Source organism: Perna viridis, chromosome 14 (genome assembly GCF_037379345.1).
Source record: "Perna viridis isolate PV_CMFRI_1.1 ecotype Kerala chromosome 14, ASM3737934v1, whole genome shotgun sequence".
Classification (NCBI taxonomy): Eukaryota; Metazoa; Mollusca; class Bivalvia; order Mytilida; family Mytilidae; genus Perna; species Perna viridis.
This window is the reverse complement of record NC_142458.1, coordinates 5,918,757-6,038,573: the sequence shown is the minus strand read 5'-3', so window position 1 is coordinate 6,038,573 and position 119,817 is coordinate 5,918,757. Positions and strand designations below refer to the sequence as shown.

Sequence of the window (119,817 nt, the reverse complement as noted above, 5' to 3'; positions counted from 1 at the left end):
CAAATTCTGTCAATTGTTTAAATGATCCTTATTAAGGCCTAGTAAAGTCTACAATGGATCAGTCGTCATACCACCCCATGTAAGAGTTATTGCAATTGAAAGGTGAAAAATGGCGTTCCTTGTTTTGTTTTGTTTTGTTTTTTGTTTTTTAAAGTTTTCGGCCAATATGATGACTAGGATAGATAGAAACTTTCAGTTTAAGAAATGACCCTTATACTTAACCTACGAAGGCTTTGTTGAGTCAATATTGTTGGACAACTTGTTAAATTTATCGCCCTTGATTGGCAACATTTCACCAGATGAGCAATTCAGGCCCCATTTGTTCTCATTTCTGGATAATTTAGAGCAAAAGTGAATTTATCATGTACTTCTACAACAAAGTACCATACACTCAAAGAAAGATGATTGATTTTGAAATTTTTTACAGGAACCATTCAGGTACCAAAAAGGGTCAAATTCTTATCCTGTGCCAAAAGTCTAGTCACAATAAAAAAAAATCAATACTGGTGTTACCATACTTGCCCTTAATGTTTATGTGTGACCCGCGAAACATTTTATTTACAAGTTTTTCGCTGTTTGCTTTAATGGTTTTATGTTGCAGAATTAGTCTTCTGGATCAGGAAGTTGCAGGCGTGTTTTTGTCAAGTCCTCGCTTGTGCCATCGATATTGCTACTTCTATCTTTTTAAAACGTCTACGTATCAAGGCAATAAACAATTGGGACATAGCTACAAAAAGAAACAAAAAATGGTAGACATCAAACGTAACAATGTATATTGCTATAGTTTGGACCCGCGACTTGCAATTAGTGAAATCTGTCAAGTCTACTCTGTAAAATGCCTTCTCAATCTATAAAATTAGCTATGCTCATAATGTACCTTTCGAAAGCCAGATGTTTATTTCTTAAGGTGTTTTGAACAATGTCTATAGCTTCTTCGGCTAGTCAATAAAGAAATATGTCGTCAAATGCGTTGTTAGTCTAAAATTGATTTTTCATTATGTTTTACTCTCATGATTTACTCTCTCGAAAGCCAAACGTTTCAATCCTTATATGTTTGTGATTCATGCTTTTATCTAAGATTCTCTTTAGTATGATAATTGTAAATATTTTATTGATTGTTTGAACCTGGTGCACCTAATCCATGCTCCCAGTTTTTAGTGGAGTCCGAGTTGCTCATTTGCTTTTGTTACTTTGTATGTATGATTTAAGTTACTATAAGTTCTTTGTTGTGTATGTCTTTTTTCCATGTCTGGTCTTTGTCCCTGGATTCTTTTGATTACCGCTATAACCTTGGTTCCCTTGATTACTCTTTGAAGAAGAGAAACAAAAACATATTTGTTTGTTGTCCTCTTTCTTGTTTCTTTTCGTTCGGTTATTTAAGTTATTAAGCCTTTTCATGTAGATTTATTCTTTCCCATATATGTTCAACAGGGTTGGTAACATTCTTTGCATGGTGCAACTTTCAGAAACATGGCGTTGATGTCTTAATCATCAATCGGAACTACTCGGCCATTTCCGCTACACTTAAAAATAAACTCGGATGCAGAAAGGAGAATTTCTCTTTGAACACATTGCCGGCATTGTAGTCATACGAGATTCAAAGTAGTTCTATCCGGCAGGTGGCACTTCAAAAAATGTTTAGATATCTCCATAAACATAGAGCAATAACCCAGTCAAGAATTTTGGCGTGAAGCGAGAAGCTGGAAAAAAAGTAATAGTAAAATTTTATTACAATAAATACGTTACCATCATAAATTCTGAGTATGTCCATTTGTTTAAGACAAGCAGGCGGAATCCCCTATCTAAAATGTCATCCAATGGGATGACCTTATAGTAGCCATCTACCCTTTATTCATCCATTTAATTTGCGCCTGCGCAAGAAGACACGTTTGGTAAATTATATTGTGAATAATATTGAAATTTTGTAATATTAGAAATTCTTTTTATTGAGGAATTTTCTTTTACATAGTTATTATTATTGTATATTTATACTTTATTATGGAGTTTAATGTTAATAGCCCATTCCAAGCCATTACTGGCAATGTTGTTTTTTGGATGGGTCGTTACCTTACGATAGTCAGGTGATTACTCCAAATGTGTCTAGTCAATCAACCGACGTTTTAACTTCGGTGACTTACACTACTATTCCACAGGCCCCTGTTGTAGGTTCTGTGGATAGTTATAGAGTAATCCCTACTTTAGGTACGGTAACTCTTACAGTATCTAGGCCAGTAGACACCACGGGTTCAGTTTCCTATTCTCCAGACAATGTGGCACTGTGAAGTCAGCCTCATATCTTGACCTACTCTTAGAAATCGATGGTAAAGGAAAACTATTGACCAAAGTTTACGACAAACGTGATGACTTTTCATTCAGAATTGTCAACTTTCCTTTCATCTGTGGCAACATCCCTTCGGCTCCTGCGTATGGAGTGTTCATATCACAACTCATACGTTATGCCAGAGCTTGCCGAAACTACGTAGACTTTTTGTATTGCGCTAGAACTCTAACAAATAGGCTTATGGAACAGGGTTATGTTGCTACAAGATTGAAGTCATCACTACAGAAGTTTTAAGGTCGTCATCATGTATCCTTCAGCACCATGAAAACTGATTTATTCAACGGGTCATAGTTTTCCTTTCCTCGTTTGTCTACCCCGGACTTGACTTTTTATGAGCAACTCGGCGGTTGTTTCTAGAAAAGCAGAGGACGCTTACCCTACCGGTGCACCTGCTCCATGCTCCCAGTTTTTAGTGGAGTCCGAGTTGCTCATTTACTTTTGTTACTTTGTATGTATGATTTTAGTTACTTTATGTTCTTTGTTGTGTATGTCTGTTTTTTTCCATGTCTAGTCTTTGTCCCTGGATTACATTCTTTTGATTACCGCAATAACCTTGTTTCCCTTGATTACTCCTCCTGATGTCTCTGTGGGTCTAAATTTACCTGGTTCAAGGCCCCCAGTGTCTTACTGTGGTGTTACCTTGCCCTTCTGCTAAAAACCACATGTCTTGGTCAAGACATCCCTGGCCTCAGACTTACCATTACCCAGGTTTTCCTAGTTAGAATTTTCCAGGTTTCAGGCCTTATGGTAACAACTTTGGACCTATTGGTCCTCAAAGTTTCACTCCTAGTTTGTCAACCCCTGCTCCTTCTGTAGCAGTGCCTTCTAGTAGTGTTACTATACCTGCAACTACACATACATCTTCTATTAGGTGTCAGTCTAATTAGGTTACCAACTCTGCCCCTTCATTAGATGGGTTAAAGAGTGTTTTAGAGGACTTTCGTCAATCCGTATCTTCTTAGTCTGTTGCTTTCTCCAACCGCCTCGCAGCTTTGGAGAAAAATATCAACCCACACCTACCTCCTCTATGACTCCACTTCCTACAGTTCACAATTCTGAAAGTGAACACGAGGATAGTGATGATAAGGAACGCTTTTCATTGGCCCCAGGTAGTCATGAGGTAATTTGTCCTCTGGTGAAGAAGGTGAAATTATGAATCAGGTTCCTCATAATGTTCCTGTTTGTAATACTGCTCCTTCTGTGGTTCACTTCTTTATATTTATTTAAGCATGTACAGACATTGTTTTTTAAAAAAATTTCGTTTCCACAGATTTATTTGCCTGTTGCATTAGAATGGAGATGACTGGATTGAGTTCGGAGAATTGTCATCATCAATCTTAAATTGACAGTTGCAAATAACTGTTTACGGGCTTTGTTGATATGATACCAAGTTTACTCAATGTGCGGCTTTCAAATCAATGATTGAAGTTTCCAAATCTTCAAATACAATTGAGTTATATCTTGTATTAGTCCCATTCGTTTATATCTGAAATATTTAAAGGATTTAAATATCAGAATTCTAAAATAGAAACTGATATTTTCACTGCAGTTGGAAAATTGTGTCATCAAGTTCCTCATAATGTTTCTGTTTGTAATACTGCTGCTTCTGTTATTGGTCGGTCTCCTACCAATTCCAACAAGGCTGCTGAAGGTTAGGATACTCCTTCTTATTTGAAGAATCTTAGAGATTCAGTTTACTCTATTATGACAGACGTCAACAAGGTGCCTTTTCAGTCACCTCCCAAACCTAAGAGACTCACTTCGACTTTCGAAGCTTCTTGTCGTATGTCTAATGACCTCCCTCAGTCTCATACCAGTTTCACAGAATCCAAGCACATGTCCACTTCTCTCTAGATTATCAATGAATGTATCGAAGTCAATGAGTTTCATTTTTCCAAGGTAAGTGGTTTTGGTATAACTTCCTTTAATGATCATTTCCGATATAGGGATTATATTTTCAATTCCACTTTGGGTAAGTTGGTTCCTTCTTGTGATAAAGCTTTTTCTTCTTCAATTAATTCATGGCCTGTGGACGGACTGCGTCTTTTTCAGTCTGTCTGGTCTAAAACTGAAAATCTTCTTAGAAATGCTTCTCATGTACTAGGGACAGTAGAACATTATTTGTCTGCTGTAACCACCTTACTGAAAGATATTGCTCTTCATCCTGAAGTAAAACCATTTTTACTTCAAGTTGATAAAGCTCTAGGTTCTTCTCATCTCTTTCTTATGGGAAGTTTAGCAAACGTTACCTTATCCAAAAGGTTTGAGATCTTGGATGATGAAGCTAGAGTTTCAGACAGCCTGAAGGATTCTTTATTGAAATCTCCATTGGACGACAAACTTTTTGGTTTGCCTCTTCATGAGATTCAGAAACAGCTCGGTCATGCCCCAGCACCAGTAAGGGCGAAAGTTTCTCTCTCGGGAAATAATTCTAAGCGAAGTGGTTCTTCTACCTGTGGTTCTTCCTTTCCTTCCACAGAAAAGAGAAGGAAGGTTTCATTGAGGGCGGTATGAAAGTTGCTTCTAAGACAACAGTTACTAAACGCCAACCAGGTAATTTTAAAGGCGGTAAGAGGTCCAATCCTTCTACCTACTCTTTCTCAAATCCCAGTAGGGGGAAGGTTAACTCGTTTTCTGTCGAAATCGAAAGATATTACCTCAGATTGTTAGGTATTGTCAGTAACTCGGGAGGGGATTAACACTAAAATTCACGGAATTACCACCTCTTTCACCAGTTTCTATTCCACTGTCCAACACTCATCTGCAAAACATATCTGTTAAATCAACAGAGATAGATTGTCTTTTAACAAAGAAGGCAATAGAGGAAGTTATTGTGTCATCAATAGATCCAGGTTTCTATTCTCGGATTTTCCTTTTTCCAAAGAAAACAGGAGGAATGAGACCAATCATCGACCTGTCCATTCTCAACCTTTATCTAATTGTTCCCCATTTCAAGGTGGAGGCCAATCGTTCTATCAGGGCTTCAATACTTCCAGGTATGTGGACCACTTCCCTGGATTTGACAGACGCTTATTTCCATATTCCAATATGTCCTTCTTACCGAAAATCTCTTCGTTTTGTCTGGAACAACAAGGTTAACCAGTTCAGAGCGTTACCGTTCGGCCTCTCTACTGCACCTCTAGTTTTCACCAAGGTTATACAGACTGCCATACTCATCTTCACTCTCATGCCATTCATGTTATCTAGACGATTCTCTGGTGAAAGAGCTTTCTCGCGACAAACTTCTCGTAAACACGGATCTAGTCATCAAACTGTTTCTTTCCCTGGGGTTTTAATTTCTAGGACTAGTTCTACCTCCTCAGGTAAAATTTCAGAACCTCACGTTGAAAATTCATCAGTTTCTTTCTCAGGAAACAGTTTCTGCTTGCCAATTTACTCAGCTACTAGGTCTCTTGAACACTTTAGTAGATGTTGTTCCTCTTGGTCGACTACACATTCGACCTCTCCAATCTACTTCAACATCGGCGCCCGTCTTCTAAGCATTGGGTATATCAAATTCCAATTATTCCTCAGGAATTGTCTCTACAACTTTTATGGTGGACTGTTCACGAGAATGTTTTGAAAGGTCAGCGTCTGTCCTTTCCAGTTCCCAATCAGACTCTGTTCACAAATTCCTCCAACCACGGATGGGGGCGTATCTGGAAGGACGTTCAGTATCAGGGGTCTGGAGCCCAGACTTACTGAAAGAACGCATCAATTTTCTAGAGATGAAAGCAGTTCTTATGCCAATCTCATTTTCAGCATATTCTGCGAAACAAGTCTCTTGTTCTTCCATCCGACAATACGACGGTTGTTGCTTACTTAACAACCAACGGGGAACTCATTGTTTCAAGCTTTTTCTTCTTGCAAAAGAAATTCTTTTTCTTTGCAATCAACTTCTGCTTCAGCTAGTAGTTCGTCATGTTTCAGGGAAACTCAATGTCTTAGCAGAATCTCTATCGAGAACTCTAGCCCCAGTGAATACAGAATGGAAACTTCTCCAGTCAGTATTTCAAGCAATAACTCTTCATCAGGGGTCTCCTCATGTATTCCTGTTTGCAACAAGTCTCAACTTCAAACTTCAAGTATTCGTGTCTCTTGTCCCGGGCCCAGAAGCTTATGCAGTAGACGCCATGAGTTTTACTTGGGAAGGAATGTTCGGATATGCATTCCCTCCATTCAGATTTCTGTCAGCAGTTCTTCGGAAGATTGCTTCGGAACAATGTCTGATCATTCTGATTGCTCCAGCTTGGCTTAAGCAAGCTTGGTTTCCAGATCTTCTTTTCTGAAGAGCAGCCAGACATCTCTCCCAGGCAATCAGAGACTTTACCAACATCGTATACGATGCTAAGTAGATAATCTTCAGTAGTTCGTGTAGTGAGAAGGAAACTGATCCTCTCAGCACTTAGCGAAATTTCTTATGTACCTTTTTGAAGATAAAAAAATTGTCTCCTTCCACAATTAAAGGTTATCGTTCTGCTATTTCCAGAACTATCCACTTGTCTGGTGGTCCTGATTTTGGTAGTAATGAGTAAATTTCTCTTTTAGTTAAGAATTTTACTCTTTAACGTCCTAGACTGAAGATTTTAATTCCTTCATGGAATTTAAGTTTGGTTTTATCATCTTTAAAAACCATTCCTTTTGAACCAGCTGAAGAAGTAGATATCAAATTTTTTGTCATATAAATGTTGTTTTCTACTGGCATTAACTTCAGGTAGATGAAGTGAAATACACGCCCCTTCTATTTTAGACACGCCCCTTCTATTTTTGATTCATGTCTGCTGTTCAATAGAGATAAATCTTCAGTCACTCTTTTAACTGACCCAGCTTTTTTAGCCTAAAGTCAGATTCCTAGTAGAAGTTCAGAACCAATAGTTATAGCTTCATTGCCTATTGATTCTGCTTGTAAACTGCTTTGTCCCATCAGAAGTTTGCTCATATATTTACAAAGAATCCGTAGCTAAGACTAATTCTAGGCTGTTTATTCCTATTAAAAAAGATATTAAAGATTTATCAGCAAAAACGATATCTACTGGATTTGTAAGACCATTCAGTTAGCTTACAATTCTTCTAGTGAAGAATCTCTGTCTAGTCTGACCATTAAAGCCCACGATGTTATAGCTATTTCTACATCTTGGGCACTGTTTAATAATACTTTTTTAGAGGAAATTTTATCAGCAGGTTTCTGGAGAACTGAAAATTTCCTTCATTTCTCATTACCTAAGATCATTATCTTCCCAAGCCGAGGGCTTATTTTTATTGGGACCTTTTTGATAACGGCACAAAAAGTTGTTTTACGTCCTGCATCTTCTGTTTCAGAGGATTCAGCTTTACGTTAGAATTCTGTGTGTGTTTTTTTTTTATTAATGTTAAAATTAACTCAGAATTTATGATGGTAACGTATTTATTGTAATACAATTTAACATTTTAAAAATAAAATGGTATTTTATAAAATAAATACTTACCATCATGAATAAAAAGTCCCTCCCAGCCTCTTCTTCATCCCCTGTTATATTTTTGTATAGCTTCTTGCTTACTTTTGAAAATTAAATGGATGAATAAAGGATAGATGGCTACTATAAGGTCATCCCACTGGATGATGTTTTTAGATAGGGGATTCCGCCTGCTTAACCTGCGCAGATGGACTTACTAAGAATTTATGATGATAAGTATTTATTCTAATAAAATTCCATTTTACTTTAAAAATTTCAAGCAGTAGAATTATAATTTTAGAATTACATCGGTCAATATTCCGGACAAATTCTTCCGCTTAGTGCCTTCGAGGTTTTTCTTCGATGCAAGTAGTAAGGCTGAGGAGTTACGGTTGATGTTTTATCCAAGTGACTTGTTCTTAATTAGCTATTATATAGCTTTGAGATTTTGATTTTAAGGTTTAGCTTAATGAAATTAATTTATGATTTTGTATCTTTGACCACGTCAAAGTGGAAGTATTATAATACAAGATTAAATGGATACCCTGACAAAACGATGTAATCAGTATAATAAATTAAGTTATATTGATAGCACGATTACTAGTTACATATTCGCATAGACTTTGAGGTCTCAGGGCGAGAAGTCTATTTGGATAACAGGGAAGACGGTGCTAAAATGATTTGTAACATAAATAATTGACGATGACACGATAATTGATCAGTTAGAAATATACAGGCCTGGGTAGCTCGTGCTCTCGTTTAGCGGTAAGTCAAAATAAAATATTAAAAATATATGGCTATTCTTCAAAGGTGGAGTCAGTTTCGTCAGAGGCGGAGTTACCTGTGCAGTATTAATGCTAATGATGTTGGATATTGTATGGCTTTTTTCCAATTAGTTATATGGGAACACGTGATATGTTATGTTACATCATTCATTATTTCTAGTTAATTGGAGCATACTTGGTCTTCCTCATATTTATTTGGGAAAAGGATTAAAGAAAAAATCTCAATAAATGATATAATTCCTAATGAATGCCCGGTGTAAATAAACACTAATCCGAATTAAATAGTGTGGACTAGTCATGAACATATTTGAAAGAATATTAGGCACGTCCCTGTGCCCTATACAGCATACATATATAAACCAAACGGGTCTAGGACAAAACTCCTCAGACAAAAGCCCTCCTTTGAAGAACTCCTTCAATCTTAGAATATGCTTAATGTGTAAAAACATATATTTTGGGGTCATTTTGGTTTTTGTATCGTTTTTATGTGGTATATTCCAGAAGTATTTACATGAATAAATGATTCATATTTTGTTTTGTGTTTTCTTTTTATTTTGTTTTGTGTACTTTGATAATTCATTCATATTTTTTGTACTTCCTCTTTTTTGTTGTGTAATTGAATATTTCATTTTTATCTGTATTTTCTTTCTCTTTTTTTTCTAACAAAACATTAAATGGTTTCAAGTAAAATACCTTCTGGTTGACTTCAATTACAAACTAATCAAATGTTATTATTATAGTTTTATAATAATTTATGTACATTATGAAAAGGTCTTTACATTGTTTTCCTAAAATACCAATCGAAATAATGTTATAGAATCACTGTTAAATCAATTTTTGGCCTAAATAGGACTTCTAAAACATGTAATAAGAAACATAAGTTGTCTTGACGTTACTTTATTTATTGAATCATTGTAATTGTTATATTTAGCAGCTGACCTTAACCATGAATTTATTCAAGACGTTTCTGCTAGAAAGTATTTATTGATATATCAATATGTTTTAAATGGTCTAAGAAAAATCATTAGTATGTCTCTATCCAAGTTCTTAAAGGTACTAGGGAACAATAGTTTTTTTCAGTTTAATTGTTCTATAAAGATCCAGAGGTCATTGTTATTCGAATATATACACGACAAGTTGTTATCCAATGTAAAGTATGCTCTATAGGTCCCAGGCACAACATAAAAGTATTCCAAAAGCGACTTAATGATCCTAATGACCCGTTTACTGATCAATTAGATGTATTCTTTTATTCGCGGATGTTTGTTGTATGTCACGACATTGTATGCCCCTCATAAGCCCATGATTACTATTCTTCTCTTATCTATCCAATTCTATTTCTTCACTGTGATAAGATCAATCCATAATTATCTATGTTTTCATGTGAAGGGACGCTAATGATGTATACATATTGAAATATGTCGCATTCCTTCAATAATCGTTTTAAACTGAGTGTCCCATTTTCCTAAATGATGAACTATTTTCTTTTGCGTAGGTTTAATATTTGTAAGATAACATATACCTCTAGTCCTATTTGATCAACACTATTATCTGTGTGACAGAAGGAAGTAGTCAGCTGCTTGGGAACGTCTTTCTTACAACGGGTCGATTGTGATGTGATGCGGAAATGGAACCGAGTTTGTAGGGAATATTATAATTATCATTGCGCATGTTCGAAAGCTAATTTCACTTTGACTGCATGAAGAACTTTAAGAAGCGGGCAATTTAATTGTAAAAAAACAAGTAAGTTTGACGGCTTTTATACCCAATTGATTTTTATGTAATGAGAAGGATCAAAAGATAATAATGGGTGACCATCATTTTCATTAAATACATTTGGATTGTGAATTTCAAACTTGCAAAATTATTTTACTGAATTGTGAATATCACTTTCCCCTCCGACAGACATTTATGGGAGCAACATAATAGATGTTCATTCATGTACAGATTCAACTCTTCGTTTAACAACACTTGTATATACATTTAAAGTTTTTTTTTGAAGGGTATGTCCAGCACTGCCACTGGTGATACCATTGATGAGGACATTCCATGGTGCGACTTGTTCATTCAACACACAAGCCCTTAATATGGATGGGTGAAAGATCTGGAGACGGCTAATTCGGTTGTGGAGGAATTTTCTTTAGCTACCTCCACAACTTATGCAGTACCAAGAACTACCAAAAGTTTTGGAAAAGTTTCCCTTGATGGTGAGGCGTATTTTTTTTTTTTGTAAAGAAATATCCTTTTCCATATTTTCTTCTCAATCCACAATTTATTTTGGTCACAAGATCTATTGTTGTGATTTATTTTGTAAATGAACATTGGTGTTAATTGTTCTGACTAATCTCTTTTTGGTGGTTGAAGGTGGAAGGGAGGGAAAATAGAAAGGTCGAAAAGATATAGCATTTTTGAAAACATAACTGAGATGATACTTAAATCCAAATACATATGTTTATTTGTAATTCTCTCATTGTTTAATTTTATTTCAGAACAATGCTTAGTGCAGCATTTTGTGGGCTGTGAAGATGATGGTGCTGTCACCCATGGCTCATGCACTCCTGTCCAGGATACCCCTTTCTTCATCGTTGGTCACCGTTTGATGGAATGTCATCAAGGGCCCAATTACAGACATACAGACAAAAAAAAATGAAAAGGTAATACCTAAGATCAATGATTCTAATAGAAATTATGATGTAACAATTGAAAATTGTGGTGTAACATTTGATTTTTGTTTTCATCCAAATTCTTGGGACAGTGAAATAATTGTACATTAAGAATAGCCATGCATATTGATTGAACAAACAAAACTAAAAACAATTATGTAAGATTTTAATAATTTGTAAATATGTTGTGCAAAAGGATTTTTATTTTCAGTAATATTCAAATATCAACCATTTAATTGAGTTTTTTTTTTTATTTAAAAAAATATGTTTTTAGTTGTGAGATTTTTTAGGAGAATCAGGATGACCATCTATACCCTCAAGCTGCATATAATAAAAGAAACACAGGGACAAAAAAGCTGGGCTGCAGTGCAGCAGTATACTTGAGGGAGAGTATAGGGTAAAGAAAATAAAAGTGGTAATTTAAATAGTTAAACTTTACATATCATTAGTTCACCTGGCCGACCTGTTGCAAAATGACTAAACATAACGCTTAAATTGTGACTTTAAGAATGCATCATCTTTATTTTATTATATCACAATCTACATGTTGTAAAATGTGTATACACAACACTTAGATTGTGATTATAAGTATTCATCATCTTTAGATTGTTATATCACAATCTACATGTTGTTAAATGTCAATAGACAACACTTAGATTGTGATTATAAGTATTCATCATCTTCAGATTGTTATATCACAATCTACATGTTGTAAAATGTCTATACACAACACTTAGATTGTGAGTATAAGTATTCATCATCTTTAGATTGTTATATCACAATGTACATGTTGTTAAATGTCAATAGACAACACTTAGATTGTGATTATAAGTATTCATCATCTTCAGATTGTTATATCACAATCTACATGTTGTAAAATGTCAATACACAACACTTATTTTTCCAGAGTATAGGGTAAAGAAAATCTTAGTGGTTATTTAAATCATTAAAGTTTACATAACATTAGTTCACCTGGCCGACCTGTTGTAAAATGTCTATACACAACACTTAGATTGTGATTATAAGTATTCATCATCTTTAGATTGTTATATCACAATGTACATGTTGTTAAATGTCAAAACACAACACTTAGAATGTGATTATAAATATTCATCATCTTTAGATTGTTATATCACAATCTACATGTTGTAAAATGTCAAAACACAACACTTAGAATGTGATTATAAGTATTCATCATCTTTAGATTGTTATATCACAATCTACATGTTGTAAAATGTCAATACACAACACTTTGATTGTGATTATAAGTATTCATCATCTTTAGATTGTTATATCACAATCTCCATGTTGTAAAATGTCAATAGACAACACTTAGATTGTGAGTATAAGTATTCATCATCTTTAGATTGTTATATCACAATGTACATGTTGTTAAATGTCAATACACAACACTTAGATTGTGATTATAAGTATTCATCATCTTCAGATTGTTATATCACAATCTCCATGTTGTAAAATGTCAATAGACAACACTTAGATTGTGAGTATAAGTATTCATCATCTTTAGATTGTTATATCACAATCTACATGTTGTTAAATGTCAATACACAACACTTAGATTGTGATTATAAGTATTCATCATCTTCAGATTGTTATATCACAATCTCCATGTTGTAAAATGTCAATACACAACACTTATTTTTCCAGAGTATAGGGTAAAGAAAATCTTAGTGGTTATTTAAATCATTAAAGTTTACATAACATTAGTTCACCTGGCCGACCTGTTGTAGAATGTCAATACACAACACTTAGATTGTGATTATAAGTATTCATCATCTTCAGATTGTTATACATTGTACTTAGATTGTGATTATTTATAAGTATTCATCATCTTTAGATTGTTATATCACAATCTACATGTAAAATGTCTATACACAACACTTAGAATGTGATTATAAGTATTCATCATCTTAAGATGGTTATATCAAAATCTATATGTTGTTAAATGTCAATACACAACACTTTTTTCCAGAGTATAGGGTAAAGAAAATATTAGTGGTTATGTAAATCATTAAACATTACATATCATTAGTTCACCTGGCCGACCTGTTGTAAAATGTCTATACACAACACTTAGATTGTGACCTTAAGTATTCATCATCTTTAAATTGTTATATTACAATCTACATGTCGTAAAATGTCTATACACAACACTTAGATTGTGACTTGAAGAATGCATCATCCTCAGTTTATTATATCACAATCAACATGTTGTAAAATGTCTATACACAAGACTTTGATTGTGGTTATAAGAATGCATCATCTTTGGTTCATTATATCTATCTGTAGTAAAATGCTAAATTTCAGACTATCTTTTGTTAAATGTTAGTTTATTGTGATTCTTATGTTGAATAAAGGTTCTTATTTCAGATTGTAAATAATACCCCATACTTCAGACGAATAGCATCAGAACAACTGAAAGCTGATTTGAGTTCTGCATGCAAAATGAAGTTCAAGTAGATGCAAGAATTTATAAAGATCTGCCTAAAAAATGTGACCACAGCAAACACATAATGGATGATGTATGTATGGTTTATTAAAGTTGAAAGAAATTAAATGTATTAATGATTATGTGTTCAATAATCATGCACAAGAAAAGCAATAATCATATTTATTTGATCCCTTAGCTGTAGGTTTGTGTCAGAATAAATGCACTCTATTAATTGATAAATTGTGTATGAATAAGTAATTAATGAATAGACACATAACGTGTGCAATGTATTTATATTTATTAACTGTATAATGTCAGATTCTTATTCTTAATTCAAATTGTCTACTCCCTACTCATAAAATTGTACTAACAAATTTGCATTGCGGTATTAATATCATCAATAAACACCAAGATAGAGAAAGCAAGGAGAAATTTATCTATTATTGATATATCAAATGTGCCAATTTTTCGAACTATCACATGGATTCACCAAAAAAAAAAAAAAGAACTTAAGTTTTCAATGTTTTCTCATATATTGACAACAAATGTTCATAATACATTCAGATTAAAGCATGTAACATTTAAACATCATGAATATTATATTGTTTATCGGTATGTGACTCTGAACTGTTGAAACAACCATATGCATGTTTTTTGGATTTTTTTTTATTTCATAGGCTGCTGATTTGAAAGCACCAATAGATCAGTGTGTTGTAGACCACATTTACAATCTGGTTGATGATGGTATTTATAATGTTGGGGACATTATAAGGCACATAAACATATTTGTTAAGAACTTGTTTGGTAAAAACAGTTTACCAAATGCAATAAACTGCAGATTCTACCCAAGTCGTAAGGACATACATGGAATGGTTGACAGGAGAAGAAGAAAACTGATAAAAGGACTTCTAGACCAGGCGCAATTAAATTTAAAAGTTAAAGCATGGAAAGATGCCCATCCAAACGACACCATCTATTTTCGGCCCTAAGCAAGGGTTAATAGACCAGCAGTGGAAGATAAGGCAGATGGAAATGAATGCTTAACTGCTGAAGATCAGCAGTTTTTGCTCTTTTACCAGAACAGTTGGCAAAAGCACATGTTGAAACAATATGGTGGTGAAACTGTTTTTCTTGACACTACATACAGAACCACGAAGTATGCACTGCCATTTTGAGAGGGTCAGGCTTGCGTTTTCACACAAATGCAAATGTTGTGATGTGGGGTATCGAGAGGGAAGTATCTAAGGTTCTGATTGGGTTGGTGCTTTTTAGACACATTCCCCATTCCCATTGTTTATGAATTGTACTTATTTAAAGCTGTTATCAAAAACATACATTTACAGATTTTCAATATAAGTCCATGAGATTATGAGTTTCTGCATAAATAGTAATTGTTAACAAACAGGTTAACAGACTGTGTTAAAAGTATTTCAACATGGATTTGAACTGAAAGTTAATAGCTCCTAAACTATAGAGTTTTGTTTGTCTATATGCATTAGTAGCAACAATTTTTTAATGTCAGTTTCTTTCACATATAGAATGTATAAAATGTATTTTTCATTTGTCAATGTATATAAAATTATATGCTTAATACTTTATTTTGACATGATTTTACTTCTAAATACATTTCAGTGTATATGCACCTTGAAATATGTTTTAGTGATTTTCATAATTGTGATTGCTGGGTGTGTTAAATTGATGTTCTGTTGAAAACCATTTTAATTTTTTTTTTATTGGTGTTATCTTTTTTTTTCAACCTTTGTCCTGTATTTGAAAGCAATGAAAATTTATCGCACGTTTTGTTATTTTTAATGATGCTTATCAGCATACTAGCATAATCTAAACCAATACATTTTGTTATTTTGATAAAAAAAAAATAGCATTGATGAGATTTTCGCACTAATTTATTTTGAACATTATTTACAATTAGCTATAGTCAAGCTTTATAATTAATAAAAAGAAAAGGGTTTTAGTATTAAAGTTATAATAGTTTTTTGGTTGCCTCATGGTTTTTAATTTTATGAAATACTAATTTCACAAATTTAATCCCTGTGTTCATTGATCAAATTTTACCCTTTTAAAGAGATGTTATCATATTTAGTATCTTTCTTCTGTAAGAATCACATTTATGTTTATTGAATTGAATTATTTGGTTCCATAAGGTCATCAGTTATCGTACCATTTGTTAGAATTAGTCTTTCCTACAATTTAACAATGTTAGAAAATTTTAGAAATTGATTGTACAATATTCAAAGATATGCAAGAAAATGCATTCAAAAGATAATAACACAAAGTTTCATTCAGGCCGATTGTTATCTTATTGTAAGTAATGAATTTTTTTATGCATAAAGACATTAACTTTTTTAATTCTATTTTTATGGATATGTACGTCTTATTGATATAGCGTAACGTACACCATATGGCTAGGTTAAGCGTGTCATATTTCTAAAGTCCAAACATTTTTTTACATATCATGGAAACGCCAGTGAAAGTGGCCGTAATTTTCTGTTTTGTATGCCAAAATAAGACCAAGAGATTATTTGGTTTGACCAAGCACAAGGCAGTAAATGAGAACTATGTTTTCTGGATTGAGCAATGTCTTGATATATCTATTGAAAAGTCTATTATGGAATTCATGTTTGTATGTGAAAAGTGTGCCAATATGTGTAAGACTTGCTGTTTACTTAGAAAAAGTGGACAGGAAAATTTTAATAAGCTACGTATCAGGAAAAAGAGGGGTACTGTTCTGTTAGAGCGGAAAATAGTACATCACAATAGACTGTGGTTTTAGAGCACTCATACACAGCAACAAAGATTGATCTTGAGGATTTATCATTAACGAACCAACTGTCAGTGGAAAACTTGCTATCAGTATCTGATAAAAGGGAAATTTCAATCTCTATTGAAAAACAACTCACCCAGTTGAGCAAAGTTGGACATAGTATTGTCTTTGATAATAAACCAGAAACATTATCGGAGAGAAATTGGTTTAAAGAGTTAGTAGAAGAAATGAAGACAAGATGCCCAGAATTACTTGAGATACTGTTATGTGCTGTAGGTAAGTGTTAGTAACAATAACGTAACTAGGTAAGTGTGACTTCAATAATTGTTAAAGCAAAGAGTTTTCCAAATAGACCAATCCTATTTGTGTACCTATTCAATACTATATTTTTTTTTCATATTCATATAAATACCTTTATACTAGTGTGTGTGAGCAACTGATTCCTGATTTGAATAATCTTAAATTGATTTAGATGTACATGTAGGTGACAAAGTTGATGTGGACTCCAAGCTGTCAAGAGTAGGAACTATTTATGGGATGATATTGAACTGCAGGAACAAAAAAGCATCTGCTGTTCAAAGAATTTATACAGCTCTAGCTATTAGATTCCATGCAGATAATAAGGTAATTTATGAGTGTCTTACTTAAAAGGTAAAATGTTTTGCTTTTCCAGTGGTTGCGGCGTCCACTCACTTAACATTAAGTTTATTTGAACATGAAACCCATATGTTAGGTCAATGATATTTGGTGTACAGATGCATTACCATCATTGCATCACAAATTCATGCCAATTTTATATATATACCCCCGCAGTGGTGGTCTGTTGACTTAGAAAATTCAATGTTAAAGTTGAATGTTAAGTTTTCTGATAAGTTTATTTCAACATGAACCCCTTATGCTAGGTCAATGATCTTTGGTGTACAGGTTATACAAAGGATGAAAGCAACCCGAAAAATTATATTTAACAAATAAACCATTATATTGACAACATCGAACAGGCCAGGCTGATTTGTGATAATAGTTTATATTAAATATTATTCATTCAGTATATGTTTTATGCTTCATTTCAACATGTTGAAAACTATTGTTTACACTTGTATATAGAACTTAGATGAATCTTTATTTTTTTTTCTAATTTTTATGATACTGGACAAATACTCTGTTCTGTGGTATGGGATCACCAATAGACTGCACATCTTTCAATTCATGAGCTAAATATTGATAAAAGTATCCAAGGCATTCCAAACTTTTAACAAACATAATTGTTAGTGGCGAACTAGATAGCTTATCTTTCAACTCGCTACTAACAGACTTAATCAGATCATCATATTTTTCAAATTTTCTAATATTAGGGAGTCTTTTCTCAGTTTGTATATAAATATTTGGTCTGTCTGGGTTAGCCCAAATTACACCAGGGGTATTATAATTTAATATTTTTTCTAATTCCTTTATTAAGTCCACAGTGGCAGTTGATGTCAGGGCCAAATGAGTCACACTCTATAAAATGCAAGTCAGCTCACCAACTTTCTTAAAATCAGGCCTAAAATCACCACCCCTTCAAAGGAGTATTTCAATTTTGAATGTTAAATACACTGAAAGGCCATTCAAATTTAAACCTTGGTTCCATTAGGCCATGTTTTTTATTGAACTTAAATCTGGAATACATGTATATGTACTTTTAACATTTTCCATTTCAGACAGAAAAAAAAATGGCTAGGGATTTTTTTCAAATCATCAAATTATGAATGTGCTATAAATGAGTTTATGCCTATTAAAAGAAAAGAATTTGAAATATAGATGGGTTTGCTTTTGTTTATTTAATACATGTACATGCAGGGACTGCATTTTAGAATTTTTTCCCACTAATTAAATTTAGCAAATACTGAAAATTTACAATCACTAAATATAAGTTTCTTGTGTTAATTCTGAACTGGACTTATCCATATAATACATATAATTTTAGCAAGTAGAAATATTTTTTACAAGCAAAATTGAATTTAGCAAGTATTTCCACTTAAATTCTATTACTGCCATGTGTAATGGAATAAAATAAGTTTTTCAAGCATCATGGTTTCCTCAGTGAGGATTTGAACCTCAGTCTTCTGCTGTCAAAACAGACATAATAACCACTATACTACTGAGGATTTTCAGATATATTCCATGCTAATTTAAAACTAAGTGTTGTATTTAGTTACTACATGTGTGATTTGAGAAAATTCATACCATATATTTACAAAATTCAGGTCCTCTACATGTTATGATGTATAAAAGTTTGTAGCTATTGTACATGTAATTATGTCCTTGTTCTTTTCTTCCATTATTATATTGTATAAGCCATTTTTGCTATTACAAAATATTTTTTGAAAACCCCTTTGTACATATTTTTAAATTCTGGGTATGACAAGGGACTATGGAAAAACAAACATACATATATCTAAGTTGCAATACAAACCATTCTGAAACCATGTGCACTTTATCTATTACAACAGCACAGACATTATCTTGATAAGTCTTGCTGCGAAGAAAATGACCAAACTTTTTCCTTGAAAATGTTTCAGGATGTGCATAGATGATATTAAACTCTCCATTCTCCAGTTGATGGAATGGAACATCACACACTAAATCAACCTGCTCAGTCTCTTCATCTTCAGTGTCCTCAAAAGTTACTCCATGACTTCCTTACAATTACAAAAATGTACTAATGAAAGAGTTTGGAGGCAATGTTTAGATTGCATGGACGGATATGTAACTTAGGAATAGTGATGTACTGATACCAATGGCAATGCAACTGCAAATGAGTAGTTCGTGAATAAATACATGGGTATGGTTTGGCAGAAAAAATACTTGAGTTTCTAATATGATGTTGTTACAAACTAGGATTATTAGGTACATGAACATGTATGAAAAACTTTATACATGTATACCAGTACTTATTTAGAGTTTTAGACTGGTTTGGTTTGGAGACACATTCAGACTTCAATAGTGCTACAATGTAACTTATAAGCATGTCATAAAATAACTCAAAAAAACTAAAACATAAAAAATATGATTGGTAGGGTTAGTAGAAACACAGATAATTTTTTAGCCATTACTTGACTTTTTATGGGCAACTCGAAGGGATTTCAAGAAAAGCAGAGGACACTTACCCTACCAGTGCACCTGGTCCATGCTCCCAATATTTAGTGGAGTCTGAGTTGCTCATTTGCTTTTGTTACTTTGTATACATGTATTATTTTAATAACTTTGTGTTCTTTGTTTAAGTCCCTGGATTACATTCTTTTGAGTACTGCAAGAACCTTGGTTCCCATGATTACATTTTTACATAGATAACATGGTAGATTTTAAAGGAAATTGAGCCAATTTCGTCATGGACCTGCTTGATTTTGCATGGACTCGGTCTGTAGGCCTACTGCTAATTTCTTTCACTGTAATAAGACTTATGACTCATAGTACAAATAAAACATACGTTTGTATATTAATTCTAAATAGGGGCCATATAAACAACACGTTTTAAAGCACAGGCTTACCACTTATACTCAAACAACAAGCTCTGATCCCTTGTCGCCTTAATGTCATCACTTGGTCTTGTATCAAGGAAGAAAAGGGAGAGACAACTACAACAATCATCGGGAAAGGGTGGTTGTATCGTTTCTGTAGAAACCAAGGCTAAGGGAGAAGTTGGAAAATTATACTCGAATTCACCTCATCCTGTTTGCAGTTTTTGGAATTATCTTTTAAGTTACTCATAAGTTCCTTTAAAAAATTGCCATTTAATTCATGTCGTTCTGTACTTCAACTTTCATACAATTATTTCTCTTTCTTACCTCCAAGATCTAAATATTTCCATATTTATTTTTCCTACGAGAATTTTGTACTGAAGGTCCCACTAACCACTTCTAATGGTTCCATTATTTTGCATGTTAAAAAAGTAATTTTCAAAGTCTCACTGTGAATTCCCAGGACAAATGACATCTTAAAGTTGCATACCGTTGCGAAGCTTGGAAAATAAGGCTTCCAAAATCATTATGCTAATGCTACGATGATTGTAGAAATTCTTCACAAAATTTACTTGAATAAATAATACTGAAAATCCACATTTTTACCTGTTCTGCTAACTGACAGCATGGAGGCAAATTACTCACACATGTAAAAAATATTCATACACTTTTGGAGTTAATTACATATATGATTTTAAAGCACACATTCTCAGCTTTATTTTGACTACTTTTAATCATCATACACACAAATAATGCACTTACAATGCATATGTCTAGGTTCAGTGTGTTTTTGGTCATAAACTTTATTGCTTAGTAGTAACTGCAAAAATGTAGGGCAAGGACCAAATTTACAAGGTTTTTTTTTCATTCTGTAATTTTATGTAGAAGTTGTGATTTGGTCCTTTGAAAGCAGTGGTCACTTTTCATGTCTACGGGGTCTCCGAAGTAAAGTTGCTTAAAAATAAAATATGATGGTGAATTTTTCTGGCACTCTTATAGAAATCTGCTTTTATACATGTTTCCATATTGGTGAAGTTTGAATGAGTTTGAAGCGGTGGATTTTTTTTATATGTCAAGATGGGTCTGTTGAAATGCACTAAGAAATTAATCGTGTCCTCGTACCTGAACGTATGTTTATCCCGCCATCTTGTTTCAATGGATATTTTGAGATATATTGTAATGCCGCCCCTCGGGTGCTAGAGTCAAATCACCGGAGGAGGCTGCGTTACATCAAGTTCGGGATAGTATGGTTTCTCAATAGGGCCTTTGGTCTAGCGAGTTACAAACTTCGCCAACCAAAATGCGCTAAAAGATAAAAGTGAGGGAACTATAGCCAGACAAGAGTTGAATGAAATATGAATATTTTATTAATCACAAATAATGTTGAGAAAAATGACCGGAACAGCTCGGCTCTTTGGGTACTTGGACAGGTCTAAGGTTACTTCCAACTTCGACCGAACCTCTTACGACACTTTGTCAACTTTATATAAACTACACACGGAAACTTACAGCTTTATCGGCCGACTTATTATGACGATTTCGCTGACATGAGTCTACATGGACAATGACATACATCGCTATTTAAATAATTATATTTATACTGCGCTAGTTACGGATCGTGAACACTATTACTATTCAGAATTTCAACATTATTTTGTACCTTGGATTTGCACCCATAAATTTCACCTTGAATTTGCACCGAGGATTTGCTCCCGGAATTTGCACCGATAAATTGCTCCTTGAATTTACACTCGGAATTTGTCACCGGAGTTTTGCACCAAAACAAATAGAAATAAAATAGCAAAATCTAGCCCCAAAGCAAACATATATCAACCATCTAGGAGAGAGTAATCGAGGGAACCAAGGTTATTGCGGTAATCAAAAGAATGTAATCCGGGGACAAAGATCAGACATGGGAAACAGACATACACAACAAAGAACATAAAGTAACTAAAATCATACATACAAAGTAACAAAAGTAAATGAGCAACTCGGACTCCACTAAAAACTGGGAGCATGGACCAGGTGCACCGGTAGGGTAAGCGTCCTCTGCTTTTCTAGAAACACCCGCCGAGTTGCTCATAAAAAAGTCAAGTCCGGGGTAGACAAACAAGGAAAGGAAAACTATGACCCGTTGAATAAATCAGTTTTCATGGTGCTGATGGATACACCATAACGATCCACGAGTTCATGATGACGACCATAAAACTTCTGTAGTGATGACTTCAATCTTGTAGCAACATAACCCTGTTCCAGAAGCCTATTTGTTAGAGTTCTGGCGCGATACGAAAAGTCTGCGTAGTTTCGGTAAGCTCTGGCATAACGTATGAGTTGTGATATGAACACTCCATACACAGGAGCCGAAGGGATGTTGCCACAGATGAAAGGAAAGTTGACAATTCTGAATGAAAAGTCATCACGTTTGTCGTAAAGTTTGGTCAATAGTTTTCCTTTATCATCGATTTCTAAGTGTAGGTCAAGATATGAGGCTGACTTCACAGTGTCTGTAGTATCGTTTATCTCAAGTTCTTTTGGGTAGATGCGATGTATTAAATCCCCGAAAGTAGGATTGTTTTAAGATAATACGTCATCTTTATAGCGGAAACTGAGATTGAAGGATCTAGCAAGAATAGGTCAGCAAGTAAAGGAGCACAATTTGTTCCCATTGGAAAGCCGACTGTTTGTTGAAAAACACGTCCACCACACTGGACAAATATGTTGTCGATTAAAAATTCAAGCCTCTGTATATTTGGAAGATGATTTGGAATTATTTCTTACAAAGTATGAGGAATCTCTACCAAGAACTATATATTTGTATCTAGGTGTACCATCTTTTTTGGAAAAACATCGATGTATAATGTTTTTAAGTCGGGATTTTAAGTGAGTATTGGGAATATAAGTTACAGTGTTGAAAAATCATAGGTTTTAATGATATTATATTCAGATAATAGTCTTGAACTGATTGTCTCCAAAAGATCTTTCGAATTTTTCAGGATCCACATTGAATTAATACCACTACGGGAGTAACAAGTGTTGTGGTAGGACTGCAGACCATCTTTTACAGTTGTGAGTATAGAAGTTAAAAGTTTTGAAAGAGGTTTGGTGGTACATTTTGCAGATCCAGCCATGAAACGTTGTTTGTATGGATTCTTGTGAAGTTTAGGAATCCAGTACATAGACGGTAAATCACAATCATCGTCCCTGGTAGAGAGATCAAAAGAGGATAGCACAGATTTATGGTTTTCCACAATCTCTACTTTGGAGAGAGTGGTAGCAGTATAGGTCTTATCACTGCTATTATTTTCTACTTGTACCTCTGATAAACATTGGATATAAAACGTTTTGTAGACAAAAACAATGTTGGACTCTAGATTTGATAACACAACAACATTAATCAATTATTCATCTACTAATTTTTGCGCTTTCTGAAGCTTCAGATATTTTAAAAGTCGCCGCCTCGATAACTTCAGAACTTTTTGGGTGACGTAATCTAGACTCTCTGTTTCCGGTACTGTCAAGTACTTTTACAACAACCGCTCAGCCAATCAAGAGGCGCCTTATATTTCAACAATAGTTATTAACCAATCAGTGCATTTTATCTAAAAGTATCACGGCTGGTAGTGCCGGCTAATGAAAAAGTAAACAACACCGAACTAGGACAAAATAAAATGTTTCCATGCTTTTTATTGAAGAAAATGGACTGGAATTACTTTTTAACTCGATTACACACAACGGGAGTAACATAAAGTTTCCATACAGTTTAAAATCAGTAGGTGGACTGGTTTTCCGTTTGCTAAACTTCTTTGACAACTCAGAACCGACTATATTTCGTCGAATCTAAAACTATGGAGTAATAAGTCACTTCACTTAAACAACAAAGATTAGCGTTAGCCGTAGTTGTGAACAACAAACAACATTTAAATGTTAATAAACACAAAATACACTGTCCCCTTCCTACAGGATATGGCCCCCAAATTGGAAGGAATAGAAAGAATTCAATTAAGGGACATTCACAACTTTAACACCACTAGTATTATTTTTTCATCACAACAACATCAGTGCTTCAGTACTTTGATTTTTCTTCTAGCACCAATATTTTAAAATAAATATGAAACATTTAATAACAATAACCGATTTATACACGCTCTCTCTCACATTGCACTCAATTTGCAGGCAAACAAATCATTCAGTATTTCTTCCACTATTGCTTTCAAACTAAATTGCTTATAAAATTTTGCCTCCTGTGCCAATTCATTGAGATAATGGTGTTCTCTTGGTAGGTATCTTTTTTTCTACATTGCAATTGTTTCTTAAATAGTTAAGAATGATTTTGAAATGGGCTGGATCACGGTCGAAACTGTAAATGTTGTTTGATGGGCGGAATGCACTGTTTGGATTTAGCATCAGGGCATCAAGATTGAAGATGGGTCCGAGCGAAGAGTGGGTTTGCTGGTCTCAAATTTCACTCCACCTATATTTAACACCACCATATTCTCCTGACATTCTTGCAGGTACTGCAAGTAAGTGTCCACCTCTTCGATCATGGGTGGAGTCAGGGTATTTCTTTCAGGTAGACTTGCTGGTTCAATAACTACTGTGTTTGCTTCTTCTGCGCAGGAGCCAGATGAAGAGGAGGAGGAAGATGAGGAGGAGGCTGTAGAGGATTTCAAAGATTTATTTTTCTTAATTTGATTCGAAGAACTCAGTTCTACAATTTATTCATTAGAAGTATGCAGTTCAATATCTGTGCTCTCTTCTTTCTCCGTTTCAAGTGTGACGCTTAAATCTTTGCCTATCTCTGATGAGAGGTCCTTAAGAACTGCTTTGATTTTCATTAAATTTTCATCTCTTTCCTTGAGTTTCCATTTTTTTGGTTTGAGATTCATTATCCTCTATTACAACTCTTGCTCGTCTACGGTTTTCTATTAGCTTCCTGGTATCCTCTTTTTCTTTTTCGGACATAATTGTATTGCTTATACTAGTAATACAGATTTTGATACTTCTCTCAGATGGAGCATAATTTCTTCACGGTTTGATTGGTATCTGTTGCCCGCTATTCATTAGGTGTTTCATTTTTGTTATCTTCCTCTTTTCTGTATCTCTCCATTTGTATTTCAGCCTCCTTCCCACTTATTCCTGTTGCATTGTCAAAACAGATCATGTCAGTTTCTGTAACCTCACAACCATGCAATGACTGCTTCCGGGGAAACAATTTCTTACATGAGGGACATTTCCATCCGAAAGGGCTGTGCCGCTCCATATTATGCCGCTCGGCACTCCAACGTTTATCAAATGCTAGATCATCACAAATGATACACAACCATTTATGCTACAAAATAAATAAGACATACTTAATGATATAGTTTCTCAAATTTCCCTCCAAATACGTTAAGTCAACTCCACTATATATAGTAAAATTGCGGTGCAATCCACTAGAGACCACATCCTAACATAATATTGTGGTGCAATCCACTAGAGACCACATCCTAACATAATATTAACAATTTTAAAGTACCACAACACATGTTCATGTTTGTTTTGTCTCAAAAATGAGTTATTTCAGAACAATAGAGACATACAAATATAGTAATATAATTATATTAACAATCCTGACAGGGAGAAAACCATTTGGGTCTATTGTCACCCTCATATAACTTTAATTTGTCATGGTGTACAACTTTGGCTCGACTCCTCGAGCTTAATTGTATACGATATAGTACATCATTCAGTTTACTGATAACTATAAAAGGTCCATGCCAAGGCCTTTGCAGTTTGGGGTTTTGACCAACTTTCCGTTTGTATTGGTAGTACCAAACAGGATCACCAATATTAAAATTATTATGTTTAATTCTGTGGTCATACATCTTTTGCATTGTGTCACTTGACGCTTTTAACTTTTCTCGCGCAAACTCATGAAACTCTTTTATTTGCTGTTCAAGATTTTCAACAAAACTGATAATATTACTTGTGGGGGTCACATTTGTCAATTCAGGTTTGCCGTATAAAGATCAACTGGCAAATGGACGTCTTGACCGAACATCATTTTACATGAGGTAACCCCAGTGCTCTCATGAACCGACGACCGATAGGCCATCATGACATGGGGAACCACTTGGTCCCAATCCCTCTGGTGGCTTGATACAAATGATGCCAGCATACTTAAAATTTCCCGCATATAGCGCTCCCCATTCCATCAGATTGGGGTCTCATTACTGAGGTACGAGTTTTATCTATACCAAGGAGCTTGCAGGTTTCCTGAAAAAATTGTGACTCGAAATTAGCCCCTTGGTCCGTATGCACTTGCATAGGGACACCGAATAAAGAAACAAAATTGTTAACAAAGGCTCGAGCTACCGTAACAGCCTCTTGGTTTTCAATGGGAACTGCATGTACAAATTTGGTGAAATAGTCACCAATGCCTAACAAATATTTGTTTCCACTTTCCGAAGTAGGTAGAGGACCAAGAATATCTATTGCTACACCCTCCAAAACGTGCCCCAACTTGATATTGACACATTGGTGCTTTTGGCTTTCTACCAGTAGATTTGCGACACCATTGCTCCACAAACTTTCTTATCCCAAAAGTATCGCTCTCGTACTTTGCTAAGGGTCTTTTTAACACCTAGATGACCACCACCCATTGCACTATCATGCAAATGTTGCAAAATAAAAACTTTCAAACTCTCCGGTATTACTAACAACCAGGAAATTTCATCCCCCTGTTCATTTTCAAACATTTTATACAGAACCCCTTTTATTTCAAAAGAATCCAAACGATTCCAGTAGTATTTTACTTCTGGACAGTGTTTTGAGACATCAGTCCAAAACGGTTTAACTGAATTCTCTACCAAATTACGGACAAGTTTTAAAATTTTGTCATTCTCTTGTTCTCGCATTATTTCTACTCTATTGCTTAACCACTTATTTTTAGAATTTTTACGGTCATTCTTACTCTCCATCAATTCTTTCTTCACCATTCCTCGTGTTTTCACAGCATCCACTCGAGTTTCGTGCTCACACTCGATTCCATTTGTAAAATCGCCGACGTCAACGTCTTGCGACGTTTCACGAACTGTCAACGATTTATCTTTATTCGAGTTCACGATTTTCAGTGAGCTAACCAGGTCATGTTGGTTTACTGAGTCGTTCTGTGTTTTCATTGAGTTGTCAAATGAGAACATACACACACCCTTATTAATAGTAAGTGCATCAGTGTGCATATTTCCTAACTCATTTTGTGAATTCCTAATTTCATTATTTTCACTGTTGGTATCGGTCGATGTGTTAAGCTCACTAGAAGGTACTAGATCTGAATTATCAACGTAGGCTTTAATTTCAGATCCTCCTGAGCAATGTTCTTTTGTCTCCCTTCGTAGACAATTTGAGCAACTGTTAGGAAATGACTGGCGGCTAAGACCATCGGCATTCCCAGGAATTCTACCTGCCCTATGTATAATTGTAAAATCATAACTACCAAGCACTTCCATCCAACGGGCCAGCTGACCTTCCGGTTCCTTAAAATTCATCAACCACCGTAGGGACCCGTGGTCGGTACGGACAGTGAATTTTCGACCGTATAAGTAATGGTGAAAATTTTTGATAGCCTTAACAATAGCCGATAGCTCTTTTCGAGTGACACAATAGTTTGTTTCACACTTGGAAAATGTCTTACTGAAATACGCTATTGGTTTCTCAACTTTATTTTGCAATTGAGACAGGACTGCCCCCATCCCAAAGAAATTTGCATCACAATCTAGTATGAATTCCCCTTCATTTTCAGGGTAACCTAGCACTGGTGCGGCTATTAATAGTTCTTTCATAGTATTGAAAGCTTGTTGACATGCATCAGTCCAAGCAAACTTTGTGCCTTTCTCTGTCAATTTGTGTAGGGGTTTTGCAATCGAAGCAAAGTCTTTAACGAAACGTCGATAATAAGAACAAAAACCTACAAAACTACGGGTTTCTTTGACTTTCTCGGGACCGGCCAATCTCGGACCGTGTCGATTTTTGAGTTATCGGTACTAATACCGTCTTTCGTTACTTTGTGGCCTAAAAAGGTTACTTCAGTTTATGTTAAAACACACTTATCAGGGTGAAGCTTTAAATTTGGCTGCCTTAAAAGATCACAAACTTCACTTAAGTTTTTCAGATGTTGGTCAAAATCTTTTGAAAATACGATGATATCGTCCAAATGCACCATACATATCTTCCAGGTTAAACCTGAAAAGATCTTTTCAACTAGCCTCTCGAAAGTGGCGGGTGCTCCACTTAAACCTAAACATAGTACTCGGAACTGCCATAGACCGCTTCCGGGGATTGCAAAGGCGGTTTTCTCTCGATCGTTCTCTTCAAGGCCACATTGCCAGTACCCAGAATGCATATCGAGGGTTGAAAACCATTTATTTCCGTTTAAAGCTTCCAATGTGTCATCTATTCGGGGTAAAGGTTGACAATCATTTTGGGATACTGCGTTTAGTTTTGGGACTTAAAGGCTTAAAGGGTAACATCAACGAAAATGGATAACTCAGAATGCAGATTTTTGCTCCCAGAAGGTTCTGGTCATAGGAGGTACGACATTCAATCTCTCTCCCTATACCTGTCATAAGTTATTGTGGTTAAATTATATAAAAAAAACTTTTATAATGGCAATAACACAATGACCACGCCTACTTCAATTCCTCTAGAGCTTTTGAACCTGTGGTCAAGCCTGTATGGAAGGGAAAACTTCACCTTAGTATAACTGAGTTGGACAGTGCAGATAGAAAGATTTACCATAACTGTTGTTTATAAATTTCTATGTTGAAGCTTGTGCTATTAAATACGTCTCGTTCAACCTTATTATACTTTCTTTGGCAATTTATTTTCTGTGTTAAAGGATATGCGCCACAATGAAAATGTGTCCAACCAGAGATTGAGCCATGTGTTCATTTTGATCCATGGAGATCCCTGATACTTACTTTAATTGAAAATGAGTATTCATTTTTAAAATTTCACTATGTATTGACAGTAATATTTTATAATTATGTTCATTTCACATCGGCTTGACATCTATGGAAAAAAAATGTATAATTGTTGATAAAAAATACTTTCTATAGTCTACATGTATTATATGCAGTTGATGTGCACAATGGGTATCCAATTAAATCAACCATGTAGTATGTTATCATTAAGGTAATATTTGTTTACTATATTTTTTTTCGAAATATTTTCAAAACTTCAGATATACATGTAATTGAAAAACCAGATTGTCATGAAAGTGTAACTAGAAGCATGTTTATCAGTAAAAAATGACTCTTACTATAAAATTTTACTAGTAATCTTCTTTATATACAATTTAAATAACTTATTTCTAATAATTTTTGCTAATAACAAGGGAAGCAATGTAACAAAGGAAAGGCAATTTCGTTTGTCGAACTTCGCCGAAGTGACCTCCAAGTTGAACTCGGGTGCCAACATGGCTGACGACGTTACAGGCAGTACATCCTAGCATTAATATTGCGATTATGATTGTATGCAAGAAATGTAAAGTGTTACGAATGTTTGACGTTTTATAAAATCTTTTACAAAAATCAATTATACAGATAAGCGTTCTTGATTGAATACAGCACAAAATGCACCGTCTGCCCGACTCTAATCAATGTAATAAGTAGTAGTCCCGCCTGTGTTAAATTCAATGCCAATTTATAATTCATTTTTTTTTGTCATTTAATTTTATTATATTTTTTCTTCGTAGGACAGATATTATGCCATTTTTGGTACTATATTAACTTCGGAAATATAGACATAAGGTGACACGGTCAACTTCCGGCGAATAAATGTAGCGCGTAGACACATATCAAACCCCGTATCACATCCGAGGGATTGAGGTAGAGTAGCGGAGTCACCCGAGCTTTGACGATTGCATTTGGAATAGGAAAACTCCAATAACCAAACAAAGTTATATGCAGAAATGGTACACAAATGTGATTAACTTTTTTCATTTGATTCACATTTCAAAGAGTTTATACCATAAGCTAATGGATACCTTTTCATACCGCAAGTTTGAAACAAAATCTAAATGTGAGAAGTATATCAGATTACTGTGAATATGGCTCAAAAGTTCGTTTTCTTTTGGTGGGAAACGATAAAAGGTTCTTTTTAGGCGGATAAAACTCATTGTATCATGTTTGAAATGTTTCAAGAATGAAGCATAGAAAATTTCCAATCTGGTGCTGTATGGCATATGTCATTCGTAAAAAAAAATGGCAAGATCAGAGAGACTGAATTGAATTCGTAAAATGACTAAAACTCCCAATTTTACGATTTTTTGAACTGCTATATCCATTATAAGCATGGTGATCTATATGTTTAGAAGCTTATTTCATTGCCTTTATATGTGAGAACATTTCAGTACAATTTCATGAAATTACTAAGATCAGAACTGGTTTGTCTTTAAGTACAATTCTGTGAAAGAATCAGGCAAGGGGTGGCACATCATAATGCTCAATTTGGTCTTTTTTTGCCTCAAACATATTCAAATACACCAAGAAAACAACTTTTAAGCTGTTTAAATTTCTCCTTAAGTATTGGTTATGTAGATATATTTTGACTGCTTCTATAAGGAAAAAGTTCGGGAAAATTTTCCCGCCATTTATTCATAGTGCATTTTAACTAAATTTTACCTATCAATATCTTAAAAACGCAAAATTTACTAACACTTTGACAGGAATTGATTGAGGTTATGAGGTATAAATACTTGGATAATAAAATATCTGTATTTGTGTTATGTGCCACACTTTATACACAGTTTACCTTATTCTTAAACTGAGTAATACTTCATTGTTCCTCCGTTACGGGCCACTCGTCGCAACTTCGGCTCCCCGTGCAGGTCCGGGTGTTAAAAGAATAGGCCTGCAGCAGCGCTAAGCTTGTAGTAAAAGGCGACTAAATAGGCGCTCTGCCCACAGAGCAACTGGGGTGTGTGCCCCAGGTGGTGGAATGGGGTACCCCTGGCGTGTTACATGCTGGTGTTGTCAGGCTATAATACGGAAAACCTGACCGCAAACCATAGTGGTGCACCGTGTTGGGAAAATGCCACGTTCCTCGCACGTTAAAGAACCTTACTGTGGTATTCTCCCGGAGTAGGAACCATAGGGCTCCTCCACAGGAGGCTAAATTGCCCGACCCTACCCACCTCTCCCTATTTCCAGTGGCAATCAAAATTTGTTGACCCCATTGTCATCGTGTCCCATCCCTTTTTCATTTCATCATCATTTCATGTTCATTTTATCATCAATTTCATGTTCATCGTCTGAATATAGCTGAAATAATGCTGCTCGGACGTTAAACCCCAACAAATAAACAAACAAACAAACAAACGCAACTTCGGCCGAGTCCGTACCCTCCTCATACGTAGAGTATCGGAGTCACCCGAGGTTTGCCGATTGCGTTACTGGCGTCTTTTTCGTTTTCACGTCGATTTCTTTGTAGTGTTCATTTTATTCTACTGACCAATTTCGATGATTTTTGTCTTATTTCGTTTTCTTTGTTATCAGATTTCGTTCGTTGCGCGTTTCATTTGTTTTACTTTAAACAGAATTTATTCAAATATAAGCACAAGCAAATACAGTATACACATTTGGTAGGGTTCGGAAAGAAGCTAGATAGCTTATATATTTGTTTTGTTTCGTTTCTATGTTCACCAGTGCCCTTTGTTTTTCTTTAGTGTAGTCTCGGGAGTTTTCCCAAAACAGTAGGATAAACCCGAGTAAAAGGAACGGAAGGTGGGACTTTCCAGTTGGACCTCGCCCTTTCATGCTTTTCGAGGTATTTTGATAAGAGTTTCTGTTTCATTGAGGACATTTGTGGTGTTCTAAACATCAATTATTATAGTACTACAGTACAACCGCATTTTGTTGTAAGGTGAATACGGAAACAAAAAACAATATCCATGTCCAGGAAATCAAAACCGAAAGTAAAATATTTTCTTCGACCTGTTTGACTTACAGTATTATTCGCCTAAAAGAAAACTGTAAATATAGTCATTTCTCTCTAGTCTATAGTAAAGATAAAGGGAAATTTTATTTAACTTGGTGAGTACATGTACGGATGGTTGTACAAGTCAACAATTAACTTTTAATATGACTTTATTCCCTATAATAGATGTAGGACTATGAGGGACAGTACTTTTTGTACTCAAATAACTTTGACTGCTTTGAAAATGCTTGACTTATGTTGTAATATCGCTGATGTTTCTCCCTTCCCTCTCTGTAAAGGTCTGAAAAAATCCCAACAATGTTAGAACTGTCAAATTTTTGATTGTTTACCACCACAGGCCTGGAAGTTTTACATATGTACCTCTCTGATATGTATGGCAATACACCTGTACTGAGTCAAGCATCCTAGACCAGTTAGCCAGCTAGGTTGTATATTATGTATATATATTACGTATGGTGTTACAGTCTTCATCGTTCATTAGTTATTATATATGATCACTTGATGCCAAGGATATTGCACGTACATGAAACCTTTTTTCTATTTTTAAATTTGTTGACGCTATGTTTCTATTAATATTAATGTGTATATTGAAGCTATATTTCTAAATTTAGATCTGGATATAAACTTTTCCATAATGTAACTACTCTCAGCTAATCATGGCAGAAGCGCCACAGTTGAAGCACCATTCAAAATATTTTATCTACATACACAGTGTAACACTCCTTGAGATGTTTAGGTTTCCTGCATGCTAAAAGCTCACCAAACACATGATAAATTAATGCTTCTACCGTGTGTTTAAACGAATGCTCCCAGTTTGCGTTTAAACACACGATAAACGAAAGCTCCCAGCGTGCGTTTAAACACATGGTAGACAAATGCTCATATCATGCATTTAAACGCACGATACACTAACGACGAAAAATAATAATATTGACATATAATGATGACATGAAAAATAGAAAATAAAAATTAATGAAATTATCTGAATTAAAAATGGCAAAAAATATAAAAATAACAGCTAAATCAAGGTAATAATCAAAGTACAAAAATAAACGAACGCTTCCATTGTGCGTTAAAACGAATGCTCCTATCGTGCGTTTAAACGAACACTCCCAGCGTGTGTTTAAATGCACGCTTCTATGGTGCGTTTAAATAAACGTTCCTAGCGTGCGTTTAAATGGCTGCTTCTATTGTGCGTCTATCATGCATTGAAATGAATGCAAAACGATGTGTAAACACATGATAAACAATGCACAAACGCTAAAATGGGAAATGTGAATGTCTCGAGGAGTGTACATATACATGTATGACAATGTAATATATAAATGAAGAACTTTCATTCAGTCAATACGTTACATATGGACATTTTAGATTATATTGACCTTGGACTTCGTCCTCAGACAATATAATCTAAACAGGTCCATATAAAACGTATTGATTGAGTTAAAAGTCCATAATTGATAAATTTATATCAACTGATCTAATCAGTTGACCAGTTGTTTTGATTGATTTGGGTCAACATGGTATGGAAAGAGAAATCATATCTAAGGAACCAAGACTCTAGCAGAAGTCACCCAATTTTATATCGCATTCATGCCATTTTGGATGTTGAAAGCAAGCCATAATCAGTTGCATAAAATATTTGACAATAGCAATTTTTGGCATGTAGTCAGGATTTTATAATTACCCTTACACCATCACCTGACTAGGATGCAATAGGGTTGTTTAATCATTTTATAAAACACAAAATGTACCAGTAATCCTAAGTACAACAATATTATTTTTCACTCCTCTCACCTCCTTTCCCAAGCGCCCTCTCTGCAACATTCAATAATTTCGCACCAATTAAAAATTATCTCAGTAAATCATTTTATGATACAAAATGTGAGCTTATGCCATTAATTGGCATCCTTCCTCCTCTGTTAACAATTTATCAACATTCTTCTAAAACATGGCCGTCACTCATTACTAAAAGTAGAACATAAGGGTTAGAAAGCAGTTTTGGCCATCACTTGGCGTCTGTCGTAATTAATTTATGAACTCTTCTTCTCTAACACTGCTAAATTGACCAATTGGAACCAAACTGGATACAAATGTTCCAAGGGGTATCTTGCATACAACTGACGTGGAGATTATTTACCCCTCTAAAAACATGGCCACCAATACTAAAAATAGAACATAGGTGTCAGACAGTAGTTTTTTGTATATATCTCCAAAACCTTTAGGTTAAACTAAATTTTGACTTGGTAAAAGTGTTCAGTATAATGAGATCTATCTGCAGTCAAATTTTCATTTTAATCTGTTAAGCAGTGTTGGAGTTATTGCCCTTTTTAGCTAACCTGGCTGTAGACCATGTGAGCTATTGTCATCACTTGGCGTCAGTCGTCGTCATCATTGTTAACAATTTCTTCAAACATCTCCTCTGCAACTACTGAATAGATTTGCATTAAACTTATTATGGTGGTTTCTTGGAGTATCCTGTACAAAATGACCCTTTGGACTTTCAATCGGTTAAAAAACATGGCCGCCATTACTAAAAATAGAATATTGGGGTCATACAGCAGATTTTTGCATATATTTCCAAAACTGTTAGGTTTCACGATTTTCAGTGAGCTAACCGGGTCATGTTGATTTACTGAGTCATTCTGTGTTTTCATTGAGTTGTCAAATGAGAACATACACACGCCCTTATTAATAGTAAGTGCATCAGTGTGCATATTTCCTAACTCATTTTGTGAATTCCTAATTTCATTATTTTCACTGTTGGTATCGGTTGAGGTGTTAAGCTTACTAGAAGGTACTAGATCTGAATTATCAACGTAGGCTTTAATTTCAGATCCTCCTGAGCAATGTTCTTTTGTCTCCCTTCGTAGACAATTTGAGCAACTGTTAGGACATGACCGGCGGCTAAGACCATCGGCATTCCCAGGAATTCTACCTGCCCTATGTATAATTGTAAAATCATAACTACCAAGCACTTCCATCCAACGGGCCAGCTGACCTTCCCGTTCCTTAAAATTCATCAACCACCGTAGGGACCCGTGGTCGGTACGGACAGTGAATTTTCGACCGTATAAGTAATGGTGAAAATTTTTGATAGCCTTAACAATAGCCAATAGCTCTTTTCGAGTGACACAATAGTTTGTTTCACACTTGGAAAATGTCTTACTGAAATACGCTATTGGTTTCTCAACTTTATTTTGCAATTGAGAAAGGACTGCCCCCATCCCAAAGAACCTTGCATCACAATCTAGTATGAATTCCCCTTCATTTTCAGGGTAACCTAGCACTGGTGCGGCTATTAATAGTTCTTTCATAGTATTGAAAGCTTGTTGACATGCATCAGTCCAAGCAAACTTTGTGCCTTTCTCTGTCAATTTGTGTAGGGTTTTGCAATCGAAGCATAGTCTTTAACGAAACGTCGATAATAAGAACAAAAACCTACAAAACTACGGGTTTCTTTGACGTTTCTCGGGACCGGCCAATCTCGGACCGTGTCGATTTTTGAGTTATCGGTACTAATACCGTCTTTCATTACTTTGTGGCCTAAAAATGTTACTTCAGTTTGTGTTAAAACACACTTATCAGGGTGAAGCTTTAAATTTGACTGCCTTAAACGATCACAAACTTCACTTAAGTTTTTCAGATGTTGGTCAAAATCTTTTGAAAATACGATGATCATCCAAATACACCATACATATCTTCCAGGTTAAACCTGAAAAGGTCTTTTCAAATAGCCTCTCGAAAGTGGCGGGTGCTCCACTTAAACCGAAACATAGTCCTCGGAACTGCCATAGACCGCTTCCGGGGATTGCAAAGGCGGTTTTCTCTCGATCGTTCTCTTCAAGGCCACATTGCCAGTACCCAGAATGCATATCGAGGGTTGAAAACCATTTATTTCCGTTTAAAGCTTCCAATGTGTCATCTATTCGGGGTAAAGGTTGACAATCATTTTGGGATACTGCGTTTAGTTTTGGGACTTAAAGGCTTAAAGGGTAATATCAACGAAAATGTATAACTCAGAATGCAGATTTTTGCTCCCAGAACGTTCTGGTTATAGGAGGTACGACATTCCAACTCTCTCCCTATACCTGTCATAAGTTATTGTGGTTAAACTATATAAAAAAAACTTTTATAATGGCAACAACACAATGACCACGCCTACTTCAATTCCTCTAAAGCTGTGAACCTGTGGTCAAGCCTGTATGGAAGGGAAAACTTCACCTTAGTATAACTGAGTTGGACAGTGCAGATAGAAAGATTTACCATAACTGTTGTTTATAAATTTCTATGTTGAAGCTTGTGCTATTAAATACGTCTCGTTCAACCTTATTATACTTTCTTTGGCAATTTATTTTCTGTGTTAAAGGATATGCGCCACAATGAAAATGTGTCCAACCAGAGATTGAGCCATGTGTTCATTTTGATCCATGGAGATCCCTGATACTTACTTTAATTGAAAATGAGCATTCATTTTTAAAATTTCACTATGTATTGACAGTAATATTTTATAATTATGTTCATTTCACATCAGCTTGACATCTATGGAAAAAAAATGTATAATTGTTGATAAAAAATACTTTCTATAGTCTACATGTATTATATGCAGTTGATGTGCACAATGGGTATCCAATTAAATCAACCATGTAGTATGTTATCATTAAGGTAATATTTGTTTACTATATTTTTTTCGAAATATTTTCAGAACTTCAGATATAATTGAAAAACCAGATTGCCATGAAAGTGTAACTAGAAGCATGTTTATCTGTAAAAAATGACTCTTACTATAAAATTTTACTAGTAATCTTCTTTATATACAATTTAAATAACTTATTTCTAATAATTTTTGCTAATAACAAGGGAAGCAATGTAACAAAGGAAAGGCAATTTCGTTTGTCGAACTTCGCCGAAGTGACCTCCAAGTTGAACTTGGGTGCCAACATGGCTGACGACGTTACAGGCAGTACATCCTAGCATTAATATTGCGATTATGATTGTATGCAAGAAATGTAAATGTTACGAATGTTTGACGTTTTATAAAATCTTTTACAAAAATCAATTATACAGATTAGCGTTCTTGATTGAATACAGCACAAGATGCACCGTCTGCCCGACTCTATTCAATGCAATAAGTAGTAGTCCTGCCTGTGTTAAATTCAATGCCAATTTATATTCATTTTTTTTTGTCATTTAATTTTATTATATTTTTTCTTCGTAGGACAGATATTATGCCATTTTTGGTACTATATTAACTTCGGAAATATAGACATAAGGTGACACGGTCAACTTCCGGCGAATAAATGTAGCGCGTAGACACATATCAAACCCCGTATCACATCCGAGGGATTGAGGTAGTGTAGCGGAGTCACCCGAGCTTTGCCGATTGCATTTGGAATAGGAAAACTCCAATAACCAAACAAAGTTATATGCAGAAATGGTACACAAATGTGATTAACTTTTTTTCATTTGATTCACATTTCAAAGAGTTTATACCATAAGCTAATGGATACCTTTTCATACCGCAAGTTTGAAACAAAATCTAAATGTGAGAAGTATATCAGATTACTGTGAATATGGCTCAAAAGTTCGTTTTCTTTTGGTGGGAAACGATAAAAGGTTCTTTTTAGGCGGATAAAACTCATTGTATCATGTTTGAAATGTTTCAAGAATGAAGCATAGAAAATTTCCAATCTGGTGCTGTATGGCATGTGTCATTTGTAAAAAAAAAATGGCAAGATCAGAGAGACTGAATTGAATTCGTAAAATGACTAAAACTCCCAATTTTACGATTTTTTGAACTGCTATATCCATTATAAGCATGGTGATCTATATGTTTATAAGCTTATTTCATTGCCTTTATATGTGAGAACATTTCAGTACAATTTCATGAAATTACTAAGATCAGAACTGGTTTGTCTTTAAGTACAATTCTGTGAAAGAATCAGACAAGGGGTGGCACATCATAATGCTCAATTTGGTCTTTTTTTTGCCTCAAACATATTCAAATACACCAAGAAAACAACCTTTAAGCTGTTAAAATTTCTCCTTAAGCATTGGTTATGTAGATATATTTTGACTGCTTCTATAAGGAAAAAAGTTTGGGAAAATTTTCCCGCCATTTATTCATAGTGCATTTCAACTAAATTTTACCTATCAATATCTTAAAAATGCAAAATTTACTAACACTTTGGCAGGAATTGATTGAGGTTATGAGGTATAAATACTTGGATAATAAAATATCTGTATTTGTGTTATGTGCCACACCTTATACACAGTTTACCTTATTCTTAAACTGAGTAATACTTCATTGTTCCTCCGTTACGGGCCACTCGTCGCAACTTCGGCTCCCCGTGCAGGTCCGGGTGTTAAAAGAATAGGCCTGCAGCAGCGCTAAGCTTGTCGTAAAAGGCGACTAAATAGTGCTCAGAACCCTAGCCAGGGGCTAGGGCGCTCTGTCCACAGAGCAACTGGGATGTGTGCCCCAGGTGGTGGAATGGGGTACCCCTGGCGTGTTACATGCTGGTGTTGTCAGGTTATAATACGGAAAACCTGACCGCAAACCATAGTGGTGCACCGTGTTGGGAAAATGCCACGTTCCTCACACGTTAAAGAACCCTACTGTGGTATTCTCCAGGTGTAGGATCCATAGGGCTCCTCCACAGGAGGCTGAATTGCTCGACCCTACCCACCTCTCCCTATTTCCAGTGGCAATCAAAATTTGTTGACCCCATTGTCCTTGTGTCCCATCCCTTTTTCAGTTCATCATCATTTCATGTTCATTTTATCATCAATTTCATGTTCATCGTCTGAATATAGCTGAAATAATGCTGCTCGGACGTTAAACCCCAACAAACAAACAAACAAACAAGCGCAACTTCGGCCGAGTCCGTACCCTCCTCATACGTAGAGTATCGGAGTCACCCGAGGTTTGCCGATTGCGTTACTGGCGTCTTTTTCGTTTTCACGTCGATTTCTTTGTAGTGTTCATTTTATTCTACTGACCAATTTCGATGATTTTTGTCTTATTTCGTTTTCTTTGTTATCAGATTTCGTTCGTTGCGCGTTTCATTTGTTTTACTTTAAACAGAATTTATTCAAATATAAGCACAAGCAAATACAGTATACACATTTGGTAGGATTCGGAAAGAAGCTAGATAGCTTATACATTTGTTTTGTTTCGTTTCTATGTTTACCAGTGCCCTTTGTTTTTCTTTAGTGTAGTCTCGGGAGTTTTCCCAAAACAGTAGGATAAACCTGAGTAAAAGGAACGGAAGGTGGGACTTTCCAGTTGGACCTCGCCCTTTCATGCTTTTCGAGGTATTTTGGTAAGAGTTTCTGTTTCATTGAGGACATTTGTGGTGTTCTAAACATCAATTATTATAGTACTACAGTACCACCGCATTTTGTTGTGAGGTGAATACGGAAACAAAAAACAATATCCATGTCCAGGAAATCAAAACCGAAAGTAAAATATTTTCTTCGACCTGTTTGACTTACAGTATTATTCGCCTAAAAGAAAACTGTAAATATAGTAATTTCTCTCTAGTCTATAGTAAAGATAAAGGGAAAATTTATTTAACTTGGTGAGTACATGTACGGATGGTTGTACAAGTCAGCAATTAACTTTTAATATGACTTCATTCCCTATAGATGTAGGACTATGAGGGACAGTACTTTTTGTACTCAAATAACTTTGACTGCTTTGAAAATGCTTGACTTATGTTGTAATATCGCTGATGTTTCTCCCTTCCCTCTCTGTAAAGGTCTGAAAAAATCCCAACAATGTTAGAACTGTCAATTTTTTTATTGTTTACCACCACAGGCCTGGAAGTTTTACATATGTACCTCTCTGATATGTATGGCAATACACCTGTACTGAGTCAAGCATCCTAGACCAGTCAGCCAGCTAGGTTGTATATTATGTATATATATTACATATGGTGTTAGAGTCTTCATCGTTCATTAGTTATTATATATGATCACTTGATGCCAAGGATTTTCCACGTACATGAAACCTTTTTTATATTTTTAAATTTGTTGACGCTATGTTTCTATTAATATTAATGTGTATATTGAAGCTATATTTCTAAATTTAGATCTGGATATAAACTTTTCCATAACGTAACTACTCTCAGCTAATCATGGCAGAAGCGCCACAGTTGAAGCACCATTCAAAATATTTTATCTACATACACAGTGTAACACTCCTTGAGATGTTTAGGTTTCCTGCATGCTAAAAGCTCACCAAACACATGATAAATTAACGCTTCTACCGTGTGTTTAAACGAACGCTCCCAGTTTGCGTTTAAACACACGATAAACGAAAGCTCCCAGCGTGCGTTTAAACACATGGTAGACAAATGCTCATATCATGCATTTAAACGCACGATAGACTAACGACGAAAAATAATAATATTGACATATAATGATGACATGAAAAATAGAAAATAAAAATTAATGAAATTATCTGAATTAAAAATGGCAAAAAATATAAAAATAACAACTAAATCAAGGTAATAATCAAAGTACAAAAATAAACCAACGCTTCCATTGTGTGTTAGAACGAATGCTCCTATCGTGCGTTTAAACGAACACTCCCAGCGTGTGTTTAAATGCACGCTTCTATGGTGCGTTTAAATGAACGCTCCTAGCGTGCGTTTAAACGACTGCTTCTATTGTGCGTCTATCATGCATTGAAATGAATGCAAAACGATGTGTAAACACATGATAAACAATGCACAAACGCTAAAATGGGAAATGTGAATGTCTCGAGGAGTGTACGTATACATGTATGACAATGTAATATATAAATGAAGAACTTTCATTCAGTCAATACGTTACATATGGACATTTTAGATTATATTGACCTTGGACTTCGTCCTCAGGCAATATAATCTAAACAGGTCCATATATAACGTATTGATCGAGTTAAAAGTCCATAATTGATAAATTTATATCAACTGATCTAATCAGTTGACCAGTTGTTTTGATTGATTTGGGTCAACATGGTATGGAAAGAGAAATCATATCTAAGGAACCAAGACTCTAGCGGAAGTCACCCAATTTTATATCGCATTCATGCCATTTTGGATGTTGAAAGCAAGCCATAATCAGTTGCATAAAATATTTGACAATAGCAATTTTTGGCATGTAGTCAGGATTTTATAATTACCCTTACACCATCACCTGACTAGGATGCAATAGGGTTGTTTAATCATTTTATAAAACACAAAATGTACCAGTAATCCTAAGTACAACAATATTGAAACCATATTGGGATCCACAAAATATACATGGATGATTTAGGGTTCTTTTATTGATAAGGCAGATTGGAATCTGTTGCAAATAAATTAATTGACCCTGTAATACAATAAAATACTTTAAGTACAGAGAAAAGAAAGATAACTCTATTTTTTTAAATAAAGAACATATTCAGTCAACCTGTACAATATTGTTAGAATAAAATATAGATTATGTTTTCATGTATTTGTCTGTCTCTAAGACTCAATATATCTTGCGTCTACATGTATGAATTATAATTATTCATGATTGACATAAATCTCATACCAATATAATTTTGTAACTTCTGACATAATAGTATTCTGTACAGATCTCTTTTACTCAATTATATGTATGCAACATGTAAGATTTAAAATAACAGCAAAACATAAGTTTGCCAAACATTGCCACAAATGGTATGTTAACACAAAAAATTATAATAAAAACACAACTTACTGCTTACCTCTCAAATAGATGAAAAGGTCAGGTTAACTGTCTGGTATAATACAGTATGACACATCATACAAAACCTGAAGCAAATATATGTTTCATAACTGATGTGTTCATGGAACAATAATAACATTCATTACAAACACCAAACACTTTGAGTACATCATTAAATAAAAATATTATTTAACATATTAAAATTTAACCATTTAATCAATTATTTATATCCTATTTATTTATAAGAAATCACATTCATTCAAGAGTTGTCTCTTTTGAAACTTTTGGTTTAATAGCTCAATTATTAACTATTTTAAATATTTATAATCCTTTATATCATTTTGTCTCTTTAAATGGTTTAAATAGATTTTACTCATTCACTCAATTCATTTTCATACTGCAAATTCATTCTCAAATTCAAACTAAACATTCAACCTCATACTAGCTGCTCAGTTAAGACAAAGTTATTTTAGTGGGATAAAGTGCTAGAAATATAGAAACAAACCTCAAATACAAGTTCCAGAAACTCAGCAATACAACTAAACTTCCAAAGTAGATTTATGTTGAAATACTAGTCAGAAATTATAGACTAAGTTATAAAAATCTCAAGGAAATCAATATGTCTGCCATGCAACTCAGCAAACTCAAAGAGAATAATACTCACATTCCAAAGGAAACCCCAAAGAGAATTTTAAAGTACATGTGACCTGAATTGACCAATAAATAAAAGAGAAATAAAGAGTTCTATAAATAGCTCATCAGCTGATAGGTAAATCAATCAGTCAAAGTAAATGATTATCAATTACACTGATACAAGTAACAATATGTATACATTTTAATATAAATGTGAGTAAGTTTTAATAAACATATAAACCATTCGTCTATTAATCTCAAATCATATATCATATAATAAATAAAATACAATACATAAATATATAGAAAGAGTAACATTAAATGAATATTATATCCACAGTCAATTCCTGGTTAAATTCCACTCTGCCACAATATTATTTTTCACTCCTCTCACCTCCTTTCCCAAGCGCCCTCTCTGCAACATTCAATAATTTCGCACCAATTAAAAATTATCTCAGTAAATCATTTTATGATACAAAATGTGAGCTTATGCCATTAATTGGCATCCTTCCTCCTCTGTTAACAATTTATCAACATTCTTCTAAAACATCTCCTCTGCAACTACTGAATAGATTTGCATTAAACTTATTATGGTGGTTTCTTGGAGTATCCTGTACAAAATGACCCTTTGGACTTTCAATCGGTTAAAAAACATGGCCGCCATTACTAAAAATAGAATATTGGGGTCATACAGCAGATTTTTGCATATATTTCCAAAACTGTTAGGTTTCACGATTTTCAGCTAACCGGGTCATGTTGGTTTGAATTCCTAATTTCATTATTTTCACTGTTGGTATCGGTCGAGGTGTTAAGCTCACTAGAAGGTACTAGATCTGAATTATCAACGTAGGCTTTAATTTCAGATCCTCCTGAGCAATGTTCTTTTGTCTCCCTTCGTTGACAATTTGAGCAACTGTTAGGAAATGACCAGCGGCTAAGACCATCAGCATTCCCAGGAATTCTACCTGCCCTATGTATAATTGTAAAATCATAACTACCAAGCACTTCCATCCAACGGGCCAGCTGACCTTCCGGTTCCTTAAAATTCATCAACCACCGTAGGGACCCGTGGTCGGTACGGACAGTGAATTTTCGACCGTATAAGTAATGGTGAAAATTTTTGATAGCCTTAACAATAGCCAATAGCTCTTTTCGAGTGACACAATAGTTTGTTTCACACTTGGAAAATGTCTTACTGAAATACGCTATTGGTTTCTCAACTTTATTTTGCAATTGAGAAAGGACTGCCCCCATCCCAAAAAAATTTGCATCACAATCTAGTATGAATTCCCCTTCATTTTCAGGGTAACCTAGCACTGGTGCGGCTATTAATAGTTCTTTCATAGTATTGAAAGCTTGTTGACATGCATCAGTCCAAGCAAACTTTGTGCCTTTCTCTGTCAATTTGTGTAGGGGTTTTGCAATCGAAGCAAAGTCTTTAACGAAACGTCGATAATAAGAACAAAAACTTACAAAACTACGGGTTTCTTTGACGTTTCTCGGGACCGGCCAATCTCGGACCGTGTCGATTTTTGAGTTGTCGGTACTAATACCGTCTTTCGTTACTTTGTGGCCTAAAAAGGTTACTTCAGTTTATGTTAAAACACACTTATCAGGGTGAAGCATTAAATTTGGCTGCCTTAACCGATCACAAACTTCACTTAAGTTTTTCAGATGTTGGTCAAAATCTTTTGAAAATACGATGATATCGTCCAAATACACCATACATATCTTCCAGGTTAAACCTGAAAAGATCTTTTCAACTAGCCTCTTGAAAGTGGCGGGTGCTCCACTTAAACCTAAACATAGTACTCGGAACTGCCATAGACCGCTTCCGGGGATTGCAAAGGCGGTTTTCTCTCGATCGTTCTCTTCAAGGCCACATTGCCAGTACCCAGAACGCATATCGAGGGTTGAAAACCATCTATTTCCGTTTAAAGCTTCCAATGTGTCGTCTATTCGGGGTAAAGGTTGACAATCATTTTGGGATACTGCGTTTAGTTTTGGGACTTAAAGGCTTAAAGGGTAACATCAACGAAAATGGATAATCAGAATGCAGATTCTTGCTCCCAGAACGTTCTGGTCATAGGAGGTACGACATTCCAACTCCCTCACTATACCTGTCATAAGTTATTGTGGTTAAATTATAAAAAAAACTTTTATGATGGCAACAACACAATGACCACGCCTACTTTAATTCCTCTAGAGCTGTGGACCTGTGGTCAAGCCTGTAGGGAAGGGAAAACTTCACCTTAGTATAACTGAGTTGGACAGTGCAGATAGAAAGATTTACCATAACTGTTGTTTATAAATTTCTATGTTGAAGCTTGTGCTATTAAATACGTCTCGTTCAACCTTATTATACTTTCTTTGGCAATTTATTTTCTGTGTTAAAGGATATGCGCCACAATGAAAATGTGTCCAACCAGAGATTGAGCCATGTGTTCATTTTGATCCATGGAGATCCCTGATACTTACTTTAATTGAAAATGAATATTCATTTTTAAAATTTCACTATGTATTGACAGTAATATTTTATAATTATGTTCATTTCACATCAGCTTGACATCTATGGAAAAAAAATGTATAATTGTTGATAAAAAATACTTTCTATAGTCTACATGTATTATATGCAGTTGATGTGCACAATGGGTATCCAATTAAATCAACCATGTAGTATGTTATCATTAAGGTAATATTTGTTTACTATATTTTTTTCGAAATATTTTCAAAACTTCAGATATAATTGAAAAACCAGATTGCCATGAAAGTGTAACTAGAAGCATGTTTATCTGTAAAAAATGACTCTTGCTATAAAATTTTACTAGTAATCTTCTTTATATACAATTTAAATAACTTATTTCTAATAATTTTTGCTAATAACAAGGGAAGCAATGTAACAAAGGAAAGGCAATTTCGTTTGTCGAACTTCGCCGAAGTGACCTCCAAGTTGAACTTGGGTGCCAACATGGCTGACGACGTTACAGGCAGTACATCCTAGCATTAATATTGCGATTATGATTGTATGCAAGAAATGTAAAGTGTTGCGAATGTTTGTCGTTTTATAAAATCTTTTACAAAAATCAATTACACAGATTAGCGTTCTTGATTGAATACAGCACAAGATGCACTGTCTGCCCGACTCTATTCAATGCAATAAGTAGTAGTCCCACCTGTGTTAAATTCAGTGCCAATTTATAATTCATTTTTTTTTTGTCATTTAATTTTATTATATTTTTTCTTCGTAGGACAGATATTATGCCATTTTTGGTACTGTATTAACTTCGGAAATATAGACATAAGGTGACACGGTCAACTTCCGGCGAATAAATGTAGCGCGTAGACACATATCAAACCCTGTATCACATCCGAGGGATTGAGGTAGAGTAGCGGAGTCACCCGAGCTTTGCCGATTGCATTTGGAATAGGAAAACTCCAATAACCAAACAAAGTTATATGCAGAAATGGTACACAAATGTGATTAACTTTTTTCATTTGATTCACATTTCAAAGAGTTTATACCATAAGTTAATGGATACCTTTTCATACCGCAAGTTTGAAACAAAATCTAAATGTGAGAAGTATATCAGATTATTGTGAATATGGCTCAAAAGTTCGTTTTCTTTTGGTGGGAAACGATAAAAGGTTCTTTTTAGGCGGATAAAACTCATTGTATCATGTTTGAAATGTTTCAAGAATGAAGCAGAGAAAATTTCCAATCTGGTGCTGTATGGCATATGTCATTCGTAAAAAAAAATGGCAAGATCAGAGAGACTGAATTGAATTCGTAAAATGACTATAACTCCCAATTTTACGATTTTTTGAACTGCTATATCCATTATAAGCATGGTGATCTATATGTTTAGAGGCTTATTTCATTTCCTTTATATATGAGAACATTTCAGTACAATTTCATGAAATTCCTAAGATCAGAACTGGTATGTCTTTAAGTACAATTCTGTGAAAGAATCAAGCAAGGGTTGGCACATCATAATTCTCAATTTGGTCTTTTTTTGCCTCAAACATATTCAAATACACCAAGAAAACAACTTTTAAGCTGTTTAAATTTCTCCTTAAGCATTGGTTACATAGATATATTTTGACTGCTTATATAAAGAAAAAGTTCGGGAAAAAATTCCTGCCATTTATTCATAGTGCATTTCAACTAAATTTTACCTATCAATATCTTAAAAACGCAAAATTTACTAACACTTTGACAGGAATTGATTGAGGTTATGAGGTATAAATACTTGGATAATAAAATATCTGTATTTGTGTTATGTGCCACACCTTATACACATTTTACCTTATTCTTAAACTGAGTAATACTTCATTGTTCCTCCGTTACTGGCCACTCATCGCAACTTCGGCCGAGTCCGTACCCTCCTCATACGTAGAGTAGCGGAGTCACCTGAGGTTTGCCGATTGCGTTACTGGCGTCTTTTTTGTTTTCACTTAGATTTCTTTGTAGTGTTCATTTTATTCTATTGACCAATTTCGATGATTTTTGTCTTATATCATTTTCTTTGTTATCAGATTTCGTTCGTTTTCGTGTCGTTTCATTTGTTTTAGTTTAAACAGAATTTATTCAAATATAAGCACAAGCAAATACAGTATACACATTTACATACAAACTCATGGTAGGATTCGGAGAGAAGCTAGATAGCTTATACATTTGTTTTGTTTCGTTTCAATGTTTACCAGTGCCCTTTGTTTGCTACTGTAGCAGGGGATATCATAGGGTTTGGAATTATTTCAAACTACGATTTTCAGGTTCATTTGTATTCACCTTAATGTGTCACCTACTTTTTTGTGGAATATACGTCCATATGTGAGTACATGAAACTCAAATTCAGACGAACCCCCCAATGTGACAGCATGGTTTTTCACAAAATACCGTTCGGAAGTCTGATTTTAGTTCAAAAGTCACGTAAAAATCTGAGAATTCCAAACTCCAGTTTCCACTGGCTGGAGTAACTAAAAGGAACGGAAGGTAGGACTTTCCAGTTGGTCCTCGCCCTTTCATGCTTTTCAAGGTATTTTGGTAAGAGTTTCTGTTTCATTGAGGACATTTGTGGTGTTCTCAACGTCGATTACTAGGGGTAGTAATACAGTACCACCGCCTTTTGTTTTGAGGTGATTACGGAAACAAACAAAAAAACCAAACAAACAATATCCAGGAAATCAAAACCGAAAGTAAAATATTTTCTTTGACCTGTTTGACTTTCTATTGTTCGCCTTAAAAGAAAACTGTAGATATATTATTTCTCTCGAGTCTATAGTAAAGATAAAGTAAAATTTTATTTAACGTTGGTGAATTCATGTACAGATGGGTGTACAAGTCAAAAATTAACTTGGAATATGATTGGAATTGGTATTTCGGGTATCCCGAGCCCGAGCTCAACTTCTCCGAGCTGAAAATGGTTATTGCAGGTATCTTTTTTTTAGCTCACCTGGCTAAAGGCTATGTGAGCTATTGCCATCACTTGGCGTCCTTCGTCGTCGTCAGTTGTCGTCTTCCGTCGTCGTCGTTAACAATTATACAAAACTCTTCTCCTCTGAAACTACTTAACTAATTAGAACCAAACTTGGTATGAATGTTCCTTGGGGTATCCTGCATAGAACTGGATATGGGGATTTTTGATTCGTCAAAAAACATGGTTGCCGTTACTAAAAATAGAAGATAGGGGTCAGACTGTAGTTTTTCGCATATATATTTTAAAACGTTCAAATTCTTTCAATTGCTGTAATGATCCATATTATTAGGACTACTGAAGTCTTCAGACACCTTGTAAGAGTTATTGCCCTTGAAAGGGGAAAAATGAATTTTTATTTAATAGTTTTCAGTCAATATCTTGAAAACTATGATAGATAAAAAGAAACTTTCAATTGTTGAAAAGATATTGTGATAGTTCTACCAAAGACTTCTTTAGTCACAATTGTTAGACAACTTCTTGTTTAATTTATTGCCTTTGAAAGGCAGAATTCAAGAAGGTGAGCAATTCAGGCTCCTGGGAGCCTCTTGTTAAAACTGAGATGAATTTCTAAGATGTTTTATAAATAATGTCTGTAAGTACCATATAAATGTATTGAAATATTCAAAATAATAAGATATTTAGTTTGCTTTCAAGTATCGAAGAGAATGTGCTTCAAAATGGATACTAAATTAAAATAGAGTTCGCTAAAATTTTCCAAGAATAAGCGTATGATAATATTTCAATTTCATGTTGATTTTGTTATAGTCTTGAAGTTGTCTAGGCTATATTTTTAATAGTTAATAATATTTATGAGTCCTCAAGTCTCATTTTAGCACCTTATGTTTTCAAAGCACTTTTCCATTACATAATTAATTTCAGCCAATGATGGCAGAAGGGCTGCAGACGAAGCACCATCCAAAATACATTATCTACATACATATACATGGATGTAAATGTAATCTATAAATTAAGGACTTTCACTTATTCAATATGCTACTTGTATATATGGACCTCATCCTGTTAGATTATATTGACCTTGGACTTTGTCCTCGGTCAATATAATCTAAACAGGTCCACATATAATGTATTGACTTTGTTGAAAGTCCATAATTGATAAATATATGTTAACTTAACTAAAAAAGCAAAACAATTGGTTAAACAGAAGAAAAACTTGAAAGAAAATATTTGATAGGAAAAAAACAGTGCCAGTTTTATGGGTTGTTTGCTGGCATGCCACCATTGAGGACAAACTACACCTTTCTTCTGGGTTAGGAAAATATTTAGAAAAAGGAATCACACTTCCCACCCAATATTTTAACTGGAGTGCTAGAAGTCTATCCTGGTCAATTTGAGTGGTCCTTTATATCCAAATTAGCAATAGGGCCTGAGCTGCAACATAAACTATGAGTATGGTGTACTATGAAATGAAAATTACAGATTTTGCCCTTGACTATGACTGTTGTTACTTGATGGTCCTCTTTTGTTAATGTCTGAAACAAAATGATATGAAGCACTGTCATAGATGAGCAAATTGTCCTCATTTAGTAAATTTGTCAGGGCTCTATCTGTCATAACAATAAGCTATGCTGTTCATTTTATTGATGTATTTCTAAAAATAGGTGTAAGTAAATTCTGTAAGTCAATGAAGTTGATTGCCGTCCGAATTCTCCAAAATATATTATAGAACTATTGAACCTGGAGTTACTTGGTATAACGAGGGGAGTGTCGGTGTGGTAGGATATCACATTCTGTTAAACTACTGTTAATATTTAATGTGGAAAAATATATTTTAGTTTAAACTTTCTGCCTATTTTACGATTTGTTGATTTTTAGGGTTGTTATGTAGAATTTGCTAAAATTAAATTGAAAGTAAGTAGTCGCCATTACTTTTTGTATTGTAGAGATATCTATGAATAGTTACAGTGGTTGGAATATCTGTTCTACTTATACGCTGCAGCACATAGCTATTAGCTTATATCTTCTATAGCCCTTGGGGAGTCTCGGGTTGTATCATCTGTTTGAATGGCATATTTATGACTTTTATCAGCTAAAAATCTTTTTTCCAAAAATAGAGATAATCAATTTATAAAACTTCTAGTCATACACACAAATTTTGAAGATGGTGCAAAATAACCTTGACCTTTGATATGGTGTCCTTACTTTTTTATATGTTGATATTCATTGTAGGCTTTTTATATTTGGTATGTTTATAGATCACATAAAGACGATTTATTGCATACTAATCTTGGTGACCCATGACCTTGACCATTGACTTCAAAGTCAAATGATTAATTTTCATCCTGTTTCTTGTCCCATTCATTATTTTTTTTAAACTTTTTGACGTAGGCTTTTGTGGTTTGGCTTGCAGGTAGATCTTATGAAGCTTGAATGTTCTGTTCACAACTTGGTAACTTGATATTTGACCACAATGTCAAATAATGGATTTTTTAAGCAAGTCTTATCAGGCCCTTAACTTTTTAAAGTTTTTACAAAGGCTTTTGATAGTTAGTACATTGTATGTATGGAGACCATATAAAGACAAGTACCAAAATTGGTTATCTTTTATCTTGACATTTGACCTTAAGGTTAAATAAGTGAATTTCTTGGATATGATTATTTTTGTTATATGAATTGAGATTTTTCCTTTGTTCTTTTTCCCAAATATATATGAGAGGAAGACCAAGTGTGCTGTAACTAGAAATCTTGTATGATAATACACGAAACTCGCACATTTCTAGAAGAATTCAATAGGAAACGGCCATGTAATGTCCAACCTTATTAGTATAAATACATGTATTGCACACGGACAACTCTGTGTCTGATGAAAATGACTTTCCTTTAAAGAATTACCGATTTGAAGAAAAAAAATCTCAAATAATGTTACAAATACAAATTTCAGTTTGTTTTATTTCCCGACAAAACTAAGGTCTCCCTCCCGTTACCTACTATGATAATACTTAATGGTAATGACCATAACTAACAAAATTCAGCTGGTTAATAATTCTCGCTAAAAGCAAAACTACATGTACATAAAGTGTTCTTGCTGTATACAAAGTTTCGTAAAATGAGTTTGATCAGTAGTTCACAGTGGTGGGACCCTAAGGGGGTGAAAAGTAATGGCTTCCCTCTTTTTTTGAAATTTGGTCATTTTCATGTGCAAAATTGACCCAAAAAAAATGGCAAATAATGTCCTAGCACCCTCTTTTTTCTGAGGAACGTCGACTGGCACTCCTCCTTTTCAAAGTATCTAGATCTGACCCAGATATGAGTGAAATTGCCGTCCCTAGATACATAACAGACAAATGAGAACACAACAATCTTGTTTAGCTGAATATTTCTGTTTCAGATATTCTGAATATTTCTGTTAAGACCTCTGGATATTTCTGTTTCAAATATTCTGAATATTTCTGCTAAGACCTGAATATTACTGTTTCTGATATTCTGAATATTTATGCTAAGACCTCAGAATATTTCTGTTTCAGATATTCTGAATATTTCTGCTAAGACCTCTGAATGTTTCTGTTTCAGATATTCTGAATACCGGTACATGTAAAGATTTTTGTAAGGACCTCTTTATATTTATGCAAATACCACTGAAATTTTCCGTGAAGACCTTAATATTTTCATGAGGACTTCTTTATATTTCAGTGAAGACTTGAATATTTTTGGAAAGAGAATAAAAAAAATGTATGTATTTTTTAATTAATCAACGAAGTTGGCAACAAATATCCAATTGTTTGTGCTGAAAAAATTGCTGATATTACATAGGATATAGCATATCTTAATATCAGTACATTCCTGTGAAAATACCAAATTGTCTGTCTCAAGCCAATCAGGCAAAGTAGGACAGCCATCTGTCACAATGGTCAACTTTTAGCTTTGAAATGATACTGGCTGGGTTGATGCTGCCAAAAGAGATCACAAGCTATATTTTTTGTACCTGTGCTTGTATATTTCTTATTGGTCAATAATCAATTAATTGGTTTGGCCAATTAGTATCATAAATCATTAATATATCACTGCCTTTCTCGTTATTTAAGTTAGACTTCCTGCCTTGCAGGCTCAAAGTCCCTCTTGAATAACTTGTAAGATTATGTTTTAAAAATAACATCTTTTGACTTAAACGTTTGATATCATGATACCTGGATGACCTGAGCATTACTTTGTATTTGATTGTCCTTGTAATGAATGTTTAAAATTCTAATTCAATAACAATGGAAGGGGTAATATTAGTGTTCCAAAACACGTCTTTCTAGTTATCTTCTTCTTGTTGTAATTGTGTTGTGAACTCAGGGCATAATCTATTTTTTCATTAATTGTTAGTATTATTATTTTTTGCACTATTTGTCTATCTTGGGTTAAAATGCTTAGGGTAGGCGCAAAAGATAGAGTAGGTAGGGTAGCTGGAAACGTTTTTTTGGCCTAAAAGGCCATGTGAGCTGTAATCATCACTTGACATCTGTTGTAATGGGTCATTAACTTTACTTTTAAAATCTTCTCTTCTGAAACCACTCGGTGGATTATTACCAAACTTGATCATTAGCATCTTTAGGGGTACATTTTTATCTATTTTTAAAATTGTATCAATCATATATATCAAGTGTAAAGCATGGCAGCAAATGCTATATTTAAACCACAGGGGTCAAGTCACCATTTTTTAAATATATCTCAAAGAACTAAAAGGGATACTGAAAAATGAATGTAACTATACTTCTTCAGCTTAAAGAGATCCACATAAATCTCAATTGAGTCAAAGTTGTCTTGAGACTTACTGTAAGAGTTATTGCCCTTGAAAGATGTGAAATAAAATTTTTTGCAGTTATCAGTCACTCTTAAAAACTATTATACAATGTACATGTAGATAGTAAAAAACTTTCAATTGATAAAATGGTCCTTATTATAAGGCTTACAAAAGACTCAATTGTGTCAAAGTTGTTGAACAACTTTTTGTTGGAGTTATTGCCCTTGAAAGGTGAAAAAATGACTATTTTTGTGGTTTTCAGCCAATATTTTGAAAGCAATTATAGATAGGAAAAAACTTTCAATTGATAAATGATCCTTATGATAAGGCCTAGAAAGGTCCTTTTTTGTTAAAGTTGTGGAATGACTTTTGTAGAGGTATTGCTATAGAAAGGTGAAAAATGACAGTTTTTGCAGCCAATATCTTGAACACTAAAATAGATTGGGAAAAAAAACTTTTGATTGATAAATTGAAATGATATGAAAACACATTTGATTGATTAATTGAAATGATATGAAAACACTTTCATTTGATGAAATGATCCTTTATGATAGGGCCTACAGAAGTCTCCACGGTTTGAAGCTGTCAGATGACTTTTTGTTATAGTTCTTGTATGGATATTTTTTACCAATATCTTGGGAACTTCATGCATGGTAAATAGTAAGATAACTTTTATCTGATGAAATAATTCTTAAGACAAGGCATACTAAACATTGCCAAAGTTCCAAGTTGTAGGATGACTCCTTGTTACAGGTATAGGCCTTGTAAGGCAAAAATGGAACAAAGTGAGCGCATGAGGCTCCAGGGAGCCTCATGTTTTATTATGAATTATTTCCTAAATTAAGGACATATTACTCCTAATAACTATGATGCAATGTAGCAATAAGCATTATTTGCTCACCTGGCCATCACTATGTGTCCGTCATCTTCATCTGTTAACCTTTTCAAACATTTTTTTTCTAAAACTTCATGATAGATATAGAATGTAACCAAATTTTGCATGAAAATTCCTTAGGGTTTTTTGCTAGCAATCCCTGTGTGGGGATTTTGATCTGCAAAACATCATGGCCACTGGATCTGAAAATAGACCATAGGGGCCAAATTGCAGAATTTTGGAAATAACTTAATAAGAGTTGTATTTAGCTAAAATGGGGGGGATAAAGTTGTTCAGCATGATGGAATGGACCTACGCCAAAATTTTCAGAAAAATCTGTTGACAGATGACTAAATATGTCATGAAATTAATTTTTTTTCTTCAATTTTACAATTCCAACTGAAAATCTTCTCCTCTGAAACAACAAATCGATTAAAACAAAATTTGTAAAAAATGATGAGTAGAACATCTTAAACAAACTATGTTTGGGGTTTTTTGATCTTGTGAAAAACATGGAAATCCCAGCGTGCGTTTAAATGCACAATAAAAGAACAGTCTAAGCGTGCATTGAAAAGCATGATACATGAATGCTTATTTAAACAATCAATGAAAAAAAAAATAACAAATATTAATGAAGAAAGAAAAAATCAAAAATATAATTTATGAAAATACAATAAAGTTGAATAAAGGAAAAAATGAATGTATGAAAATAAACTAACACTTCTATTGTGCATTTAAGTAGCTGTCTTTGTATAATCATGCAAAATCTGAAAAAAAGTGATACACCCCAAAAAAGGCTACATATTTTTATTTTTGTAATTAAGTTGTTTTATTGGTCTATACTATGGAATGTTAATTATCTATTCAAATCTGCCTGCTCTTGGGAGATAATCCACATTGAAAATCCAGTAGATTCTATTGTATATGAGTGCCATTTACAGAGTTATCTCCCTTAATTTTGAAATCTACAGTGCATTCTATATAATTTTTATCTCCTAAGAGCACAGGTTATATGAAAACCACATGTTAATTTCTGTTTACAATGACATTTCAAACAAAATATTAAAAATAAAAATATATAGGCTTTTTATCCATGAATCACATTTTGCATGATCCTTAGCTGGAGTCCTTCTTAAATGAACACTCTCAGCATGCATTTATACAAACACTCCTAGCATGCGTTTACATGAACGCTTCCATTGTGTTTTTATTGTGCCTGTGAATGAAGCCCAAACGATGTATAAAAGCACAATAAAGGTGTATGGGCGATAAAATGGGAAATGTGAACGTTTCAAGTAGACTCCATAGGAGTGTAAATATGGCTTTTAGCATCACATACAATTTATTACATTGTTTAAAAGGTCAATATTTGTGCAGGTTACATGTGAAATGCTTTACTGAGAAACTTTTTGAATGATAACCTTAGAGTCAGTTTTTTATTATCAGTTCATTCAGGTTTCTGTGATTTGATTTTATTATAAGCTTCCAAATGGTTTGTAATATAACCCAAGTTTAAATGATTGATTGTTGGGGTTTAACGCCTGAGCAGCAATATTTCAGCTATATTCAGGCGATGAACATGAAATGGATGATAAAATGAACATGAATCCCAAGTTTAAAGGCTGTCCATGTAAAAATCAGGCAGATCCTGTAATATGGGTGGCACAGGGTATATTTTATCCTACTGAACTTTTTGTTCATATGTAAGGGAAGTACATATGAATCACATAAATGTCAAATGGTATAAAGTTAGATTTAAATTGACAATGTATGGCTCAGAAAATGATTTCTGAGTTCCTTAATAAAGCAACCAGATTATGCTTAAATTATAGAGTTATTCCCCTTTTCTCAATGAATTTCGGTGCTCTTAAATCATTGCAATAAGTCAAAAACCAATGTTCAACATTGGGCAAAGATTCATTTGTGAAAGAAATTAAATGAAATGTTTTTTAGAAAACCAAATTTGTCATGTGTCACACACTGCCTGGTTTTTGCGAGGACTCCTTCTTAAAAGCATACAATACCCAAAAATTTAATGCTTAAAAGTACATATGGGATGTGAATTTCTTATCCCCTTCCACTCCAGAAAATTGACAAAAATAAAGAAAATCTGGGCAGAAATTTCAAAATCAGGTTTGTTTTTTGCATGTTTCTAGCATTGAGTCACTATAACACAGTTAAATCTTTTATTTGTTGCTGACTAAAACAATGTTGCTTCTCTGAAACTGATGTGGCCTTAGATGTAGAACAATTGATTTTATATACAATGTACTTCGAGTAACTGAAATTAGCCTTGCAAATATCCTATTAGAAATTAAAAAGAAGAAAAAAATTCTCTGATGTGCCCCATAATGTGAAGGTTGGATGAGAAGAGTAATCAAGGAAACTAAGGTTATAGCGGTAATCAAAAGAATGTAATCCAGGGACAAAAGACCAGACATGGAAAACAGACATACACAACAAAGAACATGAAGTAACTAAAATCATACATACATGTATAAAGTAACAAAAGCAAATGAGCAACTCTGACTCTACTAAATACTTGGAGCATAGACCAGGTGCACCGGTAGGGTAAGCATCCTCTGCTTTTCTAGAAACACCTGCGGAGTTGCTTATAAATAGTCAAGTCCGGGGTTGACAAACGAGGAAAGGAAAGCTATGACCCCTTGAATAAATCAGTTTTCATGGTGCAGATGGATACACCATAACGATCCACAAGTTTATGATGACAACCATAACAATGTAGTATTATCTAATAAAAAAAATATATATATATTAGAACATGCAAGAGAATTGCTGCACAACTGCTGTCATTTTATCATTTCAGCCATACATACGTGTACCTACAATTTAACATGACGGACATCAGAACAGTACAGAGATATCAATCCCTCTGATGACATGATGTAATGATATGCTAGGTCTTTGAAGCTATAGTTAGTCAACGCCTTTAACAATGTCAGTATCAGAAGAAGAGACAGATTTTCTCAGACTGGTTAACCTTGTAGTAAAGGTGGCACCACAAGCTGTCCGATATTTGTTTGATCAACGATTCCCTCCAGCAGATCTGACGTTAATACTCCAGAATAACTTGAGAAAGCTGAATTATCTTAAAAGTAAAAGGATAATCAGTGCAGCACAATGGGATTTACTGTTTCCTCCATCAGGTGATTTCCTTTCTATACAATCAAACACTGATTCATTCTCTCTATTGTTTTATGCCTGTTTGAAAAGTGGAAAAAATAAAATAATCATGCTGTCCGTCTGGGCATATGGTAATTCATCTATCTTTCTTAGTTTCTATTTGCAACTTTGTCAAAACTGGTAAATTGAATGAATGGAACTGAATTCTTTATCACATGATACCATTGTAGTGGAAATCCTAGTTTACATGTCAATCTGAATTACTTATGTGGTTTCATTATATAATGATTATGCAATTAATTCATCTGAAAGGGGGCATATCCTTATTTTTAGCACACCTGCCCAAAGGCTTTGTGAGCTATTGCAATCATTTGATGTTTGTCGTCCTCGTTGTCTGTTGTAGTCGTTGTTGTTAACAATTATACAAAACTCTTCTCCTCTGAAACTACTTGACTAATGAAATCCAAACTTGGTATGAATGTTTCTTGGGGTATCCTGCATTGAACTGATGTGTAAATTTTTGATTTGTCGAAAAACATGGCCGCAATTTTTTAAAAATAGAATGTAGGGGTCAGACAGTAGTTTTTTTCATATACAATGTATCTCCAAAACCACTGATAGAAAATTCTTATAGAGTAAAATTGTTCAGCATGATGATCTATCTCTGGTCATATTTTGGTTTTAATCCATTAAGTCGATAATGTTGGAGTTACTGCCCTTTTTCAACGATTTTTGCTATTTTTATTGTTATTTTTTTTTTAAATCTTCTCCTCTGACACTACTTGACCCATTGAAACCAAACTTTGTATGAATGTTCCTTGGGGTATCTTGCATAGGAGTGATGTGGGGATTTTTGATTTTTTGAAAAACATGGCTGCCGATACTAAAAATAGAACATAGGGGTCAGACAGTAGTTTTTCACATACATCTCCAAAACCATAAGTTTTAGCTGAATTTTGACATGGGTAAAAGTGTTCAGCATAATAAGAACTACCTGTGGTCAAATTGTGGTTTTAATCTATTTAGCCATGTTGGAGTTACTCCCCTTTTTCAATGATTTTTGGCTATTTTTAATGTTATTTCTTTCAAAAATCTTTCCCTCTGACACTACTAGACCAAGTGAAAGCAAACTTAGTATTTAATGTTTCTTGGGGTATCCTGCATAGAACTGGTATGGGGATTTTTGATCTTTTGAAAAACATGGCCACTGTTACTAAAAATAAAACATATGGGTCAGACAGTAGTTTTTCGCATATATCTCCAAAATCGTTTGGTTAAGCTAAATTCTGACATAAGGTTCATATGTTCAGCATGATAAGATCTATCTGTGGTCAAAGAAACTTTCAATTGTTGAAATGGTCCTATGATAAGTTCTACCAAAGACTTCATGAGTCAAAATTGATGGACAACTTCTTGTTGAATGTATTGCCTTTGAAAGGTAAAATTGAACCGGATGAGCGATTCAGGCTACTGGGAGCCTCTTGTTTGGTTTCATGATCAGACACATTGACTTTTGTCTAGCTTCAACAGAGGATACTATTTTCTCTGCCAAAGCCACTTGATATGTTGTCAAAATACATTTATAGCTAAAGGTCGCTATATCATGAGATTCAATATCAGTCTCAAGAGCTTCGAACAGCTTGGACCCCGTGTAGGTCCAGGTGTCAAAAGACTAGGCCTGAAGCAGCGCTAAGCTTGTTGTTAAAGGTGACTAAATAGTGCCCAGAAACCTAGCCAGGGGCTAGGTGCTCTTTTCACAGAGTGACTGGGATGTGTGCCCCAAGTGGTGCAATGGGGTACCCCTGGAGTGTTACATGCTGGGGTTGTCAGGCTGTAATACGAAAACCTGACCGCAAACCATAGTGGTGCACCGTGTTGGGAAAGATGCCACACGTTAAAGAACCCTGCTGTGGTATTTGATAGGAGTAGAAACCTTTGCGCTCGGCCACAGGAAGCTAAATTGCCTGACCGTACCCATCCCCCCTTTTTCTAGTGGCAATCTAAATTTGTCGACCCTATTATCCTTGTGTCCCATCCCTTTTTTCATTTCATCATCATTCATGTTCATTTTATCATCATTTTCATGTTCATCGCCTGAATATAGCTGAAATATTGCTGCTCGTGCATTAAACCCCGAAATCAATCGATCAATCAATCGAACAGCTTGGTGACACTAACAACATGGATTCTGTAGAGGGTGTCCTAAGAAACTTTAAAAGATCACAATTTTACCAGTTATGTGGATCGGAATCGTTATTTTATTAGTTTGGATTAGATGCACAGCATTGTTACACAAGACTTGTTTGATGATTTTAAAAGAAAAGACTACATCAACAATATATGACGTTATACTTCTGATTTGTTTTACAGGAAATACCACTACATCTACAGCATATGATGTCACTTTACTGATTTGTTTGTTACGGAATATAAAAACACTTGGATCACTATTACCTGCCGTGGCACAGCCATTAACAGGGTTTGATCAACTCCCACAAACTACAGATTCATCTGAGGGGGCTGATCTTGCCAGGATCAAACACTATAGAAATAATATTGCTCACAATAAAGATGCTAAAATAAGCAGAAAGGATTTTGATATGGCTTGGTGGGATTTATGTGAGGTAAAGTGTATATACATAAGATGTTGTTGCATTCTAATGTTTAAATTTGTGTAAATACATGTTTTAAAAACAAAGATTGCAATATTAATAAGATTGACAGTAATTACAGCCATAAAGCAGTGTGAAGCTGCCTTTATGTCCTCATCAGCAATGGCCAGTTCATCATTGATGTCCTCATAATATAACAGACAATACTCAAAAAAGAAAAGGCTGAAATTGATTGCAGCTATGACTTGAACTGTTATGAGACAAGCAGTGTCCCTAACATGATTTTTATTCTGGTGTCTGCTCAATTACTTGAGTAGATATCTGTGATATTGTACCATAATATGCCATACCAACGTGGATGTCTGTGATATTGTATTATGATGTACCGTACCAACATATGGATGTCTGTGATATTATACCATGATATGCCATACCAACATATGAATGTCTGTGATATTGTACCATGATATGCCATACCAACATATGGATGTCTGTGATGTTGTACCATAATATGCCATACCAACATATGGATGTCTGATATTGTATTATGATGTACCATACCAACATATGGATGTCTGTGATATTGTACCATGATATGTCATACCAACATATGGATGTCTGTGATATTGTACCATGATATGCCATACCAACATATGGATGTCTATGGTATTGTATTATGATGTACCATACCAACATATGGATGTCTGTGATATTGTACCATGATATGCCATACCAACATATGGATGTCTGTGATATTGTACCATGATATGCCATACCAACATATGGATGTCTGTGATATTGTATTATGATGTACCATACCAACATATGGATGTCTGATATTGTACCATGATGTACCATACCAACATATGGATGTTTGTGATATTGTACCATGATATGCCATACCAACATGGATGTCTGTGATATTGTACCATGATGTACCATACCAACATATGGATGTCTGTGATATTGTACCATGATGTACCATACCAACATATGGATGTCTGTGATATTGTACCATGATATACCATACCAACATATGGATGTCTGTGATATTGTACCATGATTTACCATACCAACATGGATGTCTGTGATATTGTGTTATGATGTACCATACCAACTTATGAATGTCTGTGATATTGTATTATGATGTACCATACCAACATATGGATGTCTTTGATATTGTACCATGATGTACCATACCAACATATGGATGTCTGTGATATTGTACCATGATGTACCATACCAACATATGGATGTCTGTGTATATTGTACCATGATGTACCATACCAACATGGATGTCTGTGATAGTGTACCATGATGTACCATACCAACAAAAAGAAAGATTTGATTTAATTTGATTGGGTCATGACTTGAAATATTTAGGAAATAGGGGGACTGAGTATTGTTGCATAGGATAGGTTTATTATATTTTGATATCAGTTATTTCCTGCATGTAGTCTGTTTGGTCAAATTACAGTGTTTTTAATTTCACAACAATGATACTAGAAGTTAAAAAAATTAAAATAAAATGAACCCAATTATTTAAGTGTTGGATATTACATTTGTACCTCTTTCTCATTTATACATTTTTTTGGCAAGACTTATGTTTCAAGATGACTACTGGTATTAATTTCTTTTACTCAACCAATCAAATCAAAGTCTACCTCCAGATGGAAAAGATACATGGACATTCCACATTCAGTGTCTACTCACACAACATATCATAAATATTATGGCAAATTACGCTAGATTTTCTTATCGTACATCTGCAGTCATAAAGTTTTTGAAAAATTAATACTATATTCAATTGCAGGCAATCAGAAGACTGGCTGCTGGTATATATCGCCAGGACTGTATTGATTTGAGAGTAGCCTCCCTTGATAGGTTTGATAGAGACGTATATAGGGACATGATAAAGACATTGATAGGTGAGATTATTTTGATTAACATTCTATACCACAGCAAAAAACTCAAACATGTTTAAAATCCAAAAACATTCATTCCACAGCTTTATACCGTGAAGGCCACTAAAGCCAAATAATGTTAGTTACACTCACTTGTGGGAGGTCCCCAGAAGGGTCACTTGTGTGAAAAAATTAGGATTTTTTCTCAATTTTGGCCTCAGTTTGCCCTAAAACCGGAAGTAGTCAATACAGAGGGTCGATGTAGAAATAGTGGTGAGAGACATCATTCTTATTAAGACTCTTAACACAAAATAAAGCATTATAGATTAACTCTGGTCTTTCAAGGGAGGCAAGAAATGAACCCTTAACAAAATTTTCACTTTTTGGGCAGCGGAGACTCATGACCTTTTTTTTCAGCTCTCCAGTCTTTATCCATATTAGATAGCTTCATTTTAAAGCACAGTCATGCTGCTTGCAGTGGAAACAAATTGAGCTTTCCTAAACTAAGATAAACACTGCCAGAACCAATAAAGCGGAATTAGGACCAATCCTGGACAGGTCCGGGTGCAACACAACAAGGGTTAAAGGAATAGAATTAAACTTTTACAGAATCTTTTTATACCCCCCGCAAACAAAATTTTGAGGTATATGTATATACATGTAGATTTCATCCTGTCTGTCAGCAACTATTTTCTAAGCAGCTTGCAGAACTGTTATGAGACTTTGTGGGATGTAATATAGCCTTATGGATATGTACATTCTTTCAGGATTTAAGTTGTTTGGGCAAAAATTTTAGAAATACCGGCTGATGAACTTAGGCATTTTTCAGCCGAACTAGGTCTCATGCTTTGTCTGTGACTCCTAAACGACTTGCAGAATTGTTATGAAGCTTGATGGTGTGTTAAATTACTATTTTAGGATGTGCATATTGTCAGGGACTTATGTTTACGGTAAATTTGCAGTTATATTCTGTTATTGAGTTGTCAACAACATTTGTTTTAGAATGGCAGCAAAATTGTGTGCCAAAAGTTCTCAGTCTATCCCCATAAAGATTAAGTCCAATCAGAACCATGTGTCTACATTAGCCCCAAATGTGCAGGGTTCTACAGGCTACAGGGGTATTAGTTTCAAAAGGTGCAATGTCTAGTTTAATTTTCCCATTGTGTATTTTCCTATTTTAGATTTTGATCCAAATCAATATGGGGATCTCACATAGAAAGTTAGCAAAGCTCAGGTTTATTTGTATGAGAATATTAATTTATAAATTTATTTTAATTAAACCCCCTGCATAGGAAGTTTGGGGGGGGGTAATATAGGAATCACACTGTCTGTACACCTGTCTGTCCTCATTTCTTGTAAATGCTAAACTTCTGCTAAACTGCTTGAGGGATTTTGATGAATTTTTTTTAGGAAGGTTGGCTACCATATGTAGATGTGCACGAAGGAGTAGTTACTATCAGAGGATTTCAAAGGGAGATAATCCAAATTAAGCATTTTACCTCGTAAGTGCAAATCCTCCTAAACTGCTCAAGAGCTTTTGAAGAAGTTGTATAGGAAGTTTAAATAGCATATGTAAATGTGCAAGAAGGAATATAGACTGTCCGAGAACTCCAAGGAGAAATAATCAAAATTAAGGGTTTTAAAACCTCGCCAGTGCAACTCCTCTTAAACCACATAAGGGAATTCGCTGAAAATTAAAAGGAACGTTGGGTATGATGTTTAGATTTGCATGAAGGAAGACAATTACTGTCAAAGGAGATAAGGGGAGATAATTTGAATAAAGAGTTTTACATGTTCAAACATCGTAAGCAAAACTCCTCCTAAACCTCACAAGGGATTTAGATAAAGTTTTTCAGGAAGTTGGATATCATATGTATATGCGCATGAAGGCAATTACTGTCACAAGACTCCAAGGGGAAATAATTCAAATTAAGGGTTTTACATGTTCAAACATCGTAAGCACAACTCCTCCTAAACCTCACAAGGGATTTAGATAAAGTTTTTCATGAAGGTTGGATATCATATGTAGATGCGCATGAAGGCAATTACTGTCACAAGACTCCAAGGGGAAATAATTCAAATTAAGGGTTTTACATGTTCAAACATCATAAGCAAAACTCCTCCTAAACCTCACAAGGGATTTAGATCAAATTTTACAGAAAGGTTGGATATCATACAAAAATGTGCATGAAGAAATACTGTTACTGTTGGATAATAAAAGGAAATAATTCAACAAGCATTTTTTCATTTGAAGTGGGTGTACTTTCTCAGTGAGGTTCCTCACAGTATATTTAGTTTATTGTGTTATTATTGTTTAACACCTATAAAATGTAAACAAACATTAATCAATTATATTCACTTGTTACTCTCTATTTCATTTGCCATGATTTGGTTCATAGATGAAGAGGTAGACAAGATACACACAGATCTTTCAACAACACTTGCAGATTATTCATCGAAACTTGAAGAACAAACTAAGGTAATTCATGGTCGTTCAATACTCTACCAAGGAGCCCTCAAGGTTATGTCATGGAAATATATATAAAATGATAGGTATTTTCAATTTTGATCCTGATAATATCATGTGGAATGTCTCGACGAGTTCATGATATTGTCTGAATAATATTGAAAGTAATTATTATTCTATTTATCACTATTGTTTATTTATTTAAGTATACATTTAATTTTAGACTACTTTGTCATGCAAAGAATGCAAATACATATTTTTTGGCGCGTGCATGGATATATATATATATATATATTTAAATCCTTGGTGTGTATCATTTTAATTTAAATCTGTACAGAAGATCTGACGATGTTACAATCGCGCCAAATGTTTTGATAGAAATTATTTTACCCCAAGCAATGAAGTTGCTAAGAATATAATGTTTTTGACCTGTCCGTCAGTCCGTCCGTCAGTCCATCAGTCCACCTTCAGTTTTCCGGACTTTTTTTCTAAACGCTTGCAGATATTGACATGATTTTTGATAAACAAGTTCACCATAATAAGTTACAGTTTAAAGTTTAAAGTTTATAAGTTTAAACTTTTGTTCCCCTCTGATGATTTTTACCGAAATTATGGGCCTTGCACTTAGCAAAATTCACAGAAAAAAGCATTTTCCAGATTTTTTTTTCCAAATGCTTGCAGATACTGACATGATTTTTTGGTATATAAATTCACCATGACAATTTACAGGTTAAATGTAATTTTTGTTTTGCTCTGGTAATTTTTATTGAAATTATGGGCCTTGAACTTAACAAAATTCACAGAAATAGCAGTTTTCCAGACTTTTTTCTAAACGCTTGCAGATATTGACATGATTTTCAGTATGTAAATTCACCATGATAAGTTACAGGACAAGGCTGTAGTTGGTTCTGCTCCATTGATTTTTTCCAAAATTACATGCCTTGAACTTAGTTAAATTCACAGAAATAACCATTTTCTCGCTTTTTTTATCTAAACGCTTACATATTATGACATGATTTTTGGTACTGTATTCTTTTGTGTATACCACACACTTTTTTTCAACTTTTTCTTTACTCCAGAAGAGGGATGCCTGGTATACACCAAAACAAAGAGTTTCTAGATTTTTTTTTCTAGAGACATAATTTTCAGGTCCATAATTTTCAGGAATCAGAACCGAAGTCGTCAACTAAAGACAACATCAAGCCATTGTATTTTTGAGAACAGTTTTATCCATCAATGCCTTTCCTTGCATTTCACAGTTTGTACGAAAAACCAAGACTAGCTTCTTATTGTTCTCTCAAATCAAGTCGTCTAATTATAACTTCTTCACCTCTGTGCGATAGATTGTTAAATACACAACCCTGGGAGTGCCAACCTGTCCTCAGGCCTATTGTCATTTAATTATCAAATAACAAAAAATCAATTTAAAAGGTGAAACAATTATTGCTAATCCTTTAATCAGCTTGATGAACTGTTTCCAGATGTCAGATATCAATACACAACTTGGCAAATTAAAACATCTTTTTATAAACAGTCGGACTTGACGCCATTGTTTCAGTGATTTGTATTCGAACAGGAAATGTAAACATTTCAGCCAACTCAGATCCAATACATTACTATTTATAAACTATAAATGGCTTGCAAACGCAGGAAAACATAGAAAATACTTTTATTTTAAAGATTAATGATGAAAAGATACGCATTTTGGGGAATTTACCGGGATCCTTTCCTCTCAATGTTGTCTTCTGCTGGTGATTTTTCCTTTCTTCCCAGTGCGTGTTAACACGGAAACTAACTTTTTTTGCCGATCTCCCTTGCCAAGAAGGTGGTGCACGGAATACACAGATGCGTGTAGTACATGGAAGAATACAGTATATAAATTCACCATGATAAGTTATAGGTCAAGTGTACGTTTTGTTCCGCTACAATGATATTTACTTTGGATTAACTAAAACTCAAAGAAACCACAGTCTGGAGTTATAAACTACCATTCTGAGTAACAGAAGTTAGTTAGAAGATAAAGGTCTAAAACCTAAAAAATTTGTTAGCTCATTTGGCCAAAATTACTGGACTGACAGGTTTTAAACTTGACATGATTGTTCCTTAGGGTGTTCTGCACAAAATGATCGTTGGGATTTTTGATTGATGAAAAAACATGGCCGCTGTTACTGAAAATAGAACATAGGGGTCAGATTGCAGTTCTGAGAAAATAACTGAAAAACCGTTGCCTTTATCAAATTTCTGGCAAGTGTAATATTGTTCAGCATCATGAGATGGACCCATGCCAAAATTTTCGAAACGTTTGATCAACTGATGTAGGAGTTACGGCCCCTGAAAAGTTTTTTTTTGCATTTTTCGCATGTGCAACTTTGAAAATGTTCTTCTCAAAATCCATTGCACAGAATTCAATGAGAGTTGGCAATTTTGTTCCTTAAGGTATCCCACACAAAAGGACCGTTGGGGTTGTTGATTCATGAAGAAAATGGCCTCCGTTACAAAAAATAGAACATAGGTGTCAGATGGCAGTTTTTTGCAAATAACTCAAAAACCGTTGACTTGAGCAAATTTCTGGCATAGATAATATTGTTCAGCATCGTGAGACAGACCTATTCCAAAATTTTAAAACGATTGGTCAACTGATGTAGGAGTTACAGCCCCTGAATCAGTTTTTATAGCTCACCTGGCCAAAGGCCATGTAAGCAATTGCCATCACTTGGCGTCCGTCGTTGTCGTTAACAATTATACAAAACTCTTCTCCTCTGAAATTACTTGACTAATTGAAACCAAACTTAGTATGAATGTTCCTTGGGGTATCCTGCATAGAACTGACATAGGGATTTTTGATTTGTCAAAAAACATGGCCGCCATTACTAAAAATAGAACATAGGAGTCAGACAGTAGTTTTTCACATATATATCTCCTAAACTGTTAGGTTTAGCTGAATTCGACATGGATAAAAGTGTTCAGCATGATGAGATCTATCTCTGGTCAAATTTCGGTTTTAATCCGTTAAGCCATGTTGGAGTTATTGCCTTTTTCAACTATTTTTGTTATTTTTAATGTTCTTTCCAAATTCTTCTCCTCTGACACTACTTGACCAATTGAAACCAAACTTAGTATGAATGTTTCTTGGGGTATCCTGCATAGAACTGATGTGGGGATTTTTGATTCATCTGAAGACATTGCTGCCATTACTAAATATATAGGGGTCAGACAATAATTTTTCACATATATCTCCTAAACCATTAGGATTATCCAAATTCTTTCAATAGCTGAAATGATCCATATTATTAGGACTTTTTGTTTAATTTATTGCCATTGGAAGGCAAAATTCAAGGTGAGCGATTCAGGCTCCTGGGAGCCTCTTGTTTTGCATTTTTCGCATGTGCAACTTTGAAAATCTTCTCAAAATCTATTGCACAGAATTCAATGAAAGTTAGCATTTATGTTCCTTAGGGTATTCCACACAAAGTGACCATTGGGAATGTTGATTCATGAAAAAACATGGCTGCTATTACTAAAAATAGAACATAGGGGTCCAGATGGCAGTTTTTTGCAAAATCTGGAATGGGGAGAAATCATATTTCACCGCTAGAATATTTTATCGTATTGATATGAAGTTGTATCTCAAGGACATGTATTCTAATAAATAATAAACAAATAAGATACGTTAAATACTGTAATTCCATTTTCTATACTTGCAAATGAATAAGTACATGTATAATAAGTAACTTTAATTGAATACAGTAAGTGATCAGATTGTCATTGAGATCTTGTTTAAAAATCTCCATTTTGCCACCTAGATTATGCCTTGAGGTCATGAAAATGCTATGAAAAGCATTTCTTGTATTTGACAGTTTAGTTGATTTTAACTTAGCCTGTCTCATTCCTCAAGTTTTTCAAATAAGCAAACGGTTAACCAGGTGAGCGATTCAGGCTCTCTTGAGCCTCTAGTTATCAGGGTCCTTCTACATGTATTTCTCTTACGAAAAATATCACTTTAGCATCAAACATGGGGATGCAAATTTACAAACAAAACAAACTTTAATTTGTCCTGTTTTTTGTGTTCTAAACAGTGCACCTTGTCAACTGTAATGAATTACATACATTAGTTGCATGTATAGAGTAGCTATTTTAGCAGAATAAGGTTGATGGTTTCAATTTTTAAAACAGATATTGTCTGCTTAATTTGGACAAAAAGTTGAATGTTAAAATGGGGTTTGTGTATCACATACTTTAGCTGTTTGTTTATTTTAGAAATTCTCTCTGTTATTCCTCCACTCAATACAGAAAGGAGCTTCATTGCTACTACCATGTCCATCAGTCCGTCCGTCTGTTTGTTACACTTTTTGGAACAGATTTCTCAGCTTCTACGGGAGGGAATGCTTATATATTTGGTATATTGCTTTCTCATGATGACTGTACTGTTTCTCCCCTTTGCAGGTTCATTGCTCGTCTACTTCCTGTTAACCAATCGACTTTGTAGTTTTTAAGGTGTTGCATAATGGAAATATTTGTAAACCATTTTTCAGTTTCTAGTGGAGGGAATGCTTCGATAAATGGCACATTGCTTCTGTATGATGACTTATAATATGCCTCCCTTTGCCAGCTTTGACTCAGATGGTTGAGTTGGGGTATTGTACGTTGTCTCCCTTTCCCATCTTTGACTGAGATGGTTGAGTGGGGGTACTGTACGTTAGCTCCCTTCCCAGCTTTGACTGAGATGGTTGAGTGGGAGTATTGTACGTTGTCTCCCTTTCCCAGCTTTGAATGAGATGGTTGAGTGGAGGTATTGTACGTTGTCTTCCATTTCCAGCTTTGACTGAGATTGTTGAGTGGGGGTATTGTACCTTGTCTGCCTTTCCCAGCTTTGAATTAGATGGTTGAGTGGGAATATTGTACGTTGTCTCCCTTTCCCAGCTTTGACTGAGATGGTTGAGTGGGGGTACTGTACAATGTCTCCCATTTCCAGCTTTGAATGAGATGGTTAAGTTGGGGTATTGTACATTGTCTCCCTTTCCCAGCTTTGAATGAGATGGTTGAGTGGGAGTATTGTACTTTGTCTCCCTTTCCCAGCTTTGAATGAGATGGTTGAGTGGTAGTATTGTACGTTGTCTCCCTTTCCCAGCTTTGAATGAAATGGTTGAGTGGGGGTATTGTACATTGTCTCCCTTTCCCAGCTTTGACTGAGATGGTTGAGTGGTAGTATTGTACTTTGTCTTCCTTTCCCAGCTTTGACTGAGATGGTTGAGTGGTAGTATTGTACTTTGTCTCCCTTTCCCAGTTTTGAATGAGATGGTAGTGTGGTAGTATTGTACGTTGTCTCCCTTTCCCAGCCTTGATTGAGATGGTTGAGTGGGGTATTGTATGTTGTCTCCCTTTTCAAGCTTTGACTGAGATGGTTGAGTGGGGGTATTGTACGTTTTCTCCCATTTCCAACTTTGACTGAGATGGTTGTGTGGGGGTACTGTACAATGTCTCTCATTTCCAGCTTTGAATGAGATGGTTAAGTTGGGGTATTGTACATTGTCTCCCTTTCCCAGCTTTGAATGAGATGGTTGAGTGGGAGTATTGTACTTTGTCTCCCTTTCCCAGCTTTGAATGAGATGGTTGAGTGGTAGTATTGTACGTTGTCTCCCTTTCCCAGCTTTGAATGAAATGGTTGAGTGGGGGTATTGTACATTGTCTTCCTTTCCCAGCTTTGACTGAGATGGTTGAGTGATGGTATTGTACGTTTTCTCCCATTTCCAACTTTGACTGAGATGGTTGTGTGGGGGTATTGCACCTTGTCTGCCTTTCGCAGCTTTGACTGAGATGGTTTAGTGGGGTATTGTACGTTGTCTCCTTTATCCAGCTTTGACTGAGATGGTTGAGTGGGGGTATTGTATGTTGTTTCTCTTTCCCAGTTTTGACTTAAATGGTTGAGTGGGGTATTCGTAACATGACGTGGTGTGTAATTTATTTTTTTATTTTGCAGAAAAATGAAGAGAATGCAGCATCTACAAGCAGACTAGAAAAAAAGATGGGTAAGACTCTTGATCATGATTTGCTAATAAAGTTACACATATATGGACAATAAAGACACAAAGAACATAAAGTAACACATACATAGATAATAGAGACACAAAAGAACATGAAGTAACACATACAAAGATAATAGAGACACAAAGTACATGAAGTAACACAAACATAGACGATAGAGACACAAAGGACATGAAGTAACACTTACAAAGATAATAGAGACACAAAGTACATGAAGTAACATATAGAAACAAATAGAAACCAAGGGAGACACAAAGTACATGAAGTAACACATACAAGATAATAGAAATAATACGGACACAAAGATTATAAAGTAACACATACACAATAGAGACACAAAAGACATGAAGTAACATACACATAGACAATAGGGAAACAAAGAACATAAAGTTACACATACATAGACAGAGACACATTTATAGACAATATAGACACAAAGAACATAAAGTAACACATACAAAGACAATAGAGGCACAAACAACAGAAAGTAACACATACATAGACAATAGAGGCACAAAAGACTGAACATGAAGTAACACATACAAAAACAATAGAGACACACAGAAAATGAAGTTACACACAACAAAGACAATAGAGACACATAGGACATGAAATAACACATACATAAACAATATGGACACAAAGAACATGAAGTATCACATAGAAACCAAGGGAGACAGAAAGTATATAAAGTAACACGTACAAAGATAATAGAGACACAAAGGACATGAAGTAACACATACAGAAATAATACGGACACAAAGATTATGAAGTAACACATACACCAATAGACACAAAAGACATGAAGTAACATACACATAGACAATAGGGACACAAAGAACATGAAGTTGCACATACATAGAGACACAAAAGAACATGAAGTAGCACATATATAGACAAAGACAATAGAGACACAAGGAACATGAAGTAACACATACATAGACAGTAGGGACACGAAAGAACATGAAGTAACACATTTATAGACAATATAGACACAAAGGACATGAAGTAACACAAACATAGACAATAGAGACACAAAGAACATAAAGTAACACATACATAGACAATAGAGACACAAAGAATATGAAGTAACACATTTATAGACAATATAGACACAGAGGACATGAAGTAACACATACATAAACAATAAGGGCACAAAGGACATGAAGTAATACATATATAGACAATAGAGACACAAAGGACATGAAGCAATACATACGTAGACGATAGGGACAAAAATGACATGAAATAACACATACAAAAACAATAGACACACAAAGAACATAAAGTAACACATACAAAGACAATAGAGACACAAAGAACATAAAGTAACACATACAAAGACAATCGAGACTCCAAGAACATGAAGTAACACATAGAAACCAAGAGAAATGAGTACACCATTGTACTTTAAAAACATTGACCTTTGTTTTTTTTTATAATTCGGGTCACCATTCCCTACCGTTCTAGATCAGAAGGGGTAATTATTTGCCAAAAATCCTCATAAATTACCTGGACTATTGTATCTAATTTTACAAAATGCAGTATGTTGCAAGAACAGCATATGTAGTTGTACATATTACCAGGAAATTTTGATCTCCCTTATTTTTCTTACCTTGTCAGTGCAACTTCTCTATAACTTCTAATCCCAAATCTTGTGAAATGTGGTGTGTAACAAGAACATCATATGTAGTTGTGCATATCACCTCAAAATTTTTATTCCCCAATTTTTGTAGGAGCTATGCCCCTTTGAACTAAGAAATTTGTCATAATTCATGAATTACCTTGTCAGTGCAACTCCTCTGAAATTTTGTACTAAATTTTACGAAATGTGGTATGTAGTAAGAACATTATATTTTATTTTGCATTTTGCTAGAAAATTTTGATCCCTTTATTTTTGTAGGAATTATTCTCCTTTGAAATTAGAAATTTGTCAAAAATCCCCTTAGCATTAACTGTCAAGAACCACAAGAAAATAAAACTATGAAATCACAGACACTCTTTGGTAAGATTTGAATGTTCTTTATCTCCGTTTGGTCATCACAGAACTTAAAACTTTATCATTGGATGTTTGAGATATCTCAGTTTTGCATTCCTGTGCTTGTTAGATTCTTAATATCTTAATCTTAAAATCACTTGCTGTGTTTTTGCAAGACATGTGACTTTGATCACTGTCCATATAGTAGAACATGATTTTTATTTTTACTTTCAGATGAACTAGACAGTAGTGTTCCTAGGCATATGAAAGGTAGGAGAAAAGTATGGGACTGAATAAATCAAATTCAGTGTGAGGAAATTGAAGGTTTATACAAACAACAATCATCATAATAATCTGTAAGAGGAAGAAGTTGAATAAATCAATATTTAAAAAAAAAATTTAAAAGGCCTGTTTCAGTTTTACAACAAGGATTTATTTTCTTGATAATTTGACATAATAACATTTTGTGGTGATAGAAACTAATATAAAGAAATTTTCCTTTTATATGCCAGTCAGACTGAAATTAGTCTCCCTGCTTCTTAGGTCAAAGGTTGAATTGACTTCATCCTCTAGAAATAAGAAGCAAAGAAATATAGACAATAGTACTAATGGATAAAATTGAAACAACAGGGACAAAACAATACTGAGACAACAGGGACAAAACAATACTGAACCAAAAGGGATAAAGACAATACGGAGACAACAGGAACAGAGACAATACTGAAAAAACAGTGACAAAACAATACTGAGACAACAGAGACAAAACAATACTGAGACAATAGGACAGAGATAATACTGAGACAACACAGACAAAACAATACTGAGACAACAGGGATAGAGATAATACTGAGACACCATGGACAAGACAATACTTAGACAACAAAAACAGCGACACACCGAGACAACAGGTACAGAGACAATACTGAGACAACAGAAAAAGAGTCAATATTCAGACAAGGAGAACATATTTAATAATGACACAACACAAAGAGAGACAAAGCTGAGACAACAGGGAGAATACTAATACAACAGCAAAAGAGTCAATGCTGAGACAACATAAACAGTTCAATACTAATACAACAAGAATAGAAACAATATTAAGACAACAGGTTAAGAGATGATACTGAGACCAGAGTAAAAAAAAACAATTTAAAAACAACAGGAATAGAGACAACAACTAGATAACAGGGACAGTCAAAACTTACACAATGACAACAGGGACAGTCAAAACTTACACAACCGGGACAGAGACAATACTGAGACAAAAAGAAAAGACACAATACTGAGACAACATGAACAAAGTCATTATTGAGATAACAGAGGCAATACTGAAATAACAGGGATGAAGAAATTACTGAGACAACTGGGACAGAAACAATACTGAGACAAACAGAACAGAAGCAATAGAAAGACAAACAGAACAGAGGCAATACTGAGACATCAGGGACGGAAGCTATATTGAGACAAAAGGGACAGAGACAATACAAAGAAAACATAAACAGAGGCAATACTGAGACAACAAGAACAAAGACAACAGGATAAGAAATACTGAGGCTTAAGTAAAAGTAAATTCTAAGACAACAGGGACAGAGATAACACTTTGCCAACAGAACAGAAACAACACTTAGCCATCAGAAACAGAGATGATGCTGAGACATCAAGAACAGAGACAATGCAGAGACATCAAGAACAGAGACAATACTGAGGCAACAGGGACAGGGACAATTCTGATTCGACAGTAACAGAAACAATGCTGACACAACAGGGACAGTCGATAGGGACAGGGCAGAGACAATGCTGAGGACACAATTCTAAGATATCTTAGACAACAGGAACAGAGACAATACTGAAATATTTGAGATAGACTCTTACAGACACAATTCTAAGATATCTTAGACAAAAGGAACAGAGACAATACTGAAATATTTGCGATAGACTCTTACAGACACAATTCTAAGATATCTTAGACAAAAGGAACAGAGACAATACTGAGATGACAGGAAAAAAGACCATACTCAAACAACAGATACAGAGATAAATCTAAGACAAAAGAAAAATAATATACTGAGACAATAGGATAGAAGACAATGCCAAGGCAATAGGGAAAGAGAGTATACTGAGACAATATATAAAAAAAACGAAAATGAGACTACAGGAGCAGAGACAACATTAAGACAACACTAACACGACAAGGGAAAATAATATATTGAAATCACATATCTGGAGACAATGCTAAGACGATAGGGTAAGAGAAAATACTGAGACAACAAGAACGGAGACAGTGCTAAGACATCAGAAACAGAGACAGTACTAAGGTCACATTAACAAATGCAACACTGACAACAGGAATGGGAACAATTCTGAGACAGCTTGAATAAGACAATATTGAGACAACAGTGTGAGAAATTATACTGAGACAATTAGTACAGAATCAAAACTGAGACAGCAGTAACATACCTTTAGCTGAGACGCCAGATATATAGGCAATATTGAGACAACAGGAATGGGATCAATTCTGAGATATCTGAAGTAGTGAGAATACCGAGTCAACTAGAACAAAGACCATATTGACACAACAGGTAAGACATTATAGTGAGACGACTCATAAAGAACAAAATTGAGACAACAGTAGCAGATTTTAAACTGAGATGCCAGATTCAGAAGCAAAAACTGAAACAACAGGGTAAAATAATATACTAAGACAACAAATACAGAAACAATACTCAGACAAAAAGAACATGGGTATCAATGGGACAACAAAATCAGAGACAATACTGAGATAACAGGAACAGAGAAAATACAAAGACAAAAATGAGACAATAGGAATAGGGACAATACTGAGACAATATGAACAGAGACAATACAAAGACAACAGGAACAGAGACAATACTGTGACAACAGGAACAGAGAAATACTGTGACAACAATAACAGAGACAATACTAAGACAATGGGAACAGAGACTATACTGAGACAATAGGAACAGAGACAATACTAAGACCACAAGAACATAAGTTATACTGAGACAATAGGTACAGAGACAATACTGAGACAACTGGAACCGAGACAATACTAAGACAACAGGAACATGGGTTATAATGAGACAACTGGAACAGAGACAATACTGAGACAACATGAAAAGAAACAATATGAACGGACACAAATACTGAGACAACAGGAACAGAGACAATATTGAGACAACAAGAACAATGGTAGTAATGAGACAACAGGAGCAGAGACAATATTGAGACAAGAACAATGGTAGTAATGAGACAACAGGAACAGAGACAATACTTAGACAACAAGAAAATGGTAGTAATGAGACAACAGGAACAGAATATATACTGAGACAACAGGAACAGAGACAATTCAAAGACAACAGGAACTGAGACAATAAGAACAGAGACAATACTGAGACAACAGGAACAGAGACAATACTGACCCAACAGGAACAGAGACAATAAGAACAGACAAACTGAGACAATACAAAGACAACAAAGACAAAGGTTGTAATGAGACAACAGGAATAGAGACAATAATGAAACAACTGGAACAGAGACAATATGAAGAGACAAACTGAGGCAATAGGAACAGAGACAATACATAGACAACAAGAACATAGGTAGTAATGAGACATCAGGAACAGATACAATACTAAGACAACTGGAATAGAGACAATACAAAGACAACAGGAACAGATACAATACTAAGACAACTGGAACAGAGAAATACTGTGACAACAATAACAGAGACAATACTGAGACAACAGGAACAGAGACAATACAAAGACAACAAGGACAAAGGTAGTAATGAGACAACAGGAACAGATACAATACTAAGACAACTGGAACAGAGAAATACTGTGACAACAATAACAGAGACAATACTGAGACAACAGGAACAGAGACAATACTGTGACAATAGAAACAGAGACAATACTGACCCAACAGGAACAGAGACAATACTGACACAACAGGGACAGAGACAATACAAAGACAACTGAAACACGGACAATACTGAGACAATAGGAGCAGAAAAAATTTGAACAGACACAAATACTGAGACAACAGGAACAGAGACAATACAAAGGTAATATGAACAGGAACAATACTTTTTGCCATGGATACAGCATAAAAAATACCCATCTTTGTCTATGGCAGGCCAAAGTGGACAAAAATCAATATTTTGTGATATTAGAAAATATTTTTTTAATATTACAAAATCATTTTTTTTTAATATTAGAAATTAATTTTATAATATTAAAAATTCATTTTCTAATATTAGAAATTCCTGATTTAGTAATATTACAAAATATCACACATTTAGTAAATCTGACAAATTGAATTTGTGATATTAGGAAATGAATTTGTAATATTAGAAAATTAATTTGTAATATTAGAAAATTAATTTGTAAAATTAAAAAATCACTTGCAATATTACAAAATCAGTCACATTTTTTAATATGACAAAATCATTTTCTAATATTAAAAAGTCATTTTTTAATATTAGAAATTCAATTAAATTTTTAATGTTGAAAAAGGTGTTGTGATATTAGAAATCCAATTTGTTGTATTAAAAAAATTAATTTGTAATATTAAAAAAACATTTTTTTAATATTAGAAAACACTTATTTTTGTCCACGTTGGCTTGCCATACTTGCCCTTACTATTCAGTTTTCAACTTAAATTGTAGTGTCATTCTGCTAAACATTTTATTATTTTTGATACACAAATAATTAAGCATATTTTTTTTTATTACAGAAAAATATCAGAGTTACATTGAACAATGGCAGGAAGATGAAGTAACATTTACTGTTACCAGGGCAACAGAACAAGTGACCAAATTGATAAAAGAAAATGGTGTGGTTCTTGTTACTGGAAGTTCTGGATCAGGAAAATCCTCAATTATACACCATGTAGCACTTGAATTACAATCAAAGGAGAAATATGATGTTATCCCAATGGTATCCTCTCCTGCTGATATTGTACAATACAGAGACTTAAAACGAAATCAAGTTTTTGTCATAGATGATTTTTGTGGGAAGAATTTTATTAATGAACAAGACTTACAAACATGGAAAGAACAGGCGGACAAAATTGAGCAATTATTTCTTTCTGAAAATAAAAACCGAAAAGATGCAAAATCAGATAAAAAAGGGGGAACTTATGGACGAATGATAATTCTTATTTCTTGTCGTTTGCAAATATCAAAGGATGAAAAATTCGAGTCAATGAAGATATTCAACAAACAATCAGTAGACTTACAATCCAAGAATTTTTGCTTACTGCCTAAAGAAAGACATAATATGATCAGCAAGTACACAACTCTATCGGAATATGTTTTGTGGAAAATGGATGAAATGGACAAGTGCTTCTTTTTTCCATTGCTGTGTAAAATGTCGAAGGGAAAACAAGTAAAGCAGTTGACTGAACTTTTCTCATCTCCTGTTGATAGTATAAAGAATGAAATCAAAGACATGATAGAATATAAACATGAAGATAAACGTTATGAGTTCTGTGTCTTGGTGTTATGTGTATTGTTTCCTAATGAATTAGATGAAGCCTATATGAATCCAAGAACAACTCCACAAAATGTTAAAGTGAAAGTAACAAAAATAGTGGCTAATTTTAGAATCAATCTAAAAATAGAACTGGAAAGAAAACAACTTGTGGACACCTTCAATAGACTTGATGGAACATATATCAAGAAAACAGGATCAGTCTACAGTATAGCCCATGATAAACTGTATGATATGATTGCTGTAACTTGTGGTCAAAAACTTGTAGAACTTTTCATTGAATATTCACCTTCATCATTCATAGCAGAAAGATTCAAACTTAAATCAGGTCATAATCTAGAACAAGATGATTCCTTCCTGTATTTATCTGATGATACTGAGATTGTTTACTTTGACAGAATATTCAGAGATCTCAAAGAACAAGATGGGAAGTCCTTCTTTTATAATCAACAGTTGAAAGATGAAAGATATAAAGACAAAGTGATGGGATATATAAAGGAACACACAGATTCATGTAAACAATTATTCCTTGAGTTGGATGATAAAGGTCTTATAGATAAAAATGGGTATGGTACTATTGGTATTGATTACACTAGTACACCAATGATTGAAGCCTCAAAGATTGGTTTTTATGAATTAGTTAAATATCTCATTTCTATAAAATGTAATGTAAACAAAGCAGATAGTTCTAAATTGTCACCTTGGTTCTATTGTTATAAGAATGGTCATGTAAATATTGTAGAACTGTTAATAACAAATGGTGGAAACATTCAAGATATTTTGTGTGAGGCATGTTACCGTGGTGATATTGATAAAGTGAGAATGTGTCTAGAGAGAAATGTTGATGTGTCACAGTGTAAAAGTGATTGGGAGGGACAGACTCCACTGTATGGTGCATGTGTGGGGGGTCATATTGACATTGTGAGATTGTTGTTAGATAGAAATGTTGATGTGTCACAGTGTAATAGTGGTAGGTGGGGAGAGACTCCACTGTATGGTGCATGTGTGGAGGGTCATATTGACATTGTGAGATTGTTGTTAGATAGAAATGTAGATGTGTCACAGTGTAATAGTAGTGAGTGGGGAGAGACTCCACTGTATGGTGCATGTGAGGGGGGTCATATTGACATTGTGAGATTATTGTTAGATAGAAATGTTGATGTGTCACAGTATAATAGTGGTGAGTGGGGAGAGACTCCACTGTATGGTGCATGTGTGGAGGGTCATATGGACATTGTGAGATTGTTGTTACAGAATAATGCTGACCCCACACAGAGAACCAGGTGGGGTTACACACCTTTAGATTTACCATGGAATAATGAATCAATGGAACAACTTTTAAGGAGTTACATTAAACATTGATATTCATTCTTTATGTCAATAATCTGCACATGATTTATTTTTTATGACCTTTTATTTCTTTTATTTTAAGAATTTAATATCACTTGTGGGGTCTTGTTTTAATCAACTTTTTATGCTGAATCAGAAAATATACTTATTTTTATAATTTGTGAGAAAAAGTTGTTTTTCAAAATTTTCTAGAATGTTCTGTACAATGGAGGGTTTTGTATTTTGAGTTGATCTTGGTGATTTATTTTTATATTTTAAGTTTTTGACCCATGTTGTGGGGTCTTGTTTTACTCGATTCATTGTACTGAATCAAATAAAAGTAATTATTTTTAGATTTGGTGAAAAAAATTGTTTTTCTAAATTTTCTAGAATGTTCTGTACAGTTGTTGTTATGTGTTTTGAGTTGATTTTAGTGATTTATTTTTATATTTAAAGATTTTGACCCATGTTGTGGGGTCTTGTTTTACTCGACTCATTGCACTGAATCAGATAAAAGTAATTATTTTTAGATTTGGTGAAAAAAGTTGTTTTTCAAAATTTTCCCTGCTTTAAATATCACAAAAATTAATATGCAGTCATCTTTGACGACAGTTTATAATTTTTGTATTCAACATTTGACATGACTTGTGGCATCTTGTTTTATTCTTGTTTTATTCAATTTTTCATTCTGAATCAGAAAATTTTATTATTTTTTATGTTTGGTGGAAAAAAGTTTTTTTTCAAATTTTCTAGAATGATACAGAGAATAGATGTTTTTATGTTTTTAAGTTTTGTTCCCTGATTTATTTTTACATTTTTAGTTTTTAACTTCCTGTTGTGGGGTCTTGTTTCGTTTTGATTTTTTTAACTCCTGGAACTGAATTAGAAAATGTTAACTTTTTTTTCCAGATTGGAACTGAAACCAATTGAAATAATATTATGTGAACAAAAGGTTTTTTTTTCAAATAATGTTTCTGTTATGTTTTTATTTTCCAGGAAAGTAATTTTAAAATATTTTGAGGTATAAAAACAATATTTTGAACTGTAAATAAATTTAGTTCATATTGCTTTGTACATTCTTATTATATGGTGTAAATACAGATTTCTATGAGAAAATAAAAAGATTATCAGTTTAAGGGATTGTTTATCAAAAGTGACATAGTATGGACATGGACCTTATGTTTTTGAGGTGAGGGGGTAGAAAATAATTTTTTATGGTATTTATGTAAGGCCAGGGGCGGGTCCATGGTGAGGGCGTAATGGCGTAGGACCCCCTCTTTTAAAGAAAAAAAGACAAAAAAAATCTTTCGTATCCTGGTAAATATTATGTTGAATATGGCATTGTTGCATACTCATTAATATATCATAATCTGGTTTCCTTTTATATAGTTATTCTCGTAATTCCCTAGACAAGTCCAGGATATGGCCCATGGGGGGACTGGATTAGACAGGAGTTCAGTTTACCAAGATTCAAAATAAATGAAGAGACTGGTTTATACAGATGTTTTGTTTACCAAGGTCTAAAACAAACTTATTTAGGGAGACTGGTTTAGACAGGTGTTCGGTTTACCAAGGTTCAAAATAAACTCATATGGAGGGACTGGTTTAGACAGGGTTCTGTTTAACAAGTTTCAAAATAAACTTATATGGAGGGACTGATGTAGACAGGTGTTCGATTTTCTAAGATTCAAAATAAACTTGTATTGAGAGACTTGTTTAGACATGCTTCCATTATTTACTTTAATGTATGGTACAATATAATTCAAATTGAAAAACAGGAAACTTGTGCAATTGTGATATTGGGTACCAGCATATGGTACACACACGCCCACACATGCAAGAGTAATCAAGGGATTTAAGATTCTAATGGTTCCGAAGATAAAGAACAGACAGGGAGGGGAGGGTGGACGGGTAGGGGGAGGAATCGGTGGTTGAAAGGATGAAAAATGGTGTTGGATGGGACGGGGAACGGTGGTCGCAGACGGGGAGTGAGAAATACGGGAAGCGTTTCTCCGGAGGGTGGGGGCGGTGGTATATAGGGAGGAAAGCGTTGGTCGGGAGGATGGGAGGCGGTGGTATATATAGGGAGGGAAGTACCTCACTGTCCACCCCTCAAACACAATATGCAAACACTACAAAGCAAATATAATTACATGTAGTTCGGACTCCACTAAAAATGGAGCGTGGACCAGATGCACCGGTAGGATGATTGTGTTTCAAAATATCAAGTGATTGTGACAAATAGAGAAAGTTGTACTGGAAAAAAAACATGCAAAACCGTCATGATAGATCATCGACTACCGAAATGAATACGTACATTTCAGGGCAAACACTGAAAAAAAACTAGATACATGTATCATGGAGATGGAATCCATCTGTATGAGTCCCTATGAGCGAAAAATCTTGTATATCAGTCATGCACAACACATTCAATTTAAGAAAATGTATCGCGTAAAACATATTACAGCTCAGACACAACACAGTTACAATGTATGCAAAAAAAAGAATCATTAATTTGACCTTGACATCAATATTCAAGGTCGAAGATCACCAACCATGGTACGCAACACATCGTCTTGAGCTGTTCTACCCTAATGCCTATACCACAAGCTTACACTAAACGACAAAAAAATAACAGCCTGGTCACGACATGTAACAGACGGACGGACAGAATAAGTACTATAGGGATTGATTAATTAATTATACATATGTAGTTTAAAGTCCTAGGGCGAATATTTTACATATTTCAGGACTAGAACGATTGACGAAACGAACAGACCTTGTTTTGTACTAGTCCGACACGCTAAGCTCATTTTATTGTACTAGCTCACAGAAACAACAGCCTACAGGGCAGGTAGGCATGTCTCCTAACTTGGACACATTATTCTGACTCTGAGCCAACCACTCGATCTCCGTGTACTGTGTTCTTGGTGCTACCAATTTTAAAATCTTTGCGACTTTGTCGAGGTTTAAACCAACGACATCCCGCACTGGAAGCGAGAACGATATCCTGAGACCACCGAGGGGGCGCCGCCCACATAGTGGCGGAGCCTTTATGAGTCTGAAACCGCCCCACCTAAGAAATATGATTCCACGCTTGGGACTTGCTAATAAGTGTATAAATATAAGCTGCGTCGCAAGGCTTTGTCTTATTTATGAAGTAAAATGCCAGAGTTTCTTTGATACGTACATTTTGTACTGGCTCATGTATTTTCTTTCAAAATGCAAAAGTAAAAGTATTATTTTGGTTATCAGTACAATATTCATTCTTGATCCTGTCATTTCAGATTGCATGTTCACAATGTCCATTAAAAATACATTATGAGAAGAAATAATAACACTTTTTATGATCGTGAAGGAGGAGGCGAAGAATATTGTAGATCGTGAACAAATTTCAAATTAAATTTTTTGCTCAGTACCAACATCATTTACGTTTTGTACATAAAATGTCTGTAAAATTCGTACTAAGTTTTATATGTATTGCTTCAAGTAAGTGTCATCCTATTATACTGCGTCACCTCAACTTTGATTGTTACACCGAATTTACCACAATAAACTTGTCCCTGACAACAACAAAAACGAAAACTAAATTAAATTAATAAATAAACCCCCTTTTTGTCGACCTCGACAACCTGGATTGAAGATTTCATTTTCATTCATTTTATTTTCTTGAAAAGAGAAAAAATCTAATTCTAGCATATATCAAAATATAACGTACCACCAACTAATAATTTACAAGAGATAATCAAGATCTGAAGGATCATGAAGGGCTCCTAAGATGTTCATCATCTGTGATTCCAAACAGAATCCAAACTGCCAAAAATATTTTCACTCGCCGTGTCATTTTTACCTTTAAAACAAAATTTCTCCTAATTGGAGAATTTTAATTTGTTGGCGGTAAAGTCGGTTTTCATGACAACGGACGAAATATTGGTAGATACTCATAGACGTAACTCCTTCTGGTACCGCATATGTGTACAAAGTTTCATGATATTCCACCACGCGTATTCCGATATCACGGTCGGACAAATTTGCAGAGCGGTAGAAACAGAGCAAAATCATACGATTCTAAAACTTCGTTTTAAGAGCACTAATTATATTTTTTTCGTTATATGCGCATTTAAACAACTAACTAGAAATAATAATAATAATAAAAGAAATTCTTCTTGAATTTTCCGCTTTCAGTTCCAATCTCGGTTCAGTCCGCAGCTGTAGTATAGAAGAATGAGTGTACCTTTCAATCTGTAGATATGACACTGTACTTAACATTTAATTTATAATTCGAGATGTAATAAAAGTAAACAGTCTCCAGACGTGGAAATTGAGAGAAACGAAGTCTCAGGTTCTGGCATCTGAATAGTACTAATGAAAGTCAACTAATTTAAGAGTGGTGCGCTAAAAGCGGCATGTGTGTCATACATGTACATGTCATGGAGAGATACTTTACTTAGATGCCAAAGGACATGTATCCAGTCAGTGGGTCGAAAAAAGATACTGATATTACAGATATAAAACGGCCCTTTTAAGGGCCACCTAAATATTTCAAAAAGTATTCTTAATTGATGTATTTGAAATAAAAACCCCAGCCCCACCACTTATATTTTCTGTCCTGAATTTTAATTAAATTATCATACACATATGCAATATCTTAAAATTCCGTCCCAAGATCTAAAAAAATCTCTTATTTTTCGATTGAAGTAAAGTTGGAACTTAATAATTTTACTGCATGTACATGTACAAGGTAGAGAAACTAAATACAGATTTGTACCTAATTCATACATTTTTATGATTAAGATATACATGTACTCTGGTTAATCATGCATAGTTTATGAAACAGAATCCTCGAGGCGAGAGGATTTCTTTTTCATATCCATTACAAACCATATTACATATATAACCAATTTACCTTATTCTTATATAACCAATTTACCTTATTCTTTGTTTTCGAGTGTTTTTTTTATGATATATTATTGGCGAATCAAAGCGATTAACATCGACATGTTAAAATAGTTCACTATTGGAATCATTTTCTTTATGTAAGAAACTTGCATTTTATTTTCAGAATGCCTTGAAGTTTTTTTTTATTTTGATTCACCAGTTTGCTGAATTTCATGTTGATGGCATATCCTAGTAGAGGCGGATCCAGGGATTCAGGTTAGTGGAAGAGGGTGAATGAAAGGCTGAACTAAGATGAAAGGCTGAACTAAGCGAGGCAAGACATTTTGGGGAAGAATATATGAAAAATATTCCAACCCCCCCCCCCAAAAAAAAAAAAAAGAAAAAAAGGAAAGGAGGAACGTACACTGGGTCCACTAAAAATGAAACTGTATCCGACAGTTTCTAAATAAGGGAGCTATATGCTTTCTTGCATGTTTTGTAAGTTGTTGAGTGGAATATCAATGTGCATTTAATTTTATAAGCTTAGACAAGTTATATTCTAGATTTGACTCAGTTGTCATTACAGTCTAAAACCTATTTTCAGTTTTAATTCAAGAAAATATCAAGTGATTGGTGTGTAATTTAAACTTTATATCATGTGGATATATGAGCCTTTCTCTCTGCATGCGTTTAGATCCATTTCGCACATTTCCATACAGACCCCAAACCATATTTAAAATTCTTGGAAAAAAACTGAATTTCCCCGGGAAAATGAAATGCAAACCAATAATTTCATTAACAACCAAAGCGGAATGGACATTGAGTAAAACCATAAACCACCAAAGCAGCATGGGCATGGAGTGAACCATAAACAACCAAAGTGGCATGGGCATTGAGTAAAACCATAAACCACCAAAGCAGCATGGGCATGTAGTGAACCATAAACAACCAAAGCGGCATGGACATTGAGTAAAACCATAAACAATCAAAGCGGCATGGACATTGAGTAAAACCATAAACAACCAAAGCAGCATGGACGTTGAGTAAAACCATAAACAATCAAAGCGGCATGGACGTTGAGTAAAACCATAAACAATCAAAGCAGCATGGACGTTGAGTAAAACCATAAACAACCAAAGCAGCATGGACGTTGAGTAAAACCATAAACAACCACAGCTGCATGGACATTGAGTAAAACCATAAACAACCAAAGCGGCATGGACATTGAGTAAAACCATAAACAACCAAAGCGGCATGGACACTGAGTGAAACCATAAACAACCAAAGCGACGTGGACACTGAGTGGACATTGCACGGATGTGAACTACAAAATTAACAATAACTTGCTAATACGTCACCATTGCACGTATTCACACATAACAAGTAACGCTAACTTACACAAAGGCACCATTATATGGAGGCGAACATAAAAAGTAACGCTAACTTAAGAAAAAGGCACAACTTTATTGAGGCGAATAGCACAAATGGCTGTAGCTTATAAGATCGGCACCATTTTATGGAAATTTACAGCAAGATAAACACTAGTTTTCTAGTGCAGCAACCATAACTTGAAGGCAAATATAATAATAAACTTTTAAACACTAGCTTTCTAGTTCATCACACATGGCCTGGATGCGAACATGATAATAAACACTAGCTTTCTAGTTCAGCAAACATGACCTGGCTGCTAACATGATAATAAACACTAGCTTTCTAATTCAGCAAACATGGTCTGGATGCGAACATGATAATAAACACTAGTTTTCTAGTTCAGCACACATGGCCTGGATGCGAACATGATAATAAACACTAGCTTTCTAGTTCAGCAAACATGACCTGGATGCGAACATGATAATAAACACTAGCTTTCTAGTGTAGCACCCATGGCCTGGATGCAAACGTGATAATAAACACTAGTTTTCTAGTTCAGCACACATGGCCTGTATGCGAACATGATAATAAACACTAACTTTCTAGTGTAGCACACATGACCTGGATGCGAACATGATAATAAACACTAGCTTTCTAATTCAGCAAACATGGTCTGGGTGCAAACATGATAATAAACACTAGCTTTTTAGTTCAGCAAACATGGCCTTGATGCGAACATGATAATAAACACTAGCTTTCTAGTGTAGCACCCATGGCCTGGATGCGAACATGATAATAAACACTAGTTTTCTAGTTCAGCAAACATGGCCTGGATGCGAACATGATAATAAACACTAACTTTCTAGTGTAGCACACATGGCCTGGATGCGAACATGATAATAAACACTAGTGTTCTAGTGTAGCACACATGGCCTGGATCCGAACATGATAATAAACACTAGCTTACTGTACTAATAGGGCACCTTTGTATGGAGGCGAACGTAGGAAAAAAACGCTTGCCTAATAAAAAAGGCACCGTTTTATAGAGGCGACCAACAAAATGAACAATAGCTTACAAGTACGGCTCCATTGCATCGCGAACAGCAAAATTAACTTAAGTTATCTATGATGACACCACTGCATGGAGGCTAACATATTACAAAAGTTTTATAAAATATATAACATATATTACATAAAAAGTTGTCTCTTCCATATCATCAGCATGATAATTATATTATTTATAAATTCTAATAAATTCTATTTATTTCGAAAATATTGTTAAGCAAGTAAGTCCAGTCGCCTACTTTAAGTACGGAAACACCAAAAAGAATGTAATGGTCAGTTTTGCATGTGTTAAATATAAAGTGATAATTAATAAAGCAGTGGTTTGTTTCGCTACGAAAGAATAATGAAGGGAACCAAGGTTATAGCGGTAATCAAAAGAATGTAATCCAGGGACAAAGACCAGACATGAAAAACAGACATACACAACAAAGAACATTAAGTAACTAAAACCATACATACAAAGCAACAAAAGTAAATGAGCAACTCGGACTCGACTAAAAACTGGGAGCATGGACCAGGTGCACCGGTAGGGTAAGCGTCCTCTGCTTTTCTAGAAACACCCGCCAAGTCCGGGGTAAACAAACGAGGAAATTTAGGTTACAGACCACCAATTCAACCAATGAGCATTTGGAACGTACGCAAAAATAGTCCTACGCAGAAATTACCCCTGTTCCTCATAGTGCTGTGAAAAAAGTTCTCATCTTATTTAAAAGTTTCTGAAAGGAAAAACATTTCTGTACATTTTATAGGTGCATTTTGCTTCTTGTGATGTGAAGCCTAATCTCCATAATGATTTTTAAATATACCCCTATCTTGTGAAAACACTGGGATTTCCCATGCTATTTATAGACCCTTCACTTCCGGTGACCAGTACTGCACTGCAAGTCTGCTAACCCCACATGCCATTCTGAGGATTGTGAGCTGACATACGTAGAATCATGCTGATATATAGTCCTCTGCAGGTTAAAGTTAAGGTAAAGTCCAGAGAAGCCATTGAATATTGTGAAATTAGCATAGAAGCCTATGGGAAGTGGAATTAGTGGTTTTTAGCCGAAAGGAAAAACTATGACCCGTTGAATAAATCAGTTTTCATGGTGCTGAATGATACACCATAATGATCCACGAGTTCATGATGACGACCATAAAACTTCTGTAGTGATGACTTCAATCTTGTAGCAACATAACCCTGTTCAGAAGCCTATTTGTTAGAGTTCTAGCGCGATATAAAAAGTCTGCGTAGTTTCGGCAAGCTCTGGCATAACGTATGAGTTGTGATATGAACACTCCATACGCAGGAGCCGAAGGGATGTTGCCACAGATGAAAGGAAAGTTGAAAAGGATACTTTTAATTCAATAAGCACACTGAAGCCTTAACAAACCATGTAAACATTCCTACACCCAAGGCTAAGAAAACTTGTTTTTCGATGTATAGTAGGGAAATCGCTTTAAAACCGGCATTATTGACAAAAAAAAAAAGAAAAAAATTTTTAAACACGATGTGTTTCTTACCTTTAACAGGCAGCTTCCTTGTAAGTACAAATGAAAGTTTCAAGATATTGACTGAAAACTGCTAAAAACGCAATTTTTGCCTTTCAAGGGCAAAATAACTCTTACACGGAGTTGTCTGACAACTTTGGACCCTTGGAGACTTCGGTAGTCCTTATAATAAGGATCAATTGAAAAATATTGGCTAAACCTAACGGTTTTAGAGATATATCAAAAAAAAAAATGCTGTCTGACCCCTATGTTTTATGTTTAGTAACGGCGGCCATGTTTTTGAACCGATCAAAAATCCAAACTATCATTTTGTTAAAGACACTTTAAAAAACAAAAAATATAACTTTCATCGAAAAAAAAATCCAAAAAAGCCAATAACTCCAACATGGCTCAACAGATTTTCACCAAAATTTGACCACGGAGAGATCTCATCATGCTGAATACTTTTATCATATGTCAAAATTTGCTTAAACCTAACAGTTTTAGAGTTATATTCAAAAGTCTGCTGTTGGAAACAAGGATTAATTAAGGGAACCAAGGTTCCAAAACAAATTATCAAGGGCTATAAATAAATGCAAAATATTTACCTTTAAGAATAATACTGTGAAAAATTGTATACGCTAATTCGGTCACAGCGTGTATACAATTTAATTCCTTGAAAAATTGAGTAAAACGATCGCATTAATTACGCAATCATATTTTTGGAGTGAAATTCAATAGATAGCTGTCCTTGGATGCGTTGACGCGGTTCCCATTTTTAAATGCTGTAATTTGGTAAGACATACGAGATGACAAAAAAGATTAAAGCTCAATGTTTAATTTTGTCTTTGTAAAGTCAGTAAATACTTCTAGTTTATTATAAAGCTTAAACTAAGTTTTAAACCTGCCTGCACAAGCGACACAAGGTCTATTGAATAATAACACGTATCCCTCGATCTTTCACGAGTAATGTGCGTTATTTTAACACAGACAAATAGTCTAGATTGTATCTTAATTAATAATGATCGTATAATGTTGTTGCCAAACATTCCACCAACACTTTAAAACTTTAAAAACCATCATTTGACACGATTTATTGTCTGATTTCTTCAGATGGCAACTGCAATTATTTATTTACGATTAATAAATTATACCCTCTTTTTTATTAATTGATTGAGACAAGTTGATAGATCTTGTCAAAAAATTCATAACGACAAAAATTCGATATTCTAATTTTGAAACATGTACCTACTATGTTTTAATATTTAATTAAAAAAAATAAATATAGCTCTTTTATACGACTCAATGCTGATCGAGGTCACTATACATGCGCAAAAGTACCCGAATATTACTTTAATGAAGCTCTTTAGAAACTTACTTAAATGCTTTCGAGATTCATATATGTGGTGTAGATATTTATAAAAAAAAATGCCTGCTGCATATACAATTCAACCCAGCCTCCTAAATATGGTTTCATAATGTACATTGATGTACGCTTATAAGACAAAAGTACAAACTATTTAAATATGATACCAACAAATTTGTAGATAACATAAAAAAGTAACTACTACCTAAAGCGATTAAAAAATATGAATAATGGATATTTGAAAAGGGCTATAAATAAATCCAAAATATTTACCTTTAAGAATAATACTGTGAAAAATTGTATACGCTAATTCGGTCACAGCGTGTATACAATTTAATTCTTTGAAAAAATTAGTAAAACGATCGCATTAATTACGCAATCATATTTTTGGAGTGAAATTCAATAGATAGCTGTCCTTGGATGCGTTGACGCGGTTCCCATTTTTAAATGCTGTAATTTGGTAAGACATACGAGATGACAAAAAAGATTAAAGCTCAATGTTTAATTTTGTCTTTGTAAAGTCAGTAAATACTTCTAGTTTATTATAAAGCTTAAACTAAGTTTTAAACCTGCCTGCACAAGCGACACAAGGTCTATTGAATAATAACACGTATCCCTCGATCTTTCACGAGTAATGTGCGTTATTTTAACACAGACAAATAGTCTATATTGTATCTTAATTAATAATGATCTTATAATGTTGTTGCCAAACATTCCACCAACACTTTAAAACTTTAAAAACCATCATTTGACACGATTTATTGTCTGATTTCTTCAGATGGCAACTGCAATTATTTATTTACGATTAATAAATTATACCCTCTTTTTTATTAATTGATTGAGACAAGTTGATAGATCTTGTCAAAAAATTCATAACGACAAAAGTTCGATATTCTAATTTTGAAACATGTACCTACTATGTTTTAATATTTAATTAAAAAAAATAAATATAGCTCTTTTATACGACTCAATGCTGATCGAGGTCACTATACATGCGCAAAAGTACCCGAACATTACTTTAATGAAGCTCTTTAGAAACTTACTTAAATGCTTTCGAGATTCATATATGTGGTGTAGATATTTATAAAAAAAATGCCTGCTGCATATACAATTCAACCCAGCCTCCTAAATATGGTTTCATAATGTACATTGATGTACGCTTATAAGACAAAAGTACAAACTATTTAAATATGATACCAACAAATTTGTAGATAACATAAAAAAGTAACTACTACCTAAAGCGATTAAAAAATATGAATAATGGATATTTGAAAAGGGCTATAAATAAATCCAAAATATTTACCTTTAAGAATAATACTGTGAAAAATTGTATACGCTAATTCGGTCACAGCGTGTATACAATTTAATTCTTTGAAAAAATTAGTAAAACGATCGCATTAATTACGCAATCATATTTTTGGAGTGAAATTCAATAGATAGCTGTCCTTGGATGCGTTGACGCGGTTCCCACTTTTAAATGCTGTAATTTGGTAAGACATACGAGACGAGATGACAAAAAAGATTAAAGCTCAATGTTTAATTTTGTCTTTGAAAAGTCAGTAAATACTTCTAGTTAATTATAAAGCTTAAACTAAGTTTTAAGCCTGTCTGCAGCGCCACGGCGACACAAGGTCTATTGAATAATAACACGTATCCCTTGATCTTTCACGAGTAATGTGCGTTATTTTAACACAGACAAATAATCTAGATTGTATCTTAATTAATAATGATCTTATAATGTTGTTGCCAAACATTCCACCAACACTTTAAAACTTTAAAAACCATCATTTGACACGATTTATTGTCTGATTTCTTCAGATGGTAACTGCAATTATTTATTTACGATTAATAAATTATACCCTCTTTTTTATTAATTGATTGAGGCAAGTTGATAGATCTTGTCAAAAAATTCATAACGACAAAAGTTCGATATTCTAATTTTGAAACATGTACCTACTATGTTTTAATATTTAATTAAAAAAAAATAAATATAGCTCTTTTATACGACTCAATGCTGATCGAGGTCACTATACATGCGCAAAAGTACCCGAATATTACTTTAATGAAGCTCTTTGGAAACTTACTTAAATGCTTTCGAGATTCATATATGTGGTGTAGATATTTATAAAAAAAAAATGCCTGCTGCATATACAATTCCACCAAGCCTCCTAAATATGGTTTCATAATGTACATTGATGTACGCTTATAAGACAAAAGTACAAACTATTTAAATATGATACCAACAAATTTGTAGATAACATAAAAAAGTAACTACTACCTAAAGCGATTAAAAAATATGAATAATGGATATTTGAAAAGGGCTATAAATAAATACAAAATATTTACCTTTAAGAATAATACTGTGAAAAATTGTATACGCTAATTCGGTCACAGCGTGTATACAATTTAATTCTTTGAAAAAATTAGTAAAACGATCGCATTAATTACGCAATCATATTTTTGGAGTGAAATTCAATAGATAGCTGTCCTTGGATGCGTTGACGCGGTTCCCACTTTAAAATGCTGTAATTTGGTAAGACATACGAGACGAGATGACAAAAAATATTAAAGCTCAATGTTTAATTTTGTCTTTGAAAAGTCAGTAAATACTTCTAGTTAATTATAAAGCTTAAACTAAGTTTTAAGCCTGCCTGCAGCGCCACGGCGACACAAGGTCTATTGAATAATAACACGTATCCCTCGATCTTTCACGAGTAATGTGCGTTATTTTAACACAGACAAATAGTCTATATTGTATCTTAATTAATAATGATCTTATAATGTTGTTGCCAAACATTCCACCAACACTTTAAAACTTTAAAAACCATCATTTGACACGATTTATTGTCTGATTTCTTCAGATGGCAACTGCAATTATTTATTTACGATTAATAAATTATACCCTCTTTTTTATTAATTGATTGAGACAAGTTGATAGATCTTGTCAAAAAATTCATAACGACAAAAGTTCGATATTCTAATTTTGAAACATGTACCTACTATGTTTTAATATTTAATTAAAAAAAAATAAATATAGCTCTTTTATACGACTCAATGCTGATCGAGGTCACTGTACATGCGCAAAAGTACCCGAATATTACTTTAATGAAGCTCTTTGGAAACTTACTTAAATGCTTTCGAGATTCATATATGTGGTGTAGATATTTATAAAAAAAAATGCCTGCTGCATATACAATTCAACCAAGCCTCCTAAATATGGTTTCATAATGTACATTGATGTACGCTTATAAGACAAAAGTACAAACTATTTAAATATGATACCAACAAATTTGTAGATAACATAAAAAAGTAACTACTACCTAAAGCGATTAAAAAATATGAATAATGGATATTTGAAAAGGGCTATAAATAAATACAAAATATTTACCTTTAAGAATAATACTGTGAAAAATTGTATACGCTAATTCGGTCACAGCGTGTATACAATTTAATTCTTTGAAAAAATTAGTAAAACGATCGCATTAATTACGCAATCATATTTTTGGAGTGAAATTCAATAGATAGCTGTCCTTGGATGCGTTGACGCGGTTCCCACTTTTAAATGCTGTAATTTGGTAAGACATACGAGACGAGATGACAAAAAAGATTAAAGCTCAATGTTTAATTTTGTCTTTGAAAAGTCAGTAAATACTTCTAGTTAATTATAAAGCTTAAACTAAGTTTTAAGCCTGCCTGCAGCGCCACGGCGACACAAGGTCTATTGAATAATAACACGTATCCCTCGATCTTTCACGAGTAATGTGCGTTATTTTAACACAGACAAATAGTCTATATTGTATCTTAATTAATAATGATCTTATAATGTTGTTGCCAAACATTCCACCAACACTTTAAAACTTTAAAAACCATCATTTGACACGATTTATTGTCTGATTTCTTCAGATGGTAACTGCAATTATTTATTTACGATTAATAAATTGTACCCTCTTTTTTTATTAATTGATTGAGGCAAGTTGATAGATCTTGTCAAAAAATTCATAACGACAAAAGTTCGATATTCTAATTTTGAAACATGTACCTACTATGTTTTAATATTTAATTAAAAAAAATAAATATAGCTCTTTTATACGACTCAATGCTGATCGAGGTCACTATACATGCGCACAAGTACCCGAATATTACTTTAATGAAGCTCTTTAGAAACTTACTTAAATGCTTTCGAGATTCATATATGTGGTGTAGATATTTATAAAAAAAAAATGCCTGCTGCATATACAATTCAACCCAGCCTCCTAGATATGGTTTCATAATGTACATTGATGTACGCTTATAAGACAAAAATACAAACTATTTAAATATGATACCGACAAATTTGTAGATAACATAAAAAAGTAACTACTACCTAAAGCGATTAAAAAATATGAATAATGGATATTTGAAAAGGGCTATAAATAAATCCAAAATATTTACCTTTAAGAATAATACTGTGAAAAATTGTATACGCTAATTCGGTCACAGCGTGTATACAATTTAATTCTTTGAAAAAATTAGTAAAACGATCGCATTAATTACGCAATCATATTTTTGGAGTGAAATTCAATAGATAGCTGTCCTTGGATGCGTTGACGCGGTTCCCACTTTAAAATGCTGTAATTTGGTAAGACATACGAGACGAGATGACAAAAAAGATTAAAGCTCAATGTTTAATTTTGTCTTTGAAAAGTCAGTAAATACTTCTAGTTAATTATAAAGCTTAAACTAAGTTTTAAGCCTGCCTGCAGCGCCACGGCGACACAAGGTCTATTGAATAATAACACGTATCCCTCGATCTTTCACGAGTAATGTGCGTTATTTTAACACAGACAAATAGTCTAGATTGTATCTTAATTAATAATGATCTTATAATGTTGTTGCCAAACATTCCACCAACACTTTAAAACTTTAAAAACCATCATTTGACACGATTTATTGTCTGATTTCTTCAGATGGTAACTGCAATTATTTATTTACGATTAATAAATTATACCCTCTTTTTTTATTAATTGATTGAGACAAGTTGATAGATCTTGTCAAAAAATTCATAACGACAAAAGTTCGATATTCTAATTTTGAAACATGTACCTACTATGTTTTAATATTTAATTAAAAAAAATAAATATAGCTCTTTTATACGACTCAATGCTGATCGAGGTCACTATACATGCGCAAAAGTACCCGAATATTACTTTAATGAAGCTCTTTAGAAACTTACTTAAATGCTTTCGAGATTCATATATGTGGTGTAGATATTTATAAAAAAAAATGCCTGCTGCATATACAATTCAACCCAGCCTCCTAAATATGGTTTCATAATGTACATTGATGTACGCTTATAAGACAAAAGTACAAACTATTTAAATATGATACCAACAAATTTGTAGATAACATAAAAAAGTAACTACTACCTAAAGCGATTAAAAAATATGAATAATGGATATTTGAAAAGTAGCAGCATTTTAAAATAAGAAGTAATACACATTAAACGCAAAGTAATGAAGTTAAACAATCAGAATATATATCTGAGACAAACATTTGTCAAAACAGGCTCCTGCGCATGAAAAGTTGAAAATTACTTTAGTCTGAGAATATTCTTAACTTCCATGGTTACTGAAGTAAAAGTCGTTGAAATTGATGACGTTACAAACAGATGAGTGTTTTCTTAGACTAATTTTTTTTTTTTTAAGTTTTGTTGCACTGGGCCTGATGATTCAAACTTTCTGCAATTAATGTTAATGGTGAAATAGAGTTTGGTATAGAATGCTGGGAAATGAACATTTAAAACATGCCCAATATAGGGTTCAACATGTGATGGTGGATAATTTTCCACCAGAAACAAACTGATTTTTAAAAAACGATATAATACATTTTCCCTATGCAGAAAATCATAGTTGTAGCAGAACTTTAAATATTTTTTTGCTAAATTCTCTTGTTAATGAGTTCGTATAGTTTTAAATGAAATCAATCACAGCTTGTACGAGCTCAGAACACAAAGTTGGATGAAGAGTAGATGTAGACATAAAATGTGAATTTGAAAGACTCTTAATGTAGTGTTTAATGAAACAAGCGACAAAGCTGGAGTTTTTCACAATAGGCTTCTGGAACAGGGTTATATTGTTACAAGATTGAAGTCATCACTACAGAAGTTTTATGGTCGTCATCATGAACTCGTGGATCAATATGGTGTATCCATCTGCACCATGAAAACTGATTTATTCAACGGGTCATAGTTTTCTTTCCTCGTTTGTCTACCCCGGACTTGACTTTTTATAAGCAACTCGGCCGGTGTTTCTAGAAAAGCAGAGGACGCTTACCCTACCGGTGCACCTGGTCCATGCTCCCAGTTTTTAGTGGAGTCCGAAGTGCTCATTTGCTTTTGTTACTTTGTATGTATGATTTTAGTTACTTTATGTTCTTTGTTGTGTATGTCTATTTTCCATGTCTGGTCTTTGTCCCTGGATTACATTCTTTTGATTACCGCTATAACCTTGGTTCCCTTGATTACTCTTTCACAAGAATGGCATAATCTTTAAAATTTGCAATTGTTTATTTGTTAAGGCTAATGATTATAAAACGTTTTTGTCAAAATCACATCGTTTAAAATCCTTTTATATATCAGTGCACAACAAAATGGAAAATGATCCTTAAATTAAAATCTTTGTTATATCTCATGTTATAGTTGTAACAGTAAAATTCATTTTAGATAATACAAATGAAATGCCGTCGCACAGACCTGTCTCGTAAATAATGTTTTAATGATCAGACTGAAACCTAAGCTTAGTAAACAGGTGTTTAAAAAGGAGGTGATGCATACAAACCTCTTCAAAAATTTTTTTTTCAACAATTTCTGTTTTTTAATTTTGATCATGCTATCATTTTTTTAGAAATTGAAGTAAGAATCAACTTCAACCTGAATTGACGCTTCTGATAAGATTTAAAAAAAAGTAAACATATCAAAAACATCTGTACATTTAAATTTCACATGCCATATATCTAAAATAAAAATACATTTACAACACTTCCCATTTTGTCGTTATCAGAGGTTGAACCCAAGCTAAAATAATGAGACGCAACACAGTTTGATAACAATGATGGATGTCATTTCTAATGGTATTATTATCATTTAATTTGTTTGTTCACATTCGTATGATGATGATGTGTGTTTCATGTTTTGTAAGTACGGGATATGTAAAAATAATAGAGAACAAACAAAAAGAAGGTCTTGTTCTGCGAATTGAAAGAGTAATCAAGGGAACCAAGGTAATAGCGGTAATCAAAAGAATGTAATCCAGGGACAAAGACCAGACATGGAAAACAGATACACACAACAAAGAAATCTATTTAATTTGTTTATAGAATTTCCAGTATTACATGTATCAATTTAAAGGGTTCTTGGAATAAAATGACTACAAATATTAAGGTATGCAAGGCCAGCGTATTTAGAATCAATATACCGACATTTTCAGCATACGAAATTATAGATTTCATGTTTTAATTATGCAGAGGTAACAAGTACTCCGGGAACTGCATGTATGTTTGATGCAAAAACAAGTATTTTCCTTGGGGTATTGAACCATAGGTGACTTAATGTAGCCAGGAACAAGTAATTGGAAGATTTTTTTCCCGAATAGAACACTTAATTGTGATAATTAGTTGACATGTTCAAAAGAAGCAATACAAGAGTCAGTGAACAAAGCTTAAGGAAGTCTACGTTTCAAATTTTTCTTATCGATGATCTGCCTTTGACTGATCCCACAAATAACAAAATTGTCTTTCCAAAAGTATTAATTAACCATAAGCATAACATACATTTATAAGATTAAAAAGGCTAAAGGTTCCTGACTTGACAGGTGCGAAAGACACAACACATCTAAACTAGTCTAGTCAAGTGGAACCAAAACTTCAACATTCCTGTAGTAATTATAAGCAACAAACAGACGAAACCTAATTAAAAGAATTCAAAAGTTGTAGGTCAAATGTGAAATGGGGATCAATACAAACCAAGCATAAAAAGTAAACACATATTCTCTAAAAGAGACTGTGTACTTGATCTAGATTTATACTTAGTTGATGGAAATATTAAGCAAAGCTCAAAAACGAAATTTGATTTTTTCCCAGCATCTTAAAAAGCAGCTTCTTTGTGCGTTTTATCTTTACTATGAAATACCGACGGTCAATAGTAGGTCCTTGTGTATTTTAATTAATCAAATTGATTGTCCATATTATTGGCTAATTGTTTAAGTTTAAATTTGTATTGATATTTATATAATATACTTCACGCGCTCTTCGTTTCATTATACCGGGTATATTTTCTTTACTCGACGAACGGAAACCTTTGAATCGCCAGCAGTATAAATGATCTGCAAATTGACATGTGACGTTAAAATATAAAATATACGGAATCGAATCTATGAGATTACAATGTCAAGTGTATTTCTTTCAGAAATTAATATAAATGCAAAAACCAGGCAATGGGTGACAATGTTGTTTTAAAAAAATGTTGCACCTTATTTATACAAAAAAATGCGTTCTTTTTCAAAGTTGAATGTTGGTTTTTCAATTACTGCAACGATAAAAGAGACCTAAATGAAATAGAAAGCATTGCAATTCTTATTCAGGTCAAAATATGGTTAGATTTTATACTATTAGACTTAATATATTGGAACAACAACTAAATAAATAAATGAATAAAAAAAAATAAAAATAAAAAAATAATAATCGGGAAAATTTTACGTTTCGCCATCCATATTATGTGATTTCACATGGACAGCCTCTAAATACCTTTAGGAAGATACACTTAGAAATAATTTACATTACCACAATATTTTAGATCATTTTGAAACATCAATGTAAAATAGTTACAGGACATTAAGGTAAGCAATTGATTCTACTATTTTGAGTACTGGTTCTGTGGAAACCGACACTGCAGTAAATTGGAAAAAATACATACCGCTATAACCTTGGTTCCCTTGATTATTCTTTCAATAATGATTTTTTAAGAAAATCTGGCAATCAGAAGATCTATTTTATAAGAGGTTTCAAATGTTTCGAAATAGGAACTATGTAACCATTCATATTTTTTGTACAGGTGCTACTTAAATCTGCTTTGTTATTTCAAGGCATTTTTTTTTTAAATATTTGCAGAATTTGCTTATCTAAACATCTTAATCAAGTTGGTTCAATTCTATTTGGTTTTGTTGTCGTCCATATTGGACAAATCTTTGAGTAGTCATGGAAGAAATAGTCACTTCATTGATGATTTTGGAATAGAATAGAAATTGAAAGTTAGACATGATATGAATATATTTCACGATTTAAAAGCCAGATAAATCTATGTTATTTTACTCTTAAAAATACAGACGAATTAGAAGATTTCTAAAATTCTGAAAATATATCTTAATACAATATACCATAGTTATTTATATAATGTGCCTTTATTCAGTGAATATACTAGAAACTATTCAATCTTAATTTATTTCAAATGGCCATATATATCTTACAATTCAAGCATATTATGATTGTAGGCAGAAAATATCATTAGTCCCTTTTCCAAAGGTGAACACTTCTCGTTTTCATGGATTTTTGATATAATGAACGCTTGCACGTACGTGCTGCATATTTGCGTCATGCTGACAAAGCATATGTTGAATCAGAAAAGCATGGATTGGAGTATTTTGAGACCAATCAGAATCAATCATAGGATCAGGGCAGTATAAATGTAGACTCCTACTTCAAGGTGTTGTAACCCTAATTACAGAATTTTCAGAAATTGTAGGTCACATAGGTTTGTATTATTATAAACTTACGATTACTTTCGAATTTAATTAAGTTGAAGTTAAATTTGTTTTAACGTGTAGACTTAATCATGTTAATAGTTACCTTACATTTTGTATATACAAAACAATAATACAAAAATATAATAAAATTCAAGAAAATGAATGATGATTAACATGAAAAAAGCCATAAAATAATTCTTTAGATAATATCTCGTGAATTGACACTGCATATTGTCTGTACTTTTCATCCCTTTTCTTCATCATAGGCATTTGTAAATGTAAAGGCTCTATTTTCATTAATAAAATAAGCGATTCTTACATAGATCAAAAATTTATGATGAAATTGACGATCGATTAATCAAAACGGTGATATTTTTTTGTAGATATACCAGAAGGACCCATCGAAAGTATTTTACTCTGCAATAATGTCTTATGTAGGTTAAGGCAATAAAGTCAATATAATGTGATTAATTTATTACAAGAGTCGACATACAAACAACGATTTCATATTTTGTAAGAAAGTAAAATTGAACTATTAACAATAAGGATGTATTTTACTACTTTCTATTCAATATTATATGCCTTTAGAAATACCTCGAAACAAATTCGACTTATTCTTAAACTAAACCTGCATAACAGAACATCGGATACCACTGACTTCAATATTACGTATAAATTGTTAATATAATATAGAGCGTTACGACGAAAGCAAAGATTTATCATATTCTAGATTTAAAGGGACAAGTAATCGAATAATTACTTTATATATAAGATATTATTTTTTGCAGATATCTTTACAAGATTTAGGAAAATCTCTTGAGTGTGGAAAGACTGTTAAGTTTACAATCAAACGTAAAGCGGGACATGATTTCGAGAGAGGGTATGTTACATAAATTACATTAAAAAGTTTATATTTTGTCGTTTTAGTCAAATATACTTGCTTATATAACAGTCACGATGATTCTTTAAGAACAGACAATGCATACACAACCAAAGACAACGTATGAAGTACTATGTTTTAGTTAATGAATGATTATTAGATGGTTATCGAATAATGATCACATGTTGTTCACATGTAGAGCGACAATATTTACAAACAAGAATCAAACGATAATCATAAGACTACAAACTTTTTAAGAAACCGATGTGATTTACAGGAGGAATTCTCTTAACTTGATTTTTTAGAGAAATTAAATTTATTTGAATTTCAGATGTTAGTTCAATTCGCGTAAACTTTACATGAAAGCTTTATTTAAATGGACAAAAACATTTTTTATGCTAGATTTAGATTAAATACATGGGAAATACAATAAAAAATCATGTTAATGTCGTATTGATTAACAAATGAAAATCATATGATTATAATATGAATCGAATTTCATGTGATTATCATTAAATGAACTTGTAGCCGTGAAAATTGCATGTATATGCGTAACGCTAAAGTTAACAATCAATATAATATCGGGGAAAAACGCATAAACATAGTATAGAGTCAAAGTTGTCAATGTGATACGAAGTATAAAAACACTATTTATTATTGTTTTAAATCCTTGACTAAAAATATTTTTAGCGGATATGCCATCAATTTCGTGGAGAACATGAACGATGTTCACGACGTCCAAAATAATGTTCTGTTCCATTTTAACCCACGGCCAAACAATGTGTTGGTCTTCAATTCACGTTATTCGGGGCATTGGAGAGAGGAAAGGACAATTAACAATACAGTTTACTTAGCGGAAACGTACCATTTGTCATTGCATGTCGTAAATCCTTGGGCTGTAAAAATTGGAATAAATGGCGATTTTTATGATGCGTATGGTGTTTATGAAGACATTACAAAAGCTAATTTCATCTTCCTTTCCGACTTCATTCACATTTGTGAGAGCCAAAATTGGTAACCAGATATCTACGCAGTTAAAAAACTTCGACATTAAAAAAACGCTTTTTTGTGGACTATTTTGATTACATCATTGCTATAATGAACTACATATTTGGCGATTGTCATAATTTATGTATGGTATTTTTGTTTTAACATTTTTAGTTTAATAAAATCCAATATTATTTTAATAGTTTTGTCTAAATTTCATCCCTGTTTTCTATTTTACTTTGCTGTACAAATGCAGGACACATACTATATTTATTCCGCCATACTATTGCCCTGCTGAAACAAAATGTATCAAGCGGGGAAGGCATGGTTTAAGGGATAAGAAACAGGACAAAGGGGATACAAGTATTAAAGCATCTGCATTACAAAACTTAATGATGAATAACATAATAATTGTGGTTATTGTCATCGTGTGATATATACCAAATGTATAAGTGGAGCAACTACTCTATGACCATTCGGGGAACTTCGAAAGACAACACTGAATAGCTAGCTCCATAAAAAAACTGCTTGAGCTCGACGGCCATTTTATACCTCTTACTTGATTTCTGCAGAGGCTACCCTCCCTCTCAGAGGAAGAGTTTAATTTTTAAACTCGGTGGCAAAAAGCAAACATACCTTGTGCTAACCAAAATAAATACATAGAGTTTAATATAACAATTAATTGAAAAAAAAAAAAAAACAAAAAAAAAACACTATACTTTTTGTTTAGTCGTGTCGTCTGCATGCAAGTCTCTCGGTGAAAAAAAACTTAAGGGACATGTTCAGATACCAGGCAGTTCCTATGATATGGATGGCATATGGTAAACTTTATTCCATAGAATTTTGTGTCAAAATGTAATACTTATACCACAATATATCTTGAAGATTTTTTTTTATGAATCGATAAACGGTGGCTCAGAAAATGATTGTACATATCTTAAAGGAACCAAATTTTGCACAAAATGAAAGAATAATATTCTATGTAACTTATTTCTCTTTAACATAGCAGTTAATTAAAACCGATCATTCAGGTTCGAGAAAGGATACATTTGCAATATAAAACACTTGATTTTTTTTAAAACAAATAATTTTTCGTGTACAAACTTTGAGTGGTTGTATTTACTTTTCTAGAAATACTTTTATTATCCATCACAACCTGATAAAATAAGCAATCAGAACTACACAACCATTTCCATGTAGCTTAAAAAACTTCTGTGTAAAAAAAGAAATTCTTACATTATTTGCCAGAATTGTAGCAATCCGCGGATCAATACAGTTCATTCAGTTGAATGGCGATAAATTGTTTGATTAGATTTTACCAGAATTTAAAAAAGATCAGTGACTACTCTGAGATTTTTTGTTTAACAAGGAGCCAGGATAAAATAAATGGTAGACACATTTCAATTGTTACTATAGAACCGAATCAGAGTTTTTCGTGTGTAAAGAGAGAGACTGGGTTGTTTCGATTAACATCATACAGACCAGTCTGTTATGTGGTATAAGAAAACTCTTTTAAAACTCTTTTCTCGAAATAATTTAGTTTGTAAGATCATGCAATCTATCAAATCTATCAAAACTATCAAAACAAACCATAATCTAAAAACATACACAACAAAGAACACAAAGTGACTAAAATCATACATACAAAGTAACAAAAGCAAATGAGCAACTCGGACTCCACTAAAAACTGGGAGCATGGATCAGGTGCACCGGTAGGGTAAGCGTCCTCTGCTTTTCTAGAAACACCCACAGAGTTGCTTTTAAAAAGTCAAATCGGGGAAGACGAAAGAAGAATTTGAAAATATGACACGTTGAATAAATCAGTTTTCATGGTGCAGATTGATACACCGTAAAAATCCACGACTTCATGATGGCGACCATAAAACTTCTGTAGTGATGACTTCAATTTTGTAGCAACATAACCCTAATCCAGAAGCCTACTTGCTAGAAGTCTAGCGCGATACAAAAAGTGCGTAGCTTTTCAAGCTCTGTCATAGCGTATGAGTTGTAATATGAACACTCCATACACAGGCGTTTAAGGGATGCTGCCACAGATGAAAAGAAAATTGACAATTCTGAATGAAAAGTACACGTTTGTCGTAAAGTTTGGTCAATAGTTTCTGGAGACGCGATAAACGCGTATAAATTATAAATGCATTCTTCATTAGCAAATCAGATGGGATATTGTTACTCAGATATTATGAACTCAATCTCTCTTTAGGCCCCGTGCAGGTCCGGGTGTCAAAATAATAGGCCTGCAGCAGCGCTCAGCTTGTCGTAAAAGACGACTTAATAGTGCTCAGAAACCGGGGACTAAGGACTCTGCCCACAGACCAACTGGGATTTGAACTATTTAAAACATATCTAAATAGAAAAGTCATTCATGAGACATACCATACAAAGCATACAGTAAAAGTGCAGTAGATATATTGCATTTTGCATGCACACAACTAGAACTGTTGTGAACACATGGTAAGACTGCAGAACAGAGGTGTTTTGTAAGTATTTGTTAGGACCATATTACCCAAGGTAACATATGAGATAATAGGTATATGTTCGCAAAAATGAAGACATAAGGGAAGGGACAATGCAAGTACATACATTCATGGGTCAATACAAGTTTATATACTCATTGGTCAATACAAGTATATATACTCATTGGTCAATACAAGTGTATATACTCATTGGTCAATACAAGTTTATATATTCATTAGTCAATACAAGTTTATATACTCATTGGTCTTATGACAAAATGGTCTGGGGAAGCATTTTATTCCGATTGTGTCTTGAGCAAAGTAAGATTACCAGTAAAGGGTTGCAAAGGAGCCAAACATACATATTTTTTTCTGATTTCTAGACAGTAACTTGAGTGAAAGTACATGGATTAGTTCGTAATTGTGCCACAAGGTGCATGGTAGGATTGATTTTGCAAGTTTTGACTGGAACTATTTAGGGATAAATGGCTGAAGTGAATACTTCGGACAGTAACTCAAAAAACACTATCATCTCCCTTTCGATTTTTATAAATTTCAGATTTTTTATTCCATTTCTGTGTTATGATTTTTTTTACTTAAACGAAGGGGGATTCTCAAGTTTTCGGATAATAACTCAAAAACACTTTCACCAACTTTTATGAAACTTTGGTGAATTGTTCATCTCTATTGAAGTCAGCGCCTTGCGGTTTGTATAAATATCAAATTTTACGTTTATATTACGTATATATCATTTGCTATGATGATCGACTAATAAATATAAAAGGTACTTGGTAACCATGTCAGAAAAGTATGTTTTGAACAAGATAGAAATATATTATCGAAAAATCAAGACAACAAACATAGTTGAACTTAGTTGAGGCAGCCTTGATAGTGCCAAATGTTTTGTGCAATTTTTTATTTACTTTTTTAGGGGGGTATTTGACAGGGCTCACAGTATTTTTAGTTGATCATATAAATTCATTAAAAGCATAAGGAAAAGTTAAAAGGGCAGAGAGGGTATCATGGGCTTAAAGCGCAGCTCTTTATTCTTGGTTAATTATGTATATGTATGTAGATTTTTGGCCTGGTCTTTAAATTATGTAAGATCAGAGGTAATTACATTTTATATCATATGTATGTACATGCTTGATTTCATTGAGAAATAGAATTAAAAAATGAGGTTGTAAGGATTTAAACCAATTTTTAACTGAGATGTTATGCCATAAAAGTTAATGTCAAATATCAAATCTTTGAGCTAATTTTTAAGTGCCCCACCACATAAAGTAGCGGTTACCAAATAGTGATCACGATGTCCGTCTTCATTAAAAACTTGTGTCCGGGCTGTAACTTTTTTTTGTCTTTCAATGTAAGCAGTTGATATTTTGTATTTTGGTAGATCACCTCAAAATAATGTGTCGCATACCATGGTTAGTGGCCTTTGACCTTTGATCTTGGAGACAAATTTCTATTTTTTCGGTAAAAAATCGTGTTCAGACTGTAACTGTTTTGTCTTTGGATGTGCCCTTTTGAAATTTGGCATGTGGATAGATCACCTAAAGTATGTGTGTCAAGCGCCACAGTGATTTGCAGAATGACCTCAAGGTAAAAGGTTTGTTGTTTTTTTTTCGATGACAAACTCATGTCAAGGCTATACTTTTTTTTGTCTTTTAATGTGGACTTCTGATATTAGGCGTGGGGTAGATCACCTGAGGAATGTATGTCACGTACCATGGATAGTGGTCTATGAAATTGAACTTTGACCTCAAGGTCAAATTCCTTTTTTTCAGTGAGAAACTTTGGAATATATTTGAATCCTCACTTCTTTTTACAAATGCTAAATATTTCTATTTGAATATGAGTGCTGCATTATAAACCAAAACATTTGAGTTGGCAATCCTTTCCCAAATCCATTTCATACATAATTAATTGCCCAGGGAGTTGGGGCGGGAGTTGGCTACTGAGATGGATTTCATCTGGATGAATTCTTGTCTGATATTAAATTCAATGACAGCTTTTAAGCTTGGATATTGTTTCCATATTTGCCCTAACTGTTTAGTCTTTTGGGACATCTCAATATGTATCCCGCATAACATTTTTTTTTCTTTCTTAAACATGCAGAACTTATGAATGATACTAGTACTTCATATACAAGTAAATTATATTGCCAAATTTCGCCTTTTACTACATATAATTTCGCATGCAACATTTTTGGCTTAGGGTGGAATGAGTATCCACTAAAATTTGGCCAAGCATTGGTTGAAATAGTAAATAAAAAAAAACAATGCAAAAATATATAAGAAAAGCATCAATTACGGTACTATATAATTTCCCTTGCATCTATTTAATAGGGCGAATCAAGAATTTCCTATGTATGTTTAGCTCTCCTTGACAACCTGAAGCATGTATGTATAAAGCCAGTAGCAACATTGAGTATCTATTGAAAAATTCAACTTTTGAATAAAGTGATATGTATCCTATAACGGCTGACTAAATATATATTGTTACTTGCTTACAGATACAGTGTCTTAAAATATTTAAGTAATGTGCTTGTACATGTATAAGGACTTCTTTGAATATGAAATTTTGGTTAACAGATGTGGTTCAATACCTCTTAAAAGACAAGTAAATGTAATCTGAAGATGTCTTAAGACATTGAAATTCATGTCTCAAAGTGTCTTAAAACATGATTTCAAGACATTTAATCATGTCTCAAGATGTCTCAAGGCATGTCTTTAAGACATGTCTTGAAGGCGTGTCTATAAGAGGTGTCTTTGGACATGTCTCAATACATTTAATTTTAACGTGTCTCAAGACATCTCAAGATGTCTCAAGAAACCGAGGTATATTTGATATGTATGTGTCACTGCTGAAAAAGTATACGAATTTTTTTCACTAGAATTTTTATACTATGATCAGTCAAAAAATATTTCAAGATATATAGTTAACCAAGGACATGAGCATAGGAAGAGTTGTTTTAGGACTTAATAAATCTATATTAACAGTTTCAATGATAATGATGAATCACCCCTGCCTGAGTTTATGCAGAACCATACATAAAAAAGTTATCAGAAAAAATATGGAACAAATTTATTAAAACTGCAGTAACATATGTGACACATAAAAAATTCATTACATGAAAGTTTTATATATGTACTATATATCAGTAATGTGACATAAAAATCTTATCTTATGAACGTCTTTCAAAAATCTCTTTCAATAGGTCTTCCTTCTGGTCAATTTTGTAGTATTTTTTATCTCCAAGTATTATCCCTAACCAGCCATCTGGGTTGTAATCCTCCATTTTGACTGGTATTATAACTTTCTTTCGTGTAAATGCGTATTCTGCTTCTATGGGTAAATGAGAAATTACATTTAACAACTTTTATGTTTGGAAATTTATTTCAAAGTGCATTTGTTTTAATAAATGCTGCGTCCCTTTGTCATGATTCATATCTTCATATTCCTTAAAGGTTTATGTCTTCATTTGGAAATGCGATGCCTGTTAGTATTTTTCAGATTCTTAGCCGGATAATCAAATGCACGTGACTACTTAACCAATGGACAAAGATTAAATGTCTGCGCGAGGTTTCCCGCCATTCAATATTTTCTTTCGATTTAAACTTATTCTCAGTCGGCTTATTCTTGATTTGATTTACTAATCCACTCTCTATGGTAAAATTGAGATTTTTACATGCTCGCTAAATCTCGAATCCTATCCTCTGGAGTGAAGAAATAATTTATAAAACGGATTACCGAAGGACAATCTATATTTCATTTCATTCTGATTTTTTTTTTATTAATTTACACCTTAGCACAGGCTAACAATTTACACACTTTTTACTGGTTTGTTTGTTTATACATTTTAATGGCGCAAACCTGTAGAAGCTATTTAGTATTGTTGTTGTTTGTTTTAATCATTTTATTTCTTATGATTATTTCTCATTTGTTTGCAAAGAGTACTTAACATAAAATGAGACACATCCCTTTGTTCATATGTATGTGAAATATGTTTTAACTCTATTCAAATTTTGATTGAATATTGCTAGTTCATGTAGATTTAGATTAAATGAACTGATAGTAACATAAGCGTGACAAATACAAGACTAAACAATAAGGTAGCAAACATTTTAAAGTTATGATGAGATTTGATTTTACTGAAAATTAGAATGGCCATAGTTTGCATTTTTGAAATGTTAAATTTGATACCTTTCGGTTCAATGATATTTTTTGTATGCAAGAGAATATTTAATATATAGATATTTATGACTTTTATGCCCTTTTGCAAATTGGTATTGTTCAACAAAATCTATATTAATGAGCAACAGATGAAGAACACTTATTATAAAAGAGAAACACATTACACACATGAACTTGAAATGAAGGATAACAAAATTACCGTACCGAATAAATTTTGGCAGTAGTCATAGGAATAATCTAAAAGGAAATCCATATAAAAAATGGCAATATCATTGAAAGTTACGAAAGAAAAAAGAAGAACCATCGCAATGGAACTAACTCATCATGTGCATAACAAAACTTCAAAGATGTACTCAAGTATACCTAAAGGGATGAAAAGTTCTGCTGCTTTCTTCAGATATCGACCGACCTGGTCGTTGAAAGTAACGGTAGACAAAAGAAAACAAGGAACGCTTTTATATACTAAAAACGAACCCAATTTATATTGTCATGTGATTGAATAGTTTGACATTTTTTTTGCTTAATTTATATCATACCAGCACGGCAATTAGTACTTTTCTGGTAGTCATATGAGTAACACATAATAACAATGTCGGCCCCCTCTACGCCTTGTGCCATTGCTGCAAGTGTAGACCCATACATATCATCAACATCCATCCATACACGTAATTTATTTTCCTTTAAGATTTCTTTTATTTTTAATGCCTCTTTTTGGTGTGTCCAATTGTAGCTTATCATAATGTGTGGACCATTTTGTGAGGATTCGTGTATCCCTGAAATTGTTCAAACATAACAAAAGAGTTAAAAATAAAACAAAAAGGTCAACGAATAAAACTACAGAACTTATTAGGGTAATGCCCCTTTTTATTAAAACAGATTAAATATATTATCTATATCATCACCTTCAGTAAGTAGCCATGATAAATCCTTGCATCTCCTTCTGATTACTTTATGTTGACAACCTTTTCAGTAATTCATCGACTCCCCATTCTTTCCTTTCCAACATTTCCTTTCGAATATCCTTGTTCAAAGATATGGTGCAGAGAGCTTCTATTGCCTCTTAACAAATAAGAGAGAAATCAAACAATTTAAAGGAACAAGTTCATATAAAAGTTATTAACGAGGTGCTTCATGTCGTTTCAGGCAACACATGCTATATTATGAAACACCTGCCTGATTTAAAAAAAAATATTTCTATCAAAAAGAGAAAATAACAAGATAATGATTTGTATTTTTTGCAAATAACATTATGATTGCAATATAGCTGTAATCACTTAGGTGTGAAGTACCTACATACCATTCACCAAAATGTTAGCGCCAATTTTTCTTTTCAGTTCCTATGATCTATCAGTGGAAGTCGAGACTTTTCTTTTTTTAAATTTGTGATCGTTAAGTTATCTTATTATAATTAACTACAAGTACATTTTCAAGGTGAAAATATAGGAATATGGTACTGAGAATTGGCAATGGTGGTAGGGTTTGGAATAATGTATACCGTTGTAAATTTCGTTGATTGCAATATGGTGCACTGCCTCATTTTATTGTTCAATATGTCTAGTTATATATGTTTCGCGGATATTCGTTGTAGAATAAATACAAATTGAACGGAAATTGTTGTTATATCTGTATTACCTAACTTGGCACTCATAATCTCACTTTCTGTGATCTGTACAAGAAGAGGAATAATATTATTCTCCATCAGCTTTTTCTTTGATGAATCATCTATTTTAGCTATTTCACTAATCACTGAAAGTTGAATGATATGTTTGCATCGAGTTTCACTAATTGTACCATCAATATCAAGGAATAAAGACAAGACCTTCCATATAATTATGGTAATATAATTTATATACAGACACAAAACACACAAAACATAGCACGATTAATAACGAATGGCAGTGTGATGATTGATCGGTGGGTTTTTGAATTGTATGCTTCAGAATTTTCTCATCTTGGCTGCTTCTTACAAACCCTTGTAATCGATGGAACAAATACAATGTAACAAGAACTGACGTCATATAGTTGTATTAGCATCTTTAAATTTGTGTTTCTTACTGAATCTTAACTGAAGGAGAGTTGGTGTAATATCTTTTATGAAATCCTATCGTATGGTGGATAATTTTCGCGAGGTGCAAATTTTGGTGTATCTTAGCTGTTTGTGTAAAACAAAACGCCAAAATGAATTTCGCAAAATATTAATTATGGGCTTAAATATCTAGTACATCACTTAGCATCTGCCAAAATCAGAAAAGCCTAATCTTTTCGCATTCTTTGCTAAATTCGGTACTCGCCGACAAAAAACCGCCATACAGTATTACACTGAAGATGGATACAATTAGTTCGGTTTTTAGTGATTTGAGCGACACCGTAAAGGACTACTCTGCCTCATAATGACATATTCATTCTGAAATTAGATTCTTCTTATGAAAAGGGGATATAATAACTCATTTTAGGAAAAATTGTTCATCTGAAGAAATTATTCAATTACAGGTAAATAACCTTTAGTAAGTTCCGCCAAAGACCAACCATAGAATAGTTTGCCCTGTAATCTTGGGGTTATCATCTTCATCAAATGTTTGATATGGTCGTCACTTTGAACGAGTATCGTCTCCTCTGCATTTGCAAGTTCTGCTACAGAAGCTATACTGAGCATTTTGATATCTTCATGTTCAAAGTTCACATACAGCTTTGCAACTTCAATGCAGTTTATCTCTCTCATTTTAGTAACATATTTATGGTGCATTGCCAAATTATGAATTATTCCTAGCATATATGTAATCAGTACATCATCTTTCTGCAAAGATGGATCGAAGAAGAAGGCATATGGCAATAAAATAACCCATTTATTCTTATTTTGGTAATATGAGACTTTTCAACATTCACCAAAAAAGATAATAATAATAAAAAAAACAACAACAATGCCCGTTGCCTTTTTAAAAGCAACTCTTGAGTTTTCTATCCTCCAGCTATGATACCAGATATTTAGATGGCGTAATATTAACCGGGATGGAGGGAGAATACTCTTCATAATAGGTAACTGCTCCTAAATTTAGATTTCATTACCAAATTCTAGGTGCGTTTGTGTCTGATTTTTTTGTCTTGTCTTTTGTCTTTTTTACTTTCAAACTAGGTATGACATGTTCATGGTCTTTTGTGATTATGGTGTTAATGGTTGTGTTTTCGTCAGTAATCTCGTTTATTCTTACTTCTAAATATTAGAAAACTATCCAAAACACTTACTTTGTTCACATCTAAAAGACTAAGACACCCTGTCAGGCTTGCTTGTAAAGAATTCACATATTATTCACATTTTCTTGACTTCGTCTGTGGTCATTTGGTTGAACGTTTGCAGTTGACTTAATTGTTTTTTTTCAGTGTGTGATGTTTAATTTTATAAACATTATTCTATCATAATATAAAGCATTAATTTTCATCACTCAATTTAAGTACATATAGTTTATTCCCTATTACTATTTAGTTGATATAGGAATATGATGGATACGTACACATTCAAACCTGGTGCAAACGTTTTTGAATTATGGCAGACATACGGCAATGGTTAAACTTGATGAAAGTTGCTTAAGCATGACATTGAAGACGTTTTAACAAAGTGTCTCTGATAATAAGTAGGAATTGTAATAAAAACTCACCTCATCATGTCTTTGGCTATAATGTTCATGCCATTGTTTGAGTCGTTTTGCAATCATTTTGAAAAAATCGGTTTGCTTACATATGTCATCGTTAACTGCTACCAGTCTGTTTGACCAATTTACTAACATACATATCATGTAATAGAATTCAATAGAATCAGCTAAATCCTGTGCTGACAAAAACAACATCAACAAAAACAACATAAAAAAAAAAACAACATCATCATCATCAACAACATCAACAACAACATTAACCACAACAACATCATCGACAGCAACAACATCAACAATAACAACATAAAAAAAAAACATCAACAACAACATCAATATCAATACAAATAAACATGCAAATTAAAATAATAACATTAATTATATTAATGAAAGTGATAACAGGAAAAAGATGAAGGAATGGAAACGTATCAATTTTTGCGTTGTACTATATAGCTAATTTTGATTATTTTTTAATAAGACATAAAACCCTAAAAGTTACAAGTGGGTTTTGGAACACAATACCACTAGACCACACAGCCAGATAGGCTATATAATATAGATTTAGCTGGGTGGGTCATTTCTTGTGGTAGGATTAATCCGGGCTCTTACTTAGTACACGATGTATGGTAGTACGGGACAGCTCATCTAGGTGTTGTTGTGTAGGACGAGGATCATATTAAGGATACAGATACATGTCACAACAAATCAATATATTACAAACCCTTCAGAATGTGACGACTCTATTCGCTACACTGCACCATCGGATCAAATTGTTACAGGGAAGATTAAGCGGGCACAGAAGGGTCTGAAAAAATTCCGATAATGTTAGAACTGGCATATTTGCAAAGCAAATTATTGGTCGTTCCCTTCACGGGCCTCGACATCGTACCACTGTGACATCTGTAGACGCCACCAGCACAAAGTCCATAGACCACATGGCCAACTAGACTAAAAAATTAGCTTTCGCTGGCCGTCCCTCCTCGTACGATTAATCTAGAGCTGTGACTTAGTACACGTTGTATGATTGTACGGGACACTCATTTAGGTGTTGATATGTAGGATTAGGATCAAATTAACGATACATGTCACAACAAATCAATACTATACAAACGCCTCAGATTGTGACGACTCTATTTTTTGCGCTGCTCCAACGGATCAAATTGTTTCAGAAAAGATAAGGTAACCCAACGGTAATAATATTTCTTCATAAAATTCCAAAGATAATACCCAATCTTCTTATAACATGACATCAAAATTCCTTAAGTGTTTTAGGATGTGTTGCTTTCACGAGGTCTTAATATGATATATGAACTTTTTCCTTTGTGGTCATCCAACAATGATTGTGTTCCTTCTTGCACATCTACATATGACTGCATCACATCCATAGAGTTGTAATGGAGCGGCTATGTTTACACAGACAAGCATGGTGATTTCTATATATTTTGTTTGCATTGGCGGGAAATAAGCGTTAATATTAATGCTTAAACGCTGAGATTTTGGGGCATTCCTAAACGGCTTTAAAATCGTTTATAAAACATATGAAATTTCACTAACATTTTGATCCCCCATGCAGCCGTTAGTACTGCAACGATACTCGCAGATAGACCAATGAACAATTTAAACTTTCTACTCCTCCATTCTTTGGTTTCCTTGTGAGTCTTTGCCGTATCATTGACAGTTTCACTCATTAAGTTCTCCGGTTCATGTATATTGATTTGAAGGTTGGTTCCAAGATAAATACGTCTAGGTGATTGAAGACCAAAAACTACTGCAAAAAGAATGTGTCTCTGTATAATAATGAATATTGATTCAAAATTGCTGATCTAAATTATTTCAGTTTAGGATAACCACCAAAATATTCGTTATCCCTTGAAATAAGTTACTTATTTTCTTCATGAGTAAAACAACTTGATCTTTAACTAGATATCTCAAGTCAATTTATTGACCAATTTAAATCAATTTTGTTAATTTAATTTTAATTCGACTTCCTATGCTTGTGTAAATAGGATTTGTCAGAATTTGTTTATCTGAGTTTTACTTTTTAAACTTAAATCGGGTATTCACGAGGGTAAGAAATATTACAGTTTCTTTAGAGACGAATGTAAAATATATATTTCTTCCATACAATATTGTTTCATTAAAGTATAATCAAGAAGAAAATTTTCTACGACACTCCTTATATTTTTGTTTTTTTTTCTCGTTCCAAAATAATAAAACGTTCCTGAAGTCATTAAAGGTCCAGTGATGATTTGAGTATACAAAGAATGTGTCGGCCTTACTCATTTGATGGAAAAAAATATTGTCGCAATCATAAACAAAATAACAAAACCAATGGCAAAAGTAATTATATAGAAGCAAACGATTTTTTGATTATCTTTCACATGGGTCAGTTTACGTAACTATGAGAAAAATAATTTTTTTTTCAATACGGAAAATTATCCAAACGTAAAATGGACCCATTAAAGAAAGTATTATGCATTCTTACATGCTCTGTACTTAGCAGATTCGAATCTACCAACTCTGTCTACAGCAAGGCAGATCTTCCCACGGTTTGCCTTAAACAGCAAAATGTACGTAGCATCGTGCTGCATAACAATAATAGCTACAGGATAAAATCTCTGAAAATTAACAAAATCTGTGAATAAAAATTGTGAAAATTTCAGAAAAATTAGGACAAATGGGGAATTATAAAACTTGCAATTATTGGATTAATAGTGATATTTGAATTGAAAAAATGTATAGGTAACGTAATTCTCTAATCTGTGTATTTTTTAACAAAAACATAGTTCTTGAATGGGAATCCAGGAATAGATATATAGAAATTTAAAAGGTGAATACATGTATCAGCGACCGTTTCTTTTTACCATCAACTTCTTGAAAGTTGTAATAGAGCTTTTCTGTAAATAATTATTCTCGTCGGGAAACTTAAATCATTTTGTGTTCCGAAAAATTTTATTTATTTTTTTTTCAAAATTTTGATTTATAAAAATACCTTTAGTCAATTTATCCCCGAAATTAAAAAAAAAAGAAAATTTCCGGCGATTTGAGTGAGCATATATCATTTTATATTCATAAAACGGGTAGTCTCATCCTGTAGTGATATGTTTTAATAATCGTCAAGAAACTTGAAGCAAAAAGAATTTTCCAGTAAATACAGAAGAAAGTATTTATTACCAGTTAAATAAAACTATTATCATTAAAGACCTAAACATTGATGCAATGATAATGGATATGAACGTTTTTTTAAAAACTGTTGTTAACTGCACATGTAGGTTTAGTAGTAATTCTATTTTACTTAAATTTTCCTAAAACAAATCTATAACTTTCAAATCAAAGATGAAAGGGCTGGATCCAGATGTATTAAAAATTGGTTAACTTCGTGCTATTTTGTCTCATTTTGTTTACGGTTTGCTCGAAATAAACTCAATTTTATAAAAAGTGGTAGAATCCGACCTCCGGAAGTCCGAGTGCTCTCACTATAATACAGGGCTTATCTTGATCAGAGCGGAAAGGAGAGGGTTGCAATTGGCAGTGTTCATTTGCACAGAACGTACCTACTGTATTTATTGAGTTCGAGCTGCTGGTTTTTGAGTGCAGAATTTGAGTTTTTTTTTGTTGTGTGGTTTGAATTGCATTTTTTTTACTAATTTTATTGGTGTTTCCGGGTGTGTTTTGATCAAGGATTGCTATTGTGAAAATGCCTGTCCTTGTTCGGTTGAATTTGTACTATGAAGAAGTTAATGTGAGGAAAATGAGGCAAACTACGCAGGGATCTTGCAACAGACAATTTAATATACAATGGAAATCAAAACATTTCAATAAAAAGTCAATTTGTGTGTTTTTTTTGTTTTGTTTTGTTTTTGTTTTTATGTTTTTTAGTCTTTTCTTTCTCCAATTTCCAACAGATATGAAGCCAACTTCCCAGTATTAGTGGTGACTTTTATCTTACGTTATGTGGATAAACAAATTAACCGAATCAAGGATACTACAGACACTCTGAGGTCAGCCTCATTCTTATCTTGACCTACACTTAGAAAACGATGGTAAAGGAAAACTATTGACCCAATCTTTACGACAAACGTGATGACTTTTCATTGAGAATTGTCGACTTTCCTTTCATCTGTTGCAACGTCCCTTCAGCACCTGCGTATAAAGTGTTCATATCACAGCTCATACGTTATGCCAGACCATGCCGAAACTATGCGAACTTTTTGTATCGCGCTAGAATTCCAACAAATAGGCTTCTGGAACAGAGTTAAATGTTACAAGATTGAAGTAATCACTACAGACGTTTTATGATCGTCATCATGAACTCGTGGATTGCTACGGTGTATCCATCTGCGCCATGAAAACTGATTTGTTCAAGGTGTCATAGTTTTCATTTCCTCTTTTGTCTATCCCGGACTTGACTTTTCATGAGTAACTCGGCGGGTGTTTCTAGAAAGGTAGAGGACGATAACCTGCACCTGGTCCATGCTCCCAGTTTTTAGTGGAGTCTGAGTTGCCAATTTGCTTTTTTTACTTTGTATGTATGATTTTAATTACTTTATGTTCCTTGTTGTGGATGTCTGTTTTCCATGTCTGGTCTTTGTCCATGGATTGCGTTATTTTGATTACCGCTATAACCTTGGTTCCCTTGATTACAATTGGATATGGGCACCAAAGATTTTATTGTTATGATTGGGTATAACAAACTGCTCAGATATGTATCATTCAATCAACAAAGAAAAGTAGTATAGAAGTCTGCAGGCAATACCGACGATTAAATGACACTATTAACCTCGAAGAGTGATTCTATTGTCATAGCCATTGGATATGAGAAACTGATGAGAAAGTTCTCACTCGTTTACAACAATAAAGCAGCTCAAACTTGTATGCGTATGCATGCGATGACTTAGAATACGATAAAGACAATTTGAACTCAAAAGTTTAACTAGTAATCCAAACGGTTAATCAAGCACGAAATTTCAGCCAGAGGAAGAGAAAAATGCGACTCTCGGTTTGTGAGCGACCTAGTTACAGAGTAATTTATGGAACTAATATTCTAAGTCTAGCGGAAACAAAAGAGTCCTCTACCTTCTAGGAACATCTATGGTACCTGTATGGGATAAACTTCCCATTTTAAGGGGTATGGGGCAAGAGGGCATAGGGCAATGGGGAAGGGGGTAATAGGGCATGGGAATTGGGAATGGGGGATGGGGCAATGGGGGTGGAGCAATGGGGAATGGGGCATTGGGAATAGGGTATATGAATAGGGAAATGAGAAAGGGGCGAGGGAATAATTTTGATTGGTCAATCAAAAATAACTGTTCTGCCTTTTTCCGCAAGCAAAGTATCTATCATAATTATAAGACAATTTAAAGAGTTTTTTTAAATCTTGTTCTAGAGTAATTTTTAATGATCTCAGGTGTCATAGTTCATTATTTATTGACATTTTCTAAATATTTACCAGAAGTACATTTGATTTCCGTTCATTATAAATTGAAAAGGTTGCGCTCATACGATTTCTAAACATATGTCATTTTTTCAAATTTGGATTGAAATAATTTTGTATCGGAGACACTCGCATGATTTTAATATTGACAAAATTAAACATATTGTGCAATAATAAGAGGACCATTCAAAAATAAAATGTTGATTCCCTTTCAATTGGCAGAAATATGTCATTTGTCACAACCTCGAAAAGATAATAATATTGTCATTCTTATATTTTAAACAATAATTTTGAACCATTATTGAAATTAAAATTGTTCGCACCCTTACAATCTGAAGAGATATGTCATTTTTGAGAAATTGGGCTGAAATTAATGTATCGCAGCCACACATATGATGCTTATTTTGACAATTTTGACATTGTAAACAATAATATAGGACCATAAAGGTAATTGCAAGTGATCACACTCATTTAATTTGCAACAATATCTCATTTTCAAGAATTTGGTATGAAATGTATCTATTACAACCATCAACATAATACTGATATAGACATTATTAACATTTTTGTACAATAATTTTAGACTAATAGGTATATTACAAGTGTTTGCACACATACAATTTGCAACAATATGTCATTTTGAAGATTTTTGACTGAAATATGAGTGTCGGTAAATCTCGAACTCGGCGGCGAGATTTTAAAATCAATATTGATTGCACAAAACTCTTTGCAACCTATTTAATTTTATATATTTGATAAAACATTTATTGATTTTCTTTTGGAAATAAGTCAATGCAATGGGGGGTGTAGCAATGGGGGAATTGGGCTATTGGGAATCGGATATGGGACAATTGGGGATTGGGCAATTGGGAATAGGGGCGGGGAAAGTAGGAAGTTTATCCCATACAGGGACTGTTCCGAGTTGCTAATAAAAGTCTGGGGTAGACGAAAGAGGAAAGGAAAACCTTGAGACGCGCAGAAATCAAGTCATGATTGTCGGTGTAGATAAATACACCCTTACGATCCACTGGTTAACGACGACGATCATATAAAAGGTCAAGAAATCAAAATATATTGGACGTCGCTAAAGAAACGTCACTTTGAATTTATCTCTTATTGTATTTTAGCGTGAATTATCAATGAATGCTTACAAATAAAAATTTATCGAACAGCCTGATTTTAGATTTTTATTTTAGTAAACAGAAAGACACCTTGTGTTTGTTTCCGAACAATAGCGTTTTCACTGATCAAGTCTTTATGGCGTTCGATATTAATAAGTAAATACTGACCTTGTCCCTTTTCAAAAAACAATTTTCGAATAGATTCCAGTATGAAGACCTTAAGGTTTTATTCGTAAACTAGGCACCTGTATATTGAATAAGATCGATCAATAATACAATGGAAAATATTTAAACCTTTATTCGTCGTGAATTTGATATATCTTTCGATAAAACATTTAAGTTTCACAATATACATTCAACCATTAATAAGTTGTAAACAATACCATCGATCGGCGGTTTATATTATTATTATGTATTGTTAAACGTGAATTTCATAACTGCGTCAAGAATTGTTTATAATTACAAACTAACAAAGTCTTAACACATTACCATTTGTAATGAAGAAATATATCAATCACGGGATTATTGTTTGTTTTTTTATATTTACACTTAAGAACATTGTTTCCGTCGGGTTTGCTCTACTAATATTTTCCGTTTTTTTTTTATTACAAACATATAGCTGCCTAGTTAAAAAAATGTAAAAGATACAGTTAGATCTGTCTGAATTGAGCCATCGATTAACCAATAATCCATTTAGCGAGATACTGTTGAATTTTATGAGTTTAATCGTATTTGGAACCTTGTTTAACTAAGGTACTGTTTAAACCTTGAGCAAGTACAGTTTTCACAAACAAGCTTATACACATATCCTATGCTTTAAACAAAGACAAGGTGAAAAGGCAATGTTATCCATAAAAAAAAAAGCGGAAGGGGTATTGTTTCAAATATATATCAATGAAACCCAATAAAAGCACATGAAAAATGAAAAAAAATCGCCATCCAGAATTAAGGAGTGCTAAGTAATTCTAAAACAAATATTTTAAAGATTCACTCAAAAGTATAGAGACCTCGCGATCATTATAATTACGCGTAACAACATTAAGTTTGGAACAATTAGTATAAGGTACTTTTGGTATTGGCATATCTTATATGGCACGACATCTAAATTCTTGATCTCCCTTATTTATTAAGTGAAGTTGGTTTACATAAAAACTGAACACTGAAATCAAGATATGAGGCTGACTTCACAGTGTCTATAGTATCCTTTATCTGAAGTTCTTTTGGGTAGATGCGATGTATCAAATCGCCAAAATTAGGCTTGTTTAAAGATAATACGTCATCTATATAGCGGAAACTGAGATTAAATTTATTTTAGCTAAAAGATACTCTTTCTTTCGGATCAGATCAGCTATAAATTCAGCCTCATAAGAGTGAAGGAAAAGGTCAGCAAGTAGAGGACCACAATTTCTTCCCATTGGAATGCCCTCTGTTTGTTGAAAAACGCGTCCACTACACTGGTATTATAACTTTCTTTTGTGTAAATGCGTATTCTGCTTCTATAATCAAATGAACTATTACAAAAATATGTTTTGAAAAATTATTTTGAAATGCAGTTGTCTTAATAAATGATTTGTCCTTTTGTCTTGGTTTATATTCATTATTTTTGTATAGTTACATCTGGAAATTAATTTTATGCCCGTTAGTATTTCTCTTATGCTAAGCCGGTAATTTAAATGCATATGACTATTTATATATTCGATGGGAAAAGTGGTTTCCCGCCATTTCATATTTTCCACCTTTTCTATCGATTAAATGGGAAGAACATCTTTCCCACAATATGCGGTAAATTTCTAAACAGTCCTAATGTGTAGATTAATGAATATCGGAATGAAATGAAATATAGATTCTCCTTCGGTATTGAGTGGTTTAAATTATTTCCTCACACGAAATGGTAAAATTCGGGCTTAATTAAGCGTTTAAAAGGCTTAATTTTGCCAAAGAGAGTTGATGAATAATTCAAAATTAAGGCCTGTTAATAACTAGAACCCTTAAGTCAAAATTACACTCTCTTGTTATTGCGTTTTGCTAATGATATGTTGTGTACCATTTATTCTACTTGGTTTATTTGCTTTAGTTCGGTGATAGAATTTTATATTTGTGTTATTTGGATATTCGCTTATTTTTTATAAGTATAATTTATAAGACTCCGACCAAATCTGATAAAAAAAAAACCAATTTCCCTTACCCGACAGGCTACAAATCAAAATTGATTCCAGCATAAGACATAATTTGAGGTGATCTGATGTAGAATAAAAATTCTTATCAGCAAAGAGAATTACATCGATATTTCGATGAAATAAGCTTTCCCTCGATATATCATTTAGCTGTATAATACTCGGTGAATTAAATTCCAACAAATTGATAGCCTACCATCCTACTATACATACACTGTAACAAAATTGAATGAGCAATTCCAATAAAAACTGGGAGCATGGACCCGATGCACCAGTGCGGTAAGCGTGTCCTTTGCTTTCCAGAAACACCCGCGGAGTTGCTCATAAAGAGTCAAGTCCAGGGTAGACGCAGGAGTTCCCTTGATTGCTTTTCCATATAGATATTGATACTGTATATATAAATATATAAACGTCTAAATGTTTATCACCAAAAGATGGTAAAATTTACATTGAATATTTTGGATAACCGATATCCTTCTTCAGCATCAGTTTTATTTAATTTATTATGTTTAGCATCATAAGAGTGATTGTTGACTTTTATTTAGACGACTAAATATATGTGTGTGTGTAAGTGTGTTTGTCTATATTTCCTATCTGACTGAACATTGTATT

General features: G+C 33.8%; 4 protein-coding genes, 1 non-coding gene and 1 pseudogene across 16 annotated transcripts; 4 read left to right on the top strand and 2 right to left on the bottom strand.

The window, feature by feature from the left end:
- The first annotated feature begins 13,413 nt into the window (after positions 1 to 13,413).
- On the top strand, positions 13,414 to 15,648 carry LOC148597916 (uncharacterized). The gene is made up of 2 exons (XM_088562228.1): positions 13,414 to 13,764; positions 14,351 to 15,648. The coding sequence occupies exons 1-2, from the start codon at positions 13,681 to 13,683 to the stop codon at positions 14,660 to 14,662; spliced, it is 396 nt and encodes a 131-aa protein (XP_088418354.1). The 5' UTR covers positions 13,414 to 13,680; the 3' UTR covers positions 14,663 to 15,648.
- Positions 15,649 to 15,679: 31 nt separating this feature from the next.
- LOC148597914 (uncharacterized) lies at positions 15,680 to 19,157 on the top strand (annotated as a pseudogene).
- On the bottom strand, positions 18,528 to 18,599 carry Trnas-uga (transfer RNA serine (anticodon UGA)). The gene has a single exon. It is a non-coding gene; the product is annotated as a tRNA-Ser (tRNA).
- Positions 19,158 to 31,751: 12,594 nt separating the features above from the next.
- Positions 31,752 to 78,931, top strand: LOC148597913 (uncharacterized). Of its 10 annotated transcripts, XM_088562483.1 has the most exons (10): positions 38,900 to 39,253; positions 45,533 to 45,761; positions 51,410 to 51,448; positions 56,204 to 56,543; positions 58,891 to 59,144; positions 60,946 to 61,060; positions 63,436 to 63,515; positions 69,481 to 69,529; positions 71,758 to 71,793; positions 76,282 to 78,931. In XM_088562483.1, the coding sequence occupies exons 4-10, from the start codon at positions 56,333 to 56,335 to the stop codon at positions 78,399 to 78,401; spliced, it is 2,865 nt and encodes a 954-aa protein (XP_088418609.1). In that variant the 5' UTR covers positions 38,900 to 39,253; positions 45,533 to 45,761; positions 51,410 to 51,448; positions 56,204 to 56,332; the 3' UTR covers positions 78,402 to 78,931. The 10 variants fall into 10 exon arrangements, with proteins under 10 accessions (XP_088418614.1, XP_088418609.1, XP_088418608.1 ...); XM_088562482.1 differs by lacking the exon at positions 45,533 to 45,761 and having other exon boundaries at positions 38,900 to 39,245; XM_088562481.1 differs by lacking the exon at positions 45,533 to 45,761.
- Positions 78,932 to 98,211: 19,280 nt separating this feature from the next.
- Positions 98,212 to 100,364, top strand: LOC148597912 (uncharacterized). Its single transcript, XM_088560293.1, has 4 exons — positions 98,212 to 98,292; positions 98,681 to 98,731; positions 99,086 to 99,177; positions 99,868 to 100,364. The coding sequence occupies exons 2-4, from the start codon at positions 98,723 to 98,725 to the stop codon at positions 100,193 to 100,195; spliced, it is 429 nt and encodes a 142-aa protein (XP_088416419.1). The 5' UTR covers positions 98,212 to 98,292; positions 98,681 to 98,722; the 3' UTR covers positions 100,196 to 100,364.
- A 5,349-nt stretch (positions 100,365 to 105,713) lies between these two features.
- Positions 105,714 to 117,303, bottom strand: LOC148597911 (uncharacterized). Of its 3 annotated transcripts, XM_088560291.1 has the most exons (9): positions 117,200 to 117,303; positions 112,962 to 113,094; positions 112,031 to 112,244; positions 110,486 to 111,281; positions 109,335 to 109,629; positions 108,468 to 108,581; positions 107,738 to 107,894; positions 107,372 to 107,608; positions 105,714 to 105,986 (listed from the first exon to the last, which is right to left on the bottom strand). In XM_088560291.1, the coding sequence occupies exons 4-7, from the start codon at positions 110,807 to 110,809 to the stop codon at positions 107,785 to 107,787; spliced, it is 843 nt and encodes a 280-aa protein (XP_088416417.1). In that variant the 5' UTR covers positions 110,810 to 111,281; positions 112,031 to 112,244; positions 112,962 to 113,094; positions 117,200 to 117,303; the 3' UTR covers positions 105,714 to 105,986; positions 107,372 to 107,608; positions 107,738 to 107,784. The 3 variants fall into 3 exon arrangements, with proteins under 3 accessions (XP_088416417.1, XP_088416416.1, XP_088416418.1); XM_088560290.1 differs by having other exon boundaries at positions 110,486 to 112,244; XM_088560292.1 differs by having other exon boundaries at positions 110,486 to 112,241.
- Positions 117,304 to 119,817: the final 2,514 nt, after the last annotated feature.

What these genes read in the sequence shown, in the direction of transcription:
- LOC148597916 (XM_088562228.1), top strand. Translation starts at nt 13,681, where the DNA reads ATGCAAAATGAAGTTCAAGTAGATGCAAGAATTTATAAAGATCTGCCT. An exon ending in GCAAACACATAATGGATGAT is followed by an intron (nt 13,765 to 14,350) that starts GTATGTATGGTT and finishes TTTATTTCATAG; the next exon opens with GCTGCTGATTTGAAAGCACC.
- LOC148597913 (XM_088562488.1), top strand. Translation starts at nt 56,333, where the DNA reads ATGTCAGTATCAGAAGAAGAGACAGATTTTCTCAGACTGGTTAACCTT. An exon ending in CAGACTAGAAAAAAAGATGG is followed by an intron (nt 69,530 to 71,757) that starts GTAAGACTCTTG and finishes TTTTACTTTCAG; the next exon opens with ATGAACTAGACAGTAGTGTT. An exon ending in TGTTCCTAGGCATATGAAAG is followed by an intron (nt 71,794 to 76,281) that starts GTAGGAGAAAAG and finishes TTTTTATTACAG; the next exon opens with AAAAATATCAGAGTTACATT.
- LOC148597912 (XM_088560293.1), top strand. An exon ending in GGACATGATTTCGAGAGAGG is followed by an intron (nt 99,178 to 99,867) that starts GTATGTTACATA and finishes AAATATTTTTAG; the next exon opens with CGGATATGCCATCAATTTCG.
- LOC148597911 (XM_088560290.1), bottom strand. Translation starts at nt 110,809, where the DNA reads ATGTTGTTGTTGATGTTTTTTTTTTATGTTGTTATTGTTGATGTTGTT. An exon ending in ATAGCCAAAGACATGATGAG is followed by an intron (nt 109,630 to 110,485) that starts GTGAGTTTTTAT and finishes CCATCTTTGCAG; the next exon opens with AAAGATGATGTACTGATTAC. An exon ending in GATTATGAGTGCCAAGTTAG is followed by an intron (nt 107,895 to 108,467) that starts GTAATACAGATA and finishes TTATTTGTTAAG; the next exon opens with AGGCAATAGAAGCTCTCTGC.